This window comes from Ustilaginoidea virens, chromosome 4, assembly GCF_000687475.1.
Source record: "Ustilaginoidea virens chromosome 4, complete sequence".
NCBI classification, from domain to species: Eukaryota; Fungi; Ascomycota; class Sordariomycetes; order Hypocreales; family Clavicipitaceae; genus Ustilaginoidea; species Ustilaginoidea virens.
Window position 1 is genome coordinate 5,509,332 of NC_057319.1, and position 132,143 is coordinate 5,641,474.

A 132,143-nucleotide genomic window follows, 5' to 3' on the forward strand; every position below is an offset into this window, starting at 1 on the left:
AGTATTGTCGGAATCGCTGTCGCAAGGTGCCCAATTGGGCACAATTGGGCACATTGCGACGGATGTGCCGCGCACACCCGTTGCGCACGATGTGGCCACTTTTGCCCCTTTACCCCTGAGCCCGGTAGGGCACGCGGGCAGCCCGGCCCGACTGCGCCGATGCACGTGACAACGGCACACGCACAAAAAGGCCACATCGTGTAATTACCCTCTTTTGCTTCCTTTCTTTCCTTTTAGATAGTCAGTCATTAGTAAAGTCAATAAATCCTTTACTTGGTGACCTCACGGTACATGATACCACGCGCGCGACCCTACGTACAACTGGGTACCCCGAGTTTATATCAACAAGTATTCCTTAAGGGTATTCTAGATGTCTTAGGCCTTCTGTCTTTATAGATCGAGGAACCTAGCTGCCTGGAAGCTTATTGCAGTATCTACGATATATAATACCGGCCGATTGTTAATGTGAAGGATATCGATAATAATTTCGTAGTTGAATTGGCTAGTATCGTTATCCTTAAGGGTGAATTTAAACCGGTTGGGTGCTTTAGCGTTTATCTAGCATTAATGGCATATGTGGGTAATGCTCTTGATGATGTTGCGGTTAATATTATTATAACTAGCCCGTTGAAGTAATTTAGAGAGCCTATTGATAGAGGGATGCCCGAATCGACGATAAAGCTAATAGATTTCCTATAATAAGAGGTGGAAGGCAGTAGTATCCATAGCATTAAGAGTCCACTATAGATATCCCTATTTCCTGATAATTAGAACCTTAATATTCCCTTAGATTAATAGGTTATCGATATTATCTAGCTTTACGCCCATCCTATCTATATCTATAATAGAATAGAGAAAGGGGGTGCCGCTATTAAGAATATGGAAAGGGATATTACCGAATATCGTTAGAATATTTAGTATACTAGAAGATATGGCAGAGCCTACTCTAAAATTAATAGTATACTGCTTATCTGTTGACTTAATTGTTAAAGATTTTATCACTCTTATTAGGGCTCTTACTTACCCTATGCCTGCTGTTAATAGGCCGGAGGCGCTAGTATCTAGGAGGATTCCGCAGAAGGTATAGTTACTATAACATTCTTCCTCTAGAAAGGCAGAACTCGGTGAGGGCATTCGGAAGGGGTCAATTTATAGGAAGGTATATTAGTATAATTTATCCTATAGGGCTTATAATATCTCGATAGATGAAGAAGGTGACGGTTCTATTTATACAGGGGCTAAGAAATACTAAGTAGCTGTAAATTGTGGTGCGATAGCGTCCTCTGTATCCTAATATATAATCCCTGCCATTATGACTTTAATATCTTTAACGATATCGTCAAAATTAGTATCTTCGAGGGCTTAGTCGGCAGTCCCTTTATATTCCTATAGGAAAACGCGGAATTTCTTATCATTAGGGGCGGTACGGTTAGAACGGTTCTTTAGCTATTATATCTTTGATTCTTATTGTTCTTAGGCAGTATGGTTGGATGACTAATATCCTAATTTATTGCAAATAAAGCAATATCTTTAATGGGGCCTAGCTGGAAGTGCGCGATTCTATTGTTTAAAGCGGCGTTAAGGGGGTCCGTATCATTAGGGGCGTTAATACCGGTTATGGGATTGACCGTATCTACAATCTATAAATAACGCCATATTATCATCAATATCGTTATTATCTTGATATTATTATTGAAGGAAATAATGCTATTGATTCGTATGAATTAACTTATAGATAAAGAGGGATCGCCGTAGGTTAGCAGCAAGGCCTTCGAATATAAAGGTATAGCGATATATAGCCTGGCTACACTTAGGGGTATCCCTTACAGCATTAAGCACTTGCTGATGAAGCTCTATATCAGCTATAAAGGGGGGAAAAAGACCACGATATAGGCGCTAAAGTTCCTCTAGTAGGATATTAAGGCATTCTAGCTTTAACTTATTAAGATATTTCGCGATAGTTAATTGGAGCGTTATTCTATTCTAACGGTACAAATAGAATTGCTTTATGCTCTTATTTTCGAAGTAGCTCTTAACTTTGCGGACCATATCGTCAAAAGTAAGGGTATTACAAATACATTCGATATTATCGAAATAGTACATCTTAACATTACCGATTAGTATAATTTAAAAAGCTCTAGCGAATACATAATTAAGCAGTCCTAGAAGGCAGTACTTACTCTTAAAAGATACTACTTTTAGTATAAGGAAGTCATCCATTTTGCCGCTATATCTATCCTCTATACGATAGCTGCGTAAGAGGTTAGATATCTTCTTCGAAATATTATTAAACCCGGCCTTTACATAGGCTCTTCGGGTATAATCTTCTTAGTGGTGTTATTATTCCAAAGGGTATTCTAAAACGGCTTATCGGTAGCCTTACGGTAGGCTAGCAGGATCTCTGGCTGGGTTATCCTATAACCCGGGTCGGTCTAGGTTTACCGGTCCTCCCGTTAAAATGGTCCGTTCATTGGCCTAGATAGGCCGATAATGCCGGGAGGGGTCCGGTGCCATGCCTATCCTTAGCATTATAGGCATTTAAGCCGGTTATTAAGGCATTTATGCCTATAGGTTGTAGCTACGATACTATAATTCGTAATATCTAGTAGTAGGGGCAGCTGTTTTATCAATATTAGGGGCTTGCCCTATGCCGCTAGTAACGGCATATCGGGGAATATTAATATTAGTGGCTTGGAGGGTATCACTAGCAACTTCGAGGGTATTACCATCGGCGCTCTCTATTGATTAAAGCATATCATCGGGGCCTATAACCTGACCTCTGGTCCTTATGGGCATACTATGATTCCGAGGGGTATTAGGATAGCCGCTTCGGCTAGCTCGGCTAGGAGTATAACCCTTAGGATAGAGTATTTAGTCGGTCGGGCTATAATCATCATCCGTTGAATATTGCTATTATCGGGAGCTTTCCCTTATCTCAAATAGCGGCCTATTATAAATAGGCGCTTTCCCTTTCTGTTATAGCGGCCGGCCCCTTTCTTCTTCAGTAGGAATAAGGGCCTTCTTTAACGTAGATAGAGGGATAAAGGGTTATTATGCCGTTAGTATTGCAAAGTCCCTAGGGGTCGAAGGGGCTTATAAAGGTCTTCGCGAGGGTAATCGCAAGGGTATTCGTAAGGGTATTCATAACAGTATCTATAAGGGTATTCGAACAATTATAGCAGGAAGTGAATTCCTTAAGCTTATAATAAAGGGGGCATCCTAGTTTATTTATATCTCCCGTTCGGTATAAGCAGTAGGGACTAATTATTCCCTATCTAGGTTTAACCGGGATATAAAGGTCTTGCGTGTAAGTTAGAGGTCTATTTCTTCTTAAGGCTATTTAGGCATATACTCTTATTATATACAGTAGAGAAGGGTCCTAATTGTTAATAATCCTATGCTTCTAATATACACCCTACATTCCCATAGGGTTGTTCGGAATTCCCATAGGAGCCGTTTATTAATACGGCTAAATAGTTCCTCAGTCCACTTATTACAATCCTCACGGAATTATTCCTATAGATCATCATCCTTCTCATCGCCTATTATATAACTATTAATAAGGTAGGCGATACGATTGTGTAACTATTCGTCCATAGCATTTATAGGGTCAACTTAGTCTATCGAATCAATCTAGTCTTTTATAATAATCTTAGCGAAAGGGTTAAGCTTTTCCGGTAGTAGTGCCTCCATTATGATATTAATAGGGGTAAAGATAAGGTAGAAAAGGCAGAGAGATAGGGAGCATTTCGCATAGGTATTAAAAGGAAGTAATTAAAAAAGAAGTAATTAATAAAAGAAGGTAGTAAATTAATAAAGGAAGGAAGGAAGTAATTAATGAAAAGAAGGTTATAATTAGTAAAAGAAGAAAAGAAGGAAGGAAGCAATAGTCGGGCGGGATATTATAGGCATTCCGATTGCTTATTTGACTATATATCGGTAAATAGGTCCTTTACCATTATAAGGCTCTGAGTCGCTTGCGTAAGAACCTGCGTTTGTGCCTGCTAATAGTATCACGATAGATTTAGCGTTCCGTAGTTCCCAGCATAACTAAAGATATTGTAATATTTAGCGATCGTTACTGACTGACACAATCAATCAGTGTGATATTAGCGATTATTCCTTATGATAGACGAGTAGGGAAGGTTAGACACAATCAATTTATCCCTTAGTCTATAATATATAAGCCATTTCAATTAAATTAGGCTAAATCACGTTCCTTATTAGCACGATCTTTTTAAATCGTCTCTTCTTGCTGGTCCTAGCTAATCTGTGAAGTGAACTTTAACTTCACTAATCAGTATTGGTGTCACATCAAGGGGTACCCAGTTGTACGTAGGGTTGCGCGCATGGTATTAAGTACCGTGAGGTCACCGGTCAAAGGTATGATTACTTCTTTGATTATAACTGACTAACTAAGAGGAAAGAAAGGAAGCAAAAGAGTAATTATACGATGTGGCCTTTTTGTGCGTGCCGCTGTCACGTGCATCGGCGCAGTCGGGCCGGGCTGCCCGCGTGCCCTACCGGGCTCAGGGGTAAAGGGGCAAAAGGGGCCAAAGTGGCCACATCGTGCGCATCGGGTGTGCGCGGCACATCCGTCGCAATGTGCCCAATTGGTGCCCAATTGGGCACCTTGCGACAGCGATTCCGACACTTATGATGTTGTTTTTAGAGGTAAGGAAGAGCCTCATAAGGATCAAAAGACGCCCTAAAAAATCAGATTAAAAGGGGCTTTTCAATAGCTGCATTTGTTTCCTATAAAAAATTAGAATCTATAGTTTATTATTGTTTTCTTATGCTGTATGTATGCTATTGGGCGAATTTACCCCTAAATAGGTAGCCTATTTAATAAGGGCACCGTTATGTTTTGCGCATAACGTCTTGAGTGGATTGATATTTCTATTTGTTATCTTGCTTTGCACTGAATTTAGCTATATGGTAGGATATCCTTAGGAAAGTATATCCTAAGGGGGTATGTTGAAGGGAAATTGGCTTGTCTGTAATGTGGATATCGGTTATATCCGAGGTCGGATGTGCCGAGTTCTCCCTGGATTAGTAAGCCCTTAGGGGTACCCCCTATCCCACTATAAATAGCTGGGAATATAAGTCTCTTAGAGAAGACTTGGTTCCTTCAATCAAGCATTATCGCATTTTCCCTGTGCATTCTGATACAAACAGTGCTGGAAGAGGGCGCGGCAAGATCACATGATTTGGACGGTGGTGTGTGCAGGATGGGATAGGATGGGGCGCATGAGCACATGGCGAATCCGATCTTATCTTGCAGCTTCCAGGAATAAAACAAGGCCAACCTCTGCTGCGGTGGCGCGGAACGCAAAAAGAAGAAGAGAAAAAATAAGAAAAAAAAATAAAAAAGAAAGAAAGAAAAAAAAAAACCGCCGCCACTTTTCCAGACTTGAGCCTGCAAGCAGCGAGCAGGAAAAAGAACAAGAAGAAGAAGAAGAGGAAGAAAGAAGATAAAGAAACCTGCTGGCAGGCACAGGAGGCTTTGGTTCTGACGCCCATGTTGTAAAAGCCACAAAGATTCCCCGTCCGCGGCAGTCATCGTGTCTCTTGACCTTCGGCCCTCTCGCTCGCTCGGTTCCGTCATCGCCTTTTCGGCACGCACGTCCTGACACGTCACCCGAGGGCCGGGAGTTCCCAAGACCAGCAGCCATGGCAGCCGCTGGAGCGCCCCGCGAGGCTGCGCGAGGCGACGCAAAGAGCGCGTGGAACATTGCCGAGGGAAACATGGAGGATCCCGAGGAGGAGCGGGTGATTCTCTGCGCCCTGGACTCTTTTGCGTAAGTGCCTCCTCCCGCTGGCTTTGATGGTGCGGGAAACAAGACAAAGAAACAAAGCAAAACACCATGCATGCGCTGTCGCGGGTGCAATGGAACAAGCAACACGGCCTCTTGCCGTTCCGTGTCCCATTTCGTGGAGGGAATGCCGCCTCGCCTTCCGCCTCACTGACACGACGCCGGCAGGCAGTATCCCAAGGTCGCCCACTTCAACGTGACCCATCTCCGCCGACGGTCCTTTTACGCCCTCCCCCAAGCACACTGGAAGATGCTGGCCGCCCCGCCGTTCAGCTTCCTGGAGACGCTCGACCGGGCCGACCGGGCCATCGACTCCAACGCGGAGCTGGCCGACGCCATCGTGGCCCACAGCCTGCAGGCCTTGTCCCCCCTCGCCGCCGTCTCGCACTCGCACCCCCCCGGCGGGCCGGCGATGCCGCCCCAGTGGGCCGGCGTGGCCAAGCACGCCGACGTCGACAAGGCGCGCAGCACCATCCGGCAGTTCTACCGCGACTGGACGGCCGACGGCGCCGCCGAGCGGCAAGCCTGCTACGCGCCCATCATGGGGGCGCTCGAGGCGCAGCAGCGGAGGCGCCGCGGCGACGCCGACGCCGACGCCGGCCGCCCCCTCAGGGTGCTGGTGCCCGGCGCCGGGCTGGGCAGGCTGGTCTTTGAGCTCTGCCGCCGGGGCCACGAGGCCGAGGGCAACGAGATCTCGTACCACCAGCTGCTGGCGTCGTCGCACATCCTCAACGGCTGCGACCGCGCCGGCCGGTACACCGTCTACCCCTGGGTGCACACCTTCTCCAACCACGTCACGCGGGAGAACCACCTCCGGGGCTACCCGGTGCCCGACGTCCACCCGGCCACGGAGCTGGCCCGCTCGCCCACCCCCGTGGGCAGCATGTCCATGTGCGCCGCCGACTTCCTGTGCCTCTACGCCGACGACAGCCACGCGGGCGCGTACGACGCCGTCGCCAGCCTCTTCTTCCTCGACACGGCCCCCAACCTGATCCGCTACCTCGAGGTCATCTACCACTGCCTGCGGCCGGGCGGCATCCTGGTCAACGTGGGCCCGCTGCTGTGGCACTTTGAGAACCAGGCGCCCGGAAACCACGGCCACGACGACGACGGCGACGGAGAGCACGACTTCAACTCGTCGTCGGGCATAGCCGACCCGGGGAGCTTCGAGCTGTCCCACGACGAGGTCATGGCCCTGCTGGGCAAGCTCGGCTTCGAGGTGGAATGGGCGCAGACGGATGTCGAGGCGCCCTATATCCAGGACGGGCAGAGCATGCTGCAGACGGTGTACAAGGCTGCCACTTGGCTGGCGCGCAAGCCGGAGAGGTAGCAGTCAGCCATGACCACAGGAGGCCCCTGTTTTCTTGTTTCGTCTGTCGTCTGTCGTCTGTCGTCTGTCGTCTGTCGTCTGTCGTCTCCCGTCTTTCGTCTTTCGTCTTTCGTCTCTCGTCTTCCGCCCTCCTTCTTCCGTCTTCATCTTCCTTTTCCCTTCGTCCTTTTTCCCTCTTTGGAAAAGACGGCCGCAATGCCAGGGTAGACGGGCGCATTCCTAGACACGATACAGATACAGATACAGATACAGATACAGATACAGATACAGATGCATAATGAAGATGCCAGCGATAGAACGCTTTGGGCGAGGTTGGCCGTCCGTCTTGCCCGTAGTCCACCCTCCCGTCGCTCAAGGCGCAAAATGCAAAATGCAAAAAAAAAAAAAAAAATGCCACGGATCCAGCCACCATCGTGGGATCCAGCCACCACACCCTACAACTTGGTGCTCGTCGGCGCCAGCTCGCCCCTGTTCCACAAGGCCCCCCCGTCAATGGCGATGGCCTCCCCGTTGACATGGCTGCCCGCCCTGCTGGCCAGATACACCACCGCCCCCGCAATGTCCTCGGGCACGCCCAGCCGGCGCATGGGGTTCGCCCCGGCCATGCTGTCGGCGCCGCCCGCCATCTCCAGCAGCCCGTTGGACATCTTGCTGGGGAAAAACCCCGGGCAGATGGAGTTGACCGTGATGCCCCGCGGGCCCAGCTCGACGGCCAGGTTGCGCCCCAGATGGATCACGGCCGCCTTGCTGGCGCTGTAGCCGTAGGTGCCCTGCGGGCCGAGGGTGCCGATGCCCAGCCCCGCCACGCTGGCCGTGATGATGACGCGGCTGGGGTCGCCGCCGCCGCCGGCGCGCGAGGCGGCCGCCCGCTCCAGCAGCGGGGTGAAGACGCGGACCGTGTTGAAGACGGCCTTGACGTTGAGGTCCATGACCTTGGCGAAGGCCGCGTCCGGGTGGGTGTCCAAGGCCTCGCCCCACGTGGCGCCGGCGTTGGCCAGGACAATGTCCACGCGGTCGGTGTGCCGGCGCACCTGGTCGAGCAGGCGGGCCACGCCGTCCATGGTGGACGAGTCGGCCGGGACGGGGATGGCGACGGCCCCGGCGGAGCGGTTGGGCAGCGCGTTGAGCGCCGCGCAGGCCGCGTCGCAGGCGGCGGCTTTGCGGGACGAGACGAAGACTTTGGACGCGCCGGCCTGGAGGAACCTTTTCCTGGGCGTCTCAGCGGATGCGATGCGATGCAGTACAGTACGGAAGGGGTGGAGAGGGGGGGGGGCACGTTACGCTGAAGCGGCGTGCAGTCCCAGGCCGCGGGAACCGCCTGTCACGACGGCCACCTTGCCCTCGAGGGAGAAGAGCGACGGGAAATCGCGTAGTTGCGCTTCGGCCATGGCTGGTAGGTTTTGGGGGTGGGGGGTGGTGTTTGCAAGTCAAGTCCGCGCGGGTGGGCAGGAGGGGAGCAGACGGCAGAGAAAAACGAGGCAATTTGGGAAAAGAAAAAAGAAAAAAAAAAAAGGCGGGATGGATGGATGGATGGATGGATGGAGTTGCGGTCCCGGATCACGTCATATCGCGCTGCGCTGCGCTGGTGGGTTTTGCCGAGGCAACTATGCACTGTACATACGGAGCGGAGCGCTACGGCGCTTTCACTGCAGCTGTAACCTCGGTCGAGGCGGGAATCTCAACACGGCGCAGGGGGACAACGGCATCGACAGAGATGGCTCTTGCGGCAAGGGTGCTGCTGGTGTTGCAGATGGAGGAGATGGCCTCTCTGCAGTCACCTTGATTGATTACCTTGGGATGCAGTTGACGTCTCTTGATAAACACTACATACCTACCTACCTAACCAGGTTGACTGACCGCCACGCCAACGCCGCGCCCGCCATGCGACACCCAAACATCATCAGCTCAACTCCATTCCCCCCCCACATGGGCACAAGACAAATTATGAGTCGCCACCATTTCAGAGGAATTCAAGGAATTTCCCCGCAAAGCAAGAAACCAAGCAAGAAGAAGCAACAAGGGAGAAGAACAAAGGAAACGAAGCTGCCATCCAGGATCCCTAGTCGGCGCCGCCCTCGGTTGCGCTGCTTCGCTTCGCTTCGCTCCACAGTTCGCAGGGCGTCTCATCCTCTGCGGGCCACGCATGTTGCTGTCCGAGAATAGCAGACGCCTCAACACGGCAGCAGCTCCATGTTCCTCCATAGCCCCAGGGGCACCCATGACGGCGCAAATCAACTGGGAAAAGCCGTGGCAATGGCTATGCCAATAGCATACATCTGTACCCCACTGGCTGGAGACCACTGCTCCGCAGATGCTGCCAACGAGACGAGCTCGCTCAGTTGAGGAACAAAAAAAAAAAAAGCAAACAAGCAGAAGAGGAGAGAAAAAAAAAAAGGAATTTGGGGAAAAAAAATCCTGGTACAACCCGCGTTCTTTTCGGGGCTGCAGGGACCAAACGTATTCAGATGATTCGCCATGGAGGTGCGTGAGCAAGGCTGTCATCGTCGGGGAAAGGGATCGGGTCTCGTGTCATGAAACGTATCTTGTCTGTCTGCGAGGGAGGCAAAGCATAGCAAGTCTCTTCACAGGGGCGGGCTGTCGCCGTGGCTTTGACTAAGTTCTTCTCAGCTTCTCTTTCTCTGATGGTTCTTCTGGTACCAGCAGTCGTTGACCGCCTCTTTGATGATGTCCAGGCTGTTTGGCATGATGGAGCCGATAAAGAAGACCCTGATATTGTGCTCAATCGTGACCAGTTTGGAGTAGTTGACCCGCGATTCCTTCGACAGCCTCTCCCCGTCCTCCGTAATGGTGGCCTGCACCGGGGGAAACCCCAGCTTGGGCTCGCCGCTCACCATGTGAGGCTTGTGGCCGTGCTCGTAGACGATTCCGTGCTTGGCGGGCTTGACTCCGTGCTTGTTGCAAGCTTTACCGCCGTACGTCAGAATCGGTCTGTGGGCTGCGTCAGCACAACCCAAGCTCAGCTGCCCAGCGTGTCCTGGCTCAACGTGCGCAGGTGCCAGAGCCCCCCCGCGCCGCGACAAAACTTACACGCATGTGCAGTGGCCTTGGTCATTTGCGATGACGATGAAACGCCGAAATCCGACGAAAAACTTCATCCCGTATCTGTTCTCCAGCTCGTGCCTGCCGGAAACGCTGGGGTGCTTATCATGGCCCGAACCTTGCGGCTCGGACCAATACACCTTGAATATCTGGACTGGCGTGTTAGAGCCTACGCCTTGTCCCGGGACCAGCAAGGTGACAAATGCACTGCCGCTTACCTCGCCGGGCTGAAACTTGGACGAATGCTCGATGCGGTACCCTGGTGAGAGCAAGCCATTTGCTGGTAAGCGACGGGACTGCTTGGACTGGTCGTCCAGTACGGGCTACTTACGAGGGTCAATCTCTTCGAACTCATCTTCATCCGTCGCCATCAGGCCACCTTTGGGCGTGGAGGACTCATCATCCTCCACGTCATACCCTTTGGACAAGACAATCATTAGCCTCGCATTCAACCCGCTGTTTTGAGAGGATGGCCGCGTACCGTATGCCGAGCTTGTGTAAGCCATGTCCGACGGTCCTTTGGCACTGCCTCTGATTATGCCATACTGCACTTGTTGGGACTCGGCAACTGCTTGCTGCATCTGCCGTGTCTCGTCTTCTTTCGTATACGCTTGGTCTATGTGTCCTGGCGCTCTCATTAGCTACTGTTTGACCAGTCTTGCCCAAGCGCCATGATTGTCGGCGGAGAGGACCATCGTGAGAGGCAGGGGAGATTCAAATAGGGCCTACTGTCATATTCGGCTGCCTGTTCAGGATAGCCTGATTGCTGGCAATACTGTGCGTGGTCCGGATCGTATAAACCTAGCAGTGTTAGGGCGGGAAGCAGGAATCCCCATTGAGTCCTTTGACTCACATTGCGCCTGAGCTTGAGATTCCGGTCTCGAACTTGTGGACGGACCTAGTTGCTCCAGATGCGATTTGGAAGAGTCGCTATAATCTTTGCGATGATGCTTGTCATGATGTTGGTGTTTGGTTCTGTCCTTGTCCTTGTCCTTGCCCTTGATTTTGTCCTTGCTCTTGTCCTTGCTCTTGTCCTTGTCTCTGTCCCTGTCCTTGACTCTCTCCCTGTCCCTTTCTCTTTCCCGCTCCTTGCCCTTGGGCTTTGAGGAGCGGTGTCTCTCTTGCTGACCGCTATCAAGTGCGTAATCTGTGCAAGGTCAGACGCAAGATTGATGGCCAAAGGGGATGGAAACAAAACAAAGCCAATGCACTTGCTGAATCCCAAGCACCATGCGGAAAACCAAATGCGACGGGTTTGCGGGGTGAAGCATCTTGAACTCACCCTGCGCTTCGTAGTTGGAGCCTGGCGAGAGATTTTGAAAGTCTGCAGCCAATTCGTCTATTCTCTGGGAGTCTCGTGGCGTTCGCGCTCCGTCGGCATAGTCAAAGTTGAAGTCGTAGTCCAGGTTTCCTAAAACAAAATGGGTATGAGCGTGAGGGATGTGGCGGGAGAGTTCGGCGGCTGGGCAACACACCATTGTGGTCCTGCCGAACCCGATACATTCGGTTTTGGCTCGCATCGAAAGCCCAATCCGTCCAGGCACTCCAAATCGTCGACATCGTTCACGTGGTTGCACCAGCATACAAGAGCGTTGTTGCCGGCCAAGGTGGAGCACAGGGTCAGACAAGACAAGACAAGACAAGTGCCGGACGATGCGTGAGCAAGGCCAGGGCGAGGACACTGCCACGAGTGAGGCCGTAGAACGAATGCTTGCGACAAGAGCGGCCGCGAACCTATCACGGGATGGCTGGGAAGGGCCTCTGCAGGAACAGGAACGGCGAAGGGCAATGGGGACATGCGGGCTCAGAACGCGCGGCGAACCTTGACTCGAGCGCGCGAAAGGGCAAGTTTCGCGGCATTCGCTCTCTCCAGTGGACGGCTGAGAGGGCGGGATGGGATATGGAGCAAAGCACAAGGAGCCCGCGACAGCACGGCGCTCGGGTGGTGATGGCTCGCTGAAGCCCACATTGCTGTGATACGTGGATGGATCAAGCCCGTGGGCCGTGGGCCGTGGGCCTGTTGCTTTGCCGCTTTCCCCTCTCTGGCGTTTCCTGCGCGCTCCGCGTTTGGTGCACCTGAGGAGCCGGCTGTGGGTTGGGTTGGCGAGTCGACTTGCTGCAGGGCCGTCAAGTGGGTTGATGGCATCGCCAGGATGCGATGGCCTGGAGTGGAGCGCATGAAGTGGACGACGCCTGGAAGCCTGGAATTTTGGATGCACCTTGCTGCTGGCCGGGGGTGGACTACCAACAGCCACGGCCCCGCAGCAAACTGACTGGTCTGGTTGGTGGTGGGGCGGGGGAGGGGGGTGGGTATGGGGCCAGACGAACCAACCAACCAGGATGGAGGGGTGCTCACTGGGCCGCTGCAGGCCGCTGCAGGCCGTTGCAGGCAGGCGCAGGCAGGTGCAGGCCATTGCAGGCCATTGCAGGCCATTGCAGGCAGTTGCAGGCAGTTGCAGCAACTTCGAAGGCCTATGTGCCTTTCAAGCACTGGGTACCTTAGGTACCGATCTACCTACCTTAGGTACCTACCTCACCTACCTCCTGCCTGTCTGTGCTGGCAGGTACCTAACGTACCAGGTTGCAGGTACGCTGCAGATGACCCCGTAAAGGCCAGTAAAGAGCCAACCACACGGGTCCACGACGAGAGGGAAAATGGGGAAAACGCGCGGAAAATGACTCTTATCTTCGCCAATGAGATGGGAGACTCTGACCGGCGAAAAGCTGGAACAAAGAGCCGGCGCGGAAATCGCCTCGTTTCTGGGCAGGTGCTTGAACGGGCAGCAGGCCAACGTCTGCTTCTATGCGTTGGATGCATGAGGGTCGGCTGGCATGCTTGTTTAAAAGCCTCCGAGGGCTTTGCTGCAAACATTGGTGCATGCTTGATACCTGTGTTGCTAAATCTCCGGGGCGAGTTGCAACGTGGGTTGGTGGTGGCTCTGCGAGGTGCGCGTTACATCGTGCGACTCTGTGCGACTCTGAGGCTGCGCGATCGCGATTCGAGCTGATGGGTTCTGCGACTTGTGTGTCTCAGGTATCCAAGGTAGGTAAGCTGCGGCAGCGGAGTGACTCCGTGCTCGGGTAACGAGACAAAGGGCTCCCTCCCCAAGAAAGGCTGCTGCTTCTGGCTTCTGGCTTCTGACTTTCTGACTTGCTGCTGCGCAAGATTGGAGCTCGGGGAGAGAAAATGGAATTTGAAACGAATTCAAGATGGGAAATTCTTTGACAGGAGCAGAACGCGCGGACAGACACTGATTTAGCATGCTGCAGGATAGAGCAAGCACAAGTCATCCGATGAAGCAAAGACGGCATTCGCATGCTTTTCGGGTTCAACTCCGAACAAGCAAGCCTGGTGGAAGGAAACAGGTCAGAAATGGCAGGTAACTTGCGGTTTATATCTCAGCAGCCCCACTTTTCCCCCCTGCTTTGGAGGGGTAGGTTGGGGTACCTCGAAGCCAAGCACCTACCTAACCCAAGGTAAGTCGAAGGCCGTCTTTAAACAGAAACCTTCGGATTCGACTCCTCATCTAGGGAGTACTATGATTCCTTAAGAGTACAGAGCACTCCGTTCCCGGGTTGTCATCCTACAATTAGGTGCCCGCAGTTGTGCGCACCAAACCACCGACTCCCAGGTAGGTACTCCGTACCCATTTGAATGGTTGTTGCTCCAATCCCAAGTTAGCTCCTGCCTCGCTGTTGGCGGCAGGGGCCCCACAACCCGCACCCCCGGAACGGCCCGTGCAGCAACACTGTTGTTTCCTCTCTTTGTCCTTGTCCAGCGGCAAATGCAAGGCCGCGCACCGATAATGCTGTCCAACAGGGCCACAGTTGCCTGCTTGACGCGCATTGTATTCCAGTGGTCTGTCTACAGAGGAGCGCCCAAGCTGGCAGCCAAAAAAATTCAAAGGAGCCATTTCAAGCCAGGTACCTAGGTAGGTAGGTAGGTACCTAGGTAGGTAGGTAGGTAGCTACTGGCAATAGGTAACAAAGGCGGGGGCGGGGGCCTGAAGCACCAATCTCCTCAAAGAGCAAATCCCAAATCGAGTTAGTAGCCCACAAGTTCTCCCCCCAGACTTGTTGTGTTCGAACTAGGGTCTGGTGTTTTGCTCAAGCTCCCTACTTTTTCTCCTTTTCTGCAGGCGCTCCAACCGCAGCCTGCCCTGCGGGGTGTGATGATGGTTGGGAGAGGCATTTAAGCCCCGTAGCGGAGCTTAGCAGCTTGCCGAGAATTGCCGAGAACACGCGCGTGCTAATAGAGACCTGCCACGAGTACAGTTGCGCAAAATACGAATGCACGAATGCAGGCTCAGGCCGACTTGTCGCTGCTTTTTGCGCCATGGGGGCATCCTCAGGTACGTACGCTTGATTTTCCGAGTGCCTTTTGTCAGCCAGCCCAAGGGGACGGGGTGAGCTTGAAAGCTCCATGTCCCAGTGCCGGTTCCCGGTTCCCGGTTCCCCTCTGCCATCTGGCGTGTGGTGTGTCACACCAGGTCTGGTCACAGCACAGCTTTTCCAGCAGCCACTCAGAATGAGGCATGGAGCATGCTTGGTGGGCCTCCGCTAGCTGGCGGCTGGCGGACGGACCCGCTGGAACCTGGAACCTGGCTCGCTCGCTGCATGTGGTTAACTACAATCGCGTCAACCACCGAAACCAAACAACGTGGAATTTGTCTCTGAACGCAGCCACAAGTCGAAACGGGGTGCGGACTACCGAGTACGGAGTACAGACCCCGGAGTATCTGCTGAGGAGAAAGAAATGAAAAATCCCGATTATGATTTTCTCCGACCGAGCGCGGACCCAGCTGCGCAGAGCCAGAGACACACCCGCCCCCCCCCCCCCCCCCCCCTTCTCCCCGCCGTGAGCCAGTACGGATTCCGGAACGCAGTTAATTACTGTACCCAGACCTGTCATCTCGCTGCTCTCTGGGTCGGATGACTCCATGTCCCCTTCACGACGGGACATGGCCGCTGCTTGTTGCTGAAGCAGCTGCCTGCTCAGAGAGCGAGGTGCAGCAGCCACCGACCAGACACCATCGGCACAGGGGCGGTCAATCGCCAGCTGCCAGCTGCCAGCGGACGCCATCGTCATGCCGTACGTGGCCGCCCCAGGAGCCGCTGCATCGACGGCGCCTCGAGACGATGCAGCGACGGCGAGCCGGGAAGCGGCTGCTTCTGATGCCGCTGCCCGCCTGGAAATGCCGGGCGGCCCGGCTCGGTCTTTGAACCAGTTCGTCACCACTGCCTCCTCCCGCGGGGACGACGACATGAGAGGCAGCGACAGCTGGAAGCTGCACAGCGACGACGCGTCGTCGAGCGCCTCGAGCCGAGCCACAACGCCTGAACCGCACTCACCTCCAAGATCACGACCATCACTGTCCACCAGCACCGCCGACATTCGAAGGTCTCAGGCCACCAGGACGCCAGCGATACCGATTCCCGGCGCTGTGCCACCGCCGCCCATCCCGCACCCCCCTCCAGCCCAACATATCTATCGTGCAGCCCGGCTTCGCCATATTCTCGAGTCACCAAGCCTTGGTGGTGCAAACCGGCGATATGTTCCCAATGGTTCGTCAACTTGTTGTTGTCCATCTTCTTTCCTCCCCGGGAAAAACTGCTAGACAAGCCGGCTGATATGTATCTCGCTGCCTGACCGTCTTAACTAGCCCGACGACAGCCTTTGTCTCAAACCTTCCCTTCCACTGATCGCTTTTCCAAGCATCCTGCTGGCTCATCCATTGCATCTCGGGGTACCTCGCTTCAGCTGCTGTCACCAGACCAAAAATTAAGCACAAACCTCAGCACAATCTCATTGCCAACCTTGCACAAGACCAAGACGCCAGCAATACCGCACCGCCAGATACCTCGCGGCCATGTCTCCCCACGCGGGTCATTTTCTGGCCTGCCCTTTGGCGCAGAGTCTAACGGCGACGGTGATGTGCAGAAACGAGGTGGTGAATTCCTCGGTACGAAGCAGCATCATATCCTCAGCTCCCATCCTTCGTCGTGGGCAGAGGTGTCTGCAAAATCGTGCAATTCAGAAAGCAACTCTGAGGAGGATCTAATTGCATACCGAAATGCGAGACAATTCCCGCCACAGCTCCCAGCGGACATCAGTAGCCACATGTCGACTCGCAGGAGCCGCTCATCTGCCACAAACCGAATCACAAACTGGGTCTCGCGGTACGAAAGGTCTTACGGTCCAGCCAGAAGACGTGTTTCGGAAGCTGCGGCTTCAGTGTCTTCTCAAGGGCCAGAGTCAGAGACGACATATTCACAAACGAGCACTGATTCATCGCACGCTGAAGTGGAACAGCTATGGCAACGGCTCAAGATGAAGAGATCCAAGCTGCAGAACATCCGATCGGATATGGCTCGGATACGCCAAGAGCTCCGAAGCTTGCGACTTGAAAAGGATGAAGCCGACAATGCGTTCGTGACGGTCATTCGTCCATTACTGGTCGGCCAGCGAAGTGAGGCCTTTTCGTCCTCGCTCAAGTTGCTGGACGCACGGATGGCTTACATGCTGGATCGCAGACAAGACTATCACTTTTCCGAGGCAAGCTACGAACGCCTGGAGCGAGAGCTTGACGAGGAGGAGAAGGAACTGAACGGGCTGGAGACTCGATTCTTCAGCCTCTTGTCTGCAGGGCAAGACGGGCAAGACGGTCCCCTTCCCGCGCCGACACCCAAACCCGCCACAGACACGATGCACGGCGTGGAGAACGGCACACCCTATGAGCTCCTGGGTATATCCGGCGATAAGCCATCAGAAGACATTCATCCTCTTTATGCCGAGTTTTCGGCAGCGGTTGGAGATTTGGAGAATGCAAAGGACGACTATAACGACCTTTTGTTTGTGCGCTCGCAATACGAGGACGAGAAAGAGCTGAGAGCAAGTACAGGGCTGGGCATGACACCTGACGCAGTGGCGTTTTTCGCTGAATTTCCGTCAGACGAAGCCAGGATGAAGACGGCCGTCGCCACTCTTGAGGGCAAGGTCCAAAAACTCCAGCAGTTGTGCCAAGAAAAGAAGGCCATGAAGAAGCACATGTCTATCCAAATGGCCTACACCTTGAACCCCAGCGTTGCGTATGAGGACCTCGACCTCGGCAGCACTGCCGAGATCCTGGAAAAGCACCACTCTGTCGCCCATCCGCGCTACTCCGAGCTTCTATCGCAGCCAAATCATGTCCTGGCAAAGCCAATGCCCATGACGGCCGAGCAAGCCCTAAGGGCTGCCACCCGGCTCCCGGTCGACGACCCTTCCAAGAGCGAGAAACAGCGCCTTGCGGCCAAGGAGTACACGATCGAAACCCTGATCAAGGGCTACGACTCTGACAGCAAGGCGAACCTAGTCAACAGGTGGCTGCTTCACCAGCTGCGACTGTCGTCGTTGAACATCCTGCTCCTGCAGTCGCTCTTCGGGTCCAGCCGTGGTCTGAACATCCGGGATTACTGGCGCTGGCAATGCGACGTCATGTATTACTGGTGGCGCGACAGCACCGCGGAGCAGGGTGAAGCCGACAACCCTGCCGTCTCCACGACGGACTTGTCTGAACTCTCGGGACGGCAACACACGCCTCAGCCTTCGCGAGCCGCCTCGGACGGCGATGGCAGGGCAAACCGCAAAGCAGTACGGTGTTTCAAGAGCAGCGAAATGCTACGAGTGCTCTGACGAGGAAAAACAAGTGGGCTGCTCTGCAAGCAGGCGGGAGAATCGCGTCCGACGAGCGGAAGAAGAAGACACGGCCAAAAAGAAGAAACAAAAAAAAAAAAACACCACTTGTCGTATTCACGTGTCCGACTTTTGCTACCTCCGGCGCCACCTACCCGGTCGTGGCGCTACGTTTATGGAGCACTAGAAGACTTTTGATATTTACGGACGATTTTTCGCGTCCCGTTGCTTTCTCCTTACTGACTGACGCAGCGGTGTTTTCCTCATCAAGCCACGGCCTCGGCCGCTTGTATCATGATCGCGAGCGACTTTCAACTGCACAGCCCCACGATTGGAATAAACAGCACAACTGGCGAGCTGGAGAAGAAGCAAGATGCTTGTGTCAGCTTTTTTGGGGGGTTTTTTTTTTCTTTTCTTTTATTATTGTTATTATTATTTTCACATGGTTTGATTGATACCCGTAATTGGCTATGCCAGGGCTCTCTGAAGCTGGAGTTCATACACTGCATTGCATGGGGCTTTCTCTTTGCGTGTATCTTGATGCACACTTCTACTCTGCGTGTGTTTTGATGCACACCTCTACTCTGCGTTTGTGCGGCATGACCGGCGGCGGCGGCGGTGGCCACTATAGATTGCTTTTGTTAATTAATTTTAATCCGCTTGTTTCGTTTTCCAGTCTGCTCCGTAAACTGCATGGTGGGCCTTTGCGTCGTGTGCCGCAGTCAGTGTGAGAAGCTCAGTAGCGATAGAGCCGCACTTGGTGTGGCGCCACGCTTTCGGTGCGATAATGTCCTTGTTCCTTTTGCACGGTGTCATTTACGTCTGCGACACTGGTCTCGCTCGAGCAAAGATGAGGTTTTGATCCCCCGCTCGTGACGGCTTCTCCGTACGGCTGGGCACCTCTGCCGTCGTCGGATGCCGCGTTTCTGGCAGGGAAGAGGGAAGAGGGAAGGAAAGTGGGAAAACCGTGGCGCGCGGGGTACGAGGGTCTCCGTCATGTCAAGCCGTACGACGTGATGGCAACAATTGGCAACTGAAAAATGATATTTGGGGAATGGTAATTATAGTCATGCTAGTAAGAGGTACAAGCAAGTCTCGCTGGGAAAGCTTCGCAACCCGACAGGAGCACCGCAAAAGACCGACCATGAGTCTGCAGCAGAAAACAAAGGGCATCTCGAGGAATCGGGCGCCACTGCCCCGTCTTGATCAACTAAAACAACCCCATATGCTCTTCGACTTGGGCTTCGCCTTGGACGACGACGCTCCACTCTCCTGGCGGCGGCCCCCCTTGGCAGCTTGCGGTCTGGAGCTCTGCGCGGTCGGTGGAGGCTCTGGCACCTCGACACCTTCAGCCCTTGGGTAGCCTCTCGGCCCGTGCGCCCTCCTTTCCTGCGGTTTCCCCGGGGCAGCCTCACAGGTCGGCGGCGGGGGCTTGGGCGGCACAATGCGCCGCGCGGGTTTCCTCGTCGCTCCCGCCGACAAGGCGTCTGGCCTGATCGGTCCCTTGTTCAGCACCGCTCGGGGCACCGCCAAGCCCGACGGCAGCGAGGCGTACCTCGACGGGGGGTTCGTCTCTACCCGTTCCCGCAGAGGTGGCGAGTAGCGCCTGTCGACCACCGGGCGCCCCTGGGCGTTGAGCGAGGTCCGACGGAGCGTTGCCATGGCTCCGGTGCACGAGTTCCCCGCGCCCCGGCGCGGGGCCGACGGCACGGAAGAGGTTATCGTCGAGTAGCTATACCCCTGGCCGGGGATGCCGGACGTCGCTCCATACCCGCTGAAAGTGCTGCCGGTGAAGCAGCTCGGCATCGAAAACCAATTGAGGGCTTTGCTCCGGGTTTTCCAGGCCCCTCCTCCTCTTTTTTTCCCCCTTTGTTTCTTTTTTTTTTTTTTTTTTTTTTTAGTACGCGAGAACGCTGCGGCGATGAGACGTGGACAAGTCGAAGGGTGGCGAGGAAGAGGTGCTGGGGCAAGCTGCACGACACGAAGCTTGGCCAAGGGGGATCGAGGTGGGGGAGCTGAGTAGATGCAAGGAAATAATGGAATCAGGATGGTAGAGATAATGAATGCCCTGGACTCTGTTGTAGACGATAGAGGGAAAAGATGGCCGAGACTCTCCTTTTCTTTTTTTTTTTTTGGCTAGTTTCAGTCGTCTTGGCCCCGAAAGAGGAAGACGAGATGGTCGTAGGAAATGAGGAGGTGGCATCGCAGCCTTCGGACTGCCACCGCACGCGATTTGACGCGGCAAAGAGCAGATCCAGGCGGAAATCGCTCCTGCTCGTGGCGAGGCGGGGCGACGGAAGCTGCGAGCGAGCCGACTTGCCCGGCTACGGCTGCGCTTGGCGTCGTTGGGCGATGGGGAAGGCGCGTCCTTGCGAGAGCTTGCGGCAGGAACCCAGGCAGGCATGCGGGGTCGGCGTTCCCGTCGAGCTGCCCTTCGTCCCGGTCACAGCGCTGCCATCTCGGTTTTTGTTTTCTGTCTTCAGGGCGCACCTGCAGCTGCCGGGACGGTTCTGGTGATGCTCACTCCTAGGACGTTCCCGATTCGCACACCGTACCGCTACGGCGCACCAACACGGCAAGAGATGCTCCTCCCGAAGTTGAACCCCAACGAGCGATTGCGAGCTTAGGGGGATGTCGAGAGATGGGGCATTCGGCACACGAGCGCAGAGCCATCGGCGTCTTCATGTCACTGGAATGGGGAGCTCTGCTGCCGCCGCAGATGTCACGGCTTGCTGTCAATAACGGCGGAGTACATCAGCACCATGATGCATAATCAGACAGAAAACTCGAATGATGCTAAGCAAGGTTTCTACAGGAGTGAACCCGACGGAATGCCAGCGTTGGATCTGTACGCTTGCCTGATTCATCACCTGCTGGTCCGACGCCTGCCAGATGAGCTAAATCAGGTTCCTCTCGGCAATGGGCAACAGAGGAGACGGTGAATACTGCTTTCCAGGTCCACCCATTGGGGTACCGAAGACGTGGTTAGAAATCACACAGACTCGAGGGAATAGTGGATGGCTAGAAGTCGAATCTCGCAAGAGTTTTCACTCGGCAGAGCCAAGCCAAAGAACACCACCCCTGGGCTGGCCGTTTATAAATTCCTTTGACTAGCGCGGATCCTTATGCGTGTTTCACAATTGGCTAGCGAGACTTGCCCACGAAGTCTTGCATTCTGGAAGAGAAGTCAATGTGAGTAGATGATGAAAAATTCATACGCGCATGCAGATTATGACGGCTTTCCAAGATCTTCACACAAAGAGCCAGAAACTAGTGGGGTGCATCCACTATCTGTCCTGCCATGACCATTCTTCCCAGACTTATCGATATCATCAACGATGCAACGCGGCAGAAAATCATGCCATATATGTCGCTGCCTTCCGCTCTCTACCACAGGCATACAGACACCTAGACACCTAGACACGAGGCCCCTCGAGATCGTCTATACCTTCCACTGCCGGCCACCTAGTCAACCCTGCAAATCTTCAAAACCCTCCTATCGCCGGCTAGCATCGTGTCCAGCTCCCTCAGCTGCGTCAAGCTCACCGATTTCGAATGCTCCAGCGCCCTCAGACAGTCGGTCAGGCAGTCGACATCGTCCGTCAGTCGCGCCACATCCTCGTCGAGCTGCGTCGTCCGCGGCCGCGTAAACATGGCCACGGCTCTTTTCTGCTCCTGCTGCGCCAGATACCTCGTCGTTTCGTGGATTTCCTTGTCGAGCAGCCCGATGGTGACCATGACCTGGTCCTTTTGCACCCTTGTTTCCGCGATGCGTAGCTCTGCGTGGCGACATAGCTGTCTGAATTCTTCCGACATGAGGACGGTGTCTACAGCAACCGGCTTTGGCTGTCGAGAATCGAGGTCCTTGGGGGGGGGGACTTGATCTTATTGCCTTGCCCCCCTGTAGCGGTGCTTTGGGATGCAAGAGACGCCAGATAGATGTCCAGTGGGACGGGACTTGTTCCAAGAGCGGCCGGCGATTGGGAGGCTCTCTTCCCGTTTGCTTTCCTGTTCCTCTTCTTTCTTTTTTTCTTTTTTTGGTCTTGGACCCTGTCACACCATTCCGAGGCCTCGCCGGTTGGAGGGGGCATTCGAATATATATATACGGGTTGCACAAGATGATGACTGACGATTCGCTTTTTGCGTTACCTGCATCATGTGGTCTGCAGGGCAAGGACACACGACATGCTGTTACATGGGGAAGCCTCCGGGAGCCGGGGCGGAGTCGAAGGGACTGCGTGGACGCGGACTGGGCGCATCGGGTCATGGCGAGCATCAGCACCGCCGCGGCGATGCAGGTCTGGCATTGTGCGTGAGAAGCAGATTCGGCTGCTTCGAATCACCACCACGTGCATTCTAGGCTTCTGTATCGTTCTTGGAACTCTTTAGCAATGCCTGTTCGAGTCATCGCGAGTGTGGGCAGAAAGCAAGAGATTCAACGCTTTGCTTTGCTGCTCCCTCGCGCGGGGGGATTCCCGACCGCAAGCGATAGCGCCGTGCGGATGCGCACACCGACCGGCACGCAGTCGGCTGGATTTCCTTCGGCGCCAAAACTCCCTCCCGATGACGCGACGAAAAAAAAACATCGCAGGCCGACCGGGCGGCGTTGCGGTGTCCGTCGGGCGGACCCCAAAGCGCCGGCGGTTGACGGGCCCGCCCGGGCCGGCATCCGGAGTCTACCGGCACACCCATCGGGGGACAAGCGGGCGATGCTGGCAGCGCTCCGTCGCTGCGGGTGTGCGACTCGGCAAGGGTGCGTGCGGGCTGCCGGGCACCAGGAGGAACTGGCGGCGCGGCCCAAAGGAACGCAGCTTGGCATGGGAACGAGGCCTGGTATCCGGCCACGAGGTCGGGGTGGGGCCGGGCGTTCTTGGGCCAGAGGTGCATGGGAGTCGGAAGCTGTTGCCAAAGACGCCTGCCTGCATGCTCAAGGCGGCGAGTTCAGTTTGCCGGGCTCGACGGGGTGCGCGTCCCCCCCGGGCTGCGGAACTGCCTTGCCATGGCGGCTGGACCCGCCGACGAGCGGGTTCGATTATCACGGGAGGCGTTCCTGGCGAGGGATGGGTTTGCAGCATCGGCTTGGTGTTGGGTTGCGGGCTAGACACGCAAGCGGAGTTCGGGACGTGCTGGTAGTGGTGGTGGTGGTTGTCCCGGCAATCTGGGATGTGTAGACGCTGGCGTGGTGCGCAGGTTGGAGTCTACGGTGCTGAGAGGCAGACGCGTCCACGTTTCTCATCCGGCAGCCATGAAAGAAAAGGGGCATGCGTTGGGCGCGGCAGCAGCAGCAGCAACGGGGCCTCGTAGCTTATCCACGGACACTGGGACGACACGCACCGGCGCAAAGCACGGCGCAATCACGCACGCAATGGAACAAGCAATCAGCGACGACGGCCCTGATCGGCGTGAACATGAAAACTCGACGGAAAACTACGGGACGGCAAGGACCCACGCCCAGAAAAGCAACCACAACCAAACCCACACGTAGCGGCTCCACGGGCCGGGTTCGAAGAAAGTGCCGCCCCCCTTGAAGCACGACCGCATCGTGGCTTGCTCCTACGCCTTTGAATAATGACTGCGCCAGAGCCAGAGCGGATTGGCGCAGCTTGAGCCGCGGGGCCAGCAAGCAAGCGCAGCAGCATCTGGCTCGATGCGAGAGGGAACCCCGAGAGCGGAATCGTGCCTGACGGTGCTGCGTTTCGAACCGGGGGGGGGCAACCGTCGAGACTCGAAAGGGGAACCAGGTCATGCCGCGTTCCCCGTCGCAGAATGCTTGCGCTAGCATCAACACAGGCCAGCGGCGATTCGATCCATCGCCTCGAAGCCTACCTGGCGGCCAGAGACGCCCTGCAGCACCACCACCCAAACGTCGTGCTCCGGACCAAAAAAAGGCGCATGCCGCCTGGCGGCCTAGAACATGGGCTCCGTGCTGGAAAAGTCCTTGATGCGCCGCAGCAGGCGCTGCAAAACGCGGAGCCCCGCGCTGGGCGCATCCCCCGGCACCATGTGACCCGCCAGCGCAACCTCGTAAAAGGTCAGGCCGCGCTCCTCGCGCCAGACGCCCACGCGGCCGCTGCTGCCGACGACGCCGCCGCCGGAGACGTTGTGGCGAGGGACGAAGAACGGCGTGGACGGGTACTCGTGGAACCCCTTGGCTCCCCCCCAGGTGGTGTTTTGCAGCGCAAAGAGCGTCCCGTTGGTGGGCAGCAGGAAATCGAGCGCGCCGGACCCGATGATGACGTTGCGCGTCTTGGCCACGACTCGGGCGAGGGTGCCGTCGAGGGCCGGGCCCGGCGAGGCGTCCCCGTGGGGGAAGACGCCCCGGCGGCAGAGCTTCCAGTCGATGCTGGGGGCGTGTATGGCCCGCTGCACGTCGGCTCGCTCAAAGTACGTCTCCGGGGCGGACGGCGGGGGTTTTCCGCGGGCGTTGGGGTCGCCCAGCGGCTGGTACGGCTGCGGGCACGTGTTTAGGATGTGGTAGGGGTCGAAGCACGGGTTGGCGGTGAAGAGGAGCTCTCTGGCGATGTCGAAGAGCGCCTGGTCGCGCGGCGGCGGCGGGAAGGGGTCCGCGGGCGGCGGGAAGGTAAAGTACCGGTTGGTGTACTCGGTGCAGCCGTCCTTGTCGGCCTGCTTCCGGAGCTGCGCGACGGCGGCGCGGTCGAGCCCCAGCGCGCCGGCCCAGTGGGCGAGGTACGGCTCGGCGGGCAGGAGGGTCTGCAGGCCCAGGGTGCCGATGACGGGGTCGTTGATGGCGATGCGCTGACGTTGAAGTACTTGGCGTCGTTGGCCTCGAGGAAGCCGTCGGCAATGTAGGGCACGTACATGCCCGCGTAGGACTCGCCAGCCAGGTACACCCGGCGGTGGGCCAGGCCGAACGTGTCGACAAAGTTTCTCCAGAAGCCCTTGAACTGCTCGGCCAGCTCGACCTCGTTGCGTATGTCGGGCTCTCCCTGGCTGAAGCCGGTGCCGACCGGCTGGTCGACCCAGACCGTGTTGGCGAGGTTGGACCACGCGTACGCGTTCTTGACGACCGACAGCGTGCCCGGCTGCCACAGGAACGGGCCGTTTTCCGACAGCATCCCCCCCAGCGACGAGCACCCGGGCCCGCCGTTGAGCCACACGACAATCTCGTCGCTCGCCTGGGCCGCCGGCGACGGGAAGAACCAGAAGAACAGCTTGCGCGTCTCGTTTGCCCGGTCCGAGATGGGCAGCAGCCCGGCGTAGGACTCGCCCGCGTCAAAGGGGACCAGGGGGATCGCCTTGCCGTCGACGGCGAACTTTGCGGACCGCTCGTTGAGGTACGGCGACGTCGGGGCCGATCGCTCCGCCACGCGGGGGCCGTTGGCGTCGGACGCGTGGGCGTCAACGTGCGACGGGGGCTTGAACAGGTTCTGCAGCGCCTTCGAAGGCGGCGTCCTGGCTGGCCTGGGCGAGCCGGCCGAAGATGCTTACCGACGCGACGAGTCTTGCGGGACGAATGGTGGCAAAAGGGGCAAGTCTTGCGCTTGCAATCGTGGGAGGAAGAGGAGAGGCCGTTGCCGTGCGGAGCAGGACGGCTTCATTTTAACAAGTCGTGCGAGCCAGGCAAGCCCAGCGGCGTTGGCGGGGGATGCAGTCATCTGTCTGACTTGGCCCGGACGATGTCAAGTTCCGAGGAGGCCGAAGTCGCTCTTCCGTTTCCACGTCTGGCTGAGATCTGACGATGACGGCGAAACACGCTATTGGCGCGGGTGAGTGTGTAGAAGGCCGGATCATCCGAGCGCGAGACGTTACCCCGGATGGAAGCGACGCCAAATGTCTGGTTCCCGGCGGCAAATCTCGTATTGAAACATGAACAAAACCGTCCATATATCCGGAGCGAGGCATGACCATGGGTACAGACTCCACACGAATACGACTTATCCCTACATTTACGGACCTCGGACGCCAGGCAGAGAAGAACAAAGCAGGGGCTGTGCTTCTAATTTCCGGCGTGCTTAATGGTCTTGGTGGTGAGCAGACCCCTGCGGACCGCGAGTCCAGTTTGCCATACGAAGTAATTGTGGAAACAATCGTGGCCAGGGGACCCGAGCGCTGCCGCGCTACCTGCAGAGGGCAGCCAAAGGCTTGTTGAGTCGACAGGCTTGAGACAAGGCTACGTCTGCCATCTGTCCTCCCTCTGCCATGCACCATGAAGATGGTGCTGTGACGGGCCGGATTTCACGGCTTCGTTTTCATCAACACTCGGCATCGCGTTGATTCCGGCGATTTTGCCGCATGGCTTGGGCCAACCACTTGGCGAGGCCCAGGGGCTTGGCTCTCCACCAGAGTCAACAGAGAAGGCCGCTTGACGAAAGGCATCGTATTCAGGTAAAGTAAGCTTGCGTGCCCTCCTCGGCTACCGGTCGGTAGATGAGACCCGGCAGGCTGTCTTTGCCATGAGACGCTGCTGGCAGCAATGAGTGTCGGAGAAGCCGGCGCACCCAGCGAGCTGGACATGATCAAGGTCTACATCAAGCTCTCGATCGACACCGTCTTGTAGCCTCTCTATCTCTGCAGCACGCGGCATCAACCCTCTCTGCGGCCGCCACGCCGGGCGGCAATTGTGGCGCCATGGCCCCAGCCCGGCCGGCCGAGCCATTGCTGAGCCGACGCATCCACGGCCACGGGCGAGACGGACGTCTGGTGAGAGCTTGGGATATCCCGCGAACCGGCTCGCGCGGTGCGACATGGGCGAATCCGCATCGAGGGCGGAGACGTCTTGTGCAGACCACGCCAGCCAGGCGTGCTTTGGACGAGGAAGAGAATAGAATAGGGGAGAAGCCTGAAGTCAAGGGAGGAGCAAAAAAGATGCATGCAAAAGGAAAAGAAAAAAAAAGGAAAGCCGGCCGCGCTCGTGGCACGTGCACAGGCACGCGCACCAGAGGGTAAAGCTACAAGGTACAACGGCTACAGCGTGGACAAGCCAAAGGTGGCGCCATCCGCGACAGCCATAGCGTCAGCCCACCTCCAACCTTATCATCGAATCCTGCCATGCGTTCATCGCATTTAATACATGACGGCCGAGAAAGCAAAGCAAGCTGCAGATTACCGACAGGAGGCACAGCTGACGCATGCGCAACGCCCGCCGTCCGGAGTGCCGAAAAAAGCGCCCCCGTACGGCGTAGGTAGGTGGCGAGCGGGGCATTTGTAATGATGACTCCGCACACCTGCCTGATTAGGTACGCTTTGTAATCTTTGTCATGAATTTCGGTCTTGTGCACTAAGCGTGCACTAAGCGTGCACTAAGCAACCAAGCTGAGGGCGGCATTGCACGGCGGGGTGCCTGCGGGTCTCCGATGGCCCCTGGGCGGGGTCCCTGATGATTCAGGGTTGCCTAATGCTCGCCAAGCGGGCCAGGTGGCCCTGATGGCCACGCGCGTCGTCGTCCCATTGGCCTGGCTCGGGGCCGCGGGCCGCGCCACAGGGCGACACCACAGGGCGGCTTAGCTAATCCGCCTGCAGAAAGCGCGATAGCAGTCATAGAAACTTGGCCGCGCACCTGTTGGCGGGCAAAAAGAACATTCCAGCACGGCGGCACCACGGCAGCAGCAGCTGCCGACGGTGATAAAGCGAGGGTGCAACCCCCCTCGGCCGCTGCTGAGCATCCGGTTGCTCCGCGGCACACCAAGCACTCCCATTCCGTCAACAACTGCCCTCCCGACCACGCACCGCATCGCAGCTTAGCTTCTCCCCCCCCCCTCTCTTCCCCTTCGCCGACTTCCGACTTGGACCCCCCCGTTGGCAACCCGCCGCCATGGCCTCTGCACCCCTCACCGCCGACCAGTTCCTCGCGGCTGCCAGCCACCGCCGGAGCGTCTACGGCCTCAAGGGCACCAGCAAGCTGTCCGACGCGCAGGTCCAGCGCATCATCGAGCAGGTCCTCTCGTTTGCGCCCTCCTCGTACAACACCCAGCCCGTGCGCATCACCCTCATCACCGCCGACAAGCACAAGCAGTTCTGGGACGTCATCTCCGCGGCCGCCGAGCCCGTCCTCAAGGCCGCCGGCGACCATGTGTGGAACCACATGAGCGGGCTGTTTGCCGCCTTCCGCGCCGCCTACGGCTCGGTAAGTTCCCCCCTTCCGCACCCCCGGGTTGGAGAATGGGCCGTCCCTGGGTACGGGATGCGTTTGCTGACCCGCCCCTTTGCGCAGATTGTCTTTTGGGAGTCTGGCAGCTCCGTCCGGGAGGCGGCCGAGAAGCACAAGTCTGCCGCGCACATGTTTGCCGAGTTCTCCGACCACGCCAACGGCATGAACCAGATCATGGTGTGGACCGCCCTCGAGCTGGAGGGCCTGGGCGCCAACCTGCAGCACTTGAATGCCATTCCGGCCGTCGAGGCCGCCATCAAGGAGTTTTGCGGCGTCCCGGACGACTACAAGCTCAAGGCGCACATGAACTACGGGGACGAGGCGCAGCCGCACCCGGAGAAGCCGTCCAAGTTGCCGTTTAGCGAGACCTTGAAGGTTCTTTGATTTATGGAGGGCTCAAGGTGGGGGGGGGGCAGCAGCTGGGGGCGGCTGGGCACCGCGGTTGGGTTCACATGGTGGACGGTAGCACAAGGGCAGGCTTGGTTTGATTGCTTGCCAAGGCCGCCTCGTTGGCCCTTTCCAGGACGATCCTCTTGTCTACAGTGCCGGATACATCAAGGGCGTTCGGGTCAGGCAGTGCGATGCGTTGCGGCGGGATGATCTAGGTAGCTGTCTCCAGAGCGTGCGGCCACAAATACACCAGTGCGTTGCTCGCCCCAAGCGTTCATGTTCCCATGCTGGCGGCCGAGAACCTGCTCACTTGCCCATGGGTCGAGTACACGTCTTCACCCGGTGGAACAAGTCACTGGCCGGGATTGAACCTCGGCCTTGTCCCAGATGCGAGGTTACAAGACCATGGGCGCTCTTTGCTCTACGACCCCAACAGAGGTTTCAAGACAAAGACGTTGGGGCCGCTCTACGTCGTTCGCTCTGTCATATGTAGCCTTTCCCAAAAGGGGCACCATTAGGCTGGCCGCCGAGCGTTTCGACGGATCAGCACGCGGCCGCCAAGACCGGAGTGGGGCGCGTCGCTCAACGCCGATGGGCGTCCGGGCCGGCCGGCGCCCCCTTTGAAACTTGCGAGCCGCGATATCGAGCACTTTGGAGCAGTATTCCGACAAGTGCGTGTAATGCCCGACGGTGGAACTCGTGGACGAATCTTGCGAATCCGCTATTTGATTTCGATGGAATCCGCACGCTACGGCAGGACGAGGACCAGGACAGAACACCACCCCCCAGGTATGTATGTAGCTTGGGCTTGGAGGTTCGAGGAGCCTCGGTGAAAAAAGACGACACGCTACTATACCAGACTGCGCGAAATCGACTCCGCAATCACACTGAGGGCTCCCAGACTTGCCTGCATTGCAGGTCGGTGCCGGGATTCCCAGCGCCGCCAACAGCAGATTGTCGTCAGGCAAACCTGCTGCGAAAACGAAGCCCATTCCCGAGCCAGGATTGCCGCGGTGCCACATGCGGGCTGAGAATCCCAAGTACGTGCGCCTCAGGCACTATAAGGCTCTGCAGATGCTACACAGGCTGCTGCACAGGCTACTTTAGTAGACTGTATCATCATCAACAGGCTTATCAACAGCCTCATCAAGTAGGCCCTCTCACAGCACAATAGCCGGCTGCATCCCCCTTTTACATAGGTCAGCATGATTAAGCATTTCGCATAATAGTACCAGTATATAAAGTCATACGCAATCCTAGCCTAGGGCCAGGTCCCTCATCCTCACAGATAAATTCGCAAGTAGGCTCTAGCCAGCCCTTAAAAAATGGGCATAGTACAGGCCTTGATAAAAGTTCTACGCAAATGACAAACTCCCCGAGTAGAGATGGAGAGCAAGAACTTGGCTATACACATATCTGACCGTGCTTTTCTTCATGACTTTCTCTATAAACGCCCATGTTCGTCCATGACTACCCATGATTCGCCTCTTCCGTCAGCCCCTACGAGCCATCCGTCAGATCCTACGGTACCCTCGTCGACTTCGACCCCTCCCAAGTCTTCGGAACCGCAACCATATTCGTAGCAGTGAAGGTGAAGGTCACTGCTAATGGAAAACAGGGCATAAGGGTACAAGGTTTTGGGTTTAGGGCCTGTTGCATGTTCCATAATCCGCTACTGCGTTTTTACGTGCTCATCCTTTTGTGCCTGCTGAATGACGTCTAGAACTGATGAGTACAGACGAGGATTCTCTCTTTTCCAGGCCTGATTATTTGGAAATATTCTTTTCCTCAATTCATTTACCCACGGGATTAGAGGTTTGTAATGTGGCGTGAAGTACGTTTCCGACCTGCTGAGGAACGTAGCCTCATTAGCAATCGTACCAGCCTTGATGTCCGCAAGTAACTCAAGGCTGTCATAGTTCCAGTGATCATATTTAACCGTGCCAACACTTTTGCCGTGGCCCTCATAGTGGATGCAGATCCAAAAGAGGACCCAAAAAAAAGACTCCAGGTCGTGCATGAAAGAATGAATTTCGCCGTTGAGTAGACCGATAGCCATGAAGGCCCTCGTGCCCGTCTTTCCCTTCGCTCCCGATACGCTATCCCGCCGGATTTTAATAGCATGGTCGAAGTCAATAAGGAAGCCCGGCCAGGATGAGTTTTCCGCGTCCTCGTTTATCATGAGATTGTTGGTTGAAATATCTCGATGCAAGAAGCCTGCTTTGTAAAGTAACTCATGTCCCCTTACGCAGCACTCGAAAGCCGCAAGTAAAGCCGCTCGAGTGCTTGCTTCGTAGATCGGCTTCCCGTAATCTCTAACGATGACCCGCCGGTGGATACGGTTTGGTGCTGCCGTCATTGAAGATGTGGAGCACGAGCGCTTGGCTGGTGGCAGTATGGTGTCATCAATACTGGATGGTCGTTTCGAGCCAGAGCCTTGCCCTTTTTTTGAAGTGCTGGAAGTAGACGTGAGAAGAACCGCGCGCAACAGTAATTTTTTCCGCCCTGACTGACGACTCGGTGCCTTCGTAACATCAAGTCCCCGTCGAACATTATCTTTGACATCATCATCGGAAGCGCCGATACGAACAGTCTCATGGTGATAATATCTGGCGACGTAGCTCACACCTTTCTCAGTCGCTTCTTGTATCAACTCACCCTCTTCATCCCGTTCGATATACTGCCATGAGTCCTTGATGACAAGTGGCGTGGATGGGTCATCTTCATGGTGAGCTTTCCAACAAGTGGTGGCTCGACCAGAGACACATGATGAGCGTTTCATAACCTTATCAATGATGAGACGCTCTTTCTGACCCTTTCGTTCGATCTCGATGTAGTGCTGCCTGTCAGCTGTTATTATAGTCGGGTCAAAGCCAAGTGTCTCCTCGTTCATGAGAAGAAATCCCAAAATTACAGTAATGAATTGGCGGGCCCCGTCATCGGTATTGATGTCGAATCGTTCCGAGGCAACAGCCCCTAGCCGGTCATATAACCAAACTCTCATAAGAGACCCACAGAGAGTGAATCCCAATAGAAAACGGCGCGTATCTTGGGCAGCGAGTACCTCTCGTGCATACCTTGCGAGATCAATCCATGCAACTGATGCAATATCAGCCTTTGGGTTGCACTTTAGTTCGCAAGCGATAAGGACGTGTGACCATCGATGTCTCGGATGATTAGCGGCTTGTTCATACTCGAGGTCACTGTTGACAAAACCAATGTCCATGCTGCGTTTACCTGTAGAACCTAGAAGTGGTGTCCTAGGCTGCGCCAGAAGCTTCCGTCGGCGCGTGGGAGCTGAACCAGAACAAGCTGCGAATGCTTCTAGCTTTGGCACCAGGTCGGTAAACCAAGGTAAGACGTTCTCTTGTGTTGGGTTTACTGGCCATTTGGTCCACTTCCCGTTGAACAGGGGGTCATCGCCTTCAAGACACCGGTTGAAGACCGTCCGAGATAAATTGTCTAGCTCCTGGATGCCGCCGAAGAAGACGTCACAGAAATTAGGAACGTCGACGGAGAAGCTTCCTAGCTCTTGCGTTAAAAGTTGATCCATATGGCGACGGAGTTCTGGCGAGTTCAGAACGCTGCTCGTGCTCCGGAATGGGGTTTGTTGCAGCGAAGTTGCAGCTGGTTGCGGAGGAGGCGTCGTCTCAACAGCTGTGGTGGAAAGAAAGTCCCAAATCTGCTCATCTCGAGTTTGGTCGGACATAGCCATCTCAAGGAGTGGCTTGAGGTCATCAATGACGCAGTGGCCAGCATGAGGGGACGAGATGGCACTTCCAAGTCTCTGAAGATGCGTGCGGAGGGTGGTCCTCCCAGATGTCAAGTGAAGCATGTTCGATACCGGAAGGGTCGCCAAAGATATTGCAAGGACGCTGGAAAGGGCTCGAAGTTCTGTGTGTCATTTCAGCATCATATGTGGACGTTGGGGAGCCACCGTACTACCTTCGTAATCAAGCTGACGAAGCGCGTCCACTGTAGACACGAGATTCCTTTGAGTGCAATACGAGGTAAACATAAAGCGAAAGGTGCCGAGTCCATCTCCGATTGGATGCTTATTGATAAGCTCCAATCTAGACTGGTCTGACATGATGCGGTCGTCGCTGCGTGGTGCCATGGTCGGTGCAGGTTATGTTATCACAACTTTCCCGATATTGGCGGATATTCGATATCCTGATCGGTTGTGGAGGCCTCGCTCCTGCCGGCGACGTTAAATGGCTGCGTAGCGCTGGCACGGGATGCAGTCGAAAGTTAATTCCTTCCGAGAGACCACGTAACCTCAAAACACGGTAGGTCCGGGGGCTAATATCATTAACCTCCTAGATATACTGTTCTCGCGATGTTCGGATTTCCGGAGTTTTCTCTCAAGATATGTTCGTATTTTGCCTGAGCATTCTAGGGCCCGGGGTTTTATATCGGTCTTGTACTGGGCTGAAAAGGCCTGGTGGAATATGGGCGGTGGATAAATAACGTGACGGGCGGTGGCATAGTGAGGTTTAATCGAACCAAGTTCTGATTCCGTCAGTCAGTAGAGTTCAAGTGGTTTTTTTGCAGCAGCATCCCAGGCCACGGTCTGCAGCCTGGGGTCGGGGCTGGGGTCGGGCTTGCGAAAAGGAGGGATGCTGCTTGCAAGGTTGCAGCTACGATGATGCTGGTCGCGAGCGTGGATTTCTTCTGCACAAGACTTCTCGAATCCCTTTAAAGGTGCTAAGGTGCAGCGTTTGTACTGGACCCACTTTCTGCTAGATACCTAGCAGGTACCTCCTTCTTACTAGACTGCCAAACATTAACCACAAAAATCCTTATATTAGTAACTATAGTATTTACTATATACCTGCTAATAAATAATTATCGGGAGGTATAACTGCTAAATACGACCTATTAATCAGGGCATATTACATATTTTCTATAGCTAAATTAGCGGAAATCGCCCTATGGCGCGTTATATCTTATGAGGAGTGGGACGTAGGGCTTTGTAGCTCTGGATGCTGTGGGTACTTATCTTATTATACTATTTCATCGTCTGCTGATGTACCCTGTTATATACGGCTTTCTATTGGCTCAAACCCTGGTCCAGTACGAAAGCTGCACCTTAGCACCTTCAAAGGGATGGTAAGGGGCTGAATTCTAATTCGCCCACGGGCCCTGCGGCCCTGTGGATGGCTTAGGTAATTCCGGGTTCTCAAGTGCCCAAAAGGTACGGAGTACATTTAACTGCGCCTTACTAAGAGGTAGGTACCTAAGGCCACGGAACATGAGCGCTGAAAGAATGCATCAAACGTTTTTATGCAAAATGCATGTCTATATGCCGTGCATGCCTCGGAGAAATATGGGCACAGATATCCTCTGCGTACGGATCAGGGTGAGCACGGGGATCAGCACGCGTCGTGTACGTGGCCATGGAGCTGGTTGGAATCGCAGAGACGATTTTGAGAATACCTAACGAGTGTCTACCATACATACCGTCTGTCGTACGATGCCTGCCGTGTGCGCAAAGGAACCGGCGCCGCCGGTGTCTGCCGCGTCGCATCCAAGCGACATGTTCTCCCATCAACTCTGGACCTGAGCCCTGTGCCACGGCGAGTTGGTTGCTAAGAGAGGGGAGCCAGGAGGAGCTCGAGGCAGTCGCCCCTTTTCGTCGACCTGATTAAATCGCTGGTTTTCGCGCAATCCAGTCGCCCCCCCCCCCCCCCTCCCAGCTCGCTTTCCGGCAAACCAACAAAGCACCATGACAACGCGCCCTAACAAAAGAAACCCGACAAAGGGAAATTGCCAAACAACTCATGAAACATTCCCCCAATCACGAGAGGGCGAGGATCCCTATATCGGGGGCACCTCCCCCACCGGTATAATCACCTCTGTCTCGACGGGCTCACCCCCCGCGACGCTCACACTCAAAGCAAACCTGAGATGAAAACCATCCGTCCGATCCTGGCGGAATTGGATCCGGTCAAACGTGATTACCAGCGGCTGATTCAGATCCTCGTATCCTTCTCTCGCCAGCGTGTTGGTCAGTCTGACGGTAAAGTTTCGTGTTCTTGCTGTATTGGTTTCCGTGAGAGGAACCAGGTTGCTGACGCGGAGATGCACGGCCGGCAAAGGACGAGTGATGGGCCGGCTGGGAGTATACACGATGTTTTGCGTCCAGGGAGGAGTCCACGGCCTCGTCGATGACAAGGTCCGGTGATCCGTCTCAATTAGGTGCCTCTCGTGGCCAGGGATGTGGTAGTGTCTCCTGTTTTGGTCCGAAGAATACGGCGGCACTGCCGTCTTCATTGCCAACGCAAACTGCGGTCCGCCGAGCCCAGTCCAGAAGATGCTCGCATCCACCTGGTTTCCGTGCCGTCCGAGTTGTTCAACGACCGGGGACAAGAGATCCCACGGCGATGGCATCGTGGCCCCCTGCCACGTGGCGTATCGCCTGTTCATGATATCGTGGTGCCTCCATCCCAGCTCGTTGCAAATCAGAATCCGTATGATTCTTCTCACACCCATGAGCGATGTTCTCCCTGCCTGACACCCGAGCGGCACCCAGTCTCTCAGGTGTAAGCTGCTCTGCAGCGGCCGCCTGACGTCCGGCTCACACACGTCCTTGTCTTGCCTTATCGCCCCTTCGTCCAGGCTGGATATCCTCCTCCCGACTTGATTCCGCAGCAAATCCATGAGCCAGATTACGCATAGCAGCGACGAGTCCTCCACGCTGGGCTGCCGATTGACTCTGCCGACAAAGTACCTGAACGTCTTGGCCATCCCGAGTGCATTCCAAAACTCGATCCAGAAGTGAATGCAGGAGTCTATCCGTTGCGTCTTCAGCTCGTCGTCCGCACAGTCGAAGATGTACAAGTCCCCTGAGAACCTGTCGAACACGGTCATGCCCCACTGGTCGTTGACGCCGTAGATGATCGGCACTACGATGAATCTCCTGCCCCAAACGAGCCGCTTGCATTCCTCCGAGCCTCGTATTTCATTGCCGTCGTGGAACCCCCCCAGCTTGGTGGGCATGTCGTACGTCGGGTTCCAAACCTCCTCAAAGGTATTGGGTTTTGTGCGTGGCATCGACGCATCCGGTAGCCCTTTGACCCTGTATGGCTTGATGAACGCAACAGACTCGTGCGTTCCATAGGAAACAATCGCCAGAAGACACTGGACTTCCATAACAGAGAGGCCTCTGTGGGTTCCGAAAGTGCCGTTGAAGAGCCTGTGGAGGATGGCAACGTGCAAAAACCAGGGGATACCGCTATATGACAAGCCGTTGTTGATAAAGGGCGGCATGGGAGCCAGGTGTCGATACATGGTGAGTACCTTTTCGAAAAGGGCCTTGGAGGACGCAGCATCTAGTGGAAGGTTGAACGGGTCGAGCTTGGCGGATTGCATCTCCCTGGCAGCGTCCGCAGTCGGCCATGCTGTTCGAGGTAGGAACTGGGGCACTTGGAGGTGGTCGTGCAGTATCTCGGTTGGATTGGCGAAGACGCCATCGTCGAGTGTGACGACGCCAACGATTGACATGGTGTCCTTTGTTTGGAGGATATGGGAATTGTCCTGATTTGCGGCGTTGTCTTGAGGCTGTTTGCTCCCAAGACTTATATATGCGTGCTGTCCAGCTCTCTCGTCACTGCCTTGTCTTGGCAAACGCGATTGCTTCCCGAGGCTTTCAGCTAAGGCTAATGAATGTAGGAAAACACTACATGAAAGCTGCTTTTCGAGACCTGTCGACGGGACAAGAAACAAGGACGAAAATCATAGCAGGTAGCAAACTTGCAGGGCGAACAAACGTCAGCAGGGGCAATACGGCGCGAGGCGTGAAAGGCGCGCCGCAGCACCAAAAGACAGAAGTTGAGCATCTCGCCTATCGTGATTTGCAGCTACAAAGAAAAGAGATGAAGAGAGAGTTTTCAGGCATTCATCGCAGGGCCGCGTATTGTTTCGCTGCCCTCTACGTTTGTCAAGTACTCCGTACCTTAGCGAATGATGCTCGTACTCAACCCCGTGCACATGCTGCTCAACAACGGCGGACGAGCCATGGTGAAGTGAGTACCCCTGAATCCTAGATCATGTGTTAGTGAGGAGAGCAAGGTTTGCCAATATGTGGATAATGAAGAAACGATTGGCATGGATAGTCCGCCAATTGCCGCACTTGGTCCGGGTTGGATGAATTGTCCCTCTGGGAGCGTTGATTTTCTGATTATCCTACTTGCAGTTGGCACCAGGTTGAGAGATCAGGAAACATCTCCAGAATATGCTCTTGGTAGCCAGCTTTTCGTTCAGATCTGGGAGGGATCTCTGAGATCAGTTGTCTCAACACACCCTCCTTGCCACCATCTCGAGTAAAGTCCCTGTGCGTTTGGACCGGATTCATGCAAAGGCGAGAGTATCCTGCCCAAAGTCAAATGAGCGCCTTGAGTCATTCCTAGCGCAGCCGGCATGTGATTCGGAGCATCGAAAGATGGCTCCTCTGAGCCCTGGGAAAAGACGACGGTCTTGGACCGTGGCGATGTTCAGAGCGAGGTTCTGTTTGGTCCCTGGCTAAGCGCCCGACGACGGATTCATGTTCGCAGAACCAACGTCGCCATTGTGTCCTGTCTTTTGGATCAACTCGTCAGGTTGAAAGTTGGTACCCGACATGTGCGTGGTGAAGCCAACGAGGATTCCGGCTGCGCATGGGTCTGCAACTACAGGGCGAGGCAAGCCTCATCCCAGAAGACGGCGGGACCAAACACGGAATTCGAGAAAGCTACCTCTGCCGTACAAGGGCCTCGTTTTATTGAGGCTTCTAATCTGGCCCGTACGCGGAATCGTGCACCTTGTCCAAAGATGTCACTGGCTCAAGAACGGCAGGAGCCCTATGAATGGGCGGGTGCAAACAAGACTCCGTCGTGAAACAAGTCCACGACGCACAGTCGATGGGTTTATTCGGATGCATTGTAGCGTTTCTGAATCCAGGAGAATGTTGGTAACGTTGCGGCTGGCTGCCTCGCCTCGGCATCCGGAGAGATAACAAAGGGGTGTTTGCTGCTTGAAACGCGGGAGTACTTTTACCGGCTGATATTCTCAAGTCTCGACCCCGTGAAATGAAAACTACCGAGACTGGCAGAGCCAGTGGCATGGAACCGGTGAAGGACCAAGAGAAGGGTGGGAAAGTTGCGAGTCACAGGCAGAAGGGCTGTGGCCTGGTGGACTGCACTTGAAGTCCTACGCGGGACTGACGAGTCGCAAATCTTTGTGAGGCTTAGCTGCCACCACAGTGGAGAACTAATCGTGGATATTGTTGTAGTGGGTAGAGTCAACAGAGAGAGACTCTGCGTTCGTTACGATGCCAAAAGCCAACCGGCTCTTTTTTGTGGCGGTTCTTGTGGCATCGCGAGTTTCTGAATATTGAATCTCGAGGGGCATCGAGGCGGAGGCAGAAAAGTGGGGGCTCATGGATCAGATCATCAGCATCATCAGCCAACCAAGCCCCATTGCGGCTGTGGCTGCCAACCAAGCCACAGCGGGACTACTTTGGCTCCTGCTTCCGAGCAACAGCCGTTGAAAGCCTGCCATCGACGACATTTCATCGACCATCGACGACATCGGTCCCAGCATAACCACCTATGATGCTGCTCCACGATACACAAATGAGAGCACCGGCATCCGCCCAGGCTGGCCATGAGTTGCCCTGTGAGTACGCTCTATGTGTAAAAGCCCCTGCTCTTGCGATGCGCATTCCCTGCAGCAGCTCTTGGGCCATGGAATTGACCTGACGACCAACTCAGCTACCAGACTGCGGTTCCTCTTCACTCGAGCATGCTCCCCCACATCGGGGTCGAACTGGCCGGCTTCCGGCCTGCTTGGGCGGAATCTTCAGGCCCTCCAGCCACGACCGAGGCTATGGGATACCGCGGCCGAGCACGATAATGGGAGAAACGTCCCAACGTCATCTTCGGACCACGGCGTCATTCTTTGCACCTGCCGCCTCGCATTGCAGCAATGGCTGTTGAGTCGATGCCCCTCCTGCGCCAGCAACGTTACGTTTCTGTCCACTCACAGCCCGCTGTGAGTCCCGCAGACGGCCCCACCAGCGCGTCACCCGGCACGTGACATCGACCTCCCCAGCTCGGGCCGGGCTTTGGTGAAACTCTTTTCCGGGCGGGACCTGGAAGAGACAAGAATGGGCGATTTTTTTTGTCGCAGCCTTGGGGCCGACTTGGCAGCCACAGGGGACCTGATCCAACTGCCCAGCTCGCTGCTAGGCCCGGCCCAGGCGGCGGTAGGTGGTGCAGGTAGGTGGTGCAGGCGCAGTGACGCCTGGCGTTCCGCAAACAGAAAGTCGGCAAACAATAACATTGCATCAGCGCCCAGCAAGCCTCCTGCCGCTCCTCTGGTTTGCCCAGCCTAAATTTCTGCCACCTCCACTGGCGACCCCCCGGTTCTTCGCCCAAACATCCCACCAACCTCTTGTCCACCCGTCATCTGAACGCGTTTCCAGCTCTCGGCATTTCGCTCAACCGCTGTCGCATACCATACATACCATACCGCTACCGCAACCTCGTCTCTTTTTCTAACAAAAGTCAACCGCAAAATGCCTGGCGGCAAGGGAAAGTCTTCTGGGGGTAAAAGCTCCGGAGGCAAGACGAGCGTCGAGGGTCCCAAGAAGCAGCAGAGCCACTCCGCGCGAGCTGGCCTTCAGGTAAGAAACTGTCAACTTTAATCGCGCGATTTACGGCTTTGCGACCCAAGAAAAACCGGGGTTTCCTCCAGCTCGGCCACCCTTGGATGACGCGCTCGCGCTCACCACGCTCACGACGTGACGCTATCCTGGCGCGAAACCGCCCTGCCGGCGCCGCGAGTGGACAAAGGAATTTTTCCACGCGTCGTTTTTCGGGCTCCTCTGCCTGCGCAGTCAACAAGTACGTTACTCGGTTTTCTGGCGACTGCTATCCCGCGCGAACAAGTTCCCAGCCCGGCCCGGCCCACGCGGCGGATTCAGCATTTCCGGCCCCCTTAATGCGAAGTAGATGCTGGCTTTTGCATTACACACGCAGCATCCGCAAAAAAAAAAAAAACCGAGCATTCACGAGCGACGATGTTTACAAAAAATTTTGCAAAAAATAGCCAAATCCCGCAGACGATGGGGGGAAAGGCAAGAGGAGGAATCGGCTTGGGTCGCAAAGCTATCAAGCAACCAGCTCTCACCAAAATGCTAACTTGTGACCGTCAGTTCCCATGCGGCCGTGTCAAGCGTTTCCTGAAGCAAAACACCCAAAACAAGATGCGTGTCGGCGCCAAGGCTGCCGTATACGTTACTGCTGTTTTGGAATACCTGACTGCTGAAGTTTTGGAACTGGCAGGCGTACGTGTTTCCCTTTCCTTCTTTTTTGGCATCCGTCACTGGACTCACAGCTTGGCTGCCTGTTGCGTCACCCTCACTAACGCGCGTCGGTCGACTTTTCAGAATGCCGCCAAGGACCTCAAGGTCAAGCGCATCACTCCTCGCCACTTGCAGCTGGCCATCCGTGGCGACGAAGAGTTGGACACTCTGATCCGCGCTACCATTGCCTTTGGTGGGGTCCTGCCACACATCAACCGCGCCCTGCTGCTCAAAGTCGAGCAGAAGAAGAAGAAGGCCCAGGCCATTGAGGCATAATACCACCCTTTTGAAACTTCTCTCTGGTTTCCGGCTTTCTTTTCCCCTTTGCTTTCCTTCTTGATCTCTTTTGTCCGATTTTCGTCAAGGGACCGGCTGGGTCCTTTGGTTTGACTTGTTTTGGGTTCAGGATTCAGGAGTGTCTCTTTGTGCTTATGGGTCAGGGATATCTACGGATCTTTTTGTTTTTGTTTTGACAGTGGGCGTCGACGCGGGGGGAGGGGGGAAGGCTCGATACAGCAACGTGAGACGGGAAGCGTCTTGGAAATGCTGCAACGGGCGAGCCGAGGCAACAACGCGGTTCGATAACACGGTCCTCTTTCGAACCGGGAGGCGGAGGGACAAGCGGATGAAGAAAATCAAAACACGAGGAAGACGGGCAAGACAAAATGGACGGCGTGAGAGAGGCACCTGATGGAATCGCTGGCATTCCCTGGTGGAGGAGGGTGTCATGTACAAGTAGTAATGTAGGGTTCTCTTTGGTTCTCGGAAATGAAGATTGCGAGGTCTTGAGCATACTGAGCGAGCGTACAGCGAGGATGCACTCTGCCAACTCCGCGGTGCACTCGGCAAGCGCATGTTTTCTCGGCGACTGAAATAACCAGGCAAACGTTGATGATTCCTCGGCGACTGAAGCGCCCAGGCAAAAGCCGACAGCTTTGGCACCTCGTAAATCCCCCGCCGCCGCCGTCCAAACGGCAGACTCAATGCCAGCACCACGCACCACCACGAGCCTCGAGCGCATCCTCCCAGCCCCCGCGCTCAAACTGCCCCGTGCTGACCAGATGGTCCCTCAGCGAGGCATACCTCGCATGCAGGCACTGGCTCGGGTAATCGCACTCGAGGGAGCAGTCGCGCGGGCGGCCTGGCCCCCCGGCCTGCGGCGCCAGGCTCCTCCTCCAGCGCATCCAGGCCCTCCAGCCGTCGTAGTCGAACTCGACGGCGCACACGGGCGGGTGGCGCGGCGCGTGCCACAGGCAGAAGCGGTGGCTGCACGACAGGCAGCGGCGCGTGACGGCGATGTTGTACCTCGTCGAGCAGCGGTGGCAGGTCCACGTCCAGGGGAGGGGGGTGGGCGGCGGGGACGGCCACATGCTTCGGCTCCTGCTTTCGCTTTGCGCTTTGGGTGGGGTTTGCGCTGATGCTTGGGTTGCTCGATGTGAAGCGGGGTGGTGATGCTCGTGGGCGGGTTTGCCTGGTTGGGTTTGCTTTATTTCAAAGCGAGGTTTCTGCTGCGTGATTTCTGCTTGTGTCTGGCTGGACTGCTTGATTTGCGAGGTTCACGCATCGCGATGCAGATAGATGCGCGCTGAGGTGGTTGCGCGGTTGTGAGCAATGGGTGAGGCAGAGGTGAGTTTTCGAGGGAACAATGGGATGGGACGGGACGGCGCGCGCGTTGTTGTCCGTGGTCGAGGGAAAAAAACGACAAGGCAGCCTGTCTTTCTGCACTCTGATGAGGCCCCGGAATACTGCCGGCGAAGCGGGCGTGCAAAGGGACTCCATTTTGCAAAGAACCTTGGTTGTTTGGGACGGCAATCAGGGAGCGGGCGCCCCGCGGCATCGCGACGCCGTTGGCATGCGTCGGTTCGTCATGGCGTCCAGCACGGCGAGGTCCGCAGACAGCCTGCCGCGGCGACTTGACGCTGGGAGATTGCCGTCCGCGGCCATGGCGAAGGGGATGCGCAGATGCGCGTGGGCGAAAGGGACGAAGGCGGGAAAGGGAAGCTGGCGATGTCACCAGGCCCCGGGCCAGTGCGAAGCGAAGCCACCACGGTGTTTGCGCACTGTGCGCTGGGGGGCTTCTCAGCGGCCCGGATGTCTCGGCGTTCCTGTGTCCGGGGGGGTTGCCTGTCGGGCCGGCAACTCGCGGGCCGAGGGGCGCTGGCTGCGGACATCAAGCTGCTGGGCAAGGCCCTGGCGAGGGGATCCCCATAGAACCTTTGCAGGGAGTCCAACGCAGCGAGTGCAGCATGGATGCTCCGACACCTGCCGTCTTCGGCCTGGCCTGACTTTTTGACTCGGGGACGAGCAGCTCGTCTCGGGGGATCCAAAGCCAATGGGACGCCCGGAGCAAGGTTCAGCAGTCCTTCCTGCTTCGGCGCGAGATGCTCTGTCGTGGCCAGAGCTAGACGGGCACATGGTACCCGGGATGGCAGGTCGTCGACGCAGCTCCGCTCGGGCTTGCTGGTTGTTGTCCGTCTGCCGCGGCCTCCTGCCGCATAAAGATAGTTGGACATGGGTGCTTCTCGCGGCAGGACGGCCAAGGTATAAAAAGGGGCCGTGTGCGCGCGGCCTGTTGCAAAAAAAGTCGGAGCCTGCAGCTCGGGCTTGCACCGCACCTGGGCACCACCGGCCGAGATGCGTCTTTCCTTGCTGGCGGCCTTGGCCGCCGCCGTCCCGGGAACCGCCGCCGTCGGCCCCAAGAGATTCAATACCCTCCCCCCGGTGCCCAAGGATGACATCCCCAGGGATGGCGTCTTCCGCGTGTCCTTCAAGGCGGCCGCCCGGATCAACATCTACAACGGCACCTTCCAGCAGCTCATCGACCACGACAACCCGTCCCTCGGCACCTTCACCCAGCGGTACTGGTACAACGCCGACTTCTACACGGCGCCCGGGTCGCCCGTCGTCCTCCTCGCGCCGACAGAGAGCTCCGGAGAGCTCGCGCGGGGCTACGTCACCAACGCCACGCTGCCCGGCGCCTTCGCCCAGACCAACGGCGGCGCCGCCATCGTCCTGGAGCACCGCTACTTCGGCACGTCGTCGCCGTACCAGGACCTGACGACCCAGACGCTGCAGTACCTCACCGTCGACCAGGCCATCCGGGACGTGGTCCGCTTTGCCCGCCACGTCGAGCTGCCCTTTGACCCGAGCGGCTCGTCCCGGCCGGACAAGGCGCCCTGGATCCTGACGGGCTGCTCCTACTCCGGCGCCCTGGCCGCGTGGATCGCCCGCCTGGCCCCCGGCACCTTCTGGGCCTACCACTGCAGCAGCGCCGTCGTCCAGGCCGTCGGCGACTTCTGGCAGTACTTCGCGCCGGTGGAGGAGGCCATGCCGAGGAACTGCAGCGCCGACGTGAAGAGGATCAGCGCCCATCTGCAGCGGGAGCTCACCACCAGGCCCGAGGGCGCGAGGCGGCGGCTCAAGGACTCCTTCGGCCTGGGGGAGCTGCAGGACGACGACTTTGTCTTTGCGACCATGTACCCGTTGGGCTGGTGGCAGCAGCAGCAGTTCTACTCGGGGTACGGGGGGTTGTTCCAAATGTGCGACTGGATCGAGGTGAGTGGGTTTGGGGGGGGACGTAACGCTTCTCTTTCTTCTCCGTATTCTTGGTCGAGGTTCGCAAGGTGCTAATGGAGAGGGGGGGTGGTGCAGGGATTCTGGCCGGGTTCGGGCAAGACCCAGCCTGTCGGGGCCAAGGGCGTGGGATTGTCGCCGGCGTTGGAGAACTTCGCCAAGTATTTCAGGGAGGTGTTCCTCTCGGGAGAGGGAGGTATGTCTCTAACAAGACGAGGCCCCAAGAGCCTTTCATCAGCTCGGCTTGGCTTGCTGACCATGGCAGCTTGCGCCAAAGCGTCAAGCGTAAGCTGCTACGACTCGCATAATGTCCAGAACTACGCTTACACCAACACCTCGGCCGGTAACTCGGACCGGGCATGGGAGTGGATGTTGTGCAACGAGGCGTGAGTTCCCCCTCCCTTCTCTCCCCCTTTCTCCTATTTCTGCAGGGAGAGAATCGAAGAAAAGAGCACAAGAAAAAAGGAGTCGGTGGCTCATGAGTGCTGTAGCCTCGAGTTTTGGCAAGACGGCTCCCCTCATTCCACCGTCGGATTCCCACCGCCTCTGCTCAACGTAGAGTATTTCCGTCGCCAGTGCCCCTTGTACTTCCCCAGCGTCAACAACTACGTGGTCGGCATGGAAAAGGGCGTCCGAGCGGAAGACGTCAACCGCCGAACGGGGGGATGGGACAGCGTCGGTCCCAAGCGACTCATCTGGGTCAATGGCGAGTGGGACCCGTGGCGACCGGCGACCGTCTCGAGCAAGTATCGCCCCGGCGGTCAGTTCAGGGGCGACAAAGACCGGCCTGTGTTTATTGTCCCCCAGGGAAGCCATTGCAATGACTACGTGTTGGAGAACGGCGAGGTGAATGAGGGCGTGAAGAAGATTATTGATGCCGAGCTTGCCGTTATGAAACGATGGGTGCGCAAGTTTTATGACAGGAGGTAAGGGTCGAGGCATGGCGAGAAAGAGAGGGGAGGTGGTGCGAGCGTGACGCTTGCATGCGTGTGGAGGCTGCTGGGTTGTCGGTTGCGTCGGCTGCGTCGGCTTCGTCGGCTGCTGCATGGCAGGAAATCGTGCAAGGACGAGGGAAAGAAAGACGGGGGTATGCTTTGTGTGGGGATCGGAGCTGTTGGGACGCCGTCTCAGCGAGGCGGAAAGTCTAACAGGTGTATTCCGAGGTTCAGCGCGAACCGAGCTTTGAACTGGTGGTTTGGTGATTCCCAGTGATGAAACCGTCGAAGCCTCCAAAGGATTCCCACGGGCTCCCACGAGCTTCCAACGCCGGTCCAGAGTGCTCTCCAGAATCCACGGCTCAGATAATCCCCGGAATCACCGCCCATTTCTTCCCAATCTTCTCCTGCCCAAACCTGTCAATGTACCATCTCTTGCCCTTCACTGCCCGCGGCAACATGGCAAACACCTCGTTCAACAGAAACGTCCACGCGGGCACACACCCCAAGCCCGCCGCAACCAGAAACCCCGACCACTCGACCCACTCGCAGAGGTAATGCGCGTACAGGACGTACCGGAACAAGCCGGCCTGCGGGATCTGGTAATGCTTCTCCACGTTGACGGCTCCGCCTTTGGCGCGCTGCTGCCGGCGCTGCTCCGTCCTCCGGATCTCGCGCAGCTCCTCGTCGTGGAAGAAATTGGACGCAAGGCCGACGTAGAAGATGGCGATGCCCAGGACGAACTGCCCGGTCGACGACGCCCGGTCCCACGCCTCGGCCGTCGTGGGGCCATAGGCAGCCAGCCACCCGCCGATGCAGACGCCGTTCAGCACCTGGAAGCCGAGCGCCATCAGCGCGACGAGAACATGGATCGGCGACATGGAGGGCTGGATGAGCGGGAAGACAATGGCCCGGTAGACGTAGTGGATGACCTGTTTGTTGTGCGCCCGGGTCAGCACCGCCAACACTCGCCTCCCGCAGCTGGTCGCGGCCAACCGACTTACGAACAGGCCTGCCAAAACGCGATTCTGCCATGGTAAATCATCGATTCCGTGCTGCTGCGGCAGCGTCTTCATCATGTAGAGCAGGGTCAGAAACCCGGGCGCCTCCATGGCCATCCAGCCGACACGACCGGGAAGATTGAGCCTGCTGTCCACTGACGTCTTGCCCATGCCATACCAGGAGAGCGGAATCTGCAAGAGCGAAATCTGCCACCGTGCCACGCCGTCAGCGTACTCCGTCAACGACCTTTACACGTGGTGCTTCTCTGCGTACAATGGGATAGCTTATCCGGAAAGAAAGAAGTATGATCTCCCAGTTCTCCCGGGTAGGGGGGAACCAACCCTCGAGGACGGCCATGGAAGCAGAGTCGAATCGCAGCCGCTGAGAGTGGACGAGGCCAATTTGATGAAGCCTGAAGGAGTGTTGGGTGTCTTGGGTCGAAACAATAAAAAACTGGTGCCGGCAGCCACACGAGCTGTCCCACGAGCCAAGACTGTTAGGGCAGCTGACGGAGTACGTTGTCCGTGAATGGACGAACAAGGTGTAGAATGGGATATTTTCATCTTGCAGAAACTGGAAGCCAGCCTTGTGGCGTACTTCTGTCCCCACCGAGCGAGGCTGGGCGCACATGAAGAACACTCGAAACATTTTTGTGTGTTTTCGTAACACCTTTGATAGATGAAACTTCTACACCGTCAGCTAGAATGAAACAGTCTTGCTATTCAAAAAAAAAAAAAAAAAAAAAAAAAAAAAAAAAAAAAAAAAAAAAAAAAAACAAAATACGAAAGATAATAATGATAATAATAAAATAAGAAAACACGCCCTCGCACACTGCATTTCTCAAGGGCTTGTGTAGATGCTTAATCGGTACTGCAACGTCACCACATCATTGACATCACCATCACCATCATACCGATAGCATCATTCACACAGCGGCATTAGCAGCAGCATCATTAAACTCATAGTGCTGGCTCTTGTAACATTCACTATGCCTCGTATTTCGGTAATATCGTGCAGCACAGGGTCTCCTTCTTATCAACATAAAATGACCATTGCCGCATACGCCACTAGGAGGTATGCTCGATAAACAGAACCCCTTGGTTGGACGTCATGAGCCACCATCAACACCAAACGCCATGCCCGTTCCGTCGATTTCGTAAACCTTGAACGCAAAATGCCTTCTCAGCCCCTGACCCAAATCTAGGCATTACATCACCACGCAATCTCTTTCGCGGCTGCCGCTCCCCTGGCTCACTGGTTGTCTTCTATATGGCTGATTCATTGATTGTCTTTGGCCGAGAGCATGCTGCCCACTCTGGCCGCTGTTGCTCCCCGCGTCGCTCATTCTCGCCGTACTTGTCGAGTCGGCGGTGCTAATTTGCGACCGATTCGGGTGTCCCATTGACGGCACGTATGCGGGGTCCTGTGCAGCCTGCTCGTAAGACGGCGGCGCATCTTGCTCGTTTGAATCCGCGCGACGCGTGACGCCTGGCCGACGAGGCGGAACAAGAGGTCGGACCTGTTGTTGCTGGGCCACTGGCGGCTGCTGCGATAATATCGGCTGTCGCGAACATTGAATGCCTCCTGTCGCAGGGGAAACAGCGACGTTGCTTGAGCTCTCTCGTTCCGAAATTATGCCAGAGGTTTGAGATACCCGCCTGCGATCTCTGTTCACTGGAGTTGGCCGGTGTCCCTGTTGCTCAATGTACTGTTCAGACAGGATGCTCTCGCGTTGCCGGCGGGATTGCTCTTCTCGATGTCTCTGATCCTCTTCCTCTTGTAGTTGCAAAGCGAGTGCCAGATCCCTATCTTCTTGTTCGTGCTGCGAAAGTCCTGCTTCATTCACAAGGTGCTGTACATCCCTGCCAGTGGACACGTTGCGATTGCTCAGCCCAGCTTCGGCGCTCGAATCCACAACTCTGAAGTCTCCGGAGAGATACTCCGTGTTCTCTCCGTTCACATCAACCAGGCTCTCCCAAACAACTTGATCATGAGTGCCATACCCAGCATCAGTGACCAAGCTCAGCAGCTGCAAGGTCTGCGGGTGGCAGTACAGGGTGCTGAAATGGTCGTTTCGGAACAAGATCGCAAAGGTGCCCGGCCGCATTGCTTTTCCTATCACTTCAATGCCCCATGATGTCAACTGCGTCGCAGAAGAATCCAAAAACATCTTGATAGTTACAATGTCCTGATAAAGCTGCTGTTCGTCTTCGGTCAGTCCGTCATCGCTGGACAGCGTCTGCTCCAGTTCTTCTTCACGAAATAGCAGCCTTTGCACGTCTTCGTACGATGCAGCTTGCCTCTCCATAGCAGAGTAGGCGGCATCAGTTTGCGCTGGAAGCCACCCATGTATCAGTGGAATAGAAAATGTGGCATAGAGACGCATCTCCATGGTGTTTTCAAACGTCCCTGGAATCAGGCTACCACGCTCTCCAAGGTCCAGATGTGTCAGGGTTGTTCGGTTGTACGCGTCGACCATCTCGGGCGTAGGAATGAATCGGGGATTCACATTCATGCCGGTGTGTAAGCTTTGCAGAAAGACGTACAAATCAGACACGTCGGGAAGGGCATCCTCGAAATTCGTCCGCCTCGGGGACATGAGTTCGTCAAATACGGCCTTGAGCAGCAAATCCAAGCTAATCTGCTCTCGCGACCTTAGCACCTCCACCAAGGAAGTCTCCAGGCTGTTTGCGGGGGTCGTCATTGTCAAGGCGTTGACTAGCGCGACGAGAGGACACGGTCCATTTCTGTTTTGGATCAGAATGGGAGACGTGCGAGGATTCTTGTCCGACGTCAAATCATGCCAGTGGATAATTTTCACTTGGTATGTTTCTGTTTTTGCATCAACAGGCGGCCTCGAAGGAACCCATTTTCGCTGCAAGCCCGTGGACCTAGAGGGCAGTGGCGGTCTTTCATCCGGAGCTTCATCACTGTTGGCTCCCTTCGACGGGCCTGAAGACGAAGCAGCGTCTACCGGACTCCAGCCATCAATTTGAGAAGCTCGACCAACAATGGGGATTTTCTCCTTCCCCTTGGCGGATGCTCCCAAGTCATCCCAGACGTTTTGCTCGTCCAGCAAATCGGTCGACATTGCGGTGACTGGGGAACTGAGAACAAAGTTTTCTCCGCCAGAGCGAGTTTCTTCTCTCCACGCTGATCTGTCGTCCACCTCGGGTTGTAGCGATACTAAGTCTGCCGGTCGGGGTGCAAGGCTCGGCTGCAAAAGAACCGATTTCTCGTCGTTGTTAGCTGCCCAAGGATCGCTTTCGATCCCCTCAGCAGTCACTGGCCTTGGTTGCGGGGTGGCTTGCCCCGTAGAAGGATTTTTTCCGTCGACAGGTGGCTGCCATGGGTTGGTGGTTGCTTGCGCCGTATCGTTCAGATCGAGCATGGAGAATGCGTCAGTCGTCGAGGCAGCGCTGGCTTGGCCAACAGGCTTTCTTCTCAGAAAAGGATTTGTAGCCGATCTGCTCCCTCCTATCCTAGGAACTCCGGGTGTTTGTTCTGAGCTGTTGGCTTTGATATCGATCGACGATTGCCGTCTGGCTTCGTCCCACACATTTTCGTCATCGTCTACAAGGCTATAGGGTTCGTTGGTCTGACCAGCTTTCAGCACCGCGGGATTATCATGTTGGTTCGGTGACGTGCGTATTGTGATAGAGCCGCTTCCCAGTGCTTCGACGTGCTCCCACGTACCTGCAATGGCGTCGTCAGGCCCTATTGTTTGTGAAGTCGATTGTTGCTGAGGCTGTTGTGGGGAGCTGGGGTGAACATTTCCGGCTGGGGTTGGAACATCTTTATCGTGGGATAGGTCTTGAGGCGCCATGATGCCGGGAGGGCACGACTGGATCCGTGCCCGTTTCAGTGAGAGTAGTGGTGATGCTCGAATGGCCTCGCATCAGCTTGCAAAGAAGTGATGAAGCAACTGTGCTCACCTAAGTGGCGAATTGAATGGTGATGTAAGCGGCGAGCAGTGGGGCATTTAAGGTTTGTGCCTGTGGGTGCCTGGGAAGTCACCACCGAAAGGAGGTTGGGAGAATGAAAAGTTTAGGCCGAATTTCTGTCGAGCCTCTGGGCAAGTTCAAAGGTACGTATGTAGCGAATATTTCCGTTTGCCGGGGCAGAATCATGTTGAAAAGACGACGCTTGGGAAAGAGATGGGAATCGGCTGGGAGCGGCGGGGTTTGTTTGCTCAGCTGCTAGCACAGCCTGTCACTTGGTGTGGCGCTGTGGCTTGGCAGGTACCTGGTACCTAGGTACCTACCTAAGTCAAGCGGGTTGGGTGACTTCATGTTGGGTCCGGTTTTCGTTTGCCGCGTTTGCCATGGTGGCGACAAAAACCATAGCCGTTGACGACGTCTCAACGAGGCAATATCAAGATCCATCGGAACGTGCGGGGTACAGTTTGTCTCGTCCCCTATTCAAAAAGCTGATTGCTAAGCGCAATTTAGATTGTGGCAACGTACGCCCGAATGGTTAATAGGGGCCGGACACGCGTCTCATCGATCCTACCAACGCATCTCGCCGGTACTGTTGAAGGGGAACGTCACGTCACAACTGTTCGACCGCCACACATGCGCGTACGCGGAAGCGGAAACATGGTTGAATGATTCGATTCTATCACAGAACATGGCTTTGCTGGTACTGTGGGATCATTTCGTGGAATGACTTCGCAGAATTACTCCAGTTTAGGTGAAACCCTGTACCGAGTTTGGAGGCTCAGCAACGGATCCAAAATAGCTGACAGGATTTCCAACACAAGTCCACGTATCAGCCACCCGTTTGTGCTGAAGTTCCGACAATAGGCTAGATCGGTGATGGATCGTCCTCAAGGTTTAGAATCAGAAGCAGCTCCTTGGTTTGATGGGCCTACCCCATAGCCTCTCGGTTCCATGCTAGAGCACTCTCATCCATCACGGCGAACACAACATGATACGCACTATTGGAAACGTCCTGCACGTTGGGTGTGCATCGCGGCTTATCGAGTTACCTAGAACAGATGTTAACGTCATCTCCTACCCCTGGCAAGCTCGTCATCATCCTCGCTTTATATTTCATGGCCAAGGAACGCCACATTCCCCCGTATTCGAAAGCCACTTACTAGCCAAGATATATCAACTAGCTGGATGAAAATATCCAAAAGGGCAGAGCCAAGGCTATGGCAACAAGCAACGTTGGAACTTGAATCGCGCCGGGTGCAGCAGCAGCTTTTGTCGTCGCAGTCGGGCTGGGGCTGTTGCCGCCGTTGCCGCCACCCCCATTGGGTCCAGATGTTGGCAAAGGCGTGATGGGATCGCCCGTCTGTTGAATGGTGGCCTGTTGCGAGCTAGACTGGTCAACTACCGTCAAGGAGTATTTGGTTGCTTGGCTGGCAACGGAAGCAGAGGCTCTCCCGCCACCATCGCCGCCTCCAGTCCCCCGGGACCGACATGTCAACTGAGGTAACAGACAGATTTCCCCGGCATCGCAGTATTTGCCGTTGTGGCAGCACACGGCTCCCTTGGGCATGCAGCCTTTGTCGCAGGGATCTTCAGAAGATAGACATTGCCCGCCACTCTCGCTGCCGCTGCCGCTGCCGCTGCTGGAGCCGGAGTCGGAGCCGGAGCCTGCGATGCACCCTCCGTTACCATCACACCTGGTACCCGATTTGCAGTACATGCCGTCACTGCAGCAGTCGGCTCCCGAGGGCATGCATTTGTTCATGCAAGAGGTGTACCCAGTACCGCAACCTCCAGTCGGTCCCTTGTTACAGACTTTGCCAATTTGGCAGCACCCCTCGTGAATGTCGTCGCACACGGTCCCGGCCGTGCACCATCCACTCGTGGCACAGCATCGTCCGCTGATGGGGATGCAGCCCGTATGGCAGGCAATTTGACCGATTCCGCAACTTCCAGCTCGCTTTTCCTCAAAGTACAGCGCGGATCCAAAGCCGGGGAGAAGCATTCGAGATGAGACGCCGCTTGCAGCTTGTTTTGGAATTGCTGCCAAGGCTGGCTCTGCCAAGACTGGCTCTGCCACTGCTGTGCTGGCAGCTGCCAAGAGCAGAATCAAGTGTGAATGCATAGTGTCAAGTTGCCCTCTTGTTATGTATGGGAAGGTGCAGCAAGAATAGTTTTCCTTTTCCAACACGACGTTGGATGGCGTGTAATATCGGTAGAATGCGGTTGGAACTTCACCTGAGAGGATGGGGAACTGCGTCAGTTTTATCATAAGACAGTACAGAGTACTTGGTACTGTTCAACATCTCCTCATACCTGGAAAAAGCCTCGCAAGTCTAGTACTAACTGGAGCGTGGTTGAAGATGAGAGCAAGCCATCAAGCAAAAAAAACTCGGTACTCCGTATTCTTATCAACCATTGCTGAAGACCCTGGGGAAAAAAACTCCAGGTCCCCACGCCAAGATACTTGGGTGGAACCAAGACGTTCGGCCTCAGAAGGCGCACAACAGCGCAAGGCATGGAAAAGCGTCGGGCTAAAGGCAGGGATCGCCAGCACCAAGAATCGCCTCATGCTAGCGGAGGGCAAGTGGCATCCTGGAATTCCAGCCTCCAAGCTTGCCTGGCCGCTGTTCTTTGGGCACCACAACACTTGAAGAAGGGACTCGGGATTTGGGGTGAAGTCGCCTTGGGCCCTGCTGGCACACATTCATGTTCGTCTCAGTGCGGCTGAAGATGGGCACCCTGCTCGGGTGGCCGGGTGGCAACGCAAGGCTTTCTGTTCTTTCGGACTCGGTCTGTTTACCGCAATTTCAGACCGGTCCACCGCCAAGCCGTCTCTTTCTTGGCACAGAGGCATGGATAGGAAAATTTTCTGCTAATGCTGCATAATTTTTCTCGGCTTGCCAGATGACAGGTCACAAGGCCTTGCTTGGCAATTCAAGTCGATGTACGGAGTACGCCGTCGTCGACGAGGTTGCAAAGCAATATTTGCATCCGCAAATCACCCCAGCACAACAGATCGTTTAAACGGAACCTCGTCTCAGGCGGAAGAGAGACCAGCCACCCATCCCGCATTCCAGGACCTACTCACGAAGGAGCGCTTCGAATGCCGAGACAGTAAACAATTTGCGCATTCGCAGCCGCAAACTAGGAATGGTCCGCCGATCGATTTTACCGCGCTCACTAGGCTAGCTTCCGTCTCGTCTGAGTGGACCGGCAAGATCGTTAAGTGTCAATCCAGTCATTAACAAGCCGTTCTCTTCAAACAGGGCTTGCCACCATTACAACCTGCATGGCCACTATTGGAAATGTAGGCGAGGACGTCAACGGGCTTGGGGGCCTGGCCCTTCTCTACTACCCTCTGGCTGTTCTTTATCAGCCGTCACATAATACACTTTGGTTCTCGAAGGAAATAGAAAATGTCTTACAGGCACGGGAACTAGGTTCGTCCGCGCATAATGCAAACCACGGGTATGCTGCAGGATGGCGTTTCAAGTCAGGTAGTATACAGCGTTTGGGGCATCAGTACCTTGAATGGGAAAGGCTGCCCTGTGTCACGACCTGTTTGACCGGATAAACGCCCGCTTTTCGTTTTGTCTGGCTCATTGACAAATATCACCCACAAGCTCTGAGAGGACTGGAAAGTGATTGGAAATAACACGGTAAACGAAACTATTTGCACTCCCGTCGGCAACATGCAGCAGGACGATGAATAGAAACGTCTATACTACATAGAGAGGGGAGAAGTAATGGCCAACATTGTGTGATCGCGTTTGGCCTCCGACCTCGTTGTCATTGCACGGCCTTATCAATGCAAAGGCGTCATTGCAATATGCGAGGAACCTCTGGCCGCCTTTGTCACGGTCGCGTGGGCCATCGGCTCGACACCTCTTCAATCCCGAGATTTATCACGTCTCAAAAAAAACAAGAAGAGCAAATTCGGAAAAATCGGGAATTTCAAACACTTTTTTTTTGGGGCGTCGCACCCGGGGACACCGTATACAAACAGACAACTTGACCCGGGCCGGCCAACATGGTGATGCCGAGATGCGCTCCACGTTGATCCGGAAATTTGCGCGCAGGGCTAGCGGGAGATGATGAAGCTTGGTGCAAGACGCATCGACAAGATTCGTAGACGCGAACACATGGTTCTAACCCTTTCCACGATAAGGGGACACGTACAAAGCGACGGATTGCTCCCACTCTTGGTGGGTAGAAATTTCCTTTTCCTATGTAAGTGGACTTCATGCAAGTGATTAAACTCTCTGTTCTCGCGTCGTCCGTAATTGCTTATGATGCGGCCTTATTAGATCATCCAAGCACACATCACGACGGGTGCATCTGCTGGATAGTTTCTTGTGCTCAACTTTGCCGGTTGGTAAGACGGCTTGTATCGCGGCCGCTTGCAGCGTGCTCGGTAAAGCGCAACGGATACTGCCATGTTTCCATCTACTTCAAAGCTCATCTCCTACTTCCGGACCGGCTTGAGCGACCAAGCTAGCCGTTGCATAACGGAGAGCGTTCCCACCCCCCAGGAAGGAAGTTGATGGAATCGTCACCGCAAGATGCGGCAGCGGCAAATCCAACAAGTCGGCTCTCGGGTTCTAAGTCCTGACCAGCATGATTATGCGATTTCTCGGCTTGTAGAGCAGGGGAGAACGTTTGGTCAAGGTTCACGGACAGCCCGGCTTGGCAAGATGAATTTCCAGGGGAAAAAAAGAGCAAGGTGCAGGTGACTAACGGTACAAGTGGTTACTGTATCAATCGCACGGGTTCTGACGACGTTGAAGCGTCTCAGCACGTGCCAAACGTTATGAAAGCTGCCAAAACATAGAAGGCTTAAAATCCATGTTGATAATCTGTCTTTTATTATTGCCATGACGGTCGAAAAAGTCCTTGAAAGCCAGTCCTCACGGTGCGCAACTACCACGGCAAGGAGGCACTCCAGCGACCCCTTGACCATGTCCATCACACACGGCTCCCGCGTGGTGAACATGTAGAAGCGGCTACCCCCCCCCCCCCCCGTGACATAGCCGCCGAGAAGCGCCCCCCGTCAGCCTCCCGGCGACGTTCACACTCTTCATGGCGGCCAGCCGGGAAGGTTTGCCGCTTCAAGCGATGAGGCTGTCCCGAGAACAAGAGTGTCTGCGCAAGGGTCGACGTGGTGATGGGATCCGTCCCTTGACACCTTGGCTTTCGGGATGCTCGTCATTCCCACATGTCGAGACATCCGTGGCCGGTCTGGCTGACGAATCCAAACGAATGAGCCTTGCCCACCTACAGAACAAAGCCAATTTCTTTCTTCAGCCTGTGCATTCCATCAATAGGGGGCATAACACCGCCTGTGCTGTGCGTCACTCAGCCTGGGGGCTTAAACTTTTTCTCTCGTCATGTGTTGATTTTTGGTCTGGTCTTTTTTTTTTTTTTTTTCCTTTTTTTTCTTCTCATTTGTATAGCCCTTCCACTACAACCAGCGCGCCGGCGTCTAATCCCTGTGCGTATGTGAAAATAGACTGCAGACGATGCATGTCGTTGCCGAAACTTATCGCGCGCTTTGGAAGGAGACTTCCTAGCATCCTCACTCCCATACTGTGCCCTATCGTGGCACCATCTAATATACGGTCCTTACATCCCGTGGCCCAAGTTGCCACATACACACAGTCATTACTAACATACAGGATAGCCGCTGCTAACAATAGCATTTAGCTGCTAGCCGCAGCAGACTTCGCAATAGCAATAGCAGACTTGCTTACGCATAGTCATTATAGCAGGGCAATATCTATCGCCCATATGGATCGCAATTGGCAGCCGCATTCCAATCGCGATACCGGTCATGGCAGCCGGCCAATAGCGCTTCAATTAGTATTGTATGCCTCATAGGAATAGGTCGGTCCCTATATGGGCGTGTTGGCACCAATTCTGGTGGATCAGATGACTATTAGAAGGCTAGGCTATTCTATCCAGCAAGGCTAGATGAAAATGCAATGTGGCAGACGTACCACATAAGAAAATTGGAGGATATATATATATATATATATAACGCTAGCTAAGCTGTCTAGGGTGGGTCCCTGTCTAACCTAGTGTCTAGTGCCTCTGTTCCTAATCTATACAGGAAACCCGAGTACCGGGAGAAAAACCTGTATACGTTCATATGGCTTTTGGTGCCTCTATGGGTCCGTAGAGGCAAGGTGTTGGTGCGTGGGAATAATAGGAGGATAAGATTTGAGAAAATAATCTATTTAAGCAGCCTAGGTACCGCAGCTAGTAGATAGACGTTAAACATATTCATCCCCCCTGCTCTAATTCAACCACTCGTTCTATTTTATGTTTCCCTACTACTATGAGCAACAGAATTCTCTGTGCGATATATCTATCGCAATACCGGCAGCCTAACATATCGGCTGCTCAAAATAGACCGTAGCAGCTGCTATTACTGCGGCGCCTTGCACCAAACGGCGGCTTTTACTTTGTTCGATGCATCCATTACTGCCTTGCTACATTAATCGATTAACCGTTTAATACCTTGAATAGCCAGCATACTTCGCAATGAATAATAAGTAAGCTGATGTTAGCCTGTGGTTAATTCAATTATGTGCTCTACCCTGCTTATTAGCCTAGAATATATAAGCGAAATAGTTATAGGTATATCATTAGCCTGCTTACTATTGATTGCGAATATTCTGGCTATCTAAAGTATACTGTTTCAATTGGTCAAGCGTGTAACGTAGCGATGGATGCATTAGACAAAGTAGAAGCCGCCGTACGATGTAAGCCGTCGGGATAATAGCAGCCGCTGTGCTACGACGATAATAGCGGCAGCGATGATAGAAGCTGCCGTGCAGCGGTAGTAAAGTCCAAGATAAGTACCTTGTCTATTGCCATCACACAGTGTCTACTTTGACGGAATGCAATCTAAGGCGTTTCAAGGCAGAAGATGGCACTTGCTGCCGCAGGTAGAGGGAATGTCAGGACCATATAATTTAAATCTATCAGGGCATTGGACATGGACGTTTCATCCTGTAGGCTGTTAGTAAAGGCGGATTGGGCGTCCATTTGTATTGATGTAGAAAATTTCATCTCGCAGGCTATTAGTAAAGGCAGATAGGGGACCCAATGCACTACGCGGAAAAGATGGAATTGTGCGCCTTGCTGTCCCCGACTATGAGATAGTTTCCGCCAGCCACGGCGGGGATGGCCAAGACGTTCTTGACCGCGCATCCAGTAGAGCGCTGAGGAGGCAGAAATCCGCGCCGAGGAACTCGGCGACTGCGTCACTGCCGCCCGGTGGACGGTGGGGACAGCGCGCAAATCGGCGACGGGCAGATTCTCCAGACAGAGCGCATGCAGGTGCTTGAGCTCAGGCGACAACTCGCACATGCCTATAGTTGCGGAAGCCGGCGTTGGTGACCGTTTGCATGCCGCCGCGCTAGCTCTCGATCGATACCCTGCCGAGGATCCTGTTTGCGCCGAACAACCGAAACAAGGGTCCCGCGATGTTGGATTCAGCGGCGTATCTGAGCCTATGGATTTCCAAGCCCGATCGCCCCATCTGCTGCTCCTTGCCGGGCGACCATACTGAGGTGGTGGGATGCAAGCAATGGGTTGAAGCTTACAGCCAAGGAGGCTTTGCCCAAGATGTAGTGGGCGAGTTCAAGGGCGGTCGAGAATCCCAAGACGGAAAGCCCAAAACGACTATAACAGTAAACAGTTACAACATTCAACAACAAAAGATATTTTCTACCTCTCGTGGCAACGGGGCGCCTTCAGGAATCTCCCGCCTTGAAAAAGGGTTGGCGGCGAGGCGGCATACAACCTGCCGGACGATGGGGAAGCCAACGTCTAATTCGGGTTTCCTGTCTTTAAATCAGGGGTTCCTTCATGCTGGTGTTTTCACCTTGGCATTGCGTCTTGATGCCTATCGTGGACGATGGGCTGGTTGACACCCAACGCCCGCTCCAGGGATGCCTTGCTAATGGCCAGATGTCCGGAATGTCTGGCAAGGCCGCGTGATAAGATTCATATTCTTCCAGGCTGCTTTTCCCGCCGAGCTGGCAATGGGCAGATCCAGGCCATTTCCGTAATTTCAGTGTCACGGGGTAGGCCACGAATCCTGCACGGTTGACAAGGCAACATACGAATGACCACCGGTACGCAATAACCAAGACGAGCAAGAGAGTCGCCGGCTCAGTTTCGGAAATTGATTTGGAGCTATTTGCAGAGTCTCGTTCACCTTGCCAACCATGATGTGAAAGCCCACTGCCGTGGAGGAAGCGCTAGGGCGTGGCAGTCGTCGACCATGCTGGCGGTAGACTGGATGGGGCTTGGTGGTCGGGTTTGAAGAGGCTGGAGGAGTTTCCACGGTGCTCGATGGAAGGGCTGGCAGCGATTCACATGCAGAGCTGTAAGCCGTGTCAGCGCCGGCGCACCGAGGGACTCAGTCAATAGAGCAGCGGTTGCTATATGTTGATATAAATAGCACCGTCCTTGTCGTACGACTGCGATGCCCTAGGACGGCGATTCCTCCACAGTAGTACAGTCACTTTCTCCTTGCAAGACAGTCCATCTTTGTCTACGAACGGTCGCGAGCCTGCCCTTTTTTTTCCTTTGATTGACTTTCATATCTAACCTACACAACGCTCGCATCACATGCACAGAAACAAAGTCATCTCGTGGCTTCCCCCATCTACTTGCCAGATTTGGTGCGAAAATGGGGGCAGCCCCCCGCCCTTTCCACCCGTTGAGACTGATGACTGATGTCCAATATCGCCACGGGAATAGTGGCCGACACGCTTACCACGCTTTCAACACACCACCAAGAACTCGGCGCAATGAGTTGAAAAAAAAAAAAAAAAAAAACAGCAGGTCCTCTCCGTGTCCTGTCTGCAGTGCTGCTGCCCAGTCGAGTTCTGCCTGGGGAGTCGCTTCCTATGGGCATTGCAACGGGAGGCCGCTAGCCGCGCCATCGCTTCGCTTCGGCTCGCTCGGCGCGACCACGACGCCCCATCTCATCGCCTGGTGTAAACGCCTGTGCTGACACCATGGTAGCCCTTCCTGCCAACCTCGGCTGCCAGGCCGCTCCTCCAATCCTCCCCTCGACCCGCCCTCGCCAGCGCTTCCTGGAACGTGTACTCGGGCTGCCAGTCCAGCTCGCGCATGGCCTTGCTCGGATCGTAGACGCGGTCGATCCTGCCGAGGTGCTTCCACCCGTTGCGGCGGAAAACGTCCCCGACGGCCGGGACGGCTCTCGACAGCACCTCCTCCGGGTTGCGCTCCAGCGCGGCGAGCGTGTCCGGGTCGTTGGGGAAGGGAGGCGGAGCGCTGACGACGTACTTGGCCCAGCGGACGCGCCTCGCCCGCGCCATGGCGCAGACGGCGGCGGACACGACGTCGGCGACGTCGCACCGGCGGTAGGCCAGCTCGAGCAGCTTCAGGTTGTCGTCGCTCATGGCGCCGCGGCGGGCCGGGTCGTCGTCGTCCTCCGGGAAGAAGCGGCTGGTGCGGAGGACCAGCACCGGCATGTCGGTCTGGCGGTGCACGAGGGCGCACACGTCCTCGGCGGCGACCTTGGTCACGCCGTAGATGTTCTTGGGCGCGGGGACGACCGCCTCGTCGATCCAGGCGGCGGGGCGGCCTGGCGGGGGGCTGAGGGCCAGCCCGTACGCGCTGGTGGTGCTGAAGAAGATGAAGCTCTCGACGGGGCGGCCCGACCGGGCGGCTTCCTCGAGCTGGACGAGGGTGCCGGTGATGTTGGTCTCGACAAACTGCTCCATGGTGTGGCTGCCCACGTGGGGCTTGTGCAAGGCGGCCGCGTGGAGGACGTGCCGGAGGAGGGGGTTTTCCCGCCAGATGCGCGAGACGACGGCCCGGTCGGCAATCGAGCCGACGTACTTCGTGGTGGGGGAAGCGAGGATGTCGAGCCCCACGGGATTGAAGCCGAGCGACGGGAGCTTGAGCATCAGGGCCGTGCCGAGGTGGCCGGACGAGCCGGTGACGAGGACGTCAAAGACGGGCATCGCGGTCGAGATTGTGGTCTGGTTGGCTTCCGGTTGTCGTTTCGGGGTATGAAATCTGCAGGGACTTTTTTTTTTTTTTCCCCTCCAAATCCCGCGAGGCCCACGTCGCCTTCATATGCAATTGGGCATGTCACGTCGTCCTGAGTAGGCGTGGCGTGGGGAGCCGCTAGGTAGGCAAGGCCGGACCCGGACTGCGCCGCTGATCGGTTGCCGGCGAATGAGTCAACTAGCAACACCAGCTTGCATCACCAGCTTGCCACTAACCGGCAGGTGCTCGGGTATGCTGCCACACAGACCAAAGGATGCGCGACCTGCTGGCGCTCTTGCTCCTTTCTGTTGACCATCTGATGCGAGTCAGGGCTCGGCACTCCTCGACCCCAGTCGAATGCTCACGCTCACCACCAAAGCCCATCCAGTCTTGCTCTCCCAGATACCCATCTCGCTCTGCCTCCGAAACGTCGTCTCCTCCGCCTTGACCGCCATCCCCACATGATCCCGTGCCGCTCGGTGAGCCGTGGTCCCCTCACACGGAGACGCCGTCAAGTCGCCTGGCCGAGGCTCTGCCGTCTTGAACAGTGACCAGCGACCGGCCCTGCTGCCCTCTTGCCCGCTTCGCTCGACTGGAGGCCTGGCCGGCTGAGTGTCAGCAGACGCCGTGGCACGGTTTGGTTCCAAGTGCCTAGCCAGACGCCGGGCCATATCCTCGTCCGACCACCACATGCCGGCGTCGGGATCGGAGACGCACGCCGCGTGCTCGTCTTTCCATCGCCCCCACCCGTCAAACTCCTCTGGCTGGTTTTTGCTGCGAGGGCTAGAGCCCGGCTGGCACGGCGTCGACGACCTGTTCCTGCGGCCGTCTGCCTTGCTCTGCGTCCCGACACGGAACAGCTTGGTCACACGTCCGCGCTGGCTGCTTTCGGCATCGCTGCATGCCCAGCTCTTGTCGACGGCTTCCTCCGGCACAAAGGTTGCTTCGACGAGAGTGGGCGGGGGGTTGATGGCTGCTATGGACTCGAGGAGCGCTTCAAATAGGGGCACCAGGAGCGAGAGTGTTTCGTGGTCGCGCAGGTCGCGGGCGGAAGAGCGGGCGGCCTGCTGCTCGAGGATTTGGCCGCTCAGGCCAGACAGTTGCTCGGAGAAGAGCGAGGCGCGGGTGGGTGGTGACAAGGAGAGTGTGGAGCCTGCAAAGGGCGGAGGTTGCGCATTCTCGGGTTGTCCTGGGACAGGTGAGTACGGCGGCGGCGGGTCACGGAACATGATGGAGTGTGTTGAGGGTTGAAGGTTGAAGGTTGAAGCATGACGAGGATGGATTGCCAGCATCGCGTCGCGGCCTCTGCTTCACTTATTCGAATGCTGAGCTTGCGTTCCTTAGCCCGTTTGTTTAGGGCCCTGATTCACTGGTCGTGCTTGCTCCAGCCTACCATCTCAGGCTAGGGGTTCCCTGAAGGCCTCCTATTTTACTCCGTAGGCTGGTTGCCTTAGGTACCTAAGCTAGGGCAGGGTACGTTAACAGTAGCCCTCGGGGCCGCGCAAACCTACGCAACCCAATGTTCTCTTTTCTGCATTGGATTTTGCGGCTATAGGCCCTTGATGCTACTATTTCGCAGTATGTAGTCTTTGCAATCCTGAACTTTCAATGCGGTTATACGCAGTTGCTACATGATTTGTCAACATCGAGCAGAAGCATCCTGCGTAACCCGTGGAGGCGGCGCCAAACGTCATCAAGACCACATGCAGGGATATAACAGTCACTGGAGAGCTTCGTATGGAACAGAGTTGAAAGAAACAAAGAAACAAAGAAAGAAATCAACTGGTAAAAAGAATTGTAACTTAGTTACAACCTTTCCCCCAACCCCCCAATAGTAGAAACAGGGCAGTCTCAAGTTCAGCCGCCATGACCTGCATCGTGACTGATTGATGCGGCACCGGCCTGGAACCCATCTTTTCTTGGCAATAGTGATGTTAATCAATCATATCGACTCGACTTGTTTCTTAGTCTCCAGTGCTCCAATGGAGTGTGGCGCTGCATCGACCGCTTCTTTTCGCAATGATACAGCAGAGCACAGTCTCGTCACTTTTCAACGTTGAGATGGGGAGTGTCCCGAGGCTGGGGGGAAAAAAAGCCGGTGATATTGCTGAGACGCCTCTCCTGCAGGGGGACCTGGGCGGAAACGTCATCGTGGCTGGCTCATCCTTGCCAGCAAACATGGCAGGTGACCTCAACTTATCAGCTCTCGCGAACCGACGAATGGAACGCGCTCTCTGATTTAACATGACAGAGGGCTTCTTCTACGGTTGCATAAGTCTGCCTCCAGCACCCCATAATCGTGTCTCTGAAAGCAGCGACAGGCCCCAGATCAGGGTACCGACCCTCGGACAAAGCAGCAGTTACCTCGTGATCAGGCAGGTCCTTGTACGGCCTCGCCCCCGTCATCATCTCGTAGACCGTGGAGCCGAGGGCAAACAGCTCCGTTTTGGGCGAAGTGTCCTGGCCGGGGGGAAGGTAGTGGCTCGTCTCGTAGTAGATGAGTGGTGCGAGATTGTCAATGGCCGAGCCGCCAAAGTCGCCAAGCTTGACATCGAGCTTGTCGTCAAGGAAGACGTTGTTGCACGATATGTCGCCGTGCAGCACGCCCTTTGAATGCACAAAACACACGGCGTCGAAGAGCTGCTCAACCCAGCGACGCCGGACGGCGAGAGGGGTCGTCCGCTCTTCTTGCCCTGCCATGTATTGCCTGACGGACGTGTGGCTGGCAAACTGCAAGAGCAGGGCGTCATCTACGGCGCCAAAGTACCGAACGATGCCGCTGTGGCCGCGGCCGAGGCGTTCGTACACGAGCTTCTCGCGTTCCAGGAAGGGCCGCTCCGTCGGCCCAAAGTGCTTGACGACGGCGTCGAGACGCGCGACGACGGCGGTGACACCAACGCCGACGAGATCCCTGCCGTCCAAACCGAGGGGCCAGCGTATGACGGACTCCTGCATCTTTGCTCTGCGTTGCGGCTGGTGGAAATGGCTGGGGGCGGATTTGCTCAGTGGGCAAATGACTTGGGGGAGAGGAGAGAGAGAGAGAGGGCAAGACTAGACTTGCTCAGGCAGGCGATGTGAGAGGCAGCGGAGCGTAGGCATAGGCAAGGCAGGAGAAAGCGTCAATTAGCTTCACGCTTCGCCGCTTTTGAATTGATGTGATGGATGGTGAGGCCGTGGATAGGGCGCACCAAAATAACCAGCCTCGATGTAGTCACACGAGAATGATCAATTCGGCCGGCCATTGGTCGATGAAAATCGCCATGTGCTGGAGGCGGTGAGATTCTGTTGCTCGAGATGACTGCTACGGGCAGCCTCTGGCAGGGGTCCGCTAAGTCGGGCTCTTGCCAGGTACGGAGTACTCCGTAGGTATGTAGAGAAAGCCTGGTAAAACTTTGGAGTACATGGATAAAAGGCGAAGCTGACACCTCGCGCCAGAAAGGCCTTGTCAGTCAAAACACAGCAAACCAGTACTCCGTAGACGAAGAGAAGGAACAACGCCCACAGAAGGCGCCCGACGATACAAGGTGACGGCCGCGATTTCATTAGCGGTGGTGGCTATGGCGTTGGCGTGGGGGGGGTCATCTTGGCGACATGCATGGACAAGCCATCAGCTGGCACCGTCGTTCGCGCTCGTTCTCGCCGGGTTGGCCAGCAAACGAAGCAATCCAGAAACGTGGACGGAATCGGTGGACAGCGTTCCAAACTGTAATTGGTAGTCGCCGCTGGCGGGCGGAGGCTGAGCTTGGGGAAAAGCGCATCAGCAGGCGTCGGCAGGCATCAGCAGGCGTGGTTGCAAGGAGGAGTAGAAGGGGAAGAAGAAGAAAGAGAAGCACGAGAGACGACGGCACGCGAGGCATTTCACATGGAGGCGAAACAACGACACCACGGCAGCCGACGGTTGACCGGCGAGGTTCGCTGCCGCGCTGCCGATATGCGTGTTTGCTGCTCACTCCCCGATTCGACCTCGCAAGGAACGAGCAGCGAGCTCAGCGCGGCTTCTGCCCTGATAACGACGACGCCATCAGGGAGGGAGCCTCACGGTTCACCGCCTACCCCACAATTCACAATTCGCATTCTGCAGCTCGCATTGAAGCGTTCAAGCGTCAGCCAGAGCCAATAAGCGTCGTGGAGCAAGCCTCAGCCTCACTGCTAGCAGGCAAACCTTTGTCTCGTCTTTGTCTTCCACCCCTTCCCCTCCACCCTCCACTGCTGGCTGCATACGGTCAACAGATGTTTGATGATTAGGCAGCCAATTGCTCAGGCAAGCTTCAGAAGACCTGGAGCTTGTCCGCCCCTCAAGACATCAGGTCCCCACGACTTCGCCACTGCGGCCTGGGAGAACCCTGCGTCAATAGCGCGTCCTGACTTTCTGGTCAAAAGACATTGTCCGCGGCAGCCAAGGCTTCCTGCGAGTCAGCCTTCAGCCTTCAGCTTTACCTTTGAGAGTTGACCATTGCCAGGCATGGTGTGAAGGACTGGTCTTGAGGCCAGGTTCTGGTCGACGCCGCGACCATGGGCCAACCAGACGTTTTCTCACTTGACGCGGCTGCTCCTCCCCGGTTGGAGATATAAATGCAAAACAAGCCCCCCCCCCCCGTGTAAAGCAGCTTACAGTCGGGGCGGCGTTTGAAGGTCAACGACCAAAGTCAGTGAAAGGAAAAACATCTCCCCGTCTCACAGCATCATCAAGTTCGACTGCTCATCTCGGGCGCTAGACACAACTTCACACCAGCGCGTGTGGGCTAGGTTGCTTTTCAAAATCTCGGCAACAAGCAGCAACACCTCGCCATCATGACGTACAAAATCTCCGGGCCGGACGAATACCTCGCCATCACGGGCATGGGCGTCCGCAACGTCAAAATTACAAAGGCGGCCTGGGTGTGGCCGCTCCAGCGTTGCATGCGTTTCAGCGTGCAGCCGCATGACTACGCCATGGACCTGCGCGCCATGACCAGGGAGAAGCTCCAGTTTGCGCTGCCCGTCGTCTTTACCATCGGCCCGGACGTGAACCAGCGCGGCGCCAACTCGAGCTACGACGACGAAGCGGCCGGCGGCGAAACGCCAGGCCGTCGCGAGGACCGGGGCGATGCCCTGATGAAGTACGCCATGCTGCTGGCGCAGTCGCACAACAACAAGGATCAGCAGGGCACCCACGTTGCCAGCATCGTCAAGGGCATCATCGAGGGCGAGACGCGCGTGCTGGTGTCGAGCATGACCATGGAGGAGATCTTTACCGAGCGAGAGGTTTTCAAGAAGCGCATTTTCCGCAACATTCAGAGCGAGCTGGATCAGTTTGGGTATGTGCCTGTACCGACGGTAGCTTTGCTTTTCCAGGCAAGCGGGGGTACCGTTGTATTTTGACCATGCTGATGAACGGAGAGCTGACGAGGTGGCAGTCTCAAGATTTACAATTCCAACGTTTGTGTCCCCTCTGCGATGCTGACACATGCATTCGAGGCTGCTCGAATTTTTCATCTTTTTTTTGTCTTTTTTTTCTCACTAACGCCCCATACAGGTCAAAGAACTCAAGGACGCCCCCGGATCCGTCTACTTTGAATCGCTGTCGCGCAAGGCGCACGAAGGCGCGACCAACCAGGCCCGGATCGACGTGGCTGAGGCCCAGCTGCGCGGCAACGTGGGCGAGGCCAAGCGCAAGGGCGAGCAGGAGCGCGAGATTGCCAAGATCAACGCCGAGACGGCGGTGCAGAAGACGGAGCGCGACATTGAGCGGGCGCAGGCCGAGGCGCACCTCAACACGCGGCAGGCCATGCTGACGCGCGACGTCGACATTGCCCGCGTGGAGGCGCAGCGCGCGCTCGAGTCTACCGACGAGGACCTCAAGCGGCAGGTCGAGATGAAGCGCGCGGCCGCCGAGGTGGAGCGCCTGCGCGCCAGGGACGTGGCCAAGGCCACCGTTGCGCGCGAGAGCAAGCAGCAGGCCGCCGACGCGGCCGCGTACGAGGTGTCGGCCGACGCCCGCGCCCGCCGGGAAGCCAAGCAGCGGCTCGCCGACGCCGAGGCCTACAAGACGCGCGTCGAGGCCGAGGCCGCCGCCCATGCGGTGCAGCAGGCCGCCGCGGCCCGGGCCGTTCAGCAGGCCAAGGAGGCGGAGGGCGTCGCGGCCATGGCGGACGCGTACGCCAAGCTCGCCGGGGCGCTGGGCGGGCCCGCCGGCCTGATCCAGTACCTGATGATCGAGAAGGGCACCTACGTGGAGCTGGCGAGGGCCAACGCCGACGCCATCCGCGGGCTGCAGCCCAAGATTAGCGTCTGGAACACGGGCGGCAGCGGCGGCAGCGCGGGCGGCGAGCCCGGCGGCGACGCGGCGACGGCCATGCGCAACGTGTACCAGATGCTGCCGCCGCTGATGACGACCATCCACGAGCAGACGGGGGTCACTCTGCCCGAGTGGCAGTTTGGCAGGATCAATGCCGGCGTGGAGGCCATGCAGCGGAGCAACGCGAACGGGCAAAAGGCGGGCAAGTGAAAGAAGCAGCACCGTCTGCGAAGAGCCAGAAGAATGGATTCTGTACGATGGAGCGTTTGCCAGGCCGGTCGGATGGATAAGCGGGGGGGGGGACGGGACGGATATCATGGGTGACTACCGCGCAGGGCTTTTTCTTTTGAATGTACCGTTGCAGCTGTTTAGCAGTGTAAAGTGTCGGTGTTGAACTTGGAATTCATGCCCGCAGAGCTTGTCAAACCGGGGAAGCAGCATCCGGTCGCACGCGGCGCTGGCCTCGCCCGACCGCCGGTGCAGCAGCAACACGTACGCAGCTGCGCCTTGATTCCTCTTCGGCCGCTCCTGCCTCCGAGATTGGCATCGCATCAACCACGCCCGCAATCTGCCGCAGGTCAGTCGTCCAGCATCGAGAGCCAGGACGACCGAACTCGCCCACTGATGCCATCCGTTCCGCGGCTGGGTTGGCCAGCATGTGCGCTGCGCTGGCTGCCTGGGCGCAAGGACCTTGCCGATGCCTGCACAATGCGCCACATGCAATTTCCGACAGGGGGGGCTTCGAGCTTCGAGGGGGGGGTTTTCTCTGCGGAGCAAACCACATGCAAGCCGTTTACACGTGGCGGGCGTGGCCTGGCGTTTGATGCTGACGCGTACCGACGCTATTTTTCCGACCAGACGCTTTTCTTTTCATGGTTCTTCTCCCCTCACGCCGTTATCTAGGTAGGTACCTCCCTCCTAGTACCTAAGCCATCCTCGTTGCCCGGGTCCCCGAGGCAGCGACGCAATGGCAAAGGGGGCAGGAGCTCCCCGCGTTTTTGCCACGACGAGCCGGGCTGGTCTGGTGGGTCCGCCGCAGCCTCGGCAGTGGCTCGCAGCAGAGAGCCTCTATTGGCAAGCTAGCTTGATCCGGTGCAACCCAGTCGATGCGCCGGCCGCCCGCGCTGATCCGCACCGTCTGCAGCAAGTTGGCCCAGCGAATCGCAACCCGCCAGAGGCGGGGCACGGACCACCGGCACCACGATCGGCTCCTGAGGGGTACCCCGGCCGGCCGCCGCCGTCGACGTCGAGTTGCGCCGCGTCCTTTCCCGACCCCCGCCGCACGCACGCACCCCTTTTTTTTTCTTTGATTTATTGCCCGCAATATAACAAATGCGAACCATTCCGTCCCCCCCCCCCCCCTCCCCCAGCCCTTGAAACCATGGCACTGCAACCTTTTTTCCTTCTCAGTCGCTTTTACTCTCTTCAGCTCTCTCTTTTTCTTTTCTCGCCTTTTCACCTGCCAGCCTCACCATGCCCGAGTACGACTACGACGTGGTCATCGTCGGCGCCGGCATCTCCGGCATCAACGCCGCGTACCGCATCCAGTCGGCCTTCCCGTCCTACCGGTACTGCGTGCTCGAGGCGCGCGACACCCTCGGCGGCACCTGGGACTTCTTCCGGTACCCCGGCATCCGGTCCGACTCGGACCTCTTCACCTTTGGCTTCCAGTGGCACCCGTGGCGCAGGGACAACCCCATCGCCGAGGGCGGCGCCATCCTCGAGTACCTGCACGACGCGGCGGGCGCGCACGGCATCGACGCCCACATCCGCTTCGGGCACCGGCTCGAGCACGCATCATGGAGCAGCCGCGACCAGCTGTGGACGCTGGCCGTCAACTCAGCGGCTAGCGGCGGCGACAGCGACAGCGGCAGCAGCAGCAGCAGCAGCACCCGCCACTCCCTCTCGGCGCGCTTCGTCATCCTCGGCACCGGCTACTACGACTACAAGACGCCGCTGCAGGCCGCCATCCCCGGCATCGGCGACTTCCGCGGCACCCTCGTGCACCCGCAGTTCTGGCCCGAGGACCTCGACTACGCCGGCAAAAAGGTCGTCGTCATCGGCTCCGGCGCCACCGCCGTCACCCTCGTCCCCAAGCTGGCCGAGCGCGCCCGCCTGGCCACCATGCTGCAGCGCAGCCCGACCTACATCGTCGACGTGCCCAACAAGCCCGGCAAGGCGCTGGTCGACTACGTGCTGCCCAGCCCGGCCGCCCTGCAGGTGAAGCGCCTGCGCTGGATGCTCACCTTCCATCTCGTCTTCGTCATCTGCCGCGCGCTGCCCGCCCTCATGCGCTGGGTCTTCCGCCTGCGCACCACGCGCCTGCTGCCCCGGCACACGCCCTTCGACCCGCACTTCAAGCCGCGCTACAACCCGTGGGAGCAGCGCCTGTGCGTCTGCCCCGACGGCGACTTCTACAAGGCCCTGCACACGGGGCGCGCCGACGTCGTCACCGACACCATCGCCGCCGTCACCGCCTCGGGCATCCAGCTCGCCTCGGGCCGCTTCCTCGACGCCGACATCATCGTCACCGCCACCGGGCTCAAGATGGCCCTCGGCGGCGGCGCCTCCCTCGACGTCGACGGCCGGCCCCTCGTCTTCTCCGAAAAGTTCCTCTGGAAGGGGTCCATGCTGCAGGACGTGCCCAACCTGGCCTACGTCATCGGCTACACGCACGCCTCGTGGACCCTGGCCGCCGACGTGACCGCCATGCTCATCGTCCGCCTGCTCACCGCCATGCGCGACCAGCACTGCGCCGCCGTGGTGCCCAGGCTGCCCGCCGGCGAGGACTTGCCCGAGTCGCGCGTCATGAACCTCAGCTCGACCTACATTACCGCTGCCGCGGGCTTGCTGCCCAAGACTTCGACGCAGGGGCCCTGGAAGCCGCGCACCAACTACTTTGTCGATCGCTGGAACGCAACGCGCGGGAATTTGGAGGCCTTGGAGTGGATTCAGAGCAACAAGGATGGAAATGGAATCGCAAACGGAAATGGAATTGCAAACGGAAATGGAATTGCAAACGGAAATGGAAAAGCGTAGCTGAAACGTCGCCGCCGACTCTTTCATCTCGCTCAACGTCTGTGTCTAGACTTTGTTTTCTTGCTTGGAGGGGAGCGTGTTCGCATCTTTACTTTCTTAATCAAACTTTATCCGCTTAGCACCAAGTAAGAGTTGTGACGAGTTCGCGATGTTGGTGGGGATTTGATAGACAAAACCCGCCCAACACGCAAAGCGGCAATGTCCTGCCTACATCTTTATGCATCCCAGACATTGTTCATCACCCACTTTCCCCACCCATCCGTCCCAAAAAATAAAAAACCTAATCATCCCTACCGAATACACCACGCCCGGACACAAATTTGTCAGGCTACAAGACCGTCATCTCGTCCGACACCTGGCTCGCAAAGTAGACTTCCATCTCTGCCCACCAATCCTTGATCCCCTTGACATCACACCAAGTCAACTCCCACGGATCCTCAAACCACCATCTTCCATGGCCCCTATCGCTCGCGTACTTTTTCAGGCTCCCCCCATCAAATCTGTGGTTTTTAACGCCCGTCAAAAGCACCGCGCTGCCGACTTTGGGATCGAACTTGTCGGGGTCCAGGAACACAGTCAGGTGGACTTGCTTTGCCGTGGAAGGATCCGTGATGCGAGCCGTGCGCTGTCTGTAGGGCGGTAGGTTGGACGATTCTACGGGGGAGACGGACGCGACGATGGCGAGCACGTTGCAAGACCAGTTTTGCTGGTAGGGTAGGCTGGGGATGGCGCGCAGAGTGGTGAGTTTAAGGGGCGTTTGTGGGTTGTGCCAATCTCGGGGGAGAGCAACCGGCTGCGCGGGCTGCTCTTTGGGCTTGGGTTTCGGAGCCGGTTTCAGAGGCGACTTTTGCGTCTTTTTGGGGGGAAACAGCAGCGCGTCTAGGCCCTGGAATGCGTCGTCCATTTTCGAGTCTTGGGAGGTGTCTTCTCTGTCCTGGCGGCGTCTCTTGAGAGACTGAGGCTTGGTGGGCGTCTTGACTGCCCGAGGTGGTGACGGGGTCCTATTCATCGGCATCTTGCCCCTTGTCTTGTCCAGCACGGGTCCCTCGTGCTCAGCATTCACGGCTTCGTCCTGCTGCTGCGGTGACGGCCTTTGCCCCTGTTGTTCATGCAGCTTTTGCACGCTGCGATTCCACCCGACGGTGCGCAAATCCTTCACCACCAAGTACACCATGTTCTGTGGCCCGGCGCCTCCCTCGCCGTCAACCTTCTCCCACTGCAGCTCAGCGTCGTCCAGGCGGACATAGCAGCCGACGGTAATCTCAAGGGTGTGCACAAATCGGTGCATCTCCTCGGTCAGAAGGGCCTGGATGCAAAACTCGCCGTCGCCGAGGAGAAGGCGGATGAGCTGCCATCGGTCATTGCTGGGAAGAGGCGCAATCCGGACGTCCTCGACCAGGTAGATGGAGCCGGGCACAGCGTAGCGCGTGCGCAGCAGGTCGTGGACGAGGGGTTTTAGCGTAAATGGCGCGAAGCCGCGGGCGACGGTTACGGCGGCTGGGTCTGGGAGTTGCATTCTTTTGATTGGCGAGAGGGCATGGCGTCGGCTGGCAATGCCATGTCATTCACCGCTGCCTTTCGGGGGCTGTGAGGTCAGCATCGAGAGTCGAGAATCGAGAGTCGCGAGTCGCGAGTCGCGACGCTCGAAGTTTGTCCTAGTTCGGGTGCTGTCTCCGCTCCCAAGTGACGCATGCGGCTGAGGCGTGACAAAATGGACGGCAACGTGTGGCTCGTGGACAAACTGTATTGTAGTTGCCTAAGGTTGCAGGCACCGCTATGGACTGTAAGCGGAAGGGGCAAGTCGTTGCTGACCGGCGTCGGGTTCCCCTTTCTATTTTTTTTTATTTTCAGGGAAAGCGGAGCTTTGCCTGAGATTTGCGAAGAAATCGGAAGGCAAGGCAGAAAGGGCGTAGCTCTTTCCCGCTTTCCCTCTTTAAAATACAGTAAGGCCGTCCTGTGGAGATATCTCTACTGCCTGCTTAATGATTCATTAAAAAACTTTTTAGAATTCTCAATTCGAGCGGATATTGGTTAATTAAGTCGGCAAAGTACTGTGATGTACTGCTTCCCTTTGAAATAAGTGTAAAAGAACGTAAAAGTACGGAAATTAGGCGGTAAGGTTCTGCTATATAAAAGGCGGTGAGATTCTGCTATATAAAAGGCGGTGAAAAGCGTAATTTTGCTATACTTTCTAAGCAGAGGCCCGCTATAGGCGAAAAAGCCCGCTGCAGGCGGAAGCTCGCCGTAGGCGGCCCCCGGCAGGGCCCCCAGAGGGCCCCCGGAGGGAAATAATAAAAAATGCATCCTATGATAATATTAAAGTATTTCAAATGCTATACTATACTACATTTTGTCGCTTTGCATTGTGTTGTGTTACTATAGGGCAGGATCCTAGCAAGAGGGTCGCAAGTTGTGATTTATAGTAATATAGGTCGCTCTTTTCTATAATATAAAATGCTATATACTATCCTAACCCTCCTCTTAGGGCTGTTTTTCTACCCTTTTAACCCCTTACAATCTCTTTCTCTTTCTACCTATTAGGTATAATTCCTCTTTTTATTTAAAACCTTTCGTTAATTATCTAATAAAATAACTTTTATTTAGCCTCCTTTTCTACCTCTTAAACCTCTTAGCGGTAATATTACTAACGCTCTAGATATTCCAGGGAATGCTACTAAAACGCATTAATATATACTTTACAAGTAAGAGAAGCCTATTAATCAATTTATTAACCTTAAGAACCTAAGCAAACTTATACAGAAGTGCCTTGACTATCGCGATAAGTAGAACGCTTTAGTATATTATATATATATGCTAATATATATAAATGCTAATCTTTTTATATCTAGAAACGAGTATAGAACCGTTTTATAAAGGGCATTTCTTTAGCAGCCGCCTAGAGTAATAAACATCCTATTAGTAGCGTATAAGCTATAGAATAATAGCCTTTCTAACGACTTCCTATATTAATCTCTTGGGAATATAATTAAAAACGTCAGGCTTATGAATAATATATAGTAGGAATACTATAACCTTGGCTATTAATTAATCGTTTCTCTAACTTAATTAGATATACTACTGATTCGATAAGGTTTTTTTATTGAGGGTAGTCTTCTTAAGATACTCTAGAATAAGTAAGAGCTTGGGCTTAGTAGGTATACTTTATTTCTATATAATATAAAGATTAAGCTAATTAGATTAAGCTATAATTTAATGTGAATATCGAGCTATATAGCATACTAGCGAGGTTCCAGACTTAATACCATTAATTGCCGAGCTAATATAAGCTAATTTACCTAAAAATCGTACTTTTTAAAGGCCTTAGGTGTAAGATCTCTTTAGTAGTCAACTCGATATTATCCCTAGAGGGAGCGTTTTAAATAGCTCTAGGGATAGTCACTTTTTTAATTGCGATATTTACGGTATTACTCGCCCTATTACTGCTTATTATAACGGAATAGATACTTATATTTACTATGCTACTAGGCTAGATGCATAATTACCAGCCGAAGAAAAGGTTTATAACCTTTGCTAGTATATATATCTACGATAAGAGTTTATTAGTATTAATGGCATCGAGCATATTTACTGCAGAAGATATTATTATGAGTAGGTAAATACCCCTTTTTTAATTAGGGAATCGGATATTAATCTATTTGCGTCTTTAGTATCTACTATTTTAGGTATTATATTAAGACTTTAGTCTCTTCCTCCGATAGCTATTATAGTACCTAAAGTAGAGCCTATTCTTTCTGACCCTATTTTTATTAGCGATATTAATAAATATTACCTAACCGGATGCGATTGTAGTTTAATTCAGCAGTAGGTTAATAGTCTGAATTCTAACGTTATAGAGTTTTGCCTATATTATAAAGTGCGATAGTTCGACTTTAAACTAAAGAACGGAATCTATAGCTCTTATAACTATCGCGATACTATTCTATCTGGTCGAGGAATATAGACTTAGCGATATACTAGTCAACTTTTCTTTTAATTTAGTAAAAATAAGCTTAATCCTGGCGAAGTTCCTAGCTATTTGCCCGAGTTAACCTAGGTAGAAGAGATACTTATTGCTAAGGTTCATATTTATATTATAGTTATAATGTATCGCAGTCAACAATATAGATACAAAGGTTATATTATTAACTTTATAAAGAATATTAGCTAGGTCTATAATTAGCTACCCCTTTTGCTAAGAGATCTTAATATTATTATTCTACGTCCTTCTAATCAAATAAGCCAGCCTTATATAATTAGATAGTTTTATAATTAATTTCGGGTATATTAGAATATTATTCGGGCTTAGCTTATATATCTTCGCTAGAATTATACTGGTTATTATTATATTAAGATTATCGAGGAAAATATTAATCGTCTCCCTTAAGATAGCGATATTATAGATCAGCTAGCTATTAAAAATGCTAGTACTATAGAAATCGAAGAAGTCTTTTATAATAACGAAGATAACTAAGTGACTATATAATACGAGGCAGTAGTAGTGCCTAACTTTATTGCCGAGTAATAAGAACTTACTAGGCTATACAATTAGATTTAAGGCGATTAGAATAATCCTCCGATTCCTATAGAGCAGATTCCCCTTTAAATAGTTTAATAGATATATCTTAATATACTATAGATGCGTAATACTCCTCTTAATAAATTTAACCGCTTGCAGCTACTACTATTGGAAGCCTTTCTTAGGCTCTTTTTAAATAGTAAAGTAGACTTTATTGAGCCTTGGGAGCGTAGTATCACTTATTCTAATTATATTAATCGGCTGCTTAAGTATTATAATAGCCGTTTTGCGCGTTACCCTTGCTTCCTATATATTGCCTTTAATACGCTTATATGCTAATAGGTAAATAAGCGAAGCGCTTACTTTATAAAGAGAGATAACCGCTATAACCTAGTCGATATTAACCAGCTTTGCCTTGCCTTTAACTTTAATATAGTAGAAGCTAAGGCGTTACTTAATTCTATCGTAAGATTTATAGGTAGTCTTAGGGGCATAAAAGTATATTAGGGAGGCCGAAGATACTAGCTTAAGGCTTATATTTATACTCTCGATTGCCTAAATATGTTTATTACCTTTTCTGCTGCTAATCTGTATTAGTAAGATCTTCAAAGGCATATGCCGCGGTATAAGGAATAGTTATAAGTAGATAACTAAGGCAAAGCTAGAATTGCAGCTAAGAATCTCTAGGAAAACCTTTATATATCGGTATAGTATTTCGAGTTTTAGTTCTAAATATTTCTTACGTACGTTTTAAAGCTAAAATTCGGCATTATAGAATATTAGTTTTAGTATAAGTAGCAGGCAAAGGGCAGCCTTTATACTTACTGCCTATTTTAGATTAAAGATGCCTTAAAACCTAATCTAGATACTAATAAATTAAAGTAAGTATTTGTCGACTTCTAGGGTTATTATATTCTTACATTTAATGCCAATCTAGCATATATTAGACTATAGCATTAAGGGAATAATCCCTTAATATCGCTAGTCCTCAATCTAATATTTAACGATTTAGTTAATATTATTAACCGCATATAGCATTATAGATGTAGTAATATATACTATTAGCGATATAAACGACTTCTAAATGGAAAGTTATTTAATAAAACTTACTGCCGGTTTTTTTTCCTTTGGCTGTATTATTTAGAGCTAATTGTTACTATATAATTAAACCCCTAATATATAGTATTCGATAGAGTACGAAATAACTCTTATATAAATAATTATAATCCAACAACTGTGCTCTTATGGCTAGCTAATATCGACTTTACGCTATATATAAGCTTATAGGCCACTATTAACTATATTATGAAGTACTATAGTAAATCGGAAAAGAAATCGATTAGTTATAAATAGATAGCAAAAGAAATTCTTCTATAAGTCAATTCTAGCTATAGGCTTATCGGCTTTATAGCTAAACTTCTGAATCGTCTAATTGCTAAGAGAAATTAGTCTGCGCAAAAGGTAATGCATTTATTATTAAATTTTAGACTTTAAGATAGATCTCGTATAGTCTATACTATTAATTGCTATCCCCTTGATAAATATTAGAATGCTAATTATCTTCCTGCTAAAGGGGATAATTACATTTAATTAACTGCAAATTAGTACTAGAAATATTTTAGTCGTCCTAATAACCTAGTAGATATTACTTTCTTCCGGTTCTTAACTTGATATAACTTTTCTAAAAAGCCTAAGAATTAGAGAGAGTTCCTAAATATAGTAAATCGTATGCTTAACTACTTTCCTCGATATAAGGCAAATCCTAATTCTAAAACCTTTAAGGATTTCTATTGGATTAAACTTATACTTTATTATCTATATATAAACTTTAACTAGCTGAAAACTATTAAGGATAAGATATTCGCTACCTTTTATAAAGCGTACTAATATTATAGGGATATTTATAGAGATACTTATAAAAACGATTACTATAGAGAACTTCCCCCCCCTTTATTAGATTAATTTAAGGAGGACCTAAACTAGGAAGATAAAGTCCTACGAGAGGGATAATAGGAATTAGTTAGGCAAATACTATATATAGAACTTGATAATAATAAAGTTCCCCTATTTAGTAATTACGATCTAGATTTAGGTTTCGATTGGTCGTCTTATATTAGGAAGTATCTTAATCTTTTAGCTTAAAAGAGGGAATATTAGAAGAGTTAGAAGGAGGTCTTTAACCCTATTATTTCTAGAGGGCCATTTAGCAACTATATTATTTTAAGCTTAAATATTAAGTAACGCCTTATCTATAATATATTTATAAAGCATCTTGATGATACTTTTGATTGGAATCTTCTAACCTTATTACTACTATTACTTTAGGTTAATAGTTAGGGAGGCATTAGAAAGTCCTTTATTATCTATGCTCTATTAATTGGGTTAAAGGAATGACTTTTAAGATGTATTATTTATATCGCCCCTATTGGGATTACTGCGAATAGGATAAATAGCACGACTTTATACTTATTACTTTATCTTCCTATTTCTCGGCAAATTATAGTATTACCTAATCTTTTAATAAATAAGCTGGCAGACCTTTAAGCTAAGCTGCGACCTATTAAGTATATTATTATTAATGAAAAGTCTATAATTGGCCTAAAGACTTTTTACTCGGTCGATTAATGCTTCCGTTAAATCTTTGCTAATAATGAATACTTTAGCGGCTATAGTGTTATTCTATTTGGAGATTTCTACTAGCTTCCGCCTATATTTAAAAAGCCTCTATTTAGTGCTAATCTGCTTGCTAATAGTATAGATCTTGCGGGCCGTAATATATATTATACATTTAATTAGACTATTATGCTTAAATAGGTAGTACGCTAATAAGGAGATAATTAAGTACTATTTCGTAAAGCTTTTTAAGGGCTTTATTAAGGTCGCCCGACTATTAAGAATTAGCGGCTTTTTTATATACGAATTTAAGCGCGGCTCTCTCCTATAGAAGTAAATTCCTTTACTAATACTATTTGTATCTATAGTATGAACTAGAAAGTCTGCGATTATAATTGTGACTATATAGAGAAACTATCGATTGTAATTATTTAAATTAATGCCTCTTATATAAGCAGTCTTAGCCGTAATGCTAACTCTTAGACTGCTAAAAATCTTTATAAAATCTTACCGATATGCATTAGGGTAAGAGTCATATTAATAGAGAATATCTAGACCGATATTAGCCTAGTTAATAGTATAATAGGCAGTATAGAAGATATCTATTAAGATTATAATATTACTAATCCTTATAAGAAGGCGCTAGAGATTATTTTTATATAGCTAAATAAATACTTAGGACCTTTATTCTTCCTATCGCCTAATATAGCTATAATCGTTCTAATCTTCTATTTTTATCGCGAGTTCGTTAAGGGTAGTCATTTATATAACTATCGCTAATTTCCTCTAACTATAGCATATAGCATTATAGTTTATAAGTCCTAAGGAATTATGCTTAATAAAGCTGTAATTAATATCTCTGCAAAGGAGTTCACAATAAGGCTAATATATATAGCTATCTTATGCGTTAAGACCCTCGAGGGTATTATATTTGATGTGCCTTTTAATCTTAGTACTTTAGTATCGCGAACTAACCTAGATTTTGCTCTTAAGGCGATTAATACTCGGCGAAGAGAAGCCTAGACTATTTATACTGTTTAATTAACCCTATTACTATAGGTAAGATGCGCCCTTAGGCGTATCTTGCCTATAGTCGGCCTGGACTTTAATAGGCTAGATACGCTTACAAAATAATATATTAATACTATTAAGCGCATCCGGCTTATAGTCAGCCTAGACTCAATCTATAGGCTAGATGTACTTATAAAATAATAATATTAATATAATTAAGCGCATCCGGCCTAGGTCAGCCTAGATTCGATCTATAGGCTAGATGCGCTCCCCTATCCTAATAAATTAATTAATATAAAAGAAACGGGATTATTAAATATTAAGCGCATCTAGCCTATAGTTAGGCTAGACTCGATATATAAGCTAAATACGCTTATGCTAATATTATTCTTATATTCTTATTAACCGTATCTAGCCTATAGCCGCTATCTAGGCGGTATATTATTTCTTCTTTAATAGAAGGGATAGTATATCACTCAGGCGTTATAAGCGATTGCGCTATTTAGGCGGTATATTATTTCTTCTTTAATAGAAGGGGTAGTATATCGCTTAGGCATTATAATAATAAGCGATTGCGCTATCTAGGCGGTATATTATTTCTTCTTTAATAAAAGGGGTAGTATATCGCTTAGGCGTTATAATAATAAGCGATTATACTATCTAGGCGGTATATTATTTCTTCTTCAATAGAAGGGGTAGATAATAGGTATCTAGGAGACGGTTAAAATCAGGATCATTAAAAGATATAGGATTAAGCTGTACAGTCAATTATAGAGTGCTCAATTAAAATAATTATTATTATGTTTCGATATATCGTGATACGTATGTAGTATAGTGTGGTATCGCGATAACCTTATTTGCATCCCCCCCCCCTTTCCCCTCCCTCTATTGCAATTAGTATCAATATGTTATATACTAAAATTAGTAAATTAGTATTTAATCTAAGCTACGAGTAAAGAGGTTGTGTTTTAATGTAGTTAGTAGTAAGGCCAGCATTACTAATTTGCTAATAAATACTGCATAAGACCGGCCCTTATGTAGTAGACCTTATTGTAAGAGTATAGGCATTAAGGCTGCTTCTTTGCCTAGTTTAAAAAGAAGAAACCCCCCTTATTACGGTTAGAAGTTGAGGATAGTAGGTTGGATTAGTGATAGTAGGGTGTTATATGTAAATAGATTAGCTTAGATAGTAATTGAATATGCCTTCTACTGTAATACTAATATATAATAGGATACGATTGATAACTAACGACTGACGACTAATAACTAACGACCGACGACTAATAATAACTACTAATGACTATTAACTACTAACGACTTATGCTAACCTACGCCGAATAACCGATCGATTAACCGACCGAAATAATTAAGACTATTATATTAACCTAATTACTATTCTATGCGTATCGGGGGCTTCGGTTACTTAGTGATCTAGGTTATAATGTATTGCCTTGGGTTATTAGACTAGTGCCTAAGGCGGCTGGGTTGTTTATATAGCGTTAAGTCCTAGCTAGCCGCTTAATTAATACCTCTCTAATCTAATAAGGGTAACCCCTATTTTTTAGTATATGTCACGGGCTCGGGCTACGCCCGCGCCACAATGTGGCTAGGACTCGGGCTGCGCCCGCGTTTAGCCTAAGAAGGGCAATAGACGGAGTCACGGGACTATACTAGGACTCCGATATATATTATGATCGGGATATAAATAGACTAGATAGAAGGTTCCTATTTGGATCCTTTTCTTTCCTCTTTAGTCTATTTAATACATATTATTGACGCCTATTTGCAGTCGCCCTAGGGCTAGTCCTTTACATTTAAATAGACTCTCTTAGCCTTACTATTATAACTCTGTATTATGGAACTAATAATGCAAACGTTACACGATATCGAAATAAGCGCGCCCAATAAGACGGGGGCAGACGGCATAGGGCAGTAGCGCCCCCGACGTAATATACACACCTAAATATAGCAACTTTCTAAGGGTATATAATAAATTCAATCGCAGATAAACTCTTTATAGGCTTATCTCGCAAAGTAGGCGAGCAAACCCTAACCGGAATACCAACCGGTCCCGGTAATATAATAGGGCAGACCTATCCCCCCTACCACTCTCGATGCGGCTTATACCCAACCTAAGCGTAAGCCGATCCCGATAGGGGACCCCTTTAACGGCAAAAAGATAATATTTACCGCCTAGCGAACCTTTATACAATATAAGCTCGAGGTCGATAAGGACTTTATTAAAGACGAAAAGACGCAATAGATATTTATCTTCTAAAACCTATCTTCTACGGTCTAATTATAAATCGCAGCCTTTTTTGAAAATAGCGAGGCCTACGATTATAATATAGCGAAATTCTTTAAATACCTCTAACGTCTCTTTAAGGACCTGCATTAATAAGACCGCGCGATTACTAAACTTAAGCACTTTTTATGCTAAGGCCCTAAAGAACCTTTCGCTACTTTCTTTATCCGATTTAAGGAAAAACTAGCGCTTATAAGAGGAATTAGTTGGCCTAAGGAAGTGAAACTTAAATACCTCTATTCCGCATTAAATGCTAGGATGGCCAATAAGATCATCGGACTTAGGGTCTCCTATAATAACTACTATTGCAATTCTTAAGGTCACTATAAAAGCAGAGCCTTACTAGCTAGCTAGATGGCACAAGACTGTCTGCGACCTGTGAACTAATCTTAGTATAATACTAGATTTTTCACCAAGTCCTAAGACTATACAAGTGCTATAAAGCAAGGCAAGTGTAAAGGCAAGGCAAATATAAGATAACCAGAAAACGCAGGGAAGGTAAGAAGTTAAGAGGCATATAGTGCATTAACAGACTCGATTGTGCTACCCTTCTACTACCTAGAAAGAAGGGGAAAAGCTATCCTATATATACACGAAGGAGGGGTGGGCCCAGGCATTCAGGGTAGCCAGTAAGAAGGCTCCCCGTAATGCTCGCTATAATACGTCAGCAACCCCGCTATATCCGACCTTTCCAACCACCCTAACCACCGCACTAGTAATTAGTCACCACGCTAGTGACTAACTACCACACTAGTGGACTAGCCACCACGCTAGTAGGCCACCACGCTAATTTAGCAATGCCACACCACGCTAGTAGGCCGCCACCACGCTAGTAGGCAACCACGCTAATTTAGCAATGCCACACCTTTTTTTAACAAGGCCTACCTTACTTGATATACAGTAAATAATCCACTGAAAATCCTTAAGGTAAAAGGCAAAGGCCTAAGGTTGGTAAGACTACCGTAAGTCCAAGAGGCGGTATAAGGGCCAGAAGGTTAGTAGGCCAGTAGGGCATTAGGCCAGCAGCCTAGTAGGCTACTATAGGATTTTAACACCCCCTCTGATTAGCTACTGTAGTAGCAAGCTAATCGTATAAAGGATAGGGAAAGAAAATGCAGTAAAAATGCTAAGGAAAAACATAAGAAAAACCTTAGTAAAAGTAAGTTAGTATAAGTTAGCAGGCCCTAAGACCTAGTAACTCGCGGAACCTAGTAAATTTAGGGCCCGGCAGTGGCTTCGTAAGACCGTCAGCAGGCATACTATTAGTAGGTAAATAGGTAATTTTAACCAAGCCCAGCTGGGCTTGCTCCCTAATATACCGGAATTTTAATAGCGTATGCTTAGTGCGAGCGTGCTGATTAGGGTCGTTAGAATTCGAAATGGAGCCCTGGTTATCGCAGTATAGTGGTATAGGGCGTAAAATATCAATTTCTAGCTCCTTACAAAGGTTAGAAAGCCACTGTACCTCGCGGATAGTCTCAAGTAATGCATCAGATTCAGCTTCTAAAGTAGATAGCACTACTAAAGAGGCTCGCTTAGAACGCCAGCTAATAGGACCACTATTAATAGTAGTCAGGAAGCCTCCAGTAGATTTAGAGGTTTCTTTACAGCCAGCAAAGTCGCTATCAGAATAAGCGGCTATAATAGGCTGTTGGTTGCTTTTAGTAGCACTAAAGCAAATAGCTAGGTTCTCAGTGCCTTTAAGGTAACTAAAGCTGCCTTTTGCAGCATTTAGATGCACATTAGTTGCTTTCGACATAAACCGAGAAAGGTATTGGATAGGAAATGCTAGGTCGGGCCTAGTCATCATCATAAGCCACATTATAGTGCCAGTAAGGCTCTGATAAAGGCTCTGATCAGTAGGGCTAAGATCTTTTCCACTAGATTCATTAAGAATTCCTGGTTGAAGTGGAATAAGCTGAGGTTTAGTATCCTGTAAGCCGAATTTAGCTAAGACCTCTGCTATAAATTGGGCTTGGTGTAGCCACAATAGACCTTCTTTCCTATTTCGTATAATTTGTACGCCTAGGAAGAAGGAAGCCGGACCGCGGTCTTCTATAGCATAGACCTTATGAAATTTTCTTTTTAGCTGGTTAATATAAGTTATATTTGGACCAACTAATAGGCAATCGTCAACATAGGTAACGATAAAGGTGCTGGTTTGCTTATTATAAAAGACGGCAGCATCAGAGGCTAAAGGTAAAAAACCTTCACTGGAAATCAGGTCTTTTAGCCGGTGTTGCCATTCGCGGGGTGCTTGTTTTAGCCCGTATAGGGCCTTCTTTAGTAAAATAGCTTGCTTAATAGAGGGATTAAAGCCGGCTTCTTTAAGTAAAGTTAGTAGCCGTTGCCGTTGAATATCAGACCAAAGCTTGCTATCGCTATTAGTTAGTAGTAAGCTCTCTGTAAATTCAAGAAATCCATCAGGAATATCCATATAAATGGTCTCAGAAAGTTCGCTATTTAGGAAGGCGCCTATAAAGTCGATCTGCTCTATTTCCCAGTTATTACTAGCAGCCAAAGCTAGTATAACCCTCCAGGTAGGTGGGATAGAGGTAGAAGCATAGGTATGCTGAAAGTCCTTTCCTTCGACTTGCATAAAGCCCTTAACAACTAATCTAGCCTTATATTTTATAGGCTGATTATTAGCATCCTTTTTAACCCGAAAAACAGGCCTATTGCGTATAATTTTCCTATCAATAGGAACGCTAGACTTAGGAATAAATTGGAAGACTTTAGTATCCAATAGCTGCTCGAATTCCTTAAATAGTGCCTTTATCCAAAGGTCTTTTTCTTTTTCAGGGCATCGTAGCACATCCTTCCAGCTATTAGGCGTACCATCAGGGGCCTTTTTAGCTAGCTTACGCTTAGCTGCATAGCAGGAATCCCATATCAGGTGGTGTAAAGTATTACCTTCCTGAGGGAATAAGTCGGTAGGGCTAGTAGGGTCGGTAGGGCTAGCAGGTATAGCAGGGCCAACAGGGCCAGCAGGGCCAACAGGGCTAGCAATATCGGTAGGATTAAGGCTAGTAAGGATATCTATAAGGTCATCCTTTGCCGTAGCCGGGGACTGTATTATAGGACGGTTATCCAAGGTAGCATTAGTGTTAATAACGCTAGTATTAGTAGGGTCCGGTATGCTTTCCAGGTCATCCGGTATAACATTAGTGTCAGTAATGTTAGTAAGGTTAGTAGAGTTAGTAGGGTCAGGAATGCTTTCTAGGTCATCCAGTAAAATGGCAGGTTCTCTGCTAGATACCCCCTCTGAACCTATATTTTGCCCTCTATGAAAGTCTCCTTCCAGGCCATTAGAAATAGGGCCAATACCTTCATTTTGGTAGATAAAGGTGATAAAAGTTGTTTTAGTAACAACCTTTTTTTTTAGAAGGTAGACCAGGTAGGTATTATTACCTAGAGTGGCAAGGAGCCTACCAGGCTCGGTACGGGGCGCTAATTTGCGGCTTTTTACACGCTTTTCGTGTGGTATAAGCACTTCAATAGCTGCTCCAATAGCCCTAAGGTTAATAAGGTCAGGATAGTGCTCCGGTGTTATCTGGTCGTAATCCTTTAGTAGCTCCTGATAGGGGCTAGAAGGTCTGTTAGTAACAGCTGTTATATTTACTAGCATAACAACGCCAGTAATTACAGCAGACCAGAGGTTAGATGGTAGCCTTGACCAGGCCATAGTAGCACGTAGTCTATCAGCTATAACCCTAATGGACCGCTCAGCTAGGCCGTTTTGTTCGTGAATATAGGGGCAAGATATATTAAAAGTTATGCCCTGTTCGACAAGCCAATCACTAAGCATTTTGTTGATTTCATTTCTACTATTATAGTGGAATTCAACAGGCGTTTTGCCATATCTGACCTGTAGGCTCTGTATAAAGCTCTGTAATGCTTTAAATACAACAGTGCCTTCCCTATTAGGCAGTAAGTAAAGCCAACGGAATCGGGATTTTCTGTCCACTAATATAAGGGCAACAGGTCGTTTGTTGTATGGCATAGGTGATATAGCAAAAGTATCACCTTCTATAATATCCAGGCATTTAGCTGGATTAGGTATCGCATCTTTAGAAGGTCTTCTAACCTTCTTAGCCTGTATACAGGCTAGGCAGCGAAAATCAGCATCTTTAACCTTATTAAGGTTAGGCAGACCAGGGGTATTAGCACAGGTCTTTTTAAGTAGCTGAATACCTATATGCCCTAGCCGTACATGCCAAATGCCGGCTAACTGTAATAACTTCTGATATTCTGTATCAGCAGCTATAGGGGCAGGAGTAGGGCTAGTAGCCACTACGGGATTTTCGCTAGTCGTAATAGCGGGCTCTTCGCTAGTCGTAATAGCGGGAGAGTTGGTAGTAGGGCTAGTAGCCTCTACAGGTTCCTTACTAGTTGCAGTAGTAGGAACAGGGGTAATAGTGGTATCCTCAGGATCACTATAATCAGCAGGGTTAGTAGGGCTGGGGACCTCTACTGTTATACTATTAGTAACAGTATAATGGCTGCAAGGTTGATGCAGTAGTGGTGTGTCTATTCCTTTCTGTGGAAGGAAAAAGCCGTATTTTTCAAAGTTAAAAATGCCGATGCGTTTACGGCTTGCTGACCAAAGCTGATTTTTAATTAATACCCCTTTAGCGGCATAGTGCTTTACACCGCTAATAATATTAATATCCAAGGTAGGAATATATAGGGCATTCTTAAGCTCTATAATACCCCATTTGGTGGGATTAACGCCCTGTAGCACAGTAAATCGTGCCGTGCCCCAACCAGTAGGGGAAATAGGTCCACCACCAGTAGTAATTATAGGCTTATCATCCTTCTCAAAATGGTGAAAAGTGGTGAAATGCTTCTTATCATTAACAATATGACAAGTAGAGCCGGTATTATAAAGGAGGGCATCCTTAGGGGTCCTACCGCCTGATTTAGCACTATAGCTTATATCAGTGGATATAGTGGAAGAAGAAGAGGAATAGGATATATTAGTATCCTGGGTATTATAATTGCCTATAATAAAGGCCTCGACATCTTGCTGATTGCTGCTAGAGTCTTGTTTCTTCTTCTGTTGCTGCTTCTTTTTCCTATTATTAGTAGAATTATTCTTGCTATTATTAGTAGAAGCGGCATTAATAGTAGTAGGGCTAGTAGCCTCTACAGGGTCCTTGCTAGTCGTAATAGCAGAAGGTTGGATAGTAGGGCTAGTAGCCTCTACAGGGTCCTTACTGTTCATATTAGTAGGACCGGAGATAGTAGGGCTAGTAGCCTCTACTAGTTCCTTGCTAATTGTAATAGTAGGAACGTTACTATTTTGCCTACTAACTAAGCCTTGTATAAGGGTAGTTAGGGTATTCATTTGGGACTTTATATAATCCATATCTAGCTGTAGTCGTGCAGTAAGATCAGCTTTAGAGTTGGAATCCAAAGTGGCCTTATAAGTGGAAGGCCTAGACTGTGCCATTATAGTGGTTAAAAGTCGTTAAAAATGGTGCCAATAGCTGTAGGAACAGATGAATAACCAGCTAAATAGCTGGCAAAATAGTCGAGTAACTAGCTGGACAGCTAGTAAATATAGTGGCTAGTAGCCTACTATAAAAGGTAACCGCAGAATATAGCGGTAGGTCTCAGTATAAAAGCACAGATGCCGTAGGCGTTGTGCAAGTCCAGAATATAGCGTTAGTATTTAAGGTGCTTATGTGGTGCCGTAATATAAAGGTGCCGTAAGTGCCGTAGGTGCCGTAGGTGCCGTAGGTGCTATAGGTGCCGTAATATAAAAGGTGCCGTAAGTGCCGTACCAAAAGTGCTATAAGTGGAAGAGTATAACAGGTGCCGTATAGTGCAGTAGGTGTCGTGCACTAGGTGCAAAGGTGTTATACAGTAGTATAGTGTGGTGGATATCACACTATAAAATCCGTAGGTGCCGTAGGTTACGCCGAAAATAACGTAAGGTTACGCTAAGAGTACCGTAAGGTTACGCCGTAAGTTGCCGTTAGGTACGCCGTTGATTGCCGCAGGGTAATGCCGTAGGTAACAAGAGGTAAGCCAAAGGTGATAATAGGTAAGCCGAAGTTAATAAGGGTAAGCCGAAGATACCAAAGGATAGCTATATTAGTAGTACTAATAAGCAAAAGAGACCAAGGGGTGAACACAAAAAGGTAGGGTAAAAATAAAGAAGTAAAAACCCGGGCTCATAACCTATTGCAATTCTCAAGGTCACTATAAAAGCAGAGCCTTACTAGCTAGCTAGATGGCATAAGACTGTCTGCGACCTGTGAACTAATCTTAGTATAATACTAGATTTTTCACCAAGTCCTAAGACTATACAAGTGCTATAAAGCAAGGCAAGTGTAAAGGCAAGGCAAATATAAGATAACCAGAAAACGCAGGGAAGGTAAGAAGTTAAGAGGCATATAGTGCATTAACAGACTCGATTGTGCTACCCTTCTACTACCTAGAAAGAAGGGGAAAAGCTATCCTATATATACACGAAGGAGGGGTGGGCCCAGGCATTCAGGGTAGCCAGTAAGAAGGCTCCCCGTAATGCTCGCTATAATACGTCAGCAACCCCGCTATATCCGACCTTTCCAACCACCCTAACCACCGCACTAGTAATTAGTCACCACGCTAGTGACTAACTACCACACTAGTGGACTAGCCACCACGCTAGTAGGCCACCACGCTAATTTAGCAATGCCACACCACGCTAGTAGGCCGCCACCACGCTAGTAGGCAACCACGCTAATTTAGCAATGCCACACCTTTTTTTAACAAGGCCTACCTTACTTGATATACAGTAAATAATCCACTGAAAATCCTTAAGGTAAAAGGCAAAGGCCTAAGGTTGGTAAGACTACCGTAAGTCCAAGAGGCGGTATAAGGGCCAGAAGGTTAGTAGGCCAGTAGGGCATTAGGCCAGCAGCCTAGTAGGCTACTATAGGATTTTAACAACTACTATATAGCAGTCGACCGCTATTATTAAATTGCTATTAACCTTAAGACTAGCCTAACTACTAAGTGCTACCCTAGTCCTCCTCGCGATCGATAAAATAATAACTAGGACGCAAAGGGTGATATGCGGATAATAGGTATTAACTAGCTTACTTTAAAGAGTAAGCAATATATAGCCGAATAGGTCTTATAAAAGGTCCTTAACGAGCGATAGGAGAAAGACCTTTATCTTCATTATAATACTTCCACCCACTATATATAGAAATACTATTTATAAAGGGCCTATAGATTAGGAACGGTTAAAATAGCTATAGTAGACTCTTAGGCCGCTAAAGATAATAGTAGCAATAACTCTTAAGGAAAAGACTAGCCTTTAAGCCTAATCTCGCGAAAGGGCTTAAAATATACGCTTAGAACCCCAATCGATTACGAAAAAGACCCTATACAAAAGAGATAAAAGAGATTATAAAACGTATAGATAGGCACCCCTTTTTAGTACTAATATTATATAAATCTCATACTTTTATTAATACCTTAATCGATTCGGGTTATAATTACTATAGCGCTATAAGCGAAAAAATAGTATAATAGTTAGGTCTCTAACCTATCCGCCTATTATAACGTAGGAAAATCAGAACGGCAGTAGAGATTCAAAGCTATTTAGGGGAATATAAAGAAGCGATTTCCTTTATTACGTATATCATTCGCATAGATATTAATATTAATAGCTAGCCTTCTATAGTTATACTTTATATAATCCTAGGCCTTACCTATGATATTATCTTAGGTCTCCCTTAGATAGAACACCGCAATATTATATTGCAAGCGAAATAATATTAGATATAGATCGGAGCAGTAGGCAATCTTATCGTCTAGGAATTAGTAGTACGATAGTCTGGCCCTACTGCAGTTAATATTCTCGGTTTAGTTTTCTATAGTATACTCTAGCGGGCGAAGCATTCTAAAGACCAATCGACCTCTTTTATTACTATAAGCCTGCAAAAGATAACGTATATTCTCCGCATTACGCTTCTACTATATTAGGACCCTATACTATCTCTATAGAAGCCGCAAGGACTACCCCTAAAGTTATAGGAATTTCGCGACCTATTTAATAAGGAAAAGGCCTCTAGCCTTCCTCTACACTAGGGTATATTAGACTATTATATCCAGCTTAAGAAGGCCCTAGATAGAAGTATACTAAACCTACCTTAGGGCCTATTATATAATATACCATAGGACCAGCTTCTTAAGGTTTGGAGATAGGTAACTAACCTTATAAATAAGGGATAGATTCGGGCGAGTTCCTTATCGGTAATAGCTCTAGTCCTCCTAACGAGGAAAGGGAATAAAGGGTGGCGTTTTTATATAGATTACCGAGCCCTAAATAAGGTTATAGCCTAAGATCGATACCCCCTCCCGCTTATTAAGGAGACCTTACGATCTTTATCCTAAGCGAAATAATTTACTAAAATCGATATACGCATAGTATTCTATAAAATCTATATTGCAAAAGGCGATAAACACCTTACTATATTCTATATGCGATTTAGCCTCTTTAAGTAGCTTATCACACCTTTTAGCCTTACTAGAGCCCCCGCAATATTCTAATAATATATTAATAAAGCCTTAGGAAATACACTTAAGGATTTTGCGACTATATACCTTAATAACGTCCTTATTTATACCTTAGGATTAAGGGAGGACCATATAGGACGCATTAAGGATATACTCTAATAATTTTAAAACGCCAGTCTTAACCTAGACTTAAAGAAGTATAATTTTGCTATAATAGAGGTCTAGTATCTAGGTTATATTATAACGGCAGGAAAAGAGATCCGCCTAAACCCCAAAAAGATTAAGGCTATTTAAAACTAGGAAGCCCCTATAAAACTAAAAGGGGTCTAAAGCTTCTTTAGCTTTATAAATTTTTACCGCGATTTTATCCTTAATTTCTCCCGACTCGCCGAACCCCTAATTAAATTAATAAAAAAAGGGGTTCCCTTCTAATAATTAGATAAAGAAAAGGAGGCATTCTAGGCGCTTAAGTATTACTTTATCTTATATCTAATTCTCGCTTAATAGGACCCTAATAAGGAGATAATTCTTAAAGTAGATAGCTCTAATACCGCTCTTAATAGCTACCTCTCTTAAATTAGGGAAGATAGAGTCCTCTATCCTATTATATATTATTCCGTATACCTAACAGATACCGAACGGAACTATATAATTCACAATAAAGAGCTTCTTATTATTATCTCTTATCTTAAGGCGTAATTAGCTAAACTCTAATTAGTAGCCTCCCTATTTACTATTTTTATAGACCATAAGAATCTAAAGTACTTTACTCGACCCTATAAGATATTAAAATAATAGGCTAAATAGGCCAAAATACTAACACTCTTTAATTTCTATCTCTAGTATAGGCTAAAATCGTAGGCTTAACGCTTTAATACGCTATCTCGATAGGAATAAGAAGCCGGCAGCGCAATATTAAAAATTAGCTAGATTTTAAAACTACTATCGATCTTAATACTCTACCTAAACTCAACTATTAAACCGGTTCCTACAACTATACCTTTGGGATTTAGCTTACCTAATAGCTTATATATTTTCGCCGATTCCTACCTCTAGGCACTCTAAAATTATACTATAGCCGAAGATAAAACGTATAGGGCACGCTAGGTAGTAATAGCAAAAGGCGAAAGATACTTTCCGACTAAGGCTTTAATAAAGGAATAGATTATAGATTACACCCTAAATGCTTATAGCACGCTTTTCTACCGGGGGCAGATATAGCTCCCTTCTTTTAAACCCCTAACTACTATAGTTATATAGCAATACTATAAATCACCCACTATAGGCCATCTAGGGAAGAATACTACATTCCAGTTATTATATTAAGACTACTACTTCGATAATATATCTTTAGTAGTAGCAAAATATATCTAGAATTGCCGATACCGTAGGGCATATAAGAGCCGATAATTACGCTAAGGCTTACTATAGCTATTACCTATCCTAAACCGATTTTAATCGTAGATTTCTATCGACTTTATAATAGATCTTCCTATACGTAATACATCCGACCCGCAATTCCTTATAGTTATTACTAATCGCCTATCGAAGTATATCCAGCTTAAGGCAATATACTCTATAAAAGCAGAAGACTATATAAAACGGTTCTAATAGTACTAATAGCATTTCTATAGGTTCCCTAAAGAAATTATTAGCGACTAAGGATCTAACTAGGTAAAATAATTTTAGACTATACTCTATAATTCAATTAGGATTAAATAACTCCTCTCGATTATATATTACCCTTAGACCGATAGCAGTATAGAACGGATAAACTAAGAGGTTTAGGCTATCTTATATATTATAGTCTCTTTTAACCAATATAATTAGCTAAAACACCTTACGGTATGCCAACTAGCGTTAAATAACCGGATATTATTAATAACCGGTTTTAGTCTTAATTGGCTCCTTAATGGATTTAATATTCTAATAGTTATATCGCCTCTAGATATAATACTAAATTTAACGACCCCAAAAGGGCAAACCGCCTTATTTTTAGCCACCCTCTATAAGGGATAAGAAATAGCCTAGGCCGCTATCGCCTTTATATAGTAGCGGTAGTAAGACGCAACTAACTATTCGCACTATCTGGCGGAACGTTTTCAAATTAAAGATTAGGTATAGTTTACCTTATATAATATTAAGATAAACCGGCCTTATAAAAAGCTCGATTAGGTCTCAGCAAAGTATATAGTTATAGCTATACTATCTCCGCTTAATATTCGACTTAATATCCTATAGGGTATTTACCTAATTTTCTATATTAATCTAGTCGAATAAGCGGCTTCCGATCTACTATTAAATTAAGAGGTAACCGATATATAATCCAATCCTCTACTTATACTACCTTAAGACTCTAATTGGCTATATAAAGAATACAAAATAAAAAAGATTTTCGCTATAAGGAATGCCTAAGGTCGGGGGTGGAACCATAATATACTTATTAAATAGAAAGGATATAATTTACCTATATAAGAACCCCTAGAGAACTTCTTAGAGATAGCAGTATAAAAGGTATTTAAGGCCAAATAGGGGGATATTTAGACGCATAATAGACCTATACGGCCTTAGGATCGGATTTCGGACTTATAACCTTAATATCGTCTAATAATACAAAAAAAAAAAAAAAAAAACTAATCCTTTTCGTTTTTAGTAAAGCAATCTAGCAAATTTTAGCATTTATCTTTTATTTCTTAGTAACTCTAGCCCCGCTCCTATATTTCTTAATTCCTACTGCCCCTACTACCCTTACCCTTATTGGCATTCTCCTGCCTCCCTATAGGATTCAATAAGGGGGTATATAGGGGAAGGGAAGGGACTATAGGATAATAGGGCAGGAAAGATAGCAGTAGTATCGGCGGTATAGTTAGCGGATACTAACTAGGCATAATATGGCTCAGATACCTATAATAGGGCGTAATAGGTCCGGGGGGATATATTTATAATACCGGGCCAGCAGTAATAAAACCGGCCTCAGCTTACGGCACGATCGTTAGTATAAAGGCCTAAAGCGAGGCTATACCGGCATATAGGGAGGACGCTAACCAAGGGGAAGTAGGCAGAATATAAGGCGCAAGCATAGTAGGGGTGACCTAACATATAAAGCTAGTTATCGCCTCCACTATAATCTATATATCTTATCGTTACTCTATAAGTAGTTATATAATAGGAGCCATAAAGTTACCGCTAGCCTATCGAGACTCGGTAGATAAAGTAGAGGGAATAATAGTCGTTATAGGCGCAATAAGAGTCAACCTGCCGATATTAGCAGCCAGGGCATATATAAAAAGGGCCGTTATAGTATACTCTTATGCTATAGCCTATAGTTTATCCTATTAACGATATAGTATATTAAACTTAAGGCGAAAACAGGCCTTTTAGCCCGGGATATCTCCTACCTTTAGATAGGCAGCCTCCTTAATACTTTATTTCTTTTATACTATACAGATGATATACTTTATTACCTACTGCAGTTAAAGGTTTATCGATATTATACGCTCGTACTAAATACATATTTTATATTTCTAACGGCATTAAATATAAGCCTAGGAGCGACCAGACTGCATATAGACGATATATTCTCTAGTATCTATAGTATATTGTATATAAGCGATATAGGTATACTTTACCTCCTCGATATTATTAGTATTTAATCCCTTAGAATCCCCCTAGATAAGGAACTCTCTTATAGTACGCTTCTTTTATAACCGCCGATATAATAATCTAATAGTAGGTAAGGGCAGTATTTTCCTTACGCGCAAAAGTATCCAAGGCATAAGTGTAGATAAAGAGGGAGCTAATAGTACTCTAAATAGGGTCTTAGGGGTAATAGCTATCGAAAAAGAAGTTTTTATTAGTATTACCCTTATCGACGATAGGACTCTTATATAAAAAGGGGCAGAAGAACGCAAAGGGGACGATAAGGCCCCTATATCAGGCAATAAAGGCTTTACCGAACTCTTATTATTATTAGAAATAATAATAAGCTTAAAGCTAAGGGGGGAAATATGCGACTATCCCGAAGAGGATATAAACTATAGCGGCCGCAATAGCGTTTTTAGCTAGGAACCTCCTCCGTGCCTAGCACTTCTAAGGTCTCTAGTAGATGCTAGGGATAGACCTAATAGGATTATAGGAGGGCCCTAGGCGATAGGCATATTCCTATCCACTAGTCCTCCGGACGATATAGTAATAAATCTAATATAATAGCAAACGGGGGAGGGACCTAAATACCTATTAATACCGGACGATTCACTATGCAGACCCAATATAAACGATCTAGGAACTTTCGATAGCGCAACTCTATTAGCAGGGATGATTCTTACGATAGTAGTAATACTATAGACTTACTACTAGGAATAATAGCCTTAATAACGGTAAGTATAGGGATAGAGAGAGAGAGGAAGAAGTATAAAAGAAAAATAGATAAAAGAAAAAGCCTTAGTGTAGATAGATTCCTAACTGATGGCTAGCGATAAAATTTTTCTACTCTGCGATAGCTGTAATACAGTTCCTTCCAGCTGATAGCACTATAACCGGCTTCGATAAGGTTCTATTACGTCTGCCTAAAGTATACCGACTCTAGTCTACGCTATATTTATATCGGTTATATATTGGCATATCTATGCGCCCGATTATTATCTTATATATCTAATTAAGGTTATTTTCGAGGGCTATAAGAGGTCTTAATTAGGGGGCGATATATAAAGGGGATAATTTCGGATGGTTTATTCTTCCGACTCTAAGGAGGAGGAGGGGGGTATGTTACGGGCTCGGGCTACGCCCGCGCCACAATATAGCTAGGACTCGGGCTGCGCCCGCGTCTAGCCTAAGAAGGGCAATAGACGGAGTTATAGGACTATACTAAGACTCCGATACGTGTTATAATCGGGATATAAATAGACTAGATAGAAGGTTCCTATTTAGATCCTTTTCTTTCCTCTTTAGTCTATTTAATACATATCATTAACGCCTATTTGCAGTCGCCCTAGGGCCAGTCCTTTACAGTATATAGGAAATATTATGCGATATCTTAGATATTATATTTACGCGATATTACGCGCGATATCTTCTAGTGGTAAGGGAGGTGTGTTCCTAAGTGAGAATATAACGCAAAATATCGCCTATTTAATTGTATATAGGGAAAGAAAGTAAGCACACTTGCGAGTCTTAGCACTTCTATGCACATTAAGGTTGTGCATTCGAATCCCGTGTGTGCGATTTTTTTTTATAAAAAATGGGGCTATATACAGTCTGACTAATTAGATTGTAATTTTTGGAGAAAAGTGGGGCCGCAAAAAAATTAATCCCGACCTATAATCATACTTATAGGGCTCCTCTGCTTTCCCTGTGCCTTTGAGACCGAAGAATTCGGCGGCACCCTAGTAGTTCTATACGAGGGAGGAGAGGAGAGGCCAGTGAATATGCGCGACCAGACCAATGACACGCAGAATAAGCGCTGCCCTACGGAGTACAACTTCACAAACTGGGCTGTCGGGCTCAAACTTCAGGCCATGCATCTGCGTGCTACAGTATATATGTGATATGTACCATGCACCAACCAGCAAGTGACATGAACTTTTGGGTCGCACCTGACCCCTGGGTGGAGCGCCATGGTTGTTGGCCCACTGCCCTCATTGTGAGCTTCCGCTTTCGCATCGCTTGGCTCAGTACTACATATGTAGCTTGAGGCATTCCCTTCCCTGGCCTTCCTGTGCTGTCATGCGCTCCTTTTCTTCCCTACAACTCCGTGCTCCTTACCAAGTATGATATCCAGGACGTGTCGAGTTCGGTTCTCCTTTCTCCCCACACAAAAATACAAAATGAGCGCTTGAACGTTGATTCCCTCGACCTTGCTGCCCTCCATCCGTTGGACCCAAACAAGCTACAAGCTCCGACAATCGCACCATGGTCGCCTCCACCACGTCACCCGCTGCCCACGCCGCAGATGGCGAAGCATCCTCGGTATTCAGCGACTACGACGCCGATGATGGGTTCGAAGCCGATGCCGCAAAGCGCCGGCGCGTAATTCGTCAGAAACAAGCTGTCCGCATCACTGCTCTCATATTCGCCACGTTGGCCTCGCTATGCGCTGGCTCGATTGTTGTCTTTTCGCTTTACGCTCCACGCTTCCAGTCACGTCTGCGATACACACAGTTCCAGGTCAATGGCGTCGCCATCGCTGGCTCTCTGGCCCTCTATCTTCCCATATCCGTGATGGGCTATTTCTGCGACCGTGTGGGTGTTTCGCCGCTGGCACTGCTCTCTGCCGTCCTTTTTGGAACCGGCTATGGCACTGCAGCATTCATCTACCGAAAACTCGACATCGGATACAACGCCCTCCAAGGACCACACGGCGTGGCCAACCAGTGGTCTTACCCGGCCATGATATTTGCGTTTGTGTGCATCGGTTCTGGTACTTGCGCAATGTACATCGCTGCCGTCTCAACCTGTGCCAAGAATTTCGGAAAGGGCAGGTATCGAGGGCTGGCGCTCGCCATGCCCATTACTGGCTTCGGCTTGAGCGGCATGTGGCTCAGCCAGTTTGGCAGTCGTTTTCTGTACGAGACGAAACCTGACGGATCCAAAGGCGAGGTTGACGTCTTTCGATTCTTCGTTTTCCTGGCCGTCTTGTTGGCAACCATGGGCGTCATCGGCTCATTTCTGCTGCGGGTCGTTGATGAGCAAGACCTTATCGAAGAAGCCATCGAAGAGCTTGAGACGAGTGGTCTACTGGACGGAAGCTCACTGCTCGGTCGATCGCCGAGAGGTTATGGTACCACCCCAACGACGGGAGGAGCCGAAAACTCGGCAAACAGCGCAACCCTCGACCCTTCAGACGATGACGATGCCCAATGGAAGAAGACCTGGGTCCTCAACGCCGAGACACGGCAATTCCTTACCGACCATACCATGTGGCCATTTGCCGTGGCCTTCCTGCTCATGATTGGTCCCGCAGAGGCCTTTGTCAACAACCTCGGCACGGTTATTGGCACCTTGACGCCTCCATCGACCGACGGGTTTGGCGAGGCAACCACGGCGGCAACCCATGTCTCCATCTTTGGCGTTACCAGCACAATTGCGCGCCTACTAATCGGCACTCTGACCGATCTTCTGGCCCCTGCGCCTGAGACCCAACACATCCAGCTCTCCTCGCACCGCAGCGCCCAACACTCGCAACGCTTCACCATCTCGCGTGTTGCCTTCCTCGTCTTTTTTGCGCTTCTCATGTCGTTCGGCTTCATTTTTCTCGCTTCTGGTCTAGTTCAGAATCACGCCGATCGTTTTTGGGTTGTCTCTGGCCTCGTGGGTGCCGGATACGGTGCCATTTTCAGCCTGACGCCCTTGATCGTCACCATAATCTGGGGGGTGGAGAACTTTGCCACCAACTTTGGCATCATCGCCATGTTACCCGCCATTGGGTCCACGTTTTGGGGCTTGATATACTCTGGCATCTATCAGGCAGGTGCCAAGGGGTCTGCCGTCGCTGTAAATGGGAGCGAGGATGATGACTTGTTTTGCTACGGTAAGCAGTGTTATAGCGGTACGTTTTGGGCGGAGGGCATCTGTGTGTGGGTAGCGTGTTTGCTGGTATTGTACGCCTGGAGGGGCAGCGGGGGTTGGAAACAGAGGGGAATTGTCATTTGAAGTCGTGGGATGATGATGCGTCGCAAGTACATGCTGCACCGAGATCTTTTTCTGCTCGCCCTCATTAAGCGGAGTTTCTTTGGATGGAGCTGTCGAATATGTAATGTATAGGCATTTTGATTTCTTTCGTCTTTGATGTCGCAGCTGTCCAATCGATGTCTGCACGAGTTTCAACTTTTCACCCGTCAAAAGGAAGTATTTTGGCTTCGCTGCAGAAAAGGCTCCAAGTTGCTCTTCCCATTGCGTCACGATCGCCATTGGCCTCTGCTTTGACCTGAACCTTGTTCGCAAAGGTGATGAAATACACGTGACTTCGCATCTTTTCGTGTCGAGGTTGCGCGTCCACCGCCAGCGCCCCACCAACGGCGCTGTTCTCGACCTGTAACCACGCCGGAAGCTGCTCACCCGTTGCGGCTCCGCAGTGCGCACCGTTTACCGGTTTCACGTCATGCCCCTCAAGCCCCTACCGACAACGGGACATCAGGAGAGATAACCCATTAGCCTACTAACATATGGCTGCCTACAACGAGTTCTATGCCTTGTAGGCGAACCGCTTCCCCCGTTCCAAACAACATTGAAGATGACGGACTTTACAGGTACCATCATTCCCCCACACCCCGGTTGGCTGCGCTGACGCCTCGAGCACGTCCTTCTCACCACTCATTGCAGAGGCCGATACGATCCGCATCCTTGTGGCGACTGACAACCACGTCGGATTCGAGGAGAGAGATGCCATCAGGAAGGACGACAGCTGGCAAACCTTTGATGAAATTCTGAATCTTGCCCGCACCGAGGACGTACGCTCACCGACCGCTCGCTGCCGGGGCAGAACCCAACTTTTTTGATGATGATTGACTGACCGCGGTGCTGCAGGTCGACATGGTGCTTCTCGCGGGTGACCTCTTCCACGAAAACAAGCCGTCTCGGAAATCCCTGTACCAGGTCATGCGCACCTTGCGCCAAAACTGCCTTGGCGAGAAACCGTGTCCGCTCGAATTCCTCTCCGACGCGGCAACCGTCTTCGAGGGCGCGTTTCCCCACGTCAACTACGAAGATCCCGACATCAACATCTCGATCCCGGTGTTTTCCATCCACGGCAACCACGACGATCCCTCGGGCGATGGAAACTATTGCTCTCTCGATCTGCTGCAGGCTGCGGGGCTCCTGAACTATTTTGGCCGGGTGGCCGAGGCCGATAACATCGAGGCCAAGCCCATTCTCCTGCAAAAGGGCGCTACGAAGCTCGCCTTGTTCGGGCTGAGCAATGTCCGTGACGAGCGGATGTTCCGCACGTTCCGCGACCACAAGGTCAAATGGTTCCGACCCAACGCGCAGATGGGCGATTGGTTCAACTTGCTGGCTGTTCACCAGAACCACCACGCCCATACTTCGACGTCGTACTTGCCGGAGAATGTTCTCCCGGATTGGCTGGACTTGGTGGTTTGGGGTCACGAACACGAGTGTCTTATTGATCCGACGCAGAACCCCGAGACTGGCTTCCATGTCATGCAGCCGGGCTCATCGGTGGCAACGTCGCTGGTCCCGGGCGAGGCAGTGCAGAAGCAGGTGGCCATTGTAAGCGTAACAGGCAAGAATTTCAAGGTCGACAAGATTCCCCTAAAGTCGGTGCGGCCATTTGTCACGCGGGAGATTGTGCTCTCGCAAGACAAGCGGTTCATTGGCTTGGACAAGCAAAAGGACAACAGGCAGCAAGTCACCAAACTCTTGATGAAGATTGTGGACGAGATGATTGACGAAGCAAACGCCGACTGGGAAGCCATCCAAACCGACGAGGAAGCATTGGAAGAGCGTCCGCTGCCGCTCATCAGGCTCAAGGTAGAGTATTCGGCACCGGAGGGCGGGGTTTTTGAGTGCGAGAACCCACAGCGCTTCTCGAACCGGTTCGTCGGCAGGGTCGCCAACACCAACGATGTCGTCTATTTTTACCGCAAGAAAGCGTCGCAGCGTATGTTTCTTCCTGGCCCCGAGCGGGTTTCAAAACTAACAGTGCACAAGGGAAAGCAAATGCCGCCGTCCCAGAGGACGCGCTGCAAGCCATTGCCGACGGCGCGGACGCGGTCAAGGTTGAGTCGCTGGTGCAGGACTTTCTGGGCGCGCAGTCGCTCAAAGTCTTGCCCCAAGGACCCTTTGGAGAAGCCGTCAACCAGTTTGTTTCCAAGGACGACAAGCACGCGATGGAGCTATTCGTGACGGAGCATTTGACAGGCCAAGTCAGACAACTGCTGGGGCTCGAGTCGGACGACGAGGATCTCAACGGTGCCATGGAAATCTACAGGATGAGGGTTGAGCAACAGATGGCCAGTGGCGTGGGAAGAGGCGGCGGGGGGGCCAATGCCGAGAGGAAACGGGTCCTCAAGCCCAAGCCGGACACATGGGATAGCGATTTTGACGGAAACTGGGAGGACGAGGCAGGCGCCTGGACATACGAGGATCCCACCCACCATCCGAGTCTCAGAACAACGCAAGAACATGGTGCAGCCGGTCGGAGCAGGAGCAGGTCGGGAGCACATGGCGACCCAGACGACCCAGACGACCGAGAGGATGAGGCAGATGCACCGAGCAGCAGGCGGCCCACGGCCCGGGCGGCAAAAGCAAGCACCTCCAGGGCAGCCAAGAAGCCAACCCCGGCCCGCAGAGCGCCAGCCAAGGGGCGGTCCCGGAAAGCCGTCGACCCAAGCGAGGATGAGGCTGCAGAAGACGAGGACGTCATCATGGAGTCTGACGATGAGCAGCCTCCGCCACTGCCTGCGAAGCCAGCGACAAGGGGCAGAAAGGCAGCGACAACGAAAACGACAACGGCAACGGCAGCGGCAACGACAGCAAAAACGGCGAGGGGGTCTGCTCCAAAGAGCCGCGCGAAGACAAAGCAGACGACGTTGAACTTCTCCCAGAATGCCGGCGGCACACAAATGGCGATTGAGCTGAGCGACGACGAGATTTCAGACGACGATACGTTTACGCGTAGGCCGGTATCGACGAGGACGAGGAGGCGGTGACGACGGGCCCGGTGGGGGCATGCTCCGACGGTTTTGATATCTTGCAGCGGCCCGAGGAAGAGCAGGCGCCGCGTACACATGGTGATGCTGCGCGTCGGTGCCTTCGATGCCGGCTTGGCGCAGAGCCTCTTCTCCCCGGGAGCAAGCATGAGCCCAACGGGAAGCGCAGCCGTTTCTTTTTGTCTCTTTTTAGCGGTCTTGTGGGAATACGGCATGGGGGATGCGTGTAGTAACTAGGCTTGATGGCATGATCTGGATCAGGAAACGAGGCTGCACATGACGCACTCGCAGCCGCCGCGCCAGGTGCGCTGCATTTGGGCTTCTTTGTATTGCGAGACAACAGAGACCCCACGCGGCTCTGATAGTTGTCCCTTAGACAGGGGAGTCGGGTGTCGGTCAAATGGTGGTTGAGTGAGCTGCTTTTTTCTTACGTGTAGTACTCCGTACCCGAGTTGCATTCCACGACCGTCTTTCTCGGTTGTTACGTAAGCTATTCCATTCCCCAGCGAGCTCCGTCTGACCTGCCATGCCGCCCGCGAGTCGCTGCTCCAGCTTCACTTCCTCTCCCCATCCATCACCATCACCATTCGCCTTCACCATTCACCATGTGAGAGCCCACCCTCGCGCCCTGGCCTCGCCTCTCCGAGACCACTCATCACGTCAGTTGGTGCAGCATGCCACGCCACATTGGCCGCGCCCGAGTCGACGAGTTTCTAGCAACGCTCTCGCCACAGGACCTGCTTTACCTGAGACGCAGGCTCGGCACGATCCCTCGCCTCGCGGGACTAGCGCATCTGCCCGCGGAAATCACCTCCATGATCGCGCTCCAGCTCTCGCTAGACGACTTCGTCCACTGCCGCCTCGTCTGCCGCTCGTGGCTCGCTTCGTGGACCCAGGACGCCGTCATCACGGCCATATGCCACCACTTTTTCCCGGGGATGCTGGAAAAGCATGGCGATAGCACGCCCCGACAGCTCCTTCAGTCTGCTCTGGCTCGGCACCTGCGACGAGCGCGCTCGCAGCCGTCCCAGTTCTTCCTCCCGTGGGACAGACGGGTGCGGTCGCCCGTGTTCGGGGGCCGCGAGCCCGCGCCGAACGATGACATTGGCATTTCTTCGGCCCGCGTTGCGTACCGCCCTCCCGGTCCGCCAGTCTTCTACGACGGCGGCCGGCTCGCGTGGCAGCTGGATTCCGTGACCGTCGTGGTGGACGACCTGCGCACGTGCCGTCGACGGTTTTGCAGATTCTCTGCGGCTCTTATTGCCGGCGAGAGGATGAGCTTGCAGGGCATGTCTCGGTCGCTGCTGGTGTTTGCTGCCACGAAAGGTGGGTTCGACGACTTGAACTTCAACATGGTGTTAGTGTGACGCCCGTTTCTTATGCCACTTTTTTTTTTTTTTTTTTCAGCACTCTGACTTGGGTAGAAAGATTTGGCGTGGATCGGATGATGAGTGGAGGCGTATATCTCTGCCGGGGCCCTTTGCAAGGTGTGTTGTCCAAGGGGAACGGGTGGCGGTGGTGACGCGGCAAGGCCTGGTCCTGACGTGGTCATGGGGTGGGCCGACCGTGGAATTGCTCATGGCGGACGGCATCAGTTGTGACGATGTGCGTGGTCGATCGATCCCCGGGGTGATTTTGCATCCCGATAAGCCGGATGTGTCGTACGTTGCGTCGATAACCTGCCCCGGGCCCACGAGTAAGCAAGCGCGCGGTCCCAAAATCCAAAAGCGCCTGCCAACTTCTTGCTGACCTCGCGCCAGATACATCGCAGCCACTACCCCGCGCGTGCAAGGTCACAGTCGTCCGCTACGAACACGACCAGCCCACCAAACAGTGGCAGGAAGCCATCCACGAGGCGTCCATGGCCCAGCCACCCGCCGAGCATGCCCTCCCGTCCCGCGCCACGCCGCTCTGCCCGGAAATCAGCCCCTACGGGCTCTACAGCCTCGGAACGCTTCTCGCAGCCGACGGCAACCTCGACCCCCCCCACGTGGTGGAGTTTGCGGCTGTCGCGTTCAGCATCTACAAAGAGTCGTTTGTGCAGCGCGAATGCGGGGCCCAGGACCACCGGGGGGGCAATGCCCGTCGGGAGTTCTGGCTCGACCCAACGACGTGGGGGCTTGGGCACCGCGAGGAGGACATGGCGCCGTGGGCGCGGGACGCTGTGACGGCCCCGCGCTTCGTCTGGTTGGACGGCGGGATGGAGACGCCGGACGGGGCGGCGCTCGTGGGAGAAGTGGGTGCGGGCGTGGGGGTGTCGGAGCCGTGCCGCGTGTTTGGCGACGAGGACTTCCAGTTGCTTGTCACGGGGCGCGGGATCCTGGTCAGGGCGTATGCCAGGACGGCGCTGCTGGCTCCGAGGATGCGTGAGCTGGCGGCCGCTCAGGCTGCGGTGGAAAAGACGGCGCTGGTGGATGCGGTGCGCCCGGTTGACCTGAAGCCTTTGGGGGGGACGAGGCTGTAGCTGTTGCAATGCAGGAGAAGCGCGATATCATTGATGATGGCAGCGAGGTCAGGAACCCTAAACCACGTCGACGCTATACGAGCTATATATAATATAGTAGCTAAAGGGGTAGCCGGCAGGGGGCACAACCGAGCCGGAATTTTGCGGTTACCGCGTCGAATCCAACGATATCCCCTTGCAACAGTAGCCCACGAGGCCGGGGACACATAAACACAAAAGCATGCATACATAGATATGTTGTCGCATCTCGCCCTCGGTCGCAGCACTTTCCCCACGTCATGCCCAGCTAAACGATGGTGAGCCGCTCGAGCCATTTGCATATACTGACAAGAAGCGCCACCAAGGAAACAGACAAGGAGGCGCAAGAGCGGCTCAGCCAGCCCTCACGACACACCAGCCCACCCCCCGGTGATCCGTTTTACGACCCCGAAAACACGTCAATCCCCGCCCTGGTCGATGTGAAGCTTGCTGAGGAGCCACTCGCCCGCAGGGCCGGACGCTATACCCTGGTACTGCAGATGCGCGGGCATGATGAACAGGGTCCCCATGCAAACCATGTCGCCGGTGTTGCAATAGACCTTTGTCCGCGAAGGCGGGAAGTTGGGGATGCGGCCCCTGTTTTGCTGGTTCTTGGTGTATCCGAACAGGACGACGCCGGCGATGGTCCTGCGGATGCTGCGGCGCACCTGGCCGACTGCCGCGGCGGCCAGCGCCGAGCCCTGGCTACAACGCACGCCGTGAGCTTTTGGGAAAAAGAAATTTAAAACCAATGATAACAACAATAACAACAGCAGCAGCAGCAGCAACAACAACAACAACAACAACAACAACAACAACAACAACAACAACAACAACAACAACAACAACAACAACAACAACAACAACAACAACAACAACAACAACAACAAGCGTACACATGCCTGGGCGACGTGCAAACGTACCTGTATCCCCCGGCGACAATCTGCGCTCGGGGGCATTTGCTGTGGGCGAGGGCGAGCAGGCGCTTCATTTCGTTGATGGCGGCCGGCGAGGTGCCCAGCGGCATGGCGTTCTCCGGAAAGCCGGCCCTGTAGGCGCCGCCGACACCCTGGGCCCAGACCTTGGAGGCGCCCAGCCGCCTTCGGAGGGTGTTGACGATGAGGGGGCCGAGGGAGCCCTGGACAATCTGTCAGCTACGTGTGGCAGCAAAAGAAAGGGCAGGGACGATGGAGGTGCGGGCGGACCAGGTTGCCGGGCTCGGTGGTGCCTCTGGCAAAGATGAAGATGGCCAGGGGACACTCGCTCGCCGAGCCCTGCAGGAGGTCGTTGCTCTCTCCAAGGCCGATTCCGAACCCGAACTGGCGGGCTTGCAGGGCCGCGAATCCAGGCCCAGGTCGGCCGGCGGATGCCACGGCCGGCGCCGCAGCGGCGAGGTGCGAGAACAGAGCGACCAAGGCGAGAAGCAGCCTCATGCCGAGGCCGAGGCGGAGCAGCCAAGGCCGGCGCGGCGTGGCGGAGCGAGCGCGCGGACGGACGGCTCGGCTGGTGCGGCTTGCTTGCTGCACACTGTACAGGCGCATGTTTTTGTGCAGGCGTCGGTGCTCTTTTCTTTTTATTTTCTTCTTCTTTCTTTTCTTTCCCCCGCTTTCTTTGGCTTGCGAGACGGCAGCATCGGGGGGTTCGTGCGCGGTGTCCTCGGCGGCGGCAAGAAAGGGGGACCCGGTGCTGATATATCTCGCGATGCGGTATTCCGTGCGCCCCCCCCCCCCCCCCCCCCCCCTCCATCGAACTGACTCTGCGTTGGGCCTTGCGGAACCTGTCGAGGCGGGCAGCTCAGCCGGGTGGGCTGGGCTGGTCTCTCCCCGAACGGGCCACGGGGGACATGAATTGAAATTGATTGCTAAGTTTTGCGCGGTGCGCGGCGGTGGGAAGCAAGCATTCCGGCAAAAACGGCTGTTTGGCACAGCGAGAGACGGGCGAGGGCGGGCTGACGATGCAACCCCGGGGCTGTTGGGGCAGGAGAACGGAGTCGGCTGGGTCCTAGGCCCGGGTGCTTGGGGCCAGTTCTACGGATTCGGTCTCCAGCTTCTTCTGTCTGTCCACATGGCATATGCGAGATCTTCCTCGCACCCCTGCCGGTTCCAGTGTCAGAAGAATCAAGGCCAGACAAGCCGGGCTGGCTTGTCCCTGTCCAACCCGTGCACGTAGACAGGCAGGGAAAAGGTTTTCAAAGATGCAATAACGCTAAGCCCGAAATAATAGAGCCGCATGCCTTCAAACTCGTTGTCTCCGTCGTAGTGTTGTGAGCATATTTCTCCATCAGCAGCTACATGCCAACCTTGTCTCCTTTTTCCGCTCTACATGTATTTCTCCTTTGTACGCCACGCACTGCTGCGGCTTTTGCCCGCATAATGGCCTCGTAGCTTTGCTTTGTAGACTACGTCTGCAATGCATTATTAGTAGGATCAACAGCCTTATCAAGCAACGCCCTTCAACAGCTTAGTAGCCAGCGGCATCCTCTTGACCGTCCCACGGAAGAGCACTAGCATATCAAGTTGCGCGCAATCCTAGCCCTAGGCCGAGTCCCTTCCTAATCTTGGCAGGTAAATCCAAAGGCAGACTCTAGCCAGCACACAAGGATAGGTATTGTATAGGCCTGAATCGCAGCCCCTCATCGAAAGTGGCACCAAATCGCGATTTCCCTCAATATATCCGCGCTTTAAAGGTTCCCTGCAGGAAAAAGTAAACAAGGTCACTTAGGTACTTACAGAAAAACAATAAGCAAATGGTACAAGATTGTAGTTTAGGCTTAGCGTTATTGCATGTTCGGAAAACCCTTGCTTGCCTTGTTTACGTGGCAGTCAAAAACACTGAGATTGCGTTTTTGCTCTTCCTGCGCACGAGGGCCCGTGTCCAGGCAAGCTCGTGCGCCCTGGTGTTTATCTGACGCTTGGTCATGGTCCACTATTTCTTTTCTTCCCTCGCCACCACGACTGCGGCTACGGCATCCCGATTTGAATGCACGTGTTGCCGATCGACTGTCAGGATTCTTCCGCCGCAACCAGGGCAGCACAGCGATACTCGAAGACGGCGGAGTTTTGCGCGCGGGTATGCGTGACGCTCTCGGTCTCACGCCACGCGTTGGGACAAAGGCACCAGCTCCCGACGCGCAATGGGAGTCGTCTGACGTCCTGCGCACAAGCTAACGCACGGGTCTCTCTCTATCTTTGCTCGTCGGGCGTACCAGCCTCGGGGCCAATCGGAGACTTACACATGCAGGTCTGGCCCCCGCGCGTGTCGACGGCAAGGGACGATGGGCATTGCAGTGCAGAGCCTCGAAGAAGGGGGTTCGTGGTGCGCAAGGCTTGTCGTCTTGTCTTCGTCTGGGCCTGGGCCTGGGGTCTGGGCCGCTAAGCAAGGGTCGACGACGTCACCCGGCGTTTCGGTTTGGTCGTGGCAACGGTCTGCAGGCAACAGCGGTTTCAGGACCATCGAAAACCCCGTGAAACCCCAGGCTGGGGTGGCATCCACCGCAGCTGCTGGCATCCCCGCCGGGTTTTTCCCGTTTAGGCGAATGTTGTTGCACAGGGCTGCGTTTGCTGTTGCTGCAAGGATGCATGTAAATGTACGGAATAATCCGTACGCTGATACGCATGAAAATTATGAATTAGCCGGATGCGTACATTTTGTAGCCATGTGTGCGCTGTTGGATCTCACCAACTCCCCTGGTCTTGGCTATATACAAGTCTCGCAGCTGGGGGCTTTTCTGTCCCGCAGCGCAACAATCAACCTGTGAAATGCAGCGGCACAATGATGCCATGTAGACAAGGAAGACGATGATCATGGATGGCTGGGCATGTACGGAGTACATACGGACTAGAAGAGGGGGTAAGAGGGGGGTTGTGAGGGGGACCATGTAATATAAAAGAGGCTTCATTGAGCTAAGCTAGGATATGTGATGGTGGAGAGCCTATACAGGTAAGGTCATGTGACAGTGGGGAAATGATCATCTGTACCTATCGGGTTCTGTGCCTGATATGTGAGGCTGCCACATGACTCATACGGCCCGCTAGCCAAACAGCTCAGCTCAGCTCAGCTCGTCAAACCAGCGCACGACAAACGGCACAAAGGCTGCTCAAACAGAAACATCAAACAGAGCCGGTGAACATGGCCCTCAACACAACCAATAACCTCTGCTTCCTTGATAGCGAACCTCTGGGACCTCCGAGTCAACATGCTGGGACCTGCATTGCAGCGAGAAACAGCACGCGCACGACCTGGATGTTCCCGGAAGATTTCACCCCGTCGCCCCAATGTCCTAGGGCCAGACGCGCGAGCAGTGCGCAGCATCCTAGGCCCATGACTGCGCAGTCGTCGATTCCGACGCCCTGGCCACTTTGATCTGTCCAACCACACGCCATCGCTCGACTGCCCGCTGCCTTGAGCCCCCATCGTGTCGTCATCGCCCCAGATGGGCGCGACATGGGACGCCCGACGACCACGGGAAAGCGTAGGCTCAGAGCGGATTTCTCGTCGACTTGGACGAGAAGCAAGGGAGCAGGAACGCTTGGCAGGGACTTGAGAGGAGAACCTGACGCGTACGGAGTATGTCGCCGTATTCCGCGTATCGATTCCCCGTGCGTCGATGCGCATCTGCCAACTGGGGGCAAGGATGCTGAAAACGTGCTCTTCGGACTTGCCAAGCGATGGTGGATTTTTCCCTTTCCGCAAATCCTGTCACGCCAGCCGGACCGTCCTGCCCCAGCTCGCGTCCGGGAATGACGATGCTGCACTGATCGGTTCTCGGCGTGACACGAAACAAACGCCAAGGGGTGTCCGTCTCCGCGCGTTTCACAATGCAACCGCTCGAGGATGAATCTCAAGGTGCTAGCAGCCATCTCTTGATGCGACGTGATCGCAACCCGAGGGTAAACTGCATGTCAGTGCACAACGGCACAGCAACATCCAGTACTTTCTTGCCCCGAGGGCGCAGGATCGCTTCCGTCTCATTGCACGAGCGATTTCCTGCGTACCGACGGGGAAGAATAAGCAAGCCTGGCGACTCCTTCCGCCTGCTCCTCGATAGAGCTTCGCAACAGTAAAACGTTTGGATACGGATTTATCCGGTACGGGTCATCTACGTAAAACTGTATACAATAAATGAATAGTAATGAATCGAAATGGAAACCCCCAAGTGGATGGAAGATAGCTTGCAGGTGCTGACTTGGCCGTCGCGTCGGCAATCACCCATCCCATCATGGGCACCACCCCATGACGTGATGGACTCCGAACCCCTCCGTCCAGATGACGGGTTCTCGCCCCGGGTACAAAAATTGAGCGCCCAGCGCGGCACTTGGAAATCCAGAATCCTTGCGCCGTCGGCAGTCCGGCTGCGCTACGTCGATCGAGCACCGTCCTCCGTCGCCTACTTGCTATGCATCCGCCACGCGAGCCGGCCCTGCTGCGGACTCCCAAGATGGGGGCGCAGCTGGCAGTCGACCGAGTTGCCTGCGTGTTAGTGTTCCTCATGCATCTCCTCAGTAGATTCTAGGTCTTGTGGTCGGGGGAGAGGAGGCTTTCAGGTGGAGACTCGCTGCCGAGGACCAGGCGGTTGAAGCTGCCATGGCCTGAAACTATTATTCTGCTTTCCAGCAGTGGCATCTTCGTGTATGCCGACGATTGCGCCAAGTCGCGGCAAGTCCGGGCATCCAGGCTCGTTCGCTTGGACGAAGCTGTTGGACGTTGTTTGCTGCTGAATGCTCGCAGACGATGATGCTGGTGCCGCTCGCAACCCCGTCGTCATTGCCCGTCGTGGAGAAACAATCACAGGGGTTGTTCTGGCACCATGCACATGCAAGTGTGTCCGTCCTGGATCTCTTTCTCTTTGGTTTTTTTTTGTTTTTTTTTTTATAATTCTTTTTTTTGATTAGACCTCCCGTTGTATGATTGATGCAAAGCGACTTGCTCGGTCACAGCTCAGCCGGAAACCCTTTTTGCTTGAGTTATCCTTGCAGCCTCGGGATCATGTCCGCGCCCGTAGTATTCCTAAACCCTTAACCGGACAGACCATAAACACTTCTCGAAGCCATCATGCCCCAGAATCACCGTCCTTTACATTCTCCCTATGCACCTCAAACGTCCTCGTCGCCCGAATGATCCTGGCCGTGCTCCGTATGCTGTCGGCGTCGCCGTCCTCGAGTCCTCCCCTAGCCGAGCTGACGTTGACGCCGGCCCACGAGCCAGCCGCGGGCTGCAGCTCGGCCAGCTCGCGGCTCTCCAAGGTCGAGCCCTTGCTTCTGTCGGGCGTCCTCGACCGAGCACCCCGGCGCCACGTCGAGCTTGTCCGCTCGCGTCGTCGCGCGTCGTCCACGCGGATCATGCCGCTTTCCAGCGACAGGAAGAACTGCTTCAAGTAGGGCACGCAGGCAAACACGATGCTGACGCACTGCACGCACTCCGCCGCCACCGCCACCCGCCAGGCGGCCAAGGTGCGAGCGGCGGAGCGGCGTTCTGCGAGCGGGCTTGGAACAAACGCACCTGTTGAATACACCCCGATGATACCGCCCACGGCCGAGGCAAGCCGCAGACAAAGGCCGAGACAAGGACAGAAGTCAGCGCCCACAGAGATAGGAAAATGCCCGTTGCGTAGACTAGGACCCGATGCGTCGCGTTGGACGATATCGTCCCGAGGAGAACCAGCACCGAGGCTTTCGAAAAGGCCAGCGTCAGGATATACATGAGCCGCGCTGCGTAGACAGCCTGAGATGCGTTCAGCCAAAGTCGCAAGAGTGGTTATTTTATTTTATTTTTTCAGTTTTTGTTCCAAGAACCTTTTGATAGATTTGCAGCTCTCGATCCGAGAGTCCGCTCTGACGCTTTCCCAGACCGTTGTGACAGGCCGTTATGACGCCGGCCGTCATGCCAATGCTAAACGCCTGCGCGGAGAGGAGGAACATCAGATTCTGCACTCATCTTTGGCGATTTCGAGTTCCTGCCACCAAGTTACCAGCGAAAGGAGGATGCAAGAATCGTCAAGCGCAAGCTTGCGAACCATGTTCAGCTTCATGGCGAGCTTGGCCGCCACGCAGAGCACGACTACAACAGCCGCCAGCCAGCTGATGACGATGGGTATTGAGGAAAAGTCATTTTGCGTCACCAGGGGCTGCGTGGCGGCGGTCGCTTCTTCCATTTGCTGATGCCTCGAGTCCATGCGCTCATGGAAAATGGGACGTGGAAAAGGAAAAAGTTCCGGTTCACTCGTCGTGGACCGACATTGTTGGCCTGAGCCGTGGGAGTCTTGGGCCCTGGCAGGGCGCTCGCAGAACTTGCCGAATCTTGGGGGAGCCAACGGGACGTGGTACGTAGAGCGAGCGAGAGCTTTGGTTAATGAGGGTGCGGAGTCCAGACGCAGTTATGACATGATCCGGGAGCCACGACTCTTCTCTTCCGGGCAGGTGTCGGGAGGGAGGGACTCACCCCACGGCTTACGACGCAAATCCGTCTCATGTGTTTTTTCGGGCCGGCACTTCGTGCTCTGTAGGGACGCAAGTTGGCTGTCTTGCCGGGCGTAAGTTGGGGGCCAGTCCTGCCGTGTAGCATGACAGCCGCGCGCCCGATGCGACATGGGATGATGGGACAGACCATCTGGCAAGCCCAGCCATCCAAGGTGGAATCCAAGGTGGACAGGGGGCTCGTGTATTGAGGGGTGTCGATAAGCAGTCTTCGCTGTCTTCGGAGGGCTGACGCTGAATGCGCACCTGGCAGGGCCAGCAAAGCAGATTCTGCGTCGGCTCTATAGAAACCCAGAAGCGCCTTTTCTTCTGCAAAGAGTACAGCCATCTCCTTTATATCCTTGAGACCAGACGCAGCTCCTCGTTCTCTCCTCAAACGACAAAGGTCACTGGACAGTGGACAGAAGCCCACCATGCGACTACCATCTATCGCTCTTGCCCTGCTTGGGCTCTCTAGTCTCGCATATCCCGCTCCCGTGGGCTACAGGGTCGGCACGTCCACTGACTTGCCGCCACCTGTACCGGTTCTCAAATCCAGAACCGGGAGCGCTGCTGTTGCCGGAAGCATCGCAGGAATGACTAGGGACGACGACGACGCCGAGCCTACTCTGCAGCCGTACAGTAGCCAAGGCGGCAGCCCTTACAGAGTACCGCCAAAAAAAATACTTTGACGCCGACGGTGCGGAATGTTTCGTGCCCAGAGCGACCAGGCCTCATCAGCCCACGGGGCTTTGGCACAGAGGGGTCAGGGCAGCCATCTTGGATTTTCGGAAGGGCGGAAGCAGCGTGGATAAGGCTGAGCTTTTTCTGCTTCCCGAAAAGCGTGGCGTGTGGGAACGCTTGGGCTGCAACTGTTGACCATGTTTTGATGCTGGCGGTCCTGGAGGTTGAGCGGAGGATTTCAACAAATTGCATCCCATGTACCAAATGCAGGATAAATGCAAAAATTGAAAACATGCAGGAGCTTTGGGTGTCGGCCTTGGCAAGAGTATTGGTAAGTGTTCGGATGTACGTATTACTGATGCAATTGTCCCGCTTTCAAAGGCATTGCGGAATCTTTGCCGTCGGCTGGTAATCCAATGGAAACCTCCTTGAAACCGGCAGGTTTCCGCCTCAGCCTCACTGGGGGACCCGACTTGTACATACATCTGCAAGTGTTTAGCCAAATGTTTAGCCAACAGCTCGAAGCAGAATTTGTGCCGTCTTACCCTGTTTTCAACATCCACATCCCGCATGACATCGTTCCCACTACGTCACGTCTTGTCCCAAGGCAATGCATCCCTTTCCGGCTCATACTTGCCTCCCACTGGCCGGTAACAGGGCCACCACCCGCTCGGCAAGAGCTGTTTTCCCAATTCCACCCTGCGCGGCGTCACAGGCAAGCCAGCCATGGTAAGCTCCCTCTGCTCGTCCGCGACAAATCCCCAGCGGCGACGGTAAAATTGCAAACCCATGTCGGAAGCATCAACGTATGTCCCCAGGCCCTGGGCATCAGCCTGCCGGATGCCCCAATCAATCAGCAACGTGGCTACGCCGCGTCTTCGGAACTCGGGATGCGTAAAGCAATTATCTAGAACTGGCAGCAAGTAAGTGGAACTTGTCCTTCTTTTTGACCAAAGGCTGAAAAAACGGGTTTCATACACATGTGCGGCCGACGCATGTAGGTCCTGCGCGCCTCTAGGAACTGACGCATGAGGGCGTTGGCCACTTTCCGGTCTTCACCCTTGGGCCACCAGTAGCAGTCTATGTCGGGGTAGGTCGTGTAGGGGTCATGGTCGTACATGTGCCAGCAGGCGGCGCCGGCGATGCGGCCAGTAGCGTCGTCCGTCACCTTGAGCCACGTACTGGTTGGGTCAGACTGGTGCCATTCTGTTATCCGACGAGTGGCATCCTTGATGGCTGCCTCGTACGCGTCGGGTGAGGAGTCTGCCACAGGAAAGAATAGTTGAAGGAGGGGGATCCATGGATCGCGGTAGGCGAGGAACTGGACTCGGGTGATTTCCTCAAAGTCGGTTGTTGACGTGACTCGCGATAATCGAAGCGGCATGTCGGGATGTTGTTGGCCCCCCCCCTTTTTTTTCGAGGTTCTTTTCTCGGCGAGATGGTCTCGGGCAGGAAAACTGAGGGAAAAGCTTTCCACTGTTTGCGTATGAAGAAAGCGAGGATCGGGAACTGTGCCATCCGTCAGAAAAAGCACGAAGCGTCCGTGTCCCTTTTCTCGTTTGGGAGGGGCCCCAACAGACCGGCATGCAGTTGGCATGCAGCTGGCATGCACCGGCTCAGCTGTCGCTTCGCATTGCCAGCGTGCTGCACGGAGTTGCTCGTTTTGATTCGAGCCAGATAAGCCCACATGGGAGGTGTCTGCAACCACATTTTGCACCCCTGGTCATTTTGACAACATGACGTCTCATGACAGGTGGAGGTAAGGCAGCGCTCGTCAGGTGACGGTCATCAAGGCCTTGTCGTCCTAGTGTTCCTTTGCGTGCGGAAACAGTCACGCTTGAAGACTTGGCCGAGATGCGGAACATGCGAGACGAGAATCATGTCGGGAAAAGATTCGCGCGTTTCCTCACGGCCGCTGCTCGAGCACAACGCCGAGAGCAACCAAGGCCGCATCGCCTCGGGTCGAGAGCGACGATGGGGTTTAGTCCATCTGGCACTCTGTCTGTCCTTGGTTCTGAATGCCGTAGGCTTGCTCAGACTGGCCAAAAAGCCAAAGCCGGTGCGCTCGGAGTATGGTAGGCGCTCGACCGTTGCATCATTTCCCCGTCGAAGCTGACGTGCTCGGCAGCTCAGCTCGAAACCCTGCTTTCACGACCCGTGAGCGGGTACACAGACTACGCGAGCACGAACCTCACCCTGGCGGGCAAATTATGGGACGAGCTGGATTTTGACGTGGGCGTTGTCGCGCTCCCAAACTTGTGGGCCGCGGAAAAGGGCATTCCCATCGCTCAGCCGTTTCCGTGGGACCAAAACAAGGGCATCTACGTGCTCAACAGCCACCACAATATACACTGCTTGGTACGTTTTCGATTCCCTCGGCGCAAGGAGGCGGGGACCTGAAAGAAAAATAACACCGGTGGCGCAGAAAAACATCCACCGCTCCATCCGAGAGTACGAGTTTGGCGTTCATCAGACCCTGCCACTGGGCCACATCACGCACTGTCTCGACTCGCTGCGGGAAGACGTCGTATGCCAGGCCGACGATACTCCTCGGACCTCATCACAGCACCACCAACACCAGACCGGGCTGGGGCAGAAGCGCAACTGTCGCGACTGGGGAGAACTGCAGGACTGGGCGAGGCAGCGCACGGCGTGCTACAGATACATCAGTCCCTTGGCAGATTCCATCGACCAATTCAAGAGATTTATGCATTGTCCGAGGGATAGTCCGTACTGGCCCAAGGTGCGCGAGCACTTTGGAAAGCCGGATGATTGGTTTGCGGACGAGTACGATGAGGAGGAGGCTAACGCAGCTTTGCCAGAGTTGAGGGGGGGAAGAGGATGAAAACGCCCGATTGTTTGCGACTTTTTGTTTCTCCTGTTGGACTGCATCTGTACATGGAGAGATTGAGATTGATACTTGATTGTTTGGCAATTGGTTTTGGGGCCTTGATTTGTTTTACTAACCCTAAACTGTAGCTCCCAGGGCACAGATTCGAATAGCGGAGGTCAGCAGTCTTGGGAAGGGGGACTATGCCATGGATATTGTACGGATAAAGCCGTGTGGCCCGAGCCCAGATGCCAAGGAAATAAAGACAGAATCCGGGAGGCGCTATTCTTCTCACCAAAATAGGCGGGATATGTCGCAGCTTTTCCTGGTGCCAACTTTGAGGACAAAACCTATGCTCGGGTACTGTATAATTTTAACCAGGAACACTCAGAAGGGCGATTTCGAAGCGAGATGGACTGTGTTTAGTTGGCTGGCTCGGACTCTTTATCGGGTCTCATTTCTAGTACCCCCATTTATTCACTGAGTGGCCAATACGACTAGGCAGAGAATAGATGTCTTGGATGTAGAGATGAGGTGCAGTTATTATCAATACCCTCTTTACCTATATTGTCGCAGTATCAAAGTTTGAGATATCCGAACCAAATACTTTTACCATGGCTAAAGGATCAAAGAGAACGTAATACGGCATGGAGTACATAATTCGGGTTGCGAAACTTCAGTGATGGAGCGCATAGGCTATGCATTTGCCATTATGCCTTCCTGTATGAGGGCTTTTCACACCTTCGACCATAGCAGTAAACAGCGTGGGCAGTAACAGACGTCTCTTGGTGGCAAGTCTTACGACTTGCTATTCGACTCTCTTTCTTGGACAGAAATTACCGCATAATCGCGTCGTCACAAAAAGCTAAGACAATACTGCTGTCGCTCAGATGCTTCTGAGCTAGCTTGACTCGATGAAGAGTGTCATCAGACAGAGACTCTTGCCTATCATCTAGTCCCCGAGGCTGGATCAAGGATGAAACCCCGACTCTCATAGACTTGGTGGGAGCTGATTGGAAGCGCGACTGAGCCGTCGCTCCATCACTCTCTCCCCCCGATGCAGAGGGTCCTGCTTTGTTATTCTATTTTTCTCACCCGGGCTCATGACTGGATAAGTGGCCATTATGCTACGCCCGCTGTGGGGAGGTCGGGTAAAGTTCCAGACGGCTGGCTTCCGTGTCAGTAACCTTTTCTTTTTGCTGTGATCAAATCATGGTTCATAATCAAGGCGAGCATCGAACGTGGCGAGCCAACCGACGTTGTTTTCGGGACGTGACGGCACACTAGGTGCGGCTCTGCTAGGCTTCTTGCAGCTTTAATGGTCCTTTTTTCACAGCATTGTTGGCAAGTGGCAAAGGAGCCCCGCAGCGCTCTAGAGCGGATTTGGCAGGTGCCCCCTGGAGTGAAGCCCCCTGGAGAGAAAAAGCCCGGGCCGGCCGCCTGTTGCATTTATTTCCCGACTGGCGCCCAGCTGCGGCCGGCTGCCCCGCAAGTGCCTGGCACTAACCCCGCTGAGCCCTCTCGACGTGTAACGTGGTGTGGTGCCTGTCCCGTCCCGTCCCCCGCAGAAGGTTGGATGAAGTTTGAACCAGACAGCATTCTGACAGCAGTCTGTCGCAATCACAAGGCTGTTTCCCGCACCAATCCTTGACCTCCCTAAAATGGTTTCCTGGTCCCTTTCTACTCTTGCAAAGCTCTCTTCATCGTCGCTTACATTGTCCTCTTGTCCATTCTCCCTGCTTCCGAGACCACCAGACTTGCTGGTCCGTTGCCAACATTATCGCCTCAGAGTCGCTCGCTCACAATGACTGTCAACGGGAGTCAAGGAGCGTACGACCGCCGCCTGAATGTCGTCCATCAGCTCCTTCAAGGGCTTGGTCTTCAGGTAAGAAATCCAAAAGCCAACATTAAGTCGTTTGGTCGTCGCCGTTTCTCACGCTGGCAACATGTAGGTATCCAAAGTATCAACTGTCGCATACAGCCCAGAGTATGAGTTTCGTTACAACAACTATCTCTTCAAGGTGGACCTATCTGTTACGGCCACATCCACTTCATTTCCAGGCTCGCAGCCCGGGACTGTCCCAGCGCCTTCGGATGGGATTACATCTTTAATCGTCAAGCTTAGCAACGGTAATTCAGAGGCAAACATCACCAATCGGGTGGAGAACGACGTCGCTGCCCAGTACCTGGTGCGTCAATCCATGGAACGAGCCGGGTTAAATCCGCTGGCCGCAGCTGTTTATGCGTGGGCTCCAGCAAATACACGGGCAGGTGCAGAAGCCGATGCTTTCATGGACGAGAAAGACTTTGGTTGGACCATGATGGAGGTTAAACCTGGAGTAGATTTTGATACGCAGTTCTCCGACTTGGACCCTGCCGATAAAGAAAAATGCCTGCAGCAAGTGGCCATGATTTTGAAGGCGGTACAGGACGCAAAACTGCCAGAAACCGTCACCATGTTTGGCGGACTGACCTTCAATTCGACGGGCGAGATCATTAGCGGAGAACCGCCTCTATTGAAGCTGAGTCCTGTGGAGACGTACGTGGAGTGGAAGTTCGGCAGGCTGCGCAAGTTGATGCAGGAAGCCGCCGAAAGCCCAGTTATTCAAGGATGGAAGCCTAATGGCGTCGGGGCCAGACTTGAGAAATTCCTCGCGGCTGGCGGGCCCGAGCTGGTGCTTGCCAATGTTGACCAGCGCCAAAAAAGCTTGGTCCACGGTGACTTTAGTAAGTGAGCGGCTTGCTTTTGGCCTGGCGCCTCAACTATTTCGATGGCTAATTTGAAATGCATGTAGCAACCAACAACATGTTGTTTGATAAAGACACCAAAGAAATCTCTGCACTGGTCGACTTTGACTGGTGTACTGTTTCCAACCCCTTGGATGAGTTTCTGTATCCGAATGGCCTCGGCTGTAACATCACCTTCGGGCAAACTGAAATCGATTTGGCGCTACTCTCGGGAGACTTCGACCAACCGCCCGACACAGAAGAGGTAAAGAGTGCGCACTGGGAAACGGCCAGGGCTTGGAATGCCGCTTTGGACAAAGTTGGTGCGACCTCTCCATCCAGGATCAAGGGGGCCAGGCAGATTTACGACATGCTGCGGTTGAAAGACCTCTTGTGTCCTCAGAAACTGAGCAACGCATCTGCATTGGCGAGGCTAGATGACGAGAAAAAAGCAGAGTTGAGGGCCAAGACCGAGGCGGACATCGTAGAGTGGCTCGACAAGCACGGGTTTTGAGTATCGAGAGCTGTGATGCCTCGAGGAGCGTGCAAGGCCTGTTGCAAGATCATGGGAGAGGCACACAGAGGTTGTTTATTCGAAAGTGCAGATGCAGGCCCCAGGCTCTAGCTTAATGGAATCAGCCAAAGCCCAACTGCCGTCGACCGACTTGGTTACGGTGCTCGATTTTGTAGGTTCACGATGGTCTGCTGACGTTTGCAGAATAGCAGCCAGGTCGCCATGTTTCGGCCGTGGATGGAAATCTATCACTAGTCAAGATAACATACATGTAGCCTACAAATACCACGGCAGACAATCAATATATTGCGGTCGAAAGCAAAAAGTCGAAGCCAAACAGCCAGGGCGCCATTGCTTCTGCGGTGGGCGAGTAGCTCGTGCTCGCCTCGATGGCTCAGGGGTCTTTGGTAGGATTTTTTCTTTTTTTCATTTTCTCTGTCGGTGGTTATTGCTACCTGAAAAAAAATTTCTGCAGCCCGCTTGAAGTTCCAGCTCTCGGAACGGGCAAGACAATTCGGCACACCCGCCCCGTTTCCAGCCTCTCGAGCCCTTTGACAGCATGGACGACTCCCATCACATCTCATCCCGCTTACCCCCCCCCTCCCCTGATGCAGCTGCTTTAGCCTGGCGAATCAATAACGTGCCGCGGACATGTCGTCCTACAAGTAAGCGGACCAGCATCTCCGGAATCTCAGCCCATCCACGAGTGCCTCGTGGCTCGCAATGCATGTCGGACACGAGCCCTGCCGCCTCTGCGGAGGGCAGGTCCCCTTGCGTGCAGCGCACGCGGTTCCTCCGCACCCCATGTCGTCCATTTCTGCCAGAATCCTGCAGAATCTTGCTGTCAAGTCAAATAGATACTCTGTATCGCGCTAGTCATCTTTTCCTCTCACCAACTTGCTTGCTTGCTTGCTTGCTTGCTGCTCTGGACCCTTCTCCAACCCGCAAACAACCAGGCGGCATCGAGATGGACTTTGAAATGCGCGCCGCCCATCTTCCCAAGGAAAGCCAAGGCCAGGCCCATGTGACGGAAATCGGGTCCGGGCACCGCGGTCGCGATCGCGATGCTGCCATGCTGGCCGTCATGGGGAAAAAGCAGGTCCTCAAGGTACGAGCGAGAGAGAGCGCCAGTCACGGCAAACCATGCTGACGGCTCTTTGCTTCTTCCCCAGCGCAATTTCGGATTCCTCTCCATGCTGAGCTTCAGCTGCACCATCCTGGGGACCTGGGAAGGCGTCCTAATGTGAGTCGCATGCCATCCGCAAAGACTGGTCATTACACGCAGCAACGCAGCCCGTGGCTAACCGACCCAAACAGCATCTTTGCATCCGGATTTCTAAAGTGAAAAACTTCCCTCTAACCCCCCCAACCACCCTCACCCCCAAACTCCCTTCTCACTACCATGGTGAAGAAGAACAGAGAAAAGAAAGACAAAATCATAGCGAAACGAGTAGTAATACCATGAGCTTCAGCGGCGGCCCCGGCGGTCTACTCTACCAGTACATATTTGTCTGGATCGGCACCCTCTGCACGTTCGTCTCGATCGGCGAGCTGGCATCCATGCAAGTTGCCCGTTCCTTCCACTCACTCCACTCACCCGCAATGAGCGCTCACTTCTCGCAGGGCTCCCACCGCAGGCGGCCAGTACCACTGGGTGTCGATGCTGGCGCCCAAGCCGTGCCGAAACTTCCTCAGCTACATCACGGGGTGGCTGACGATCCTGTCCTGGATCGCCACCATTGGAGCCGGCGCGTTCCTGGCCGGATCCATGATCCAAGGCCTGTGTCTTGTCAACTGGAGCGGCTTTGCCTTGGTCATCAAGCCCTTCCACGGCACTCTGATCGCGTGGGCCGTCATCATGGTTGCCGTCTTGTTCAACACGGTCGTCGCGGGCCTGCTTCCCAGGGTTGAAGGCGCCTTCCTAATCCTGCATGTGCTGGGCTTTTTCGGCATCCTGATACCCCTGCTATACTACTCGCCCAAGGGATCCGGCTCCGACGTCTTTTCCACATTTATGAACGAGGGTGGCTGGCCGACGTACGGGATATCCTTCATGGTGGGAACCGGAGGGCTGGCCTTTGCCTTTGCCGGCGCCGACGCCGCCGTTCATGTGAGTTGATTGCCTCTGCCACCTTTTCCGCGTCGCTTGTTTTGTTCCACAATCTGTTACGCTAAAGCGCCGTTTTATTGCCCAGATGTGCGAGGAAATCACCAACGCGGCAATCAACGTCCCCCGCGCCATTGCCAGCAGCGTCGTCGTCAACGGCTCCCTCGGTCTTGGCATGCTCGTCGCGGTTCTCTTCTGCATGGGCGACGCCCAAGCCGCGCTCGAGGCTGCCGACACCATCATCTTCCCCTTCATCTACATATTCATCCAGGGTACCGGATCCGTGGTCGGCAGCTCCGTCATGACCTCGATACTCATCGCCCTGGCCGTCAGCGGCACCGTGGGCTTCATCGCCACGGCCTCTCGTATGATTTGGTCGTTTGCGCGCGATCGCGGGCTGCCCTTTTCGCGCATGCTGAGCCAGGTATGCCCCGTTTCACCTGGATAATTGCGGCCGCGCCGCTTGGGCACCCCTTGGCCGACGCGAGATAATAACAAGCAGTACCGATGCAAGGTCCATCGCCGCTCATCGGTGCCCGTGTGGGCCATCGCCGTCGCAAGCATTGTCCCCTGCCTGCTGATCCTCATCAACATCGGCTCCAACACCGTCTTCAACGGCGTCACGTCGCTTACCCTCGTCAGCTTGTACAGCACCTACTTCATCTCGCTGGCGCTGCTGCTCCATCGCCGGCTCGGCTCGACCATCAAGCTGCCTTGTCCTGGGGCGCTGCCCGAGCCGGCGTGCCTGGAAAAGCAGACGGGCGAGTACGAGCTGACCTGGGGCCCGTGGCATGTCCCGGGCTGGGTGGGCACGGCCAACAACGCCGTCAGCCTGGCGTACATGCTTGTTGTTTGGGTCTTTGGCTTCTTTCCCGCGGTACGTGTCGTGGACGCGCCGCACATGAACTACAGCAGCGTGGTGTTTGGGGCTGTGGTCATGTACAGTACCTTGTATTACTACGTCTGGGGAAGGAGGCAGTACAAGGGCCCCGTCATTGAGATTAGCCCCTGAGTAGCGTTTCTCTGTACATAGGTCAGTCAGCGATGCTGTGAGTGATGCTGTCTACAAAAATGTTATATGAATTCGCAGCCGGGCGATGCGTTTGCAGTACGTCAGGCGCTTCACCTGGCATGTCTTAAGGGAGGGAAAGGGACAAGCCTGGAGGCGGAGATTTGAGGTGAACGGCCCTTGCAACGACGTGGCTGAAGCTTCAGCTATCAAGACAGCTTCGAGGAGACGTAGGGAATCACGACAAGCTGCCAACGGCACGATGTGGGAAATGCTACCCAGCTGAAGATTATTGCCGTGGATATGGGAGTACCTGCCCGCGCACGAGACCGATGAACAAGGCCGCAAGAGGTCGAGCCTTTCAAATACCTAGATGGATTTGGCGGCCTGGGTGTACAGATGCAATGCCGATTGGATGCGAGCCCGTCAGGGTGGAGCTCTGGCCGTTCAATGGGCGTCGTGGCTCAATGTTGTCCCATGATGACTGCTTGGTTCGTTGGTGATGGACGTAACAAATGTCTCGTTCCTCCAGTCAGGGTGTTGCAACCAGTTCCATGTGTTGGCATCACGAGACAGCGGCAGCACGACATTCGATTCAGGGGAAGCAAAGGAAAAAAAAAGCACGGACCGAACAAAGAAATATAAATAAATGGTGTATATAGTCGGTCCAGCGAAAAAATTCTCTCCCGCCGGGAATTGAACCCGGGTCTCAAGCGTGACAAGCTTGCATACTGACCACTATACTACGGAAGATTGAAGGCGTGTGCGCCCATCGTAGGTGGATCGATTGCTGAATCGGCGTAGATGATTTACCATTATAAAGATGGGCACAATCACGATGCCTGCGCTCGGCATCAACTGCCCGAGATTGCTGTATACTCGTGGAAACACGCAGTCTACTGGCCAAGGATTTCAGACGTGTCCACGGCCGGCACCGTGTGTCGGGCATATTTCTGTCAAAGGCTGTTTGGGCAATAAATACTGATAGAACTCGGATCAGGACTGGGTTTGCACAGCATCCCTCATCTTGTGAGCTTCATCGGGTCAACCAATGTTTGTTTCCACTTCGGCTTTTTTGCCCTTTTTTGCCCTTTTTTTTGTCTTTTTTTTTTTTTTTTTTTTTTTTTTTTTTGCAAGCTGTACCTTTCTTCACGTCCGCTCAACTACATCAGCTCCGGCTGCAGCGCGATACTCATCCTCGTGTCGCCATAGTAACAGTACTCGGGCGGCAGCCCAGCCCCAAACACATGCCCATCCGCCCAGACATCCGTCCAGCCGATGTGCAGATCCGGCCCGCCAGCCTGGCACTCGGGCCCCAGCACAGGCAGCCCCAGCCCCGACGGCGCCATCACCTTGCCGCCGTCCCCCCAGCCGTGATCTGCGGCGCCGTCGCCCGCCACGTCAAACACGCTCACGTCCCCACGGTAGCCCGCCTTGTCCAGGCAGTAGCCGTGCGCGGGCGCGGGCGTGGGCACGGGCACGGGCACGGGCACGGCTCCCTGCTCCCTCGGGAAGCACGCGGCCGCCGAAGCGCCGCCCACCCCCGCGGTGGCCCGTATCCTCGCGATTTCCACCTGCAGGAAGGCGTTGTGGTCCAGCAGCCGTCTGACGGCGCGGTCGTCGCTGCGGCTGCGGAGCAGGGCGAGTTCGTTTTCCAGCGCCTGGATATGGAGCTTGGTCTTGGCGCGGGCTGCTCGTTGCGACTCGCGGTCCTTGGCTCTCTTGCGCGCTATTTGTGCTTGGGATTTGGAGACTGGGGCCGTGGTATCAGCGGGTGCGTGCAGAGGGGAGGGGTTGGTTGGAAGGGTCCCTGGGGGTCTGGGGTTTTCTCACGCTTGCTTGGCGTTGATGGTTTGAAAGTAGGCGAGGACGAGCAAGGTTTGTTGTGGTTTGCGCACGAGTCCATGGTATGAGAGTGCGGCAGGGTGTGCTGGAGGTCTTGGAGACTGATGCTCGGGGCTGATTGCCGATTGCTCGGGAAGGGTAAGCGGGTTGGCTATGGCAAGGGAGACGGGAGGTTATATGCTGATGCCGTGCCGTGGGCCGCGGCAGGTTCCATTCCCGATGGCGGGCGGGGATTATTTCAATGGTTGAATCAAGTTTGAATGACCATTGATGCTTTGTGCAGGTTCCAACTAGCAACTAGTGGACGCTAAAACCATTTCAGCCCGTTGACGGGCGGGTGGGGGCCTTGATCAGTGGAAGTTTGACCTGGCCAGGCCGCTAGTGGGCCCGTTTCGCCCGCTAGAGCCTGGTGCGCGTGGGGTCTGTCGGTGGACCCGGCCGCTGTCCAACGGCGCTGGGGATTTAGCCCTGCGCACGGAGCGGTAGGCCGGTACGGGAGTTTTTGACGTCCAGGGATCCAGTTTGTGGGGCGGTTTGCGGTTCGCCGGCGCACATGCGTGAATCGCTCCAGGGCCTGGCAACAACAAACCATAAAAGTCTAAAACAGACGACGCCACGCGCATCGGGAATATCTCGCGCGCGCAGGTCCGAGCAGACGGCGGACCAAAGCGGTGTTTGGGTGCCTCCGCGTCATCTATCATCGGGGAGATCCAGCTCGTCTCGAGCGGTACATGTAGTGGGCAAACCGGGAACGGGCAGCCGCTCGACAAGTGCCTCCCAGTTAGGTAGGTACCTAGGTACGCACATAGTTTACTACATCTGATCAGACCGCAAAGCGCCAAACGCGCAGTGAAGCCCGGCTCACGCTATGCCTTTTTTTTTCTTTTTCTTTTTTTTTTCCCACCGCCATGGGCATGGCGGCTGGCAAACAGGTGGCTCGGCCTGGTGAAACCACAATCGCGCCACGGCGCCCAGTACAGTGCAGCGCCATCAGAAAACGCAACGACGCGGCGGCCTTGGGACGGTGTCCACTTCACGATGCGCACTGTGTAGCGGATGCACGGGGCAACGGCACTCCCTGCCGAAACATGTCGAAACAAGTCGATCCCTAATGTTTGCATTCTTTTTCTACAGAAGCTGCTGCGAACCGCCATGATGGCCAGTGCGTCTTGTTCCAAGAGCTCCAAGCCATTCAATACACCTCGACCTTCGCTGGAGCGTCTCCGTCGCCGGTCAAGAGTCGTCAAGATTCGACGATGACCGTTAATCACGGCGGCTCTATGCAAGGGACGAAAAAACCCCCGTCTTGGGAAAAATGCAAAAACTCACTCATCGAGGCCGACTTTCCACATCGGGGGGCGTGGCTTGACCAGTCCTTTTTTTGATTCCGGTCCCAGGTGTTGCGCCAACTGTTGGCTCAGACAATGGGTGTCATGGAGGCCATTGTCACTGGTCAGGGTTGCTGGCTGCGTGGGGTGCTGGCTTACCGTGACTTGGGCGCCCTGCCATCTCGCTGTCGCTTGGGAAAACATGCAATGATGGCAAACTAGCGATTTTCCGTGGCGTCGAGGTCCCGGTGCCGCTGCTGCTGCTGCTGCCTGATGCCTGCCGACTTTGCTGGTGGGCAAGAGAAGGCAAAGGAGCACGAAACAGAAAACAGGAAGCAGGAAACAAGGAAACAATATAGTCTCCACCTTGGGACAGGCTCCTTGGAAGGGAATCTGACTCGACAGCGTTTCTAGCGGTTCAGGACTTGCATCATCGGCTGGCGGGTTGTCTGGTTGTTTCCAAGGGATGCAACGTTCTGGTGCCCGTTCGCGCGTCGAAGCACCTCTTGTCGGGCTGCTTCAGTGGCAGAGCATCCGACCTTTGGGCGGGACGAAGAGGTTGAGCGCCAAACCGCACTGGCACAAGTTCCTCTGCTTCGATGGCTTTGCCGAGATCACCTGGGTCGTGCACTGTGCCGTTGCCGCGGATTGCTCCCCAACTCCAACGTGTCTCGGTTTCGGTTTCAAGCAGGGCCGCTTCCAAGTCCCAACACCAGCAACCGGTAATTATCAAGCCAGAGGCAGCAAGCCAGAGGCAGCTAAAGGATCCGCCTCATATCCGCCTCCATGGCTACGGGGTCCCCGAGTGCACCCATCCTCACGCACGTGTTGTGGCATGCCATGGCAACGTTGCTGCATTCACGCTGCAGCCCTGTGCCGAGCGCCACGCAACCATCGCTAGCCTATTACTTTCGACGGGGCTGCAGAGGCGATCGGGAGAGAAATGCACGAGTTCAAGCCCAGAGGCAATGCTACCCAAGGTCCCGGGGTGGTTGTGTACCAAGGACCCAAACGAGGGTGCGAGCCATTGATCCCTTTGTCTTTTCAGGGTGCGGAGCGCAGTCAAGGTCATCTACCGATCTCTCCGGAGCGTTGTTATAGTTGGTGCAATCGGAATGGTCACGGTGATGGCTGCCGATACCATCAGCCAAGCAAGCGGTGCATGTGCTCGGCCCATGATTGCCAGGGATAGTTGTCTCCTCGGAGAGTACCTTGAGAGCCCAGACGATCCGCTGTTCATTATCAGGGGCTACACCGGGGCTGGCTTGCTGCCTCTGAGACTTCTGCAGCACCTGGGATTCTGCAGCTCGTCCGACAGCGTTGCAGCGGGTACTGCTGCTTTGTTGCGAAACTCAATGCTCCTCCAGGAGACGTGGTCGGCTTTGGCAGCTTCGCCTCTGACCTACCGGCGGGAAGCAGCCCGGTGTGATGTAGACAACCCCCAAGCGACGAATTGACTGCTCCCGGACAGACGACTACGACCCGCCCAGCACTTGCACAGCGGCAGGGTAAGCTGGCCGTCGGCATTGCCGGCCCTTCCATCAGAATCTCTGGTCCTGCGTGAGCAACGCCACTTGCGAAATGAACAGGATATGGTGTTGCGCAACCTTGTCAAGCGATCGCAGCACCGTGGGCGTCGACCCCCGCATCGAATCGGTACAACGCGCCAATAGCAACAAGGATTCAACAAGATTCCAGCATGGTTCATCAAATCAGCAACGCCGTGGGATTTATCCGTGGGACCATTTGCTCCCTTTGATAAAACACAAGGACTTGCTCCACTACTTCTCCGCTGCACCTCACTTCTATTGACTTGCATACAGAGCTTCCCATCTTCTCCGCCAAACACCCTCTTTGATAAGAATGGCTTTGATGATGCGTTCCGTATCAAAAATCATGGTGGGAAACCGTGAAAAGCCTCCGCTAGGCCGGCCATGTGCTTATATTCAGGAGCTTGGGAAAGAAATAGACATGGTTTAATTGCTGCAAGCAGTCAGTCACGGGCTCGTTGCACATGAAAGAGATGGCGATTCCGCGCATCCTGACTGCATTGCTCGTGGATGACCTGCCGAGCCAATGCTGATTCGATGTCCATCCCTGACGTCCTTGCCCAGAGTCCAACACCTGACCATAGCCTGCCGGCATGACGTACTCACTCGGTGGATAAGACGTTGGACGCGCACATGAATGTTGACAGTCCCAGTAACATCTCGGCCATCTTCTTCCCTGCTTTTTCTCCAGCTAGCGCGCCACGCTTCGATGGCATCCGCGGAGATGAAGAAGCGGGTTGTTGCCATCCTCACACTACTCTTGGCGAGCATATCTAGCGGAACTTTTGGTCCCACGACGCCCGCGGCTGGCAATCGGTGCCGGGTTGCAGCGCAGTTTGCCCTTCTTGTCTGAGCGTTTGCCGGTTGCGACTACATTTGCTTGTGTATGGCGTGCCAGAAAGCGCGAGCATGGTACGGGTCTTGTGGGATGCCGTCCACCACCGTGTGGGCAGAATCCAACATCATGTGCGTCATAGCACCGACCGCCTACTTCAACACATCGCACATCAAGTCCCGGAGCAAATCCTCTGAGAGGAAAATACAACAGCGCACACCTCACCCTCTCTCCCCTCACCCCCCTCTCCCAAGGGACTTCATCCCACGCCACGTCCTGTCGGAACTGACCAGGACATATTCGCTCCAGGACAAAGAAGCTTCCGTCCGAGTCCGACTTTGAAATTTCCTCTCTTTTTCACTTGGGCCGCACGGTATTTAAGTTCGCGCGCTGGACGTTTTTCGCAAGAGGATTCAGGACGATGCGGAAGCGCGGCGTTTAGATAGAGCTTTGCTGGGTGCATTGCCGATCCGGCTTCGCAGACCTGTTGGCCCCCGTCTCTTCATTATGCCGAGACTACACCGCATCCCAGAAGGTGTTCTTTTCGGTAGAAGCCGTTCTTATTGAACTTGTAGCTTGGGAGAATCTGGCGGCCAGTTGACGACGCGGGTGGGCCAGAAAGACTGTCCGAGAACGAAGCCCTACGCAGTCGGGAGATTTGTCCTGCTGCAGATTCCTGAGCGCGTTTCGTGCAAGCTTGGTATGGTGCACCTGAACCTTGGAAACCTGGAGGCTGCGTCAAGCTCGACGGGCCGGCTACGGGTCAACTGAATTACATCGGTCGGTGACCATGACAGCGCTGATTCCCAAGACTTGGCTGGCAGCGCTGATGGAAGAATTGCCGCCAGTGACATGATGTAGCAACATAATTCGGTAGGCTGCAGCCATGTCAGCTGCATCAGTGGGAGTAGCACATAAGAGCGCTCTCTTCTCACGCCCGCTTCAGGAGCTGTTCGTCTTATCCTACCGCGCAAACCGCAAACTACCCTCGGTATTGGAGTTGCACCCAAGGGATTTTACTCAAAAGTGCAAAAGGCGATTCAGTCGTAGACCAACGCTGGTATCAACTCGGCATGGGCATCCCCTTCCGAGACTACATATCAACCGACCTGTGCCCCCTTGTCATTCGACCCCCCCATAATAACTTAACTGACCTGACCAATGCTCTTTCCTAATAGAGAGATACGCTAATAAAGAGTAGTGGATCCTTTAATCTACAGTAGCCACTAGACTATAAGTTTCTTTATATATATTTTTCTATAGAAAGTGACTTCTATTATATTTCTATTTGGTATCCCTACCCAAGAACCTAGTATTAAAAGTAAAGAAAGTACCTTTATATAGACCTTTCTATAGAAAGTGACTTCCTTTTTTTTTACTAGATAGGTACTTAGGTACTTAGGTACTATAGCAGAAAAAAGTACCTTTATATATATTTTTCTATATAAAGTGACTTCTAGTACCTCTACTAAATACCTAGGTACCTAGGTTCTAGAAATAGAAAGAAAGGTACCCTTATATATACTTTTATATATAAAGAGACTTCTTTAATTTCTTTTACTAGATACCCCTACCTAAGAACCTAGTAAAATAGCAGAGAAAGTACTTTTCATATATTTTTCTATATAAAGTGACGTGACCTACTATTCTCTAATAAACCAATTATATTAAGAATACAGCCCACAGCAATGGTCAGGTCAGTTAAGTTATTATGGGGGGGTCGGATGACAAGGGGGGGGCATAGGTCGGTTGACCTGTACCCTCTCCCCTTCCTACCGGCTAATGAACACAACCAACCAGCAACCTTTCCGGGCTAGGCAGGCATCGCCTAGCCGACTTCATCAACGTCCCCGTTTTTGGGCCCCTGGGCTGCCGTGGTCCAGACCTTGGACCCGTGGACGCAGCCGGTGGAAATGCCTCGCCGCAGCAGACAATGGTAAGACGTGCGGCACGCCTTGGGCGCGCTTGGGCGTCTCTGCATGGCAATGGCAAGCCACTAGTTGCCCTCGGAAGCGTGGTTGGCTTGGCGCCGCCGATCAGTGGATCAAACAAGGCAGAAGGGAGCCTTGCCGCGTATCTGCAGCTCGGCTCCGGGGTGTCCCCTGCCAAGGGCTGGAGCATGGGGATATGCGGTCCTCGCGACATGGTCGTCGCATTAACGTCAATAGCGTCTAGATACAGTTCTGGCCGCCGGTCCGTCCGGGCTGGGCTGCGATGCGGCCAGACGCAGCAACCATCGTGGGGGGCAAGTCCTGGATAGCCGCCCGGTGGAGAAACGGCGGGTCATCAGAGCACGGATGGCCCGGGATGGGACGGCATCGACCCAGCTTGATTTATCGTACCCAGAAGGGGCGCTGCAGGCGCGGCCTGCTACGCTGGGGGACGCTGTGGCTGACGGGTGAGACACAGGTCCTTCTAGATGATGATGCAGCCGGGTAAGCTGGCTGCAGTTGCCCATCTCTGTCGGCGGCCGGCGTCTGCATGGTTCACTCATTGCGTCGAGAAACCGCTGGCCAATAGCGACGGCAATCCCTGGACAGTTGGTTGCTTCCCCGCGGTTTGAGGATCTTGCTTTGCAGCAGCGGAGGGTTCCATTAATAGAGAGAGTCCCGGCTTCGGTCGGTCTGGGGACTCTGGGCAAAGGATAAATTTCCTCATAGGGCTAGCTGGGCTGATCTGCAGTGCCGGGAAGCCGACTGCCGGGGTTCTTGCTTCAAATTCCATTGACATCCCTGTCGTGGAAGTTGGCAAGGGTTTCATGGTTCATTCTTGGACCGCGGTAAGCTTCGCAGGGATATCCCGTTCGTGGCGTAGCCCTACCCTCTCCGACAGGGATCATGCTGGGGATACTCGGAATATCATCACCACCCAGCAGTTGGTTGGCCGCATACCGGCACCTAGAACAGACCACCACAAGTTGGCAAGCGAAGCAAGCGAAGCAAGCGAAGCAAGCAAGCGCAAGCTCAGCACCACAGAAAGTCTACGCGGGGGTGGCTTTTCCATCGGCACTCAGAACAGCTGAGCACAGCATCATTTTATGTCCAAGCGGGGCCCCACAGGCCCGGCTCAACATCTGCAGCAACTGCCGGCCCGGTCGGCCACTTGCTCACTGCCCCGCGGACTCGTCGGAACTAGCCCGACCTTCATTTCCCAATGCTTGGCTTCCACCGGCCGTCTGCAGCTTGTACGTGGCAGCTTGGCGGACGTTACGGGGCGTGTTCCTTTCATCCTGCAGCGCTGGCTGAAGCAGACAGTCGCTAAACAGTATTTCTGCATCCAGGCCGATCCGGCATGGCCGGGGATTCAGTCTCACGGATGGAAGGCAGCTCCCGCCGTGCCGGCGAGCCAAGACGGCCAGTTGCCCATGCGTCGTGCTCATGGCGTGCTTCTCGTCCGGTGACGACAACGCAACAGGCAGACGCGGCTATAAAACCCGGCTGCCTTCCGCCAAGGTCTGCTGGACTGGCTTTAATAGTCTCTGCGCACGCGCTCTACTCGGCCGCCCTCGCTTGCACTCGCACAAGATGAAGTCTCTTTTCTCTCTGCTGGCATTGCTGGGCAGCGCCCTCGCCCTGCGGAACGTGTATCCCCCGGAGGGAGCCTTGGTTGTAGGCCAGGGCGGGCACGCCACCATCCAAGACGCAGTGGATGCGCTCGACAGGTCGACTAATCAGGAGCAATCCATCTTCATTTACGCCGGCACATACTACGGGCAAGTCTCGGTCGAGCATCTCCGAGGCCCGCTCACCATTTACGGCTACACCGAGGACACGACCACCTACGAGGCCAACCAGGTCACCATCGTGGCATCCCACAGCCAAGAGGACAGGGCCAGCAACGATCTCACCGCTACGCTGAGAGTCGAAACATCCAACTTTAAGCTCTACAACGTCAACGTGGTCAACTCTCACGGAAAAGGCTCGCAGGCTCTGGCCCTGTCTGCAAACAAGGGTGTACGTTTGCTTTCCCTCCCCCTTCCCGCGCCTCTTCTTTTTTTTTTCTTTTTTTTCTGTTGAGAACGCGGCCCCCTCTTGTCCTCTTGTGGAGACACTGACCGAAGCCAACACGGCGCAGAAACAAGGGTACTACGGCTGCTCCTTCAAGGGCTTCCAGGACACGCTGCTGTCGAACGAGGGCTCCCAGCTCTTTGCGGCCTGCTACATCGAAGGCGCCACCGACTTCGTCTTTGGCCGCAAACCCAAGGTCTGGTTCGAGCGGTGCGTGATTGGCGTCCTGCCCACCTCGGTGGGCTACATCACCGCCTCGGGGCGCTCGTCCGACTCGTCGAGCTACTTTGTCTTCAACCGCGCAAGCATCGTCGCGGCGCCGTGGACCCAAGTCAGCCCCAGATCGTACTATCTCGGCAGGCCGTGGGGGGCCTACGCCCGCGTGGCTTTCCAGAACACGTACATGAGCGACGTTGTCAACGCGGCGGGATGGCACGTCTGGAACGACGGCGACGCGCGGACCGAGCACGTCGTCTTTGGCGAGTGGAGGAACTCGGGGCCGGGAAGCTATGGACGGCGTAAGTTTGAGACCCCCCTTGGCGGGCCGTTGCGAATTGGGGACATTTTGGACAGCGACTATGCTTCCAAGAAGTATGTCGACACGTCGTATCTCTGGGACACGTGACGGACACGCTTGATGCTGGTATAAATGATGGGAAAGCATTTCTTGCGGCTGGCGGGGGGGTTTGACGCTGAATAGCACGAGTGCGTTTGAAATTAGGAGCTTGATTCCTTATAAGAAATATCTGGCGCGAACTGGTAAACCTACGGGAAAGAATCCATTACACCCTGACCTACCTGTTACATCTGCATACCAACAAGCGATTGGCGCAGCCGGATGGAGCCACAGGGATGAATCGCTCGTTCCGAATCACAAGCCACACGGGAGAAGGGTAGGCACGTTGCGCAAGAATGTAGCGATTCCAGACATCAATGCTACAAAACCAGAAGATTTTTTTTTTTTTTTTAAAATACTACGGGGTGTAGCAGATGACTGCATCTTGCGTCCGGTTTCCAGGAACGAGGAAAAACTCGGCGCGCCAGGCAACACCGAATGATGCCGATGCCTGCTTGTTCAACGGCGATGCTGCGTTTGACGTTGTGCCGCTTCAATTGGTGACGTGATGGCTGTTGATAATCCGGCTGGCCGCGTGGATAACTGCCGCTGCTGGACGATGCAACCACCACAGCGCGGGGATTTCCATGCCGTCTTCCGGGCATGTAGCGCCTCGTGGGTTCATCCTTGCGGCACGCGACCCCAGCTTTAGGAGCCTCCCAAGTCGCATGCTGACTTGCGCGATACACCGCAGCCCTGCGTTTGACCGTTGGACGAGGAGAAGGCCGCGTTCCCGTGAAGTCACCATCAGCCGGCTGGAGATGCAGAGCGGCCGGCCGGCTCTTTCGTCCTCGTGGGCACCTGTTCGCGCGAGCAAACAGCAAGATTCACCTTGAGTCGGGTGGTGCCAAGGAGGTAGTTGGTTGTTATTATAGGCACGTACTTTTCACAGTTGCCCGCGCAACCTGCTGCCGCGATGGGAAACCCAGGGGGAGCCGGGCCAGGCCAGACTTGCTCGGTTGCCAGTTGCCACCAGCAGCTGTCTGTATATTGGCATGTACAGTACATAAAATGGCGCAACGCAGCAGCAGTGACCGACACCAGACGCCAGGCAGCTGCTGGCGGCTGACCAGACGGCCGTCACAGCGCACTGCAACAGCCAGCGTCGACAACGCTGACTGGCATCGGCTGGGCAAATGACTGTTTTCACGCTTCAAGCTTCACGCTTCATTCTTCATGTCCGGTCAACTAGCCTCAAACCCTGGCGGCAACATCTCAGCCGCATCGCTTTCTCGCGCGTGCCGGCCCCCCGACGCCAGGCCCGGGGAATGCCCGAATGCCCCTGCCCTGCAAAAGAAAACGGAGAAAGCGGCTGGGCGTTCTCAACAAGAGCAAGGCCTCGGCCTGTTTCTGCCAGGCCCCTCCCCATCCCGGCAAAGCGCCCCATCAGCCCGCGCCTCCAGTGCGTAACACGTTTTAGCATCAGATGCTGAGCTTTCCCAACCAACACGGCCAAGCCCGCGCTGGGATGCCCAAAACTGACTGACCAGGCCTGGGCAAATCCCCAGCAAGATTTGACGCTGACGCTCGCCGGGGCAACCGCCGTCGCAGCGGCACCCCCCCCCCCCCCTCCCCCTTCCCACCTCAGCTCCCTCGGTGCCCTATGTCATCCCCCAACCACGTCGACCACCAAAAAGCGAGCCTCCGTCGCCGTCGTCGTATCACGTCCTCGCCGCTCCGAACACAAAAAAAAGAAAAAAAAAAAAATGCCAACCTCGCCCTCGCATCCGCCCTCGCATCCGCCCTCGCATCCGCCCTCCCCGATCCCACGCCGCCCACCAGCCCGCGAAACCCGCCTCTCCCGCACTCCCACCCCCCAACAACCATGACGGCCGAAACGCCCCAGGACCTCGCGCTCCCCCGCATCCTCTGCCTCCACGGCGGCGGCGTCAACGCCCGCGTGTTCCGCCTGCAGTGCCGCACCCTCATCGCCCGCCTGCGTGACTCCTTCCGCCTCGTCTTCGTCGACGGCCCTTACCCGTGCGCCCCGCACGACGACATCGTCCCCGTGTACGGCGACCTCGGCCCCTTCTTCCGCTGGCTGCCGGCCGAGGGGGAGCGCTGCAACCCCCCCGCCGCCGCCGCCGACGACGTCATGACGGCCTGCCTCGCCGCCATGGGGCGCGACCCCGGCTCCGGGCCCTGGGTCGGCGTGCTCGGCTTCTCGCAGGGTGCCAAGATCGCCGTGTCGCTGCTGTGGGCGCAGCAGCGCGCCGCGGAGCGCGCCCGCACCGACTTCAAGTTCGGCGTCGTCATGGCCGGCAGCGCGCCCGTCGTGCGCCTCGACATGCGCCTCGACCAGCCGCGCCATGTCGCCGAGCCGCTCATGTCGAGCGTCGACTTTGACGACTGGCCGCCCGAGCCGTGCGGCGACCACGTCGTCGACATCCCCACGCTGCACGTCCACGGGCTGCAGGACGCCGGCATAGACCGCCACCGCCGCTTGCTGGCCTTGTACTGCCGGCCCGTGCAGACGAGGCTGGTCGAGTGGGATGGCGGCCACAGGTTGCCGTTCAAGACGGCCGATGCGCAGCTCGTTGTCGAGGAGATGCTGCGCATGGCGAGGGGCGCCGGTGTGTTTTGCTAGCCCGCGTGCGGCAAAGACGGCGGCAAACGGGGACAGACGGATAGAATGGCACCATGGCATATGGCGAGACATGTTTTTTTGTTGATGCAGAATGCCACATATTAATAGGTCACACCCCCCCCCAAGAGGTCGTGGCAACCAGCATGCTCCGTCGTCACCTGCCATCAGCCCGCAAAAACCACCATGCCCAGGACAGACAAACTCATCACCCATGTCCGTTCAACGCCAAGCCCGTAAAAAGAATTTAAAAAAAAAAAAAAAAACAAAGAAGAAAAAAAAATAGAGAGAGGGGGAGAAAGAGGGAGAGAGAGGGAGGGTGAAAAGAAAAGCACATGGAAACCCAAACAAGAAGCATTTCTACAGTCCGACGAGACCAGGCAAAGATGCAATAGAATTATGTACGGCCTCTTATTCTACTCGTTGCTCACAAGACTGACTATCATCATCACCGGCTGAACCCCAGCGATCTCAGTCTATCACAGTGCGGCTTGGGGTGTGCATTCGCCTCCGCCATCTTGTCGACATCTTCGTAAAACCAGCCCATGGCGTCTTCCCGCATGCGGCGCTGCACAATATTCTCGTGTTCGCACATGTTGTCCAGGAACCGCAGGAAGTTGCCTTCGGCCGCGCGGTCCAGCTGAGCCAGCTTTGCTTTGTTGTACGACTGGATATCCCTGGGGTTGACGAAATAGTTGATGTTGTACTTTGGCGTGGTGCGGCCCTCCGTGTAGGGGGCCTTGGGATGGTCCCATTGCATGTGCGGCGCTGATGAACCCGACGATCCACCAGTAAACAGCGAGGACAGCACCGGCAGGATGAAAAAGATGAGAATCGGCAGCAACGTCATGAGGTTTTGCAGACCGCCCTGTTGCTGTTGCTGCTCCCCCTCGTCCCGCGCTTCTCGAGGTCGTCTTCTCGGTGTGGCGCCGCCAAATTGATGCACTCGAATGCCTGGGCCGCCGCCAAAGTTGAATACGAACTGGGGGCCACCTGCATCTTGTCAGTCAACGAGAACGAGCAAAAACTGGGGGAAGACTATCACCCCCCCCCCCCTTCTTCCCTTGGACAACTGGCCGAGTCTCACCTCCAAATGGGCCACTTCCAAACGCTCCGCCGCCGCCGCCGCCGCCGAAAAATCTTGCAAACATTTCTTCCGGGCTCAGCTCCTCTTCCCACCTGCCACCCATGCCCCCCGTCGCTTGACGCGAAGCGAATCCGGAAAAGGGATTCTGCGCCTGCGCGCTGGCGAATCGGCTGTCCGGGTCGATGCCCGACTTGTCGTACTTGTCGCGCTTTTCCTTGTCTCCTAGGATGCCAAACGCCCGGCTGACCATTTTGAACGCCTCATCGGCGTGTTCGTGTCCGTTTTTGTCGGGGTGGGTCAGGAGCGACTGCTTTCGATACGCCTTC

At 53.2% G+C, this 132,143-nt stretch overlaps 43 protein-coding genes across 43 annotated transcripts in view; 21 read left to right on the top strand and 22 right to left on the bottom strand.

Annotated features, from left to right (window-relative positions):
• Positions 1-5,673: 5,673 nt before the first annotated feature.
• Positions 5,674-7,146, top strand: UV8b_05958 (uncharacterized protein; the record flags this gene model as incomplete). Its single annotated transcript, XM_043143455.1, has 2 exons — positions 5,674-5,801; positions 5,985-7,146. 2 exons carry the CDS (start codon positions 5,674-5,676, stop codon positions 7,144-7,146), a joined length of 1,290 nt encoding a protein of 429 aa, XP_042999388.1.
• Positions 7,147-7,580: 434 nt separating this feature from the next.
• On the bottom strand, positions 7,581-8,534 carry UV8b_05959 (uncharacterized protein; the record flags this gene model as incomplete). The annotated part of the gene is made up of 2 exons (XM_043143456.1): positions 7,581-8,349; positions 8,428-8,534. The coding sequence occupies 2 exons, from the start codon at positions 8,532-8,534 to the stop codon at positions 7,581-7,583; spliced, it is 876 nt and encodes a 291-aa protein (XP_042999389.1).
• Positions 8,535-9,770: 1,236 nt separating this feature from the next.
• UV8b_05960 (uncharacterized protein) lies at positions 9,771-11,766 on the bottom strand (the record flags this gene model as incomplete). The annotated part of the gene is made up of 9 exons (XM_043143457.1): positions 9,771-10,095; positions 10,195-10,355; positions 10,425-10,465; positions 10,538-10,624; positions 10,688-10,831; positions 10,936-11,007; positions 11,060-11,353; positions 11,489-11,617; positions 11,682-11,766. The coding sequence occupies 9 exons, from the start codon at positions 11,764-11,766 to the stop codon at positions 9,771-9,773; spliced, it is 1,338 nt and encodes a 445-aa protein (XP_042999390.1).
• Positions 11,767-15,293: 3,527 nt separating this feature from the next.
• On the top strand, positions 15,294-17,881 carry UV8b_05961 (uncharacterized protein; the record flags this gene model as incomplete). Its single annotated transcript, XM_043143458.1, has 2 exons — positions 15,294-15,771; positions 15,870-17,881. The coding sequence occupies 2 exons, from the start codon at positions 15,294-15,296 to the stop codon at positions 17,879-17,881; spliced, it is 2,490 nt and encodes an 829-aa protein (XP_042999391.1).
• A 1,206-nt stretch (positions 17,882-19,087) lies between these two features.
• Positions 19,088-19,687, bottom strand: UV8b_05962 (uncharacterized protein; the record flags this gene model as incomplete). The annotated part of the gene is made up of 1 exon (XM_043143459.1): positions 19,088-19,687. The coding sequence occupies one exon, from the start codon at positions 19,685-19,687 to the stop codon at positions 19,088-19,090; it is 600 nt and encodes a 199-aa protein (XP_042999392.1).
• Positions 19,688-21,346: 1,659 nt separating this feature from the next.
• Positions 21,347-21,697, bottom strand: UV8b_05963 (uncharacterized protein; the record flags this gene model as incomplete). Its single annotated transcript, XM_043143460.1, has 1 exon — positions 21,347-21,697. The coding sequence occupies one exon, from the start codon at positions 21,695-21,697 to the stop codon at positions 21,347-21,349; it is 351 nt and encodes a 116-aa protein (XP_042999393.1).
• Positions 21,698-22,038: 341 nt separating this feature from the next.
• On the top strand, positions 22,039-22,242 carry UV8b_05964 (uncharacterized protein; the record flags this gene model as incomplete). Its single annotated transcript, XM_043143461.1, has 1 exon — positions 22,039-22,242. The coding sequence occupies one exon, from the start codon at positions 22,039-22,041 to the stop codon at positions 22,240-22,242; it is 204 nt and encodes a 67-aa protein (XP_042999394.1).
• Positions 22,243-22,286: 44 nt separating this feature from the next.
• On the bottom strand, positions 22,287-22,769 carry UV8b_05965 (uncharacterized protein; the record flags this gene model as incomplete). Its single annotated transcript, XM_043143462.1, has 1 exon — positions 22,287-22,769. One exon carries the CDS (start codon positions 22,767-22,769, stop codon positions 22,287-22,289), a length of 483 nt encoding a protein of 160 aa, XP_042999395.1.
• A 358-nt stretch (positions 22,770-23,127) lies between these two features.
• On the top strand, positions 23,128-23,367 carry UV8b_05966 (uncharacterized protein; the record flags this gene model as incomplete). The annotated part of the gene is made up of 1 exon (XM_043143463.1): positions 23,128-23,367. The coding sequence occupies one exon, from the start codon at positions 23,128-23,130 to the stop codon at positions 23,365-23,367; it is 240 nt and encodes a 79-aa protein (XP_042999396.1).
• A 422-nt stretch (positions 23,368-23,789) lies between these two features.
• On the bottom strand, positions 23,790-25,634 carry UV8b_05967 (uncharacterized protein; the record flags this gene model as incomplete). Its single annotated transcript, XM_043143464.1, has 3 exons — positions 23,790-24,593; positions 24,644-25,326; positions 25,508-25,634. The coding sequence occupies 3 exons, from the start codon at positions 25,632-25,634 to the stop codon at positions 23,790-23,792; spliced, it is 1,614 nt and encodes a 537-aa protein (XP_042999397.1).
• Positions 25,635-26,316: 682 nt separating this feature from the next.
• UV8b_05968 (uncharacterized protein) lies at positions 26,317-26,668 on the top strand (the record flags this gene model as incomplete). Its single annotated transcript, XM_043143465.1, has 2 exons — positions 26,317-26,396; positions 26,482-26,668. 2 exons carry the CDS (start codon positions 26,317-26,319, stop codon positions 26,666-26,668), a joined length of 267 nt encoding a protein of 88 aa, XP_042999398.1.
• A 986-nt stretch (positions 26,669-27,654) lies between these two features.
• On the top strand, positions 27,655-28,374 carry UV8b_05969 (uncharacterized protein; the record flags this gene model as incomplete). The annotated part of the gene is made up of 2 exons (XM_043143466.1): positions 27,655-27,966; positions 28,054-28,374. The coding sequence occupies 2 exons, from the start codon at positions 27,655-27,657 to the stop codon at positions 28,372-28,374; spliced, it is 633 nt and encodes a 210-aa protein (XP_042999399.1).
• Positions 28,375-29,850: 1,476 nt separating this feature from the next.
• Positions 29,851-32,497, bottom strand: UV8b_05970 (uncharacterized protein; the record flags this gene model as incomplete). Its single annotated transcript, XM_043143467.1, has 4 exons — positions 29,851-29,880; positions 30,182-31,223; positions 31,458-32,274; positions 32,326-32,497. The coding sequence occupies 4 exons, from the start codon at positions 32,495-32,497 to the stop codon at positions 29,851-29,853; spliced, it is 2,061 nt and encodes a 686-aa protein (XP_042999400.1).
• Positions 32,498-34,200: 1,703 nt separating this feature from the next.
• On the bottom strand, positions 34,201-35,886 carry UV8b_05971 (uncharacterized protein; the record flags this gene model as incomplete). The annotated part of the gene is made up of 1 exon (XM_043143468.1): positions 34,201-35,886. One exon carries the CDS (start codon positions 35,884-35,886, stop codon positions 34,201-34,203), a length of 1,686 nt encoding a protein of 561 aa, XP_042999401.1.
• A 3,052-nt stretch (positions 35,887-38,938) lies between these two features.
• On the top strand, positions 38,939-40,003 carry UV8b_05972 (uncharacterized protein; the record flags this gene model as incomplete). The annotated part of the gene is made up of 3 exons (XM_043143469.1): positions 38,939-39,046; positions 39,578-39,709; positions 39,812-40,003. The coding sequence occupies 3 exons, from the start codon at positions 38,939-38,941 to the stop codon at positions 40,001-40,003; spliced, it is 432 nt and encodes a 143-aa protein (XP_042999402.1).
• A 359-nt stretch (positions 40,004-40,362) lies between these two features.
• UV8b_05973 (uncharacterized protein) lies at positions 40,363-41,097 on the bottom strand (the record flags this gene model as incomplete). Its single annotated transcript, XM_043143470.1, has 3 exons — positions 40,363-40,436; positions 40,523-40,633; positions 40,728-41,097. The coding sequence occupies 3 exons, from the start codon at positions 41,095-41,097 to the stop codon at positions 40,363-40,365; spliced, it is 555 nt and encodes a 184-aa protein (XP_042999403.1).
• A 495-nt stretch (positions 41,098-41,592) lies between these two features.
• UV8b_05974 (uncharacterized protein) lies at positions 41,593-42,240 on the bottom strand (the record flags this gene model as incomplete). Its single annotated transcript, XM_043143471.1, has 1 exon — positions 41,593-42,240. The coding sequence occupies one exon, from the start codon at positions 42,238-42,240 to the stop codon at positions 41,593-41,595; it is 648 nt and encodes a 215-aa protein (XP_042999404.1).
• Positions 42,241-42,361: 121 nt separating this feature from the next.
• Positions 42,362-44,230, top strand: UV8b_05975 (uncharacterized protein; the record flags this gene model as incomplete). Its single annotated transcript, XM_043143472.1, has 4 exons — positions 42,362-43,282; positions 43,379-43,496; positions 43,566-43,686; positions 43,792-44,230. 4 exons carry the CDS (start codon positions 42,362-42,364, stop codon positions 44,228-44,230), a joined length of 1,599 nt encoding a protein of 532 aa, XP_042999405.1.
• A 367-nt stretch (positions 44,231-44,597) lies between these two features.
• Positions 44,598-45,885, bottom strand: UV8b_05976 (uncharacterized protein; the record flags this gene model as incomplete). The annotated part of the gene is made up of 4 exons (XM_043143473.1): positions 44,598-45,167; positions 45,240-45,443; positions 45,511-45,649; positions 45,776-45,885. The coding sequence occupies 4 exons, from the start codon at positions 45,883-45,885 to the stop codon at positions 44,598-44,600; spliced, it is 1,023 nt and encodes a 340-aa protein (XP_042999406.1).
• Positions 45,886-46,444: 559 nt separating this feature from the next.
• Positions 46,445-49,063, bottom strand: UV8b_05977 (uncharacterized protein; the record flags this gene model as incomplete). Its single annotated transcript, XM_043143474.1, has 1 exon — positions 46,445-49,063. The coding sequence occupies one exon, from the start codon at positions 49,061-49,063 to the stop codon at positions 46,445-46,447; it is 2,619 nt and encodes an 872-aa protein (XP_042999407.1).
• A 1,292-nt stretch (positions 49,064-50,355) lies between these two features.
• Positions 50,356-51,300, bottom strand: UV8b_05978 (uncharacterized protein; the record flags this gene model as incomplete). The annotated part of the gene is made up of 1 exon (XM_043143475.1): positions 50,356-51,300. One exon carries the CDS (start codon positions 51,298-51,300, stop codon positions 50,356-50,358), a length of 945 nt encoding a protein of 314 aa, XP_042999408.1.
• A 1,167-nt stretch (positions 51,301-52,467) lies between these two features.
• Positions 52,468-53,527, top strand: UV8b_05979 (uncharacterized protein; the record flags this gene model as incomplete). Its single annotated transcript, XM_043143476.1, has 3 exons — positions 52,468-52,618; positions 53,347-53,408; positions 53,486-53,527. The coding sequence occupies 3 exons, from the start codon at positions 52,468-52,470 to the stop codon at positions 53,525-53,527; spliced, it is 255 nt and encodes an 84-aa protein (XP_042999409.1).
• A 4,653-nt stretch (positions 53,528-58,180) lies between these two features.
• UV8b_05980 (uncharacterized protein) lies at positions 58,181-59,188 on the bottom strand (the record flags this gene model as incomplete). The annotated part of the gene is made up of 1 exon (XM_043143477.1): positions 58,181-59,188. One exon carries the CDS (start codon positions 59,186-59,188, stop codon positions 58,181-58,183), a length of 1,008 nt encoding a protein of 335 aa, XP_042999410.1.
• A 354-nt stretch (positions 59,189-59,542) lies between these two features.
• UV8b_05981 (uncharacterized protein) lies at positions 59,543-60,445 on the bottom strand (the record flags this gene model as incomplete). The annotated part of the gene is made up of 1 exon (XM_043143478.1): positions 59,543-60,445. One exon carries the CDS (start codon positions 60,443-60,445, stop codon positions 59,543-59,545), a length of 903 nt encoding a protein of 300 aa, XP_042999411.1.
• A 970-nt stretch (positions 60,446-61,415) lies between these two features.
• Positions 61,416-62,171, bottom strand: UV8b_05982 (uncharacterized protein; the record flags this gene model as incomplete). Its single annotated transcript, XM_043143479.1, has 1 exon — positions 61,416-62,171. The coding sequence occupies one exon, from the start codon at positions 62,169-62,171 to the stop codon at positions 61,416-61,418; it is 756 nt and encodes a 251-aa protein (XP_042999412.1).
• A 1,836-nt stretch (positions 62,172-64,007) lies between these two features.
• UV8b_05983 (uncharacterized protein) lies at positions 64,008-65,703 on the top strand (the record flags this gene model as incomplete). Its single annotated transcript, XM_043143480.1, has 3 exons — positions 64,008-64,513; positions 64,613-64,634; positions 64,732-65,703. The coding sequence occupies 3 exons, from the start codon at positions 64,008-64,010 to the stop codon at positions 65,701-65,703; spliced, it is 1,500 nt and encodes a 499-aa protein (XP_042999413.1).
• A 1,263-nt stretch (positions 65,704-66,966) lies between these two features.
• Positions 66,967-68,532, top strand: UV8b_05984 (uncharacterized protein; the record flags this gene model as incomplete). The annotated part of the gene is made up of 1 exon (XM_043143481.1): positions 66,967-68,532. One exon carries the CDS (start codon positions 66,967-66,969, stop codon positions 68,530-68,532), a length of 1,566 nt encoding a protein of 521 aa, XP_042999414.1.
• A 328-nt stretch (positions 68,533-68,860) lies between these two features.
• Positions 68,861-70,048, bottom strand: UV8b_05985 (uncharacterized protein; the record flags this gene model as incomplete). Its single annotated transcript, XM_043143482.1, has 1 exon — positions 68,861-70,048. One exon carries the CDS (start codon positions 70,046-70,048, stop codon positions 68,861-68,863), a length of 1,188 nt encoding a protein of 395 aa, XP_042999415.1.
• A 23,061-nt stretch (positions 70,049-93,109) lies between these two features.
• UV8b_05986 (uncharacterized protein) lies at positions 93,110-95,144 on the top strand (the record flags this gene model as incomplete). Its single annotated transcript, XM_043143483.1, has 2 exons — positions 93,110-93,135; positions 93,389-95,144. 2 exons carry the CDS (start codon positions 93,110-93,112, stop codon positions 95,142-95,144), a joined length of 1,782 nt encoding a protein of 593 aa, XP_042999416.1.
• Positions 95,145-95,724: 580 nt separating this feature from the next.
• On the top strand, positions 95,725-98,161 carry UV8b_05987 (uncharacterized protein; the record flags this gene model as incomplete). Its single annotated transcript, XM_043143484.1, has 4 exons — positions 95,725-95,740; positions 95,814-95,941; positions 96,018-97,110; positions 97,161-98,161. 4 exons carry the CDS (start codon positions 95,725-95,727, stop codon positions 98,159-98,161), a joined length of 2,238 nt encoding a protein of 745 aa, XP_042999417.1.
• A 674-nt stretch (positions 98,162-98,835) lies between these two features.
• UV8b_05988 (uncharacterized protein) lies at positions 98,836-100,625 on the top strand (the record flags this gene model as incomplete). Its single annotated transcript, XM_043143485.1, has 3 exons — positions 98,836-99,518; positions 99,586-99,857; positions 99,922-100,625. The coding sequence occupies 3 exons, from the start codon at positions 98,836-98,838 to the stop codon at positions 100,623-100,625; spliced, it is 1,659 nt and encodes a 552-aa protein (XP_042999418.1).
• A 437-nt stretch (positions 100,626-101,062) lies between these two features.
• UV8b_05989 (uncharacterized protein) lies at positions 101,063-102,184 on the bottom strand (the record flags this gene model as incomplete). Its single annotated transcript, XM_043143486.1, has 3 exons — positions 101,063-101,348; positions 101,567-101,781; positions 101,849-102,184. 3 exons carry the CDS (start codon positions 102,182-102,184, stop codon positions 101,063-101,065), a joined length of 837 nt encoding a protein of 278 aa, XP_042999419.1.
• A 4,508-nt stretch (positions 102,185-106,692) lies between these two features.
• Positions 106,693-107,814, bottom strand: UV8b_05990 (uncharacterized protein; the record flags this gene model as incomplete). The annotated part of the gene is made up of 4 exons (XM_043143487.1): positions 106,693-107,049; positions 107,142-107,363; positions 107,435-107,539; positions 107,611-107,814. The coding sequence occupies 4 exons, from the start codon at positions 107,812-107,814 to the stop codon at positions 106,693-106,695; spliced, it is 888 nt and encodes a 295-aa protein (XP_042999420.1).
• A 1,554-nt stretch (positions 107,815-109,368) lies between these two features.
• UV8b_05991 (uncharacterized protein) lies at positions 109,369-110,162 on the bottom strand (the record flags this gene model as incomplete). Its single annotated transcript, XM_043143488.1, has 2 exons — positions 109,369-109,691; positions 109,805-110,162. The coding sequence occupies 2 exons, from the start codon at positions 110,160-110,162 to the stop codon at positions 109,369-109,371; spliced, it is 681 nt and encodes a 226-aa protein (XP_042999421.1).
• A 495-nt stretch (positions 110,163-110,657) lies between these two features.
• On the top strand, positions 110,658-111,623 carry UV8b_05992 (uncharacterized protein; the record flags this gene model as incomplete). Its single annotated transcript, XM_043143489.1, has 3 exons — positions 110,658-110,853; positions 110,907-111,136; positions 111,204-111,623. The coding sequence occupies 3 exons, from the start codon at positions 110,658-110,660 to the stop codon at positions 111,621-111,623; spliced, it is 846 nt and encodes a 281-aa protein (XP_042999422.1).
• A 1,789-nt stretch (positions 111,624-113,412) lies between these two features.
• On the top strand, positions 113,413-114,849 carry UV8b_05993 (uncharacterized protein; the record flags this gene model as incomplete). The annotated part of the gene is made up of 3 exons (XM_043143490.1): positions 113,413-113,493; positions 113,561-114,335; positions 114,404-114,849. 3 exons carry the CDS (start codon positions 113,413-113,415, stop codon positions 114,847-114,849), a joined length of 1,302 nt encoding a protein of 433 aa, XP_042999423.1.
• A 967-nt stretch (positions 114,850-115,816) lies between these two features.
• On the top strand, positions 115,817-116,194 carry UV8b_05994 (uncharacterized protein; the record flags this gene model as incomplete). Its single annotated transcript, XM_043143491.1, has 3 exons — positions 115,817-115,957; positions 116,022-116,092; positions 116,167-116,194. 3 exons carry the CDS (start codon positions 115,817-115,819, stop codon positions 116,192-116,194), a joined length of 240 nt encoding a protein of 79 aa, XP_042999424.1.
• Positions 116,195-116,310: 116 nt separating this feature from the next.
• Positions 116,311-117,968, top strand: UV8b_05995 (uncharacterized protein; the record flags this gene model as incomplete). Its single annotated transcript, XM_043143492.1, has 4 exons — positions 116,311-116,381; positions 116,473-116,959; positions 117,045-117,380; positions 117,459-117,968. The coding sequence occupies 4 exons, from the start codon at positions 116,311-116,313 to the stop codon at positions 117,966-117,968; spliced, it is 1,404 nt and encodes a 467-aa protein (XP_042999425.1).
• Positions 117,969-119,128: 1,160 nt separating this feature from the next.
• Positions 119,129-119,871, bottom strand: UV8b_05996 (uncharacterized protein; the record flags this gene model as incomplete). Its single annotated transcript, XM_043143493.1, has 2 exons — positions 119,129-119,718; positions 119,799-119,871. The coding sequence occupies 2 exons, from the start codon at positions 119,869-119,871 to the stop codon at positions 119,129-119,131; spliced, it is 663 nt and encodes a 220-aa protein (XP_042999426.1).
• A 7,176-nt stretch (positions 119,872-127,047) lies between these two features.
• On the top strand, positions 127,048-128,155 carry UV8b_05997 (uncharacterized protein; the record flags this gene model as incomplete). Its single annotated transcript, XM_043143494.1, has 2 exons — positions 127,048-127,476; positions 127,598-128,155. 2 exons carry the CDS (start codon positions 127,048-127,050, stop codon positions 128,153-128,155), a joined length of 987 nt encoding a protein of 328 aa, XP_042999427.1.
• Positions 128,156-128,654: 499 nt separating this feature from the next.
• On the top strand, positions 128,655-128,982 carry UV8b_05998 (uncharacterized protein; the record flags this gene model as incomplete). The annotated part of the gene is made up of 2 exons (XM_043143495.1): positions 128,655-128,761; positions 128,841-128,982. 2 exons carry the CDS (start codon positions 128,655-128,657, stop codon positions 128,980-128,982), a joined length of 249 nt encoding a protein of 82 aa, XP_042999428.1.
• Positions 128,983-129,971: 989 nt separating this feature from the next.
• On the top strand, positions 129,972-130,733 carry UV8b_05999 (uncharacterized protein; the record flags this gene model as incomplete). The annotated part of the gene is made up of 1 exon (XM_043143496.1): positions 129,972-130,733. The coding sequence occupies one exon, from the start codon at positions 129,972-129,974 to the stop codon at positions 130,731-130,733; it is 762 nt and encodes a 253-aa protein (XP_042999429.1).
• Positions 130,734-131,178: 445 nt separating this feature from the next.
• The window catches only part of UV8b_06000 (uncharacterized protein), a gene marked incomplete at both ends in the record, with an annotated part of 1,168 nt that continues 203 nt past the window's right edge, over positions 131,179-132,143 (bottom strand). Inside the window, 2 exons of the mRNA XM_043143497.1 lie at positions 131,179-131,723; positions 131,818-132,143. The exon at positions 131,818-132,143 is cut by the window's right edge and continues 203 nt beyond it. Coding sequence (XP_042999430.1) covers positions 131,179-131,723; positions 131,818-132,143 — 871 coding nt within the window. The remainder of the gene's footprint in view (positions 131,724-131,817) is intronic.